Source organism: Scyliorhinus canicula, chromosome 12 (genome assembly GCF_902713615.1).
Source record: "Scyliorhinus canicula chromosome 12, sScyCan1.1, whole genome shotgun sequence".
Taxonomy (NCBI): domain Eukaryota; kingdom Metazoa; phylum Chordata; class Chondrichthyes; order Carcharhiniformes; family Scyliorhinidae; genus Scyliorhinus; species Scyliorhinus canicula.
The window spans coordinates 7193437-7337615 of NC_052157.1; the positions used below are offsets into that span (position 1 = coordinate 7193437).

Genomic DNA, 144179 nt, shown 5'->3' on the forward strand with positions numbered 1-144179 from the left:
AAACAGTGTTGGACCATCTCCTGTGGCGGAAGCCTGTTTCTTGTTTTACTGCATCCAGTTGCAGTCGATGTTGGACCAACACAGATAACACATCAGTACCTTTTGTTCTTAAAATTTCATTACTGTTGTAATGTTAACGGTAAAGTTGCCATAGTCCCAGATGACCATTGGCTGCTTTCCCCTTTGAGGGGGGGAGCTGACTGGTGGTGGTTTAACCTGAGCATCACCACACCTCAGGCGAGGGGCAAGATTGAGAAAGTGCAGCCTTCACGAATAACCCCAGCCGGTACGGGAATTGAACCCACTCTGCTGGTCCTGCTCTGCATCACAAACAAGGGGCTGGATTCTCCGTGCGGTGACACCGAAAGTGTCAGTCTGAGCAGCCGGGCATCCCTCGACAGGACTGGGGCAGTGCCCATGGATCGATCGCCATTACAGTGGCCATCTTGTTGGCCACCCACCGCGGCCCCTGGGTGGACGCCGAGAAAATGGGCGTATGGATGGGTGCCCCCTCCCGGCCACCCAACTCAACCAGCGATACCCACCGGGGGACCACCCAGGGCCACACCCACGGCAGCCCCCAGTGAGGGCAGTGCCATCAAACGGTGGCCCTGGCAGCAGGGGCGGGCGCCAGGACTGGGAGCACCTACGGGGCCGGGGTGCGGGGGTGGGGGTCATGTGTGGCTGGGATGCGCGGTGACAACCGGGGCCACTGTGCAGCCCATGGTACCTGGTTGTGCACGGGTGTACGCACATTGATAACATGTTTCCCTCTCACCCCCTTCAGATAACAATATCATTCGGCCAGCAACCAGCAACGTTGGCTGCCGTGGCGATGGCCACTTCCCTGGATGCAGCCCTGTGGCAGCGTCAGTGGGGGCTGCTCAGAGAGGAGGCGGAGGCTGCAGCAGAGGAGCCGGCCTCCAGGGGCAGGTGGCAGCCGCTCAGGCTGGAGGGCCGGCCGTCCAACAGGACGAGGAGGAGGAGGTGGTGCCAAGGAGGCGCCGGATGAGTCCTCGCCCCTACCGCAACCGCATGTCCTTTGAGGACTTGCTGGACCGGGCGTGGAGGAGGAGACTGTGGATGAGGTGGTAGACTGTCAGATACATCTGCTACATGATGGCACGCTTGGCACCGCGTGGGGAAGGACATGGGGGGGGGGGAACCGAGGGGCACCGCGTGGGAATGGGGAAGGACAGGGGTGGGGTTGGGGGGGGGGGAACCGAGGGGCCAGGGTTACAGCGGGTGTTGGCGAGGACAGAAAACTAAACTTTCAAAACGAGAGCACGGAAATAATTGACATTATTACAGTTTTCGCACAGTGGGCTAAACAGCTGGCTTGTAAAGCAAAACAAGGCCAGCAGCGCGGGATCAATTCCCGTACCAGCCTCCCGGAACAGGTGCCAGAATGTGGCGGCTAGGGGCTTTTCACAATAACTTTCATAGAATATACAGTGCAGAAGGAGGCCATTCGGCCCATCGAGTCTGCATCGGCTCTTGGAAAGAGCACCCTACCCAAGGTCAACACCTCCACCCTATCCCCATAACCCAGTAACCCCACCCAACACTAAGGGCAATTTTGAACACTAAGGGCAATTTATCATGGCCAATCCACCTAACGTGCACATCTTTGGACTGTGGGAGGAAACCGAAGCACCCGGAGGAAACCCACGCACACACACGGGGAGGATGTGCAGACTCCGCACAGATAGTGACCCAAGCTGGGATTCGAACCTGGGACCCTGGAGCTGTCAAGCATTTGTGCTATCCACAATGCTACCGTGCTGCCCTTCATTGAAGCCTACTTGTGACAATAAGCGATTTTCATTTAATTTAATTTAATTTCATTTCATTGTCATCAGCACGAGTCCACCTCCAGCCAGCGTCAGAGTTGGGCAAGGAGGAGAGGAGAGGGCCACCCGAATTAATTCTCTGTCTAAGTGACTCCACTATGCTTGGCTTCTTCATCCCCCCCAAACACCACCTTTAAACTTGTTAAAGATGGCAGGATGAATTGAGCAGACACAGTTTTTCCATTTTGTTTCTTTCCAGAGTGAGTGGCCAGTCTTCATTATTGAACCTCGACAGTGAGGACTGAGTGGGCTATTCGGGCACAGAGTTCATCACAGGGAAGAGTACACAATGCCCTGCTATGAACAATATTACACTTGGCCCAGCTTCTTGTTCTCGTACACACTTTTTAAAAGATCCCACATCATGATTCAAAGAACGGGAAGAGGCACCTAGGTAACATTCACCACCCATTTATCCAATATTCACTGCCATACGCTCTATGGGATCTTACTATGCAGCAAATATCTACCGTGTTTGCCCATAAATGTCCCTGCATTTCAAATTAACGCATTGTGTGAAATGCTAAGAGAGATTTGTGAATGGGAGAGATGGAATGAGGTGCTCTATAAATACACGCAGCATATTTTTTAGTCTAAGAACGCAGACCTATTGATTTTAAATAATACACTGGCTGCTTCCCACTTATAGTAAACAGATTGTAGTGTCAGTTTGTGTCAAGTCTCAATGTTCTATTGCTGCGCAGATGTGAATCTCTTCCTTCAGGATCCAGGTCTACTTTGACTGTTTGCATTAATGGTCAAGTCCTGAAAGATGTGAATTGGACATTCTGATTTCTCCCGCTGTGTACCCAAACAGGCGCCGGAGTGTGGCGACTAGGGGATTTTCACAGTAACTTCATTGCAGTGTTAATGTAAGCCTACTTGTGACACTAATAAAAAAAGATGTGTCCAACCAATCTTCAATGCAATGAACATCTTGTTGGGTGTAAGGGTGAGGGAATTGGTAACTGTGGTTACTGGCCTTTACTTTATTGGATGGTAAAGAAATATTTACACCTGCCGGATCCTGAGTGTTCAACTGTTTCAACGTTATTGCATTCTCAACTTTGACCTCCAGGGAAATGTTTGAGTCCGAGAATGAAGGGGAACCAGTTGATGTTCTGTAAGTTAGATTTCCAGCAGACATTTGATCAGGTGGCACATCAAAGGTTAGTGCGTTAAATAAAAGATCATGGTGTAATGGGGCAGGGGCTGGTTTAGCACAGTGGGCTAAACAGCTGGCCTGTAATGCAGAACAAAGCAGCAGCGCAGGTTCAATCCCCGTACAGGCCTCCCCGAACAGGCGCCGGAATGTGGCGACTCGGGGCTTTTCACAGTAACTTCATTGAAGCCTACTCGTGACAATAAGCGATTATTATTATTAACATTTCGTCATGGTTAGGAGATTGGTTAGCTCACAGGAAACACAGAGTTGGCATAAATGGGCGTTTTTTATCATAGTTGGCAGGATGTGACATGTGGTGTGCCACAGGGATCAATGCTGGGACTTCAACTGCTGATAGTTCATCTAAATTTGCTGATGACACGAAGGAAGGTAGGAATATAAAGTATGAAGAGGATGCAAGGAGCCGGCAAAGGGACAGAGATCGGTTAAGTGAGTGGGCAAAAATCTGGCAAATGGAGTACAATGTGGCTAACTGTGAATTGTCCATTTTGGCAGGAAGAATCAAAGAAGCGTTTGGCCTAAATGGTGAGAGGTTGCAGAGCTCGGAGGTGTAGAGGGATCTGAGTGTCCTAGTGCACGAATCACAAAAGGCTGGGTAATTGGGAAAGTGAAGAGAATTGTTATTGTTTATTGTGAGGGGAATTGAATATAAAAGTAGGAATGTTATGCTCCAGTTGTACAGGGCATTCGTGAGACCACATCTGGAATATTGTGTACAGTATAATAATAATCTTTATTCATGTCACAAGTAGGCTTACATTAACACTGCAATGAAGTTACTGTGAAAAGCCCCTAGTCGCCACACTCCGGCGCCTGTTCGGGCACACCGAGGGAGAATTCAGAATGTCCAATTCACCCAACAAGCACGTCTTTCGGGACTTGTGGGAGGAAACCGGAGCATCCGGAGGAAACCCACAGGGATTGCTCTCCTTATCTCAGGAAATGTGTAAATGTGTTAGAAACAGTTCAGAGAAGGTTTGCCAGGCTAATACCAGGAATGGACGGGTTGTCTTATGAGGAAAGGATGGAGACATTAGGTTTGTATCCACTGGAGTTCAGAGGAGCAAGAGGTGACTTGATTGAAACCTTTAAGATCCTGAGGGGCCTTGACAGGGATGTTTCCTCATGTGGGAGAATCTAGAACTAGGTCATAGAATTTACAGTGCAGAAGGAGGCCATTCTGCCCATTGAATCTGCACCGGCTCTTGGAAAGAACATCCTACCCAAGATCAACACCTCCACCCTATCCCCATAACCCAGTAACCCCACCCAACACTAAGGGCAATTTTGGACACTAAGGGCAATTTATCATGGCCAATCCACCTAACCTGCACATCTTCGGACTGTGGGAGGAAACCGGAGCACCCGGAGGAAACCCACGCAGACACGGGGAGGATGTGCAGACTCCGCACAGACAGTGACCCAAGCCGGAATCGAACCTGGGACCCTGGAGCTGTGAAGCATTTGTGCTATCCACAATGCTACCGTGCTGCCCTAAACTAGAACTAGGGGTCACTGTTGATTTACAAAGGGGTGAAAGGTTATCGGGTGGGCAGGAATGTGGAGTTGAAGTTCCCATCAGATCAGCCACCGTCTTATTGAATGGCAGAGCGAGCTCGAGGGGCCGAGTGGCCTACTCCAGCTCCTAGTTTGTATGTTCGTACCACAACTAGGCACAAGCAAAATCCGACAGATGCAGGAAATCGGAAATAAAAACAGGGAATGCTGGGAGTGCTCAGCAGCCTCCGGGGAGGGGGGAATCACTTTCAGCGGGATTCTCCAATAACGGGGCTGTGTCCCCACGCCGGCATGAAAACCGGCGGCAACCACTCCGGCGTCAGTGGCACCCGAAAGTGAGGAATGCTCCACTTTCTCGGGGTCTACGTTCCGCAGCTCCAGCTGGCGCCGAAGGGCCGGTGCGAGTTTGGCCGGCGTATTTCTGCGCATGCGCAGAACGGCCGGCGTATTTCCGCGCATGCATGGAGGTTCCCTTCTTCACGCCGGCCTCTGGGCAATATGGCGGAGCCCTACAGGGGCCCAGCGCGGAGGAAAGAAGACCCCCCTGGAACCAGCTCGCCCCGCCGATCGGTAGGCCCCAATCGTGGGCCAGGCCACCGTGGGGGCCCCTCCCGGGGTCAGATCCCCTCCCCCCCCCCCCCCCCCAGGATGGCCCCCTGCAAACTAACCTGCCAGGTCCCGCCGTGTGTGAGGTGAGTAATTCACGTTGCGGGACTGGACATAACTTGTCGGCCACTTGGCCCATCGAGTTCCCGGAGAATCGCCGGGGGGGGCCGCTGTCAACGGCTCTCCACTGGCATGGCAGAAATCCCGCCGGCCCCCGAAAAACGGCGCCAGAGAATAGGGAAGCCGGTGTCGGGCGGCGGGGCAGGACTCGCGCCTCCCCCCTTGGATTCTCCAATCCGGCGCAGGGTCGGAGAATCTCGGCCTTTAATGTTTCAGCTCCATGTCCTTCTGAAACATTAACTCTCGTTTCTCCTCAGACTCTACTAGGTTGGGAACGGTCTTCCTCAATAACCTGTGACAAATGAAAAAATATTTTCCATCCAAGATTCAGCGGGCACAGCGCGAGCAGAATGTTGAAAAGGTTTTTTAAAAAGAAACATCCGTTGGCGTTTGCCACTGAATGGACTCAGCCATGTCATTTACATAACATGACTTATGCTTGAATCTAATCTGTCCAATCCTCTTAGAGATTTGTGGGGTATAACTTACACCAGACAATACTTGCTACGTGGAAAAAAAATATATTAAGTCCTTGTGTTCTCTGTGGAAAGAGCTATAAACTCCTCTTTGTGATAAGCTTTTCAAATCGGGTTTTATGGAACTCTCAAAAGAAAATCTCCTTGAAGGAATTCTAATCTGCGTGCAATTTAAAGATAATAAAATGGAAATAAAACTCGCCAACCCAGAAATGACTGTTGCCGATATTAATGGAGGAACGCTTTGCGTATCCCTGTCACCTAACTTTGTGGGACATTACAGAGAGACACTAATCGGTGTAAGATCAGCAGTTTATGCTTGCATGAAAATAGTTGGGAGGAACGTTACAGCAACCCTGTCAAGTGTCTATCTCTGAAGTCTGGTAGATTTCCTTCCCTAAACGACGTTAGTGAAACGCCGTAGAATCATAGAATTGACAGTGCAGAAGGAGGCCATTCAGCCCATTGAATTTGCACTGGCCCTTGAAAAGAGCACCCTACTGAAACCACCCTATCCCCTTTATCCGGGTAACCCAGTAACCCCACCTAACCATTTTGGACACGAAGGGGAATTTAGAATGGCCAATCCACCTATCCTGCACATCTTTGGACTTCATGGATCCACGATGATGGTTGTCATTACTAAGATTAGTGTTCAAATTCCAGACTAGGGGCTGTTTAGCACAGGGCTCAATCGCTGGCTTTGAAAGCAGACCAAGCAGGCCAGCAGCACGGTTCAATTCCCGTAACAGCCTCCCCGAACAGGCGCCGGAATGTGGCGACTAGGAGCTTTTCACAGTAACTTCATTTGAAGCCTAATCGTGAGAATTTTTCATTTCATTTCCACTTTAAAAAAAATAATTAAATTCAAATTCCCCCAGCTGCCTTTTGTTTTTGATTTATTATTGTCACATGCATTAGTATACAGTGAAAAGTATTGTTTATTGCATGCTGTACAAACAATGCATACCGTACATAGGGAAGGAGAGACTGCAGAATATAATGTTACAGTTATAGCAAGGTGCAGCAAAAAGATCAACTTAATACGAGGTAGGTCCATTCGAAAGTCTGATGGCAGTAGGGAAGAAGCTGTTCTTGAGTCGGTTGGAACGTGACCTCAAACTTGTAATAATAATCACTTTTGTATCTTTTTCCTGACGGAAGAAGGTGGAAGAGAGTATGTCCGGGGTGCGTGGGGTCCTTAATTATGCTGGCTGCCTTTCTGAGGCAGCGGGAATTATAGATAGAGTTAATGGATGGGAGGCTGGTTTGTGTGATGGACTGGGCTACATTCACGACCTTTTGTGGTTTCCTGCGGTCTTGGGCAGAGCAGGCTCCATACCAAGCTGGGATACAACCAGAAAGAATGCTTTCTATGGTGCATCTGTAAAAGTTGGTGAGAGTCGTAGCTGACATGCCAAATTTCCTTAGTCTTCTGAGAAAGTAGAGTCGTTGGTGGGCTTTCTTAACTATAGTGTCGGCATGGGGGGACCAGGACAGGTTGTTGGTAATCTGGACACCTAAAAACTTGAAGCTCTTGACCCTTTCTATTTCGTTCCCATTGATGTAGACAGGGTCATGTTCTCCACTACGCTTCCTGAAGTCGATGACAATCTCCTTCGTTTTGTTGAAATTGAGGAAGAGATTATTGTCATCGCACCAGTTCACCAGATTCTCTATCTCATTCCTGTACTCTGTCTCATCATTGTTTGAGATCCAACCCACTACGGTGGTGTCGTCAGCAAATTTGAAAATCATTTGAACCGGTATCCCCAGAGTCTCTGGATTACTAGCCCAGAAACATTGCCGCTCTGCCGCTGTCTCCCCCAGCATCTACAGCATTGTAAAAACATCCCTAGCTGTTTCTTGGGAGTGTTAGAATAATTGGCGTTAACGCCTCAGTTAAAACGGTGAATGTGATTTGATGGACGAACACCGCATGACAATATTGCAAAGGACAACCCTCTTGTCTATCGCATGTTGCTTTTAGCCCACCAGTGGTGAGGTGACGGGCTCTGGGATTCCCTTCCTAAACCCCTCTGACCCTGATAGGATCGATTCAATTGGAGGGTCAGCTGGATGGGTTGATTCGCCTCGCTTTACTAACCACCGTTACCTGGTACCCCGTCCTGTCACCCCTCATCTGTACTCGTGGGGCCGTGAATGGAATCATAAAGGAGACTCATAACTAATTACATAGAATCTTTAGCACAGAGTCATAGAGTCATACAGCATGGAAAGAGTCCCTTTGACCCATCGCTGAAACAGGACAATGCTGGCCATCAGGTCATCGTTGAGACGTCCCTGCTGAAACAGGCCATTCGGCTCAACGTCTCAACGGTTCCATGCCAGAGTTTTTGCTCCATATGAGCCTCCTCCCAAAAGATCCTGCTCCCATGCCCACATGCCTGTTCTTGGCCTGCTGCAATGTTCCAGTGAAGCACAACGCAAACTGGAGGAACAACATCTCATCTTCCCATTAGGCACACTACAGCCTTCCGGCCTGAACATCGAATTCAACAACTTCACATGATCAGCCCCACCTCGACCTATTTGTTTTTATTTTATTTTAACTGTCTTTTACCATTTCTTTCTTTCTTAATATACATTTAATTTCCCCCCCAATCTTATCCACCTTTCTCCTCTTTGCTTCCCACTTCCCCATCCCCCCACACCTACAGTTCATCCTCTGATGTTAGTTTCCCTGCTGTTTGACCGTTCACATCTTTTGTTCTCTCTGGGGACTGCCATTAACACTCTTTCCCCTTGGTATCTGTGGCCATTAGCACCCGGTTTCCCTGGGTTTCTGTGGCTATGACTCATCTTTCATTCTCACTCCACAGTATAAATATTTCCCACTCTCTCTGTCTGTTAGCTTTGACAAAGAGTCATCGGACTCGAAACGTTAGCTCTTTTCTCTCCCTACAGATGCTGCAGGACTTGCTGAGATTTTCCAGCATTTTACCTTTCGTTTCTCCTCCCACTCTACTTGGGGCTGGTTTAGCTCACTCAGCTAAATCGCTGGCTTTTAAAGCAGACCAAGCAGGCCAGCAGCACAGTTCGATTCCCGTACCAGCCTCCCCGGACAGGCGCCGGAATGTGGCGACTAGGGGCTTTTCACAGTAACTTCATTGAAGCCTACTCGTGACAATAAGCGATTTTCATTTCATTTTCATCTGTCTGTCCTGCGGTCCGTTTCTTCCTAGCTTCCCCCTAAATATACCTAGGGTATTTACCTCAACTACTTCTTCTGGTAGAGCGTACTTTTATAACTCGCATTTATCTTCCATGGCCTCGGGATTTTTATCTGAAGCACGTTACAACCAATCAAGTGAAGTCATTTCAGAAACCCAGCAGCCAACTTCTACACAGCAAGATCCCACAAATGATGGGATCACCTGTTTCAGCGTGGCCTTGAAGATCATCCTCAATTTTTTGCCACTCAAGTGGATATAGCTGTGAAGAAGGCCTATGGATTGCTAGCATTCATTAGCACAGGGATTGAATTTAAGAGCCGTGAGGTGATGATGTAGCTGTACAAAACCTTGGTCAGGCCACATTTGGAGTACTGTGCACAGTTCTGGTCGCCTCATTTTAGGAAGGATGTGGAAGATTTGGAAAAGGTGCAAAGGAGATTTACCAGGATGTTGCCTGGAACGGAGAGTAGATCTTACGAGGAAAGGTTGAGGGTGCTGGGCCTTTTCTCATTAGAACGGAGAAGGATGAGGGGAGACTTGATAGAGGTTTATAAGATGATCAGGGGAATAGATAGAGTAGACAGTCAGAGACTTTTTCCCCGGGTAGAACAAACCATTACAAGGGGACATAAATATAAGGTGAATGGCGGAAGATATAGAGGGGATGTCAGAGGTAGGTTCTTTACCCAGAGAGTAGTGGGGGCATGGAATGCACTGCCTGTGGAAGTAGTTGAGTCAGAAACATGAGGGACCATCAAGCGGCTATTGGATAGGTACATGGATTACGGTAGAATCATAGGGCGTAGATTAATTTGTTCTTAATCTAGGATAAAAGTTCGGCACAACATCATGGGCTGAAGGGCTTGTTTTGTGCTGTATTGTTTTCTGTTCTATGTTCTAACTAAGATTAAAAAGCTGACCTGCTTTTAGCCTCTCTCTGACCCTCCTAACGGGTCTGGTCTATTGTTGCTCCCTCACCTCTCCCAGGCCGCAGGCTAAAATAAAGGTTGTGATCTCAGTGGGAAGGTGGTTCAGAGGAGGGAAGTGACTCGCTGCATTTTAACCGCCCCTTCCCAGCTCTGAGTCCCGCAAGGGGAGGGGCAGTTAAAACCAGCGGCCCCTAACTTTACAGCCGAGTAATATCAAATGATCCTCCGTGATCAAATGCCACAAAGCATTAAAATCTCCCCAATTCAATATCCTCCAGCCTTTAAAATTCCTGCTAATTCAATAAAAAGGATTTAGAATCTTGTAATACCGCACTGGATTTAGTCTGCCTGCTGTTTTACATCTTACCTCTTACATACACTTTCTAAACCCATGTGAGTGAAAGTCTCTTTAATCTTTAAAACCCACGCTGAGGGAGAGAATGAAAGGTTTTCTTTCTGGAAACTGAAAGCCAAAATCAGAGCTGGAAATTAGCTCCCCCCCCCCCCCCCCCCCCAATAATCTCATCCCTACTTTCCGACCAAATCAGAAGTTTCTCTGTTACATCCTCCCTGCCCTGTTCTCTTTCACAAGTGTATTATCGCCCAGTTATTGGGCCCAGTCCAATTTAAGTCAGCCATTCATTGAGGTCCATTCTTGGGCTGGGCGGGGGGGGGGGGGGGGGGGGGGGGGGGGGGATGGCGGTGGAAAGAACAAGGCCCAACTATATCACAGAGCAGTTACAACAATGCAGATCCCGTATTTGATGGCGTATAATTCCACGGGGATTAATTCCCATGAGAATGCGACTGGCACTTTGTCGAGTTTGAAGCATTATCGCCATGGTTTCATCATTTCCACTTGCCCTGCGGTCCCTTGCCGAGTATGTGCCACTTTGCGTTCTGTGGTCGGTGGAGCTATAAAAACCAGCTTTGATAATAAGGAGCTTTCAGTTTCTACAGCGTTCCCCTGGCAGTTCGCAAGCCGGTGAATTACTTTTGATGTGCACTGGCTCGCTGCTGGAACGCAGGCAAGTGCGAGAGCCAGTGTGAGCACAGCACGGTCCCAAAAATGAGACGAATAGCAGGTTGATCGATTTTGACGGAGGGGAGGTTAGGCTCTCTGCCCCTCTTCGAACCTCACTGCGGGATCATACATTGCACCATCTGCGAGAGTCTTGACCTGACCTGAGAGGTGGCACCTCTGACAGTGCAGCACTCCCTCAGCACCGCACTGGGAATGGAATGCGTGCCCAAACCGAGGGTGTGAGATTTGGACCCATTATCTTCTGACTCAGGAGGTGGCATTGCTACCCACTGAGGTGTGATGTTCTTTGTATGATTCAGGTTCAGATCCTAGGTTGGTTGGCATAGTGTTCACAAAGACCACAACTAGCTTTTACATTGAACAAAGCTAAATATTTATTTACACTACTTAAACATAGAACAGTACAGCACAGAACAGGCCCTTCGGCCCTCGGTGTTGTGCCGAGCATTGTCCGAAACCAAGATCAAGCTATCCCACTCCCTGTCATTCTGGTGTGCTCCATGTGCCTATCCAATAGCCGTTTGAAAGTTCCTAAAGTGTCCAACTCCACTATCACAGCAGGCGGTCCATTCCACACTCAAACCACTCTCTGAGTAAAGAACCTACTTCGGATATCCCTCCTATATCTCCCACACTGAACCTTATAGTTATGCCCCCTTGTAACAGCTACATCCACCCAAGGAAATAATCTCTAAATGTCCACTCTATCTATCCCCCTCATCACCTTATAAACCTCTATTAAGTCGCCTCTCACCCTCCTCCGCTCCAAAGAGAAAAGCCCTAGCTCCCTCAACCTTTCCTCATAAGACCTATCCTGCAAACCAGGCAGCATCCTGGTGAATCTCCTTTGCACCCTTTCCAATGCTTCCACATCCTTCCTATAGTGAGGTGACCAGAACTGCACACAATACTCCAAATGTGGTCTCATGCCCCCTCCTAGCTCATTCCTTGCTACCTTGTAACCCTCAAGCAACCCAAATGTGCTAACACATTATAAGCCTTCTTCACGGCTCTATCCACTTGAGTGGCAACGTTCAGAGATCTGTGGCCATGAACCCCAAGATCTCTCTGTTCCTCCACATTCCTCAGAACCCTGCCGTTGACCCTGTAATCCGCATTCAAACTTTTTCTACCTAAATGAATCACCTCACACTTATCAGGGTTAAACTCCGTCTGCCATTTTTCCGCCCAGCTCTGCATCCTATCAATGTCTCTTTGCAGCCTACAACAGCCCTCCACCCCATCCACTACTCCACCAATCTTGGTGTCATCAGCAAATTTACTGACACACCCTTCAGCCCCCTCCTCCAAGTCATTGATAAAAATCACAAATAGCAGAGGACCCAGCACTGATCCCTGTGATACACCGCTGGTAACTGGTCTCCAGTCTGAAAATTTTCCATCCACCAGCACCCTCTGTCTTCTATGTGATAGCCAGTTACTTATCCAATTGGCCAAATTTCCCTCTATCCCACACCTCCTTACTTTCTTCATGAGCCGACCATGGGGAACCTTATCTAATGCCTCACTAAAATCCATGTATACGACATCAACTGCTCTACCTTCATCTACACACTTAGTTACCTCCTCAAAGAATTCAATCAAGGGCAGCACGGTGGCCTAGTGATTAGCACAACCGCCTCACGGCGCCGAGGTCCCAGGATCGATCCCGGCTCTGGGTCACTGTCCAGGTGGAGTTTGCACATTCTCCCTGTGCTTGCGTGGGTTTCACCCCCACAACCCAAAGATGTGCAGTGTAGGTGGACTGGCCACGCTAAATTGCCCCTTAATTGGAAAAAATTAATTGGGTAATCTAAATTTAAAAAAACTTACCGACCACCAAAGTAAGACTAACTGGTCTATAATTACAGGGTCATTCCTATTCCCTTTCTTGAACAGAGGAACAACATTCACCACTCTCCAGTCCTGTAGCACTATCCCCGTGGACAGTGAGGACCCAAAGATCAAAGCAAAAGGCTCTGAAATCTCATCCCTTGCTTCCCAAAGAATCCTTGGATATATCCCATCTGGCCCAGGGGACTTGTCGACCCTCAGGTTTTTCAAAATTGCTAATACATCCTTCCTCAGAACATCTACCTCCTTCAGCCTACCCGCCTGTATCACACTCTCATCCTCAAAAACATGGCCCCTCTCCTTGGTGAACACTGAAGAAAAGTATTCTTTCAACGCCTCTCTTATTTCTTCTAACTCCATGCACAAGTTCCCACTACTGTCCTTGACCGGCCCTACCCTGACCCTGGTCATTCTTTTATTTCTCACATAAGAGTAAAAAGCCTTGGGGTTTTCCTTGATCCGACCAGTCAAGGACTTCTCATGCCCCCTCCTAGCTCATTCCTTGCTACCTTGTAACCCTCAAGCAACCCAACTGAAGCTTGTTTTCTCATCCTTACATACTCTTCCTTTTTGCTCTTGAAAAGACATTCAACCTCTTTTGTGAACCATGGTTCCCTCACACGGCCATTTCCTCCCTGCCTGACGGGGACATACCTATCAAGGACACGCAGTATTTGTTCCTTGAACAGGCTCCACTTTTCATTCGTGCCTTTTCCTGACAGTTTCTCCCTAATTCTCCCTAATTCTTGCCTAATCGCATCATAATTACCCCTCACTCAATTATAAACTTTGTTCTGCCATATGGCCTTATCCCCCTCCATTGCAATGGAATTCGACCTCTTACTTCTAAATAATAAACAATTGACAATAAACATACAATCTACACTCATCTATCACTAATCCCTGTACGAATACAATAACTATGATCTGCTCTCACTCACGCTATCTTTCCTACAGTTTGTTCTCCAGCCTTCTCCTCAACTGTCTCCCAGAAGGGGCGGCATGTGGTTAGCACTAGGATTGCAGCACTGAGGTCCAGGTTTCCAATCCCGGCCCTGGGTCACTGTCCTTGTGGAGTTTGCACATTCACCCCATGTCTGTGTGGGTTACACCCCCACAACCCAAAGATGCGCAGGGTCGATAGATTGGGCGCGTTAAATTGGCCCTTTATTGGAACAGAAAAATAATTGGGCACTCTAAATTTATTTTTCAAAAACTCTCTCCCAGAAGGCTTAGCATCAATGCTTTATATAGTTCTGCATCTAGCTCCCTCCAGTGGTTGATTCAGATATAACATTAACCCTTACAATTCTGTACTTTTCTCATAATGTCACATGAGGCACCGCTGCCACATTAATCATTGAAATGAATGTGGAGGGGGTGGTGGGGTGTGTGCGGGGGACTCTTTTTAATGCTGTCCTGTTCTTTAATTGTTTCCTCCCGGGAGATTTCCACCTTTCCCTGACTCGTTCCCTACATGTCGGCAACGCTCGGTATCCTTGTTTAAGTGGTCATTATTTCTGCTTCAGCTTTGGCAGTGAAATATTGTCAGGCTATTCAGCCGTGGGGATAGAGTACTGTGGCATAAGATCATAAGATGTAGGAGCTGAAGTAGGCCATTCGGCCCATCCAGTTTGCTTCGCCATTCATTGAGATCATGACTGATTTGATGTGACAATCCTCAACTCCATTTTCCCGCCTTATCCCATGACCCTTGATTCCCTCACTGATTGAAAATCTGTCTATCTCAGTCTTGAACACACTTAACGACCCAACCCCTAGAGCTCCCTGCGGTGAAGAATTCCACAGATTCATCATCCTCTGGGAGAGGAAATTTCTCCTCATCTCTGTTTTAAATGGGTGACCTCTTACTCCGAGACTAAGCTCTCTTCACCTCCAGTAAGGGGAGTGTTAATTAAATAGCAATCAATGGATAGAACACTGTCTTATTTTTGTCTTGACCACATCCATTAATATAGTGGGTTCGGGCGGTATCGTATGAGCAGGTTAAGTGTACACCTGTTACCTTCTATAACAAGCTTAAACAAAAGTCCCAGATGAAATTGAAATCTTTACATGGCTTTATCTGCAATGCAGAGAGGCAGGATCATTTCTGGGAGGTTTCCGGGGGATGTGTCTGAAGTGACACCAACTCCTGTATTTGTTGCCTTTTTTTTCAATGTGAATTATTCATGGCTCCACTTTGCTCTCGATGTGTTGGTGGATTCAGTCTCATCACCTCCAGATAGAATTACTGCTGACTGCTCCTGGGCAGCAGAACCATAAATGTTTAATAAGTCAATCAGTTCTTTGTCTGTTTACAAATGGCCTAAAACACCCCACTCTCGTAAAAAAAACCCAACTTAAAGAGAATCAGCGAGGTGGAGGTGTTGTTTGCACAACATGTGTTTCCATGGGGCGTTTTCTAACTGCTTTTCAATGCTAGGTTTGGTCATTTATTCAGTTTACGGTGGAAGCTCGCTCAGTGAGCTGAGTGAGTTTATCCCGTGGGTAGACTGGGAACGTGGTTCAGAGAATCCTAGAATTCCTACAGAGCAGAAGGAGGCTATTTGGCAAGTCGAGTGTGCACCGACCCTCTGAAAGAGCAACCTACCTAGGCCCACGCCCCAACCTAATCCCCGTAACCCTACCTAACCCTTGGGCAATTTTATCACGGCCAATCCACCTAACCTGCACATCTTTGGACTGTGGGAGGAAACCGGAGCCCCCGGAGGAAACCCACCCAGACGCGGGCAGACTCCGCACAGACAGCCGCCTAAGGCTGGAATTGAACCCGATCCCTAGTGCCGTGAGGCAGCAGTGCTAACCACTGTGCCGCCCAGACCATGGCCTTTCTTACACCTAAATATTACTCCTAAATTAAGGAGGAAGTAGTTTTCGTCCTTGACCATAGGCTGCCCACCACCCCCATCTCACAGATCTGAAAACCATCCTTAATCATGAAATGCCTCATGCGGCCAAATAGCTGACCGACATTTGGTGCCAGAACGTTCATGTGAAGAGTCGCACCTTTTGCAGGGCATCTGAGGGGAAGTAGCAGATGTGTGGAACTGCAAAGTGGGGAACGAGTGGGGGATCTTTGAGGGGGAATTGGCCAAACAAACCATCAGAGATAATGTTGCTTGAATTCTGGGTCTGGTAGTTTCAGTGTGAATCCACAGTTAGGATGAAAGATCCCCCTGTGTCTACACCGGAGGCGAGGAAAATAATGGAATGTTGTGAGCATTGAGGGATAAATACTGCTCGGGACACAGAGTGGAACTTCCTAGCTCACCTTCCCGAGAGTGCCCTGGGATTGTTTAAATTCACCTCCGACAGCGCAGCATTCCTTCAGGGTTACACTGGAGGGTCCGCCTTGACTTGGTGCTGAAGTTACGGGGTGGGATTTGAACCCGGAATCTCCTGTCACAGAGGCAGGAGGGGTACCAAACAATCAGCAGCTAACACTCGCGACATCGGGTTTTGAGGCGACCCTGCGGGCTCTTCCGACTGATTGAGTGGCCGTTGGAGGCGACAAACGTCAAAGTACCTTCTTAGTTTGATTGAAGAAATTTTAGATCTGCAGGGGGGGGGGGGTGGGTGGGGGGGGGGGTGGGGTGGGGGGGGGTGGAGGTGGGGGGTGGGGGGGGTGGAGGTGGGGGGTGGGGGGGGCATCCATCGTCACGCTCCTTACAAAACAAAGACAACGTTTGTCCTTCTGACCTGGGGCTCGCCTGCAGAACAGAGAATCTGGACGATGCAGAGGGACGGAGAAACCCGTCCAAACTGGTTGACGCCAGCATTGAATCGTGGCGTTCTACAACAGGAAATTTGGAGCCGTTGCCAGGGCAACCCATCAACAGTTAATGGGCTAGCATCGGTGCCACGTGGAACATGATCGGTTCCAATGGGAAACGGTGTCTGATTCACCGGAGTCAGGATAGGCACTCGAGAGGCTGACAAGCTGCAGCCCCACATCAGCACTCCGCTCCCCAAACACCCACTCTTCCCAGCCAACAAGGTGGCAGCAGGAGGAGCTGCACCCCGATTCACGGGCACAGAGCTAGAGACCTTGCTGGGCCCCGTGGAGGAGAGGCAGGCTACCCAGTACCCCGGGGAGGAGAGGCAGGCTACCCAGTACCCCGGGGAGGAGAGGCAGGCTACCCAGTACCCCGGGGAGGAGAGGCAGGCTACCCAGTACCCCGTGGAGGAGAGGCAGGCTACCCAGTACCCCGGGCTGGGGAGGAGGTTACCACCCCCCCCGCCCCCTCCCCCACCGTGCACCGGGCCTGGGAGAAGCCATGAGCGCCATGGGCAACACCGCCAGGACTGACCAGCAGTGCAGGAAGAAACTGCACAGCCTCCTCACGGCGGCCAGGGTTTGTCGGCAGAACTGAGCACCTGGGACTAGCCCTGGGCCTGCACGCCCGTGACCCCGCACCCCACCCCCCACGCCCTCCCCAGAAGGCGCCCGAACCCCCCATGCTGCACCACCTGCTGGCACCCATATCGGCCGCCATGGCCGGGTGTGTCCGGGCTGCAAAGGCTGCCAGCTGCTTGGAGGGTGAGGGGTGGGGTCGCGGGATGGAAGGTAGGGGCTGGGTGGCGGGGGGAGGGGGTGGATTGTGGAAGCGGTGGGGTGGGGGAACCCATATGGCCGATGTCACAACCGGGGCCACGGTGGGCGGTCAGTGGGGTGCGCAGCAAGATGGCTGCCTTGCGGGCTGTGGCAATGGCGGTCCTTGCCTGGGCACCCCAGTCCCGGGCGGGGGGGTGGGGCCACTGCAACTTCATGGCCCATCATCTGGTCACCCCTCCCGTTGCCCCCCCTCCAGGCCTGGTGGAATTCCTGCTCTTGAGCATTGCCTGATATTCATGCAGCTGCAACAATGAATGAAGGGCATTTTCCTGGTGTGGTGTGTGGCTTGGTGGGGAATGCCCAGGAGCTGGCATTCCCATGTTCAGGTAGCTGATGTCCTCCTAGTTGGCAGAGTCTGTGTGCTTGTAAGCTGTTGGCTCAGGAACATCGGTGCGTTCCTTCAGCGCACGGTTTTGATGGTGCACACGGCTGCCACTGTGCATTGGTGATGGAGGGAGAGAAGGTTGAAGATTGCCCACGGGGAGTGCTGAGCAAATGGACTGATTTTGTCCTGGATGGTGCTGGGCTTCTTGAGGATTATTGGAGCTGCACTCATTCAGGCGAGTGGAGGGCGAGTGACTTGGAGGAGAGTCTGCAGGCGATGCTGTTCATCTGGGTGGTGGAGGTGGCGGGTTTGGAAAGACTTGAGGAGCATTGAGAAAATGTGTAACACTGTGGAGCTGGAGATGGAATCGTTTGAATGGAAAATAAATCAAAGGCTGGCCTGCCTGCTGCGATGAACATGAGAAACATGGGACTATTTGGAGAGTGCTGCCAACACCCTGACCAAGGTTCCTCATTCAAAAATCCCATTAAATGGTCATGCGTTTAAGTTTTGGTCGTACCTTGTCATACATAACATTGTTTGGCTACAAGAGAATTTATTTTTTTTTTTAAATTTAGATTACCCAATTATTTTTTCCAATTAAGGGGCAATTTAGCGTGGCCAATCCACCTACTCTGCACATCTTTGGGTTGTGGGGGTGAAACCCACGCAGACACGGGGAGAACGTGCAAACTCCACACGGACAGTGACCCAGAGCCGGGATCGAACCTGGGACCTCAGCGCCGTGAGGTGGTTGTGCTGACCACTAGGCCACCGTGCTGCCCTTGGCTACAAGAGAATTAATTGCACACCAAACGCTTTGAGAACTCGGAGACATGGGAAGATTCTGACCACCCGACTGTCCTTTTACAATTCAAGATTGTCCTTACTCACCGGGACTGCAGCTCTGGGGATTTGGCAAATTCAAAGGCTCCAAACACAGCCTCTGGGCCCTGGCTGGCCCACATGAGGCTTTACTATTGATTACTTAAGTGCTTGTTCAGTGTCACTGCAGCATTGGCGGTGGGGGGGGGCGGGGGGGGATGAAGTGAGCCCTCTGGAGAGTAGTGAGATTGTTCAAGCAGAGCGACATAAAAAATTAACGATCCTCACTGACACGGGTAATTATACCGATAAGAACTCCGCTTACCCCATTCTGAAGAGGTCCAAACAATGGCTGCAGCTTTTGTTCTCACCAGTTCTTTTATTTAAATATCGTCAACGTTGAAACAATCGGTTATTTATCTCTTTCTCCCGAAGCAATCTAAGGCCATTCAATCCCAGATTCCTTTTCAAATCTCGTCACCCCTGCACTCACTGACCTTCATGACCTTCCGATGCCAATTCTCATCGCGTTGTTCCGTTGGGAACCACGTCTTCAGTCGTCCAGACGCCAGGCTCAGGAATTGCCTCGCTCAACTGCCCCCCCCTCTCTCTCTCTCCCCTCCCCCTCTCTCTCTCTCCCCCCCCCCACCTCTCTCTCTCCCCCCCCCCCCTCTCTCTCTCCCCCCCCCCCCCCTCTCTCTCTCTCTCTCTCCCCTCCATGAAGACACTCCTTAAAACCTACAACTTTGACTGAGCTACTGGACACGTGTCCTAACATTCCTTTACCTGTGTCAGTGCCAGTTTTTGTCTGGTAACGTTCCTACGAAGCACATTTGGGAGGCTTTACTCTGTTAACGGTGCTACATAAACGCAAGTTATTGTTGCTCTTGCATGTATGTGGAAAGACAAACGTCACATGCAGTGCAACCATCAGAGGAATAAAACACGTGTCTGATAAATAAAGAAATGTGTAGGGATTGGCATTGCTTGTATAGGTCTATCAATGGGCAGATGCAGGCACATAGAACATACAGTGCAGAAGGAGGCCATTCGGCCCATCGTGTCTGCACCCACCCACTTAAGCCCTCACTTCCACCCTATCCCCATAACCCAATAATCCCTCCTAACCTTTTGGTCACTAAGGGCAATTTAGCATGGCCAATCCACCTAACCGGCACGTCTTTGGACTGTGGGAGGAAACCGGAGCACCCGGAGGAAACCCACACAGACATGGGGAGAACGTGCAGACTCCGCACAGACAGTGACCTGTTGCACGTTTTACTATGGGCGTAAAACGCGTTTATTGGAGTGTATTAACACGCCTCCGAGTTCGACGTGTGCTTAACACTGCTAGGCTCTGTTCTATGTAATTATTTAGCTCTGGAGTCGCCAGTTGCCGTATAGGCAACGTCACAAGTATTCCAAGGTCAAGTTCAAAGTAATAAAGACGATACACCGATTAGTAAAGTTCAAACGATCAATATTTATTATACAGTTATAATAAATACTCATGCACACTAAGAGACTAAGCTATAACTAAACTTAAGCGAACAGAATACTTATCTAACAGGAACAGGCAAGGTCAGAGAACGAGGCCTTCGTCCTGGTTTTGTCTGCAGCCTTCAGCAAGCGTTCTGGTACTTGGGAGTCTAGTGGGCTTGGATCGCGTAGCGAGCGTTGAACTTACGGTTTCGGCGGCTGGTGCTCAACGGCTGGAGTCAGGATGCAAGATGTCAGTCAGAGCCGGAGCACGGGTTTAACAGACCGGGGCTCTGTGGGGGATTTGCTTTTATACCCCTCTCTAATGTCCTTGCCCCCTTCTAGGCGGGCTCTACCTTTCGGTACCGATTGGAACGTTTCCAAACGGCTACCTTCGAAATCCTCCAATGCGGGGCTTTCCTCGATGTTGGGGGGTGGTTTCGATATTTGTTGCTCTGGTGCCATTCTGTCTACTCCACCAATTAACTGCTACATAGAGATGGAAATGTTGCCATTGTTTGTGTCTGGATCTGGGCTGCCTCATCAGGATGTTAAGCGTTTTGCCATTAACACCTTTGGCTGGAGATCTGCACCTGGCCAGAAAACTGGTTTGCTGTTTGCAAAATGCTAATTAGTTGAGAGCAGGCTGTCTGTTCTTACTAAACAGGCTTTCCCTGCTGCCTTCCATTTTAGTTTGGCTCAGTGTCCATTTTGCGTGGCCAGCATGGCTACAGACCCAGCCGGGGAATCAAACCTGGGGCCCTGGCGCTGTGAAGCCACAGTACTATCCACTTGTGCTACCGTGCTGCCAAGTAGCCCGAAAGGTCTCCTCACCACTGTGTCATTTTATGGGAAAAATGCTCGCTCCCCAACTCGCTGTATTTTTGTTCTGGGGTGGAAGGAGGGTACGAACTAGAGTCGGGCCCACTCCCCTGGGAATCACTACAGAAGCAGCTGTCAAATGCCAAAGTGGGCTGGTTAAATGTTGTGCCTTGTTGCTCTGGGACTTTATCCCAGTTATAATAGAAACAGTAAGGCTCGCTAACTCTGACTCCTCATACACAACCCCCCCAATACACACCCCCGTGTCCCCACCTCACGTGCCACCCAGCCACCATGGCCCCTATATCCTCCGTGCAAACCCATGCCCTTCTATCAACTCCCAATGGTCCCTCACACCCTCCATGCCAACTTAAGTACCCATTCATGCCAACCCATGACTCTCCACACATCCCCACAGCCCTTTATATCTATCCTTAAATGACTCAAGAAAACCCCACCCGCCACCATTTTCCCTTAATCCTCCATGCCAACTCACCCAGTATTCACCATGGGCAGACCTCAAGAGCCATTGTGAGATGCAATAAGATAAAGTTTTAAGTAACATTACAGACTTCACTAGATTTTTTTAAAAACACCCTCATTATAAAAGCTCATTCAACACATTTAAACCCCTTGAAGTACATAATCCTGAATAAAAAAAAGCGAATTTCCTTCAAGTATTTAATCCAGCAGAAAAACAACCACTTCCTTCAAGTACTTATTCCTTTATAAAATCAAATGTTTGTATTTATATTCTCACATTAATCTCTTTATACCCATTTGGAGCTGACAATCAAAGTGTGACTGTATAGGCTATATACACACTGTGATAATAGTCGATGTTTAAGAAGTGAAGCAGCACCAATCATATAGTGATAATCCTGGGACATATATCATCAAACATCTATTGAAAATGCAAGCACTGATTTTTGGCAACTGAGAACGCTGTGTTTTTCTTAAAATTCAAAAGGCAGGAGATTTAAACAGTTTGACAGCTTGACATTTGCACGGAGCTTATCCACCTATTTTGCACATTAACGTCTCATGTTAACAATCCCAAAAAGGTACCTGCATCCTCAAAAATGGAACCTGGGCCTCTCCAAAAGCGTATCTGATCTCGCCAAACAACTAAGGTGCAGAGCCCTTCCAACTTAGTCACAGTCCGGGCCTATAAATCAGTCAAAACACAAGCAGACACGAGCCATTTAAGAGCATAAGTAGCGGCAGGTGAAGGCCATTCAGCCCAACGAGCTTGCTGTGTATTTCAATGAATCCATGATTCATGTTCTCCCTCAGCGATACCTTGCTGCCAGATTTCCAAACCCCCCTCACCCCCTCTACCACCCTCCACCTTTGTCTCTTGAATCCCTAAAGTCTATCGACCACAGGCTTGAATGTGGCCTTGCTCACTGGAACCCCACAATCTTTTTTCCTCTTTATTCTTTCATGGGACGGCAGCACGGTGGCACACTGGTTAGCACTGCTGCCTCACGGCACCGAGGGCGCGGGTCCGGTCCCGGCTCCGGGTCACTGTCCGTGTTGAGTTTGCACGTTCTACCCGTAACTGCATAGGTCTCACCCTCACAACACAGGGTGCAGGGTAGGTGAATTGGCCGTGCTAATTGCCCCTCAGTGGGAAAAAAAAAGAATTGGGCACTTTCAATTTAATTTTCATAGAATCATAGATTCCTTACAGTGCAGAAGGGGGCCATTCGGCCCATCAGGTCTGCATCGACCCTTTGAAATAGCGCCCTGACCTAGGCCCAAACCCCCATCTTGCGAACCCTTATAGGGACAATTTAGCATATCCAATCCACCTAACCGGCACATCTTTGGACTGTGTGGGGAAACCGGAGCTCCCGGAGGAAACCCACGCAGACACGGGGAGAACGTGCAAACTCCACACAGACTGTCGCCCGAGGCTGGAATCGAACCTGGATCCCTGGCGCTGTGAGGCAGCAGTGCTAACCACTGTGCCGATGTGCCGCCCATTTAAAAAAATGATTTCATGGGATGTGGGTGTCGGCAGCATTTTCTGTCCATGCCCTTTGAACTGAGTGACCTCGCTCGGCCATTTGCATTTGCTGTCCATGCCCTTGAACTGAGTGACCTCACTCGGCCATTTGCATTTGCTGTCCATGCCCTTTGAACTGAGTGACCTCACTCGGCCATTTGCATTTGCTGTCCATGCCCTTTGAACTGAGTGACCTCGCTCGGCCATTTGCATTTGCTGTCCATGCCCTTTGAACTGAGTGACCTCGCTCGGCCATTTGCATTTGCTGTCCATGCCCTTTGAACTGAGTGACCTCGCTCGGCCATTTGCATTTGCTGTCCATGCCCTTTGAACTGAGTGACCTCGCTCGGCCATTTGCATCTGCTGTCCATGCACTTTGAACTGAGTGACATCGCTAGGCCATTTGCATTTGCTGTCCATGCCCTTTGAACTGAGTGACCTCGCTCGGCCATTTGCATTTTCATCCATGCCCTTGAACTGAGTGACTTCGCTTGGCCATTTGCATTTTCATCCATGCCCTTTGAACTGAGTGACGTCACTCGGCCATTTGCATTTGCTGTCCATGCCCTTTGAACTGAGTGACCTCGCTCGGCCACTTGCATTTGCTGTCCATGCCCTTTGAACTGAGTGACCTCGCTCGGCCATTTGCATTTGCTGTCCATGCCCTTTGAACTGAGTGACCTTGCTCGGCCATTTGCATTTGCTGTCCATGCCCTTTGAACTGAGTGACCTCGCTAGGCCATTTGCATTTGCTGTCGACGCCCTTGAACTGAGTGACCTCGCTCGGCCATTTGCATTTGCTGTCGACGCCCTTTGAACTGAGTGACCTCGCTCGGCCATTTGCATTTGCTGTCGACGCCCTTGAACTGAGTGACCTCGCTCGGCCATTTGCATTTGCTGTCGACGCCCTTGAACTGAGTGACCTCGCTCGGCCATTTGCATTTGCTGTCGACGCCCTTTGAACTGAGTGACCTCGCTCGGCCATTTCAGTGAGGGCCATTAAGAGTCAACCTCATTGCTGTGGGTCTGGACTCACATGTAGGCTGCACCAGGTAAGGACGACAGATTTCCTTCCCTGAAGGACAATAAGGATCAGATGGGTTTTTACATGAATCGACACTAGTTTCCTGGTCATTCAATTCCAGATTTAAAGTTTTTAAAAATTAAATTCCAATTCCACCAGCTGCCATGGTTCGATTATTGCCCCCTGGCATTACCACCTCGCCATCACGCCCCCAGACCTTCTCATTGCGCAAGTCCCTACGCCTCTGGATAGAAAAGCAAAGATGAATTTTGTTTGCGTGGGCTTCGCCCCCACAACCCAAAGATATGCACGGTAGATGGATTGGCCACACTAAACTGCCCCTTAATTGGTAAAAATGAATTGGGTACTCTATTAAAAAAAAAAGAATTTTGTAGAGTTTCTGGACACTGGTCAGTTTCTCTGGACCTGTCCAAAATATCTTCCTTCACAGGACTGAGCACCAGGCAGAAACTATCCTTGTGTAAACGAAGGATGGAGACACATTCACGTCTTCACCTGCATCCGAGAATGAACTTAGCACCACTGGGTAGCTATCCCCTTGTTTGCCTGAACCATCTGCTTCCGTCTCCTTCCCCTTTGTCGTGTGAGAGTACCTTTAAGAAATGGTTGTGTATAAGAAATGTACCTTGAAGAAATGTATGTTCATCAGTGATGTCAGAGTGTGGGTGGAGCTGGGCTGTCAGCTTTTACTTTTGTTTTAGGCTGTTTGCTGCAGGGTGTGTTTTAGTCTTGTTTTCAGTGTTGGCGCTGAAGCCAGACAGAGCAGGTGCACTGTTGATCTCTCTGCCATGAAAAGACTATCTCTTGATCATTTGGTGAATTCAGAATTATAAATGTTCTCAGTAGTGAATGTAAACCTAATGTGCTTCTGGTAAAAGGTGTTTCTTTTGTCTTCTGGGTGTTGTTTGGGAAGTTATTAAGGATTACTTAGTGTTGTATTCTTTGGGGGTTGTATTTGAATTAATAGTTGCTAAGATGTTCACTGTATGTTTTAAAAAGGTTAACTTGAGTTCATAGAATCAACATTGTTTTGCTTTAAAAAATACTTTTCCATTTCTGCTGTACCCCACCTGTAGAGTGGGCCGTGTGCTCCCCATACCACAATCTATTAAAAATTGTGGGTTAGGTGAACTCCATGATACACTTTGGGGTTCTCTAAACCCTGGCCTATAACACCTTCCAGCTCGTTTGAAGTGTTTCTGCCGTAAAGATTTAATGTCATGTCACTGGGTTGTACCTTAAAATCTAATTTTACTTTATTGATTGCAGTAGAGTGGTGTTACCGTGTTATAATGCTCGTTCAGATCGGCCTGTGTTCCTCTCAACACGCAGATCACTCATGACACAAGTTTACTCTGCCTATTTTTCTCCAATTCTATCGTTTCGAGTTCTCAAACAGCGTTAATTAAGCAAAGATCCGCTAAATAATTGAGATCATTTTGCAATCTGCGTGTGAGCTTTTCAATTAGTGCTCCCCCTCATGGTCTGTCCCACCTTGTTAAACTCTGGACAATTTTACAAATCACCTCCCTTCCAGCAGTTGCTGGCTTCTGCATATTTAATAACTTGTTGAGCTTTTAATCAACATCGCTGATGGAGCCCTGCACACAACAAACACTCTTGTCATGAATAATTAACTCCATTTAGCTCACAGTCGCTTAGGTACATCTGGCGCTGTGAATTTTCCGATTGGCTGGCAGTGCTGGGCAAGGGGCGGGTGATATCAGCAACTCCAGATGTTCAGAAATCACCTTCAGTTGAGGGAGAAGGGGAGGCGGACAGAGGAGGGTGTGAAAGGGGCGGAGGAGGGTGTGATAGGGGCAGAGGAGGGGATCTGAGGGACAGGGGAGGGTATGAGAGGGGCAGAGGAGGGTATGAGAGGGGCAGAGGAGGGGGTGAGAGCGGTAGAGGAGAGCCTGAGGAGGCAGAGAAGGGTGTAAGAGGGTGTTAGAGGGTGTGAGGGGTGTGCGGAAGGTGTGAAAGAGGGTTGGAGGGAGTGGGGGGGAGGATGGTGTGAGGGGTTGGGAGAGGGAGAGGCAGATGTGAGAAGAGGGTATGCGACAGAAAGAGGAGGGTGTGAGAGAAGCAGGGGAAGGTGTGAGGGGGCAGAGGAGGGTGTAAGAGGGTGTAAGAGGGACAGAGGAGGGTGTCAGAGGGACAGGGGAAGGTTTGAGAGGGACAGAGGAGGGTGTCAGAGGCACAGAGGAGGGTTTGAGAGGGACAGAGGGGGGTGAGAGTGGTAGAGAAGAGTGTGAAGGGGTGTAAGAGGGTGTAAGAGGGGGACAGAGGAGGGTGTCAGAGGGACAGAGGAGGGTTTGAGAGGGACAGGAGAGGGTGTGATCGGGGCAGAGAAGGGTGTCAGAGGGTGTAAGAGGGACAGAAGAGGGTGTAAGAGGCCTGAGAAAAAAACTCAACCTGACCCCTCTGCCCAGCAACATGGCAACCAATAACATAAAGCCAGCCATTCTCATGATGGGATATAATCTCTGCCAGAAGGGCTAGGAGAGGACAGTTACCGAAGGGGCTGCCCTTGGTCCACCAATGATTGTCCCCCAATAACAACAACCTACACTTATATAGGGCCTTTCACACAGTAAAATGTCACAATACAGTTCACAGGAGCATATTATCAAACCAAATTAGACACATGAGCCAGATAGGGGGGCAATATTAGGGCAGGAGACAAGTTTGGTCAACTGGGTAGGTTTTAATAATAATAATCTTTATTATTGTCACAAGTAGGCTTACATTAACGCTGCAATGACGTTACTGTGAAAAGCCCCTAGTCGCCACACTTTGGCGCCTGTTCAGGTACACTGAGGGAGAATTCAGAATGTCCAAGTGACCTAACAAGCCCGTCTTTCGGGACTTGTGGGAGGAAACCGGAGCACCTGGAGGGACCCCACACAGACACGGGGAGAACGTGCAGACTCCGCACAGACAGTGACCCAAGCCGGGAATCGAACCTGGAACCCCTGGCGCCGTGGAGCAACAGTGCTAACCACTGTGCTGCCGTGCCGCCCTATGTCTTAAAGTAGAAGAGGTAAAGAGGCGGAGACGTTCAGGGAGGGAATTCCAGAGTTTCGGATCAGGGCAGTTCCGTTGATGGAATCATCAAAATTGACGATATGCAAGAAGCCAGGAGTGGAGGAAGCAGAGGTCTCGGGAAATTGGAGGCTGCAGGAAGCTAGGGAGCGGAGGGGGGTGGGTGGGGGAGAGGGGTGGAGGGGGAGAGGGGTGGAGGGGGGTGGTGAGGCCAGGGAGGGAAAAGAGTTATAGATTTCCACTAACCTTTGACAAAACTGCCCTCTGGTTTCACCCCTACCTAAATGGTCCACATCAAATTTTAGGATTCTGATCTCTTACTTAATATTACTGAACAAATCAGGAATGGGAATGTGAGGCATTCCTTCCTGGGGAGTAGCAAGCAGAATATAAAATGGGATGGAGCTAAGTCAGCCATAAATAGCAAAGCAAGTAATGCAAAATTACCACTTGTCAACCGAGTGGTACTTTAAGTCAAAAAAGGAATTGTGTTTGGAATGAGGGCTTTAGTAAACTAGAAAGAAGCAGCCACCTAGTAGTCATAGCCAGGAGTAATCGAGTGATGTGCACTGCCACTCAAAAGTAACCTCGAGATAATAACCAAATAAGAGTACGAGTCATCTACCATTAATTTGCAAAAAACACACTGAAGCTTTGTAATTGCCATCAGCGATCTCCTCGCTTCTATTTTGTTTCTATAAGGGGAATACTAGCCAACCACCACTTCACAAAGAAAAACAGTCGAGTACATTTGCATCACCCACCCAAACCCTCCTCACCTCTCCCTCGGACACATCTCACTCACTGTTTCAGTTCAAAACTGTCCCTGAACTCAAATTGTGGCTTTGCTGAGATTACAAAGAACAAACAACAAAGAAAATTACAGCACAGGAACAGGCCCTTCGGCCTTCCCAGCCTGCGCCGATCCAGATCCTTTATCTAAACCTGTCTCCTATTTTCCAAGGTCTACTTCCCTCTGTTCCCGCCCATTCATATACCTGTCTAGATGCTTCTTAAATGGTGCTATCGTGCCCGCCTCTACCACCTCCGCTGGTAAAGCGTTCTAGGCACCCACTATATTTGAAATAAGGTTTTTGCCATGGTTCCATGTATTCTCTCATGGCCCTGTCACTCCTCCAGATGTACAAAGCACCCCCAAATCCTACATCTTCTTTGACTCTGGTCTCTTGCAACTCTCTCTTAACATTGCCCCACAGTTTCCACCTCGTAACCACATTGTGCTGCCTCCCTCCGTAAACCTCTCCACTCTGCTGCCTCCCTCCCGAAACCTCTCCACTCTGCTGCTTCCCTCCCTAAACCTCTCCACTCTGCTGCCTCCCTCCCTAAACCTCTCCACTCTGCTGCCTGCCTCCCTAAACCTCTCCACTCTGCTGCCTCCCTCCCTAAACCTCTCCACTCTGCTGCCTCCCTCCCTAAACCTCTCCACTGTGCTGCCTCCCTCCCTAAACCTCTCCACTCTGCTGCCTCCCTTCCTAAACCTCTCCACTCTGCTGCCTCCCTTCCTAAACCTCTCCATTCTGCTGCCCCCTTCCTAAACCTCTCCACTCTGCTGCCTCCCTCCCTAAACCTCTCCACTGTGCTGCCTCCCTCCCTAAACCTCTCCACTGTGCTGCCTCCCTCCCTAAACCTCTCCACTCTGCTGCCTCCCTCCCTAAACCTCCCCACTGTGCTGCCTCCCTCCCTAAACCTCTCCATTCTGCTGCCTCCCTCCCTAAACCTCTCCACTCTGCTGCCTCCCTCCCTAAACCTCTCCACTCTGCTGCCTCCCTCCCTAAACCTCTCCATTCTGCTGCCTCCCTTCCTAAACCTCTCCACTCTGCTGCCTCCCTCCCTAAACCTCTCCACTCTGCTGCCTCCCTTCCTAAACCTCTCCACTCTGCTGCCTCCCTTCCTAAACCTCTCCATTCTGCTGCCCCCTTCCTAAACCTCTCCACTCTGCTGCCTCCCTCCCTAAACCTCTCCACTGTGCTGCCTCCCTCCCTAAACCTCTCCACTGTGCTGCCTCCCTCCCTAAACCTCTCCACTCTGCTGCCTCCCTCCCTAAACCTCCCCACTGTGCTGCCTCCCTCCCTAAACCTCTCCATTCTGCTGCCTCCCTCCCTAAACCTCTCCACTCTGCTGCCTCCCTCCCTAAACCTCTCCACTCTGCTGCCTCCCTCCCTAAACCTCTCCATTCTGCTGCCTCCCTTCCTAAACCTCTCCACTCTGCTGCCTCCCTCCCTAAACCTCTCCATTCTGCTGCCTCCCTCCCTAAACCTCTCCATTCTGCTGCCTCCCTCCCTAAACCTCTCCACTCTGCTGCCTATCACCTTTTCTTTAAAAAATTTTTTTAGAGTACCCAATTCTTTCTTTTCTAATTAAGGGGCAATTTAGCGTGGCCAATCCACCTAACCTGCAATTCTTTGGATTGTGGGGGTGAGACCCACGCAAACACGGGGAGAACATGCAGGCCGTCCTCTCTTTCAACCTCTTCTTCATCCCCACCTGTTTGGCCAAATCTTTGGGGTCACCTTTCCTAATATCTCCTTCCTTAGCTTGGCATCTTTCTATCAAATTGATTACTGCTGCCTCACGGTGCCGAGGAGCTGGGTTCGATCACGGCCCTGGGTCACTGTCCGTGTGGAGTTTGCACATTATCCCCGTGTCTGCGTGGGTTTCACCCCCACAACCTCTCCACTCTGGGGCAGAACAGAGGCATAGTGGTTAACACTGCTGCCTCACACCTCCAGGGTCCCAGGTTCAAATCCGTCCTCAGGTGACTGTGTGGAGTCTGCACGTTCTCCCCGTGTCTGCGTGGGTTTCCTCCGGGCGCTCCGACAGTCCAAAGTTGTGCGGGTTAGGTGGATTGGCCATGATAAATTGCCTTTAGTGTCCAAAAGGTTAGGTAGGGTTACGGGGATAGGGTGGAGGCGTGGGCTTAAGTAGGGTGCTCTTTCTAATGGCCAGTGCCGACTCGATGGGCCGAATGGCCTCCTTCTGCACTGTAAATTGCATGATTCTATAAACCCAAAAAAGATGCGCAGTGTCGATGAATTGTTCACATTCAATTGCCCCTTAATTGGAAAAAATAAAGAATTGGGTACTCTGAATTTATTTTTTTAAATGTTTTACTCTGTAATAGATCTGTACACTACCTGGAGACATTTCTCTACACTGAAGCCGTTACATAGATGCATGGTTTTATATTTTATTGTTTTATTTTATAAATTTAGAGTACCCAATTTTTTTTCCAATTAAGGGGCAATTTAACGTGGCCAATCCACCTACTCTGCACATCTTTGGGTTGTGGGGGTGAAACCCGCGCAGACACAGGGAGAATGTGCAAACTCCACACGGACAGTGACCCAGGGCCGGGATTTGAACCTGGGACCTCGGTGCCGTGAGGCAGCAATGCTAACCACTGTGCCACCGTGCTGCCCTGGTTTTATATTTTATAACCAATGTACTTAGATAATTTGGACATTCTGAATTCCCCCTCTGCGTCCCCGAGTCTGACAACTGGGGGATTTTCACAGTGACTTCATTGCAGTATTAATGTAAGCCTACTTGTGACACTAATAAAGATTATTATTATTATTTTGACGATGTTGGGTGCGGCACGGCTTGGTTTCTGGATCTGGCCTTTGAATCTCTTGCGGCATTTGTGATGCTCGAAATGCCTCGGCAGCACGGTAGCATGGTGGTTAGCATAAATGCTTCACAGCTCCAGGGTCCCAGGTTCGATTCCCGGCTGGGTCACTGTCTGTGTGGAGTCTGCACGTCCTCCCCGTGTGTGCGTGGGTTTCCTCCGGGTGCTCCGGTTTCCTCCCACAGTCCAAAGATGTGCGGGTTAGGTGGATTGGCCATGCTAAATTGCCCGTAGTGTCCTAAAAAGTAAGGTTAAGGGGGGGGTTGTTGGGTTACGGGTATAGGGTGGAGCGTGGGTTTGAGTAGGGTAATCATTGCTCGGCACAACATCGAGGGCCGAAGGGCCTGTTCTGTGCTGTACTGTTCTATGTTCTATGTTTCTATGTTCTATTTAACGAAATCTCGCCAGCCGTGGCACTGCCAGCCTGGCACCCCAGCGGTGCCACCCATGCACCCTGGCAGTGCCATGCCGTTACTTCGAGGGGGCCATGTTGGCAGTGCCATGGTGCCCGGGTGCCAGGCTGGCACTGTCAAGGATCAAGCCGGGGGGGGGGGGGGGGGGGGGGGGGGGTTCTTACCAGGTATTCCTGGGTGGGGGCCTCCCTGAAGTTTGGGGGGGGGTCTGAAAGTGTGGTGGGGGAGGGGGGGGGGGCTGAAAATGGGCGCAGCTTGACAAAATGTCACCCCGATCTGCGAGGACCCCTTCCTGCTGGGTTTCCTAGTAGGAAATGAGTCAAGGCCTCAAAAAAATGGCAAAGTGCCGTTGAAAAGGATGTTTCTTGACGCCGCCGCAGTCTTCGAGAAAGACCCTGCTAAACATGTCCAAAACTGGACATAGATTTTTTATTCCCGTTGAGTTGCGCCATTACTGCACATTTCAAATGCACATTTTGTGCAGGAATATATAATGGAAACCAGAGGAATATATTTTCTGTTGCATATGCAAGAGTTACATGGACAAATCATTTTAATCTCCTTCCCTGTGATCTATTAGATCTTTATAAAAACTACTTTTGACAACGTTTAGTAAGAAGCGCCGTGCACAAATTCAGTACAATCTTCAGAATGATTAAGTAGCAGCACCATGTGACTCTGCAGCCCCGGATCTGTCACCCTTTGAGGTGGCTCCCTGTTTATTTCAGCAGGTGGCTTCACAATCACATCTTCACTCTTTCACATTTAGGAAATCAAATCAATTCCTGTAATGGGGAAATTTTTGTTCGTGCACAATGGAGAATAGAGAGTTGTTTCCTTGGAAACAAGGCACTAATTGGCTGCCTTTTCTTCAGGGTTTCAAGCCTGTTGACCAGCGAATGCAAATTAAATGCAAACCGTACGTATGTTGATGGGCAGCCATGACCTATGAATTAAAAAGAAAATAGATAGTTCATTAAATTTTCAAAAGAATGCGTTCAAGAGATTAGCAAATTCTGCAGGATTCTGTTGCATGCCTGAGACATCACTCAAGTATCTATTACCTTCTTCCAACCCCCAATACACTCACTATCACACACACACACACACACTCTCACACACACACACAGACACTCTCTCACACACACACAGACACTCACACACACACACACACAGACACTCTCACACACACACACAGACACACACAGACACTCTCACACACACACACAGACACTCACACACACACACAGACACTCACACACACACACACAGACACTCTCTCACACACACACAGACACACACAGACACTCTCACACACACACAGGCACACACACACACACAGAGACTCTCTCACACACACACAGACACTCACACACACACACAGACACTCACACACACACAGACACTCTCTCTCACACACACACACACAGACACTCTCACACACACACAGACACTCTCACACACACACAGACACACACAGACACTCTCTCACACACACAGGCACTCTCACACACAAACAGACACTCTCACACACACACACAGGCACACACAGACACTCTCTCACACACACACAGACACTCTCTCACACACACACAGACACGCACACACAGACACACACAGACACTCACACACCCACAGACACACACAGACACACACAGACGCTCACACACACACAGACACTCACACACACACAGACACTCACACACACACAGACACTCTCACACACAGACACTCTCACACACACACAGACACTCACACACACACACAGACACTCTCTCACACACACACAGACACGCACACACAGACACACACAGACACACACAGACACTCTCACACACACACAGACACTCTCACACACAGACTCTCTCACACACACATGCAGACACACACAGAGATACTCTCACACACACACACAGACCCACACAGACACTCTCTCTCACACACAGATACACACAGGCACATACACAGACACTCACAGGCACACACACAGACACACACACAAACAGACACAGACACCCTCACACACACACACACACTCTCACACAGGCACTCACACACACACACACAGGCACACACACAGGCACACACACAGACACTCACAGGCATACACAGACACACACACACAGACAGTCACAGACACCCTCACACACACAGACACACACACTCTCACACAGCTCCCTTGGAGTTAAATCAACATGATCAAGGCCGAGAGCTGTTTCTCAGATACCCCTTGCTGTGTTATTGTCTGACACGTTCCTAAGAAGCCCCAGGTGAGACGGTGACAGTGAAAGAGCCTCTCAATTCAGTGAGGACCATGTAACCACTCTCCGCAGAGACCAGACAGACATTAAATCAGCCTGCAATTACACAGAGCCACGCTTTCAATTCTCATCTTGTGTCACCACCTTGAACATATAACGTCGCCGTTTTCTTTCCCCAGCAAAGTAATCCATCAAAGCACCATTATAGGACTGCAGGAACTCAAATTATGCAAACGATCATTCATGCTACATTTGCTCTAGCCTGCTGGGGAACTAATGGCTTCCCTGGTGTCTGGGGGAAATAAACAACTACTAAGCAGAAAGCACTCGGCTTTCTGAGGAGGCTGGAAGATAGTGCTGCTGCAAAAACACTGTCGAGCTTTGCTTTGAATTGAGCCTGGCTGTATGAAGTGATTTTTAATCCGCAGCGAATATGACAATGCGGCACTTTGCCAAATCTAATGTCCCTTTGGGGCATTCACTTATTTTCTGCTTATCAAAGTGAGGGATGTGGCGATGGGGAAAGGAATGCTTTTCATTTCAGGTGCAGGCTGTAAGAGTAACAACAGCAAGAAATCGCAGTGCCATCAACTCACAGCAAGCAGAGTGTCCGTTGGCATCGTTCTGGCAGTCAGCTGATTGGAGGCAGGGCGGGACGTACGAGGGGGCGCATAGCCAGCTGTCTATTGTACGGCAGACACAGCCTGCTTAAACAGTGCACCACGACAGTCTACAGAGTCTATCTGAAAAGAGTCGCCTTGAACGGCAGCAAACGGAATTCATGACTGACACTACAGTGACACCTCCTGATAAAAGCAAGATTGCCCCTCCAGCAAAATGCAGGCAGTGATGGATAGTTACAGAATCGAAATTATGTGCATAAAATCAAACCTGGTGCAGGAGCCTGATGGGGGAGTTACCCAATCATCTTCATTCTAGATCGGGAGTAATGGTGTCATGATCCATTGAAGCAGGAACAGCGACGATGCCATGAAAAGAATGCGCATTTGTATGGCGCCTTTCACGACATCAGGAAACCCTGAGGTGTCTTACAGCCAATTGGAGTACTTTTGACGTGTAGGGAAATATAACATCTAATTTGAGCACAGCAAGACCCCACAGACAGTGATGCCACAATGATCAGCGAATCCATGTCAGTCCTGTTCGTTGGAGAGATAGACATTGGCCACACAGGGTCCAGGGAGACAAAAGGCAGACAAAGCTAGATCAGGGGAGGGATTCTCCCGTACCTGGTGGGGTGTGGTGTCCCGGTGGGGCTAGGCCGGCGCCGGAGTGGTTTGCGCCCCGCCGGCTGGCGTGGAAGGCCTTTGGCGCCACGCCAGCCGGGGCCGGAGGGACTCCACCGGCCGGCGCGAGTCCGCGCATGCGCCGGGGGGGGGTGTTGGGGGTGTTCACCTATGGGTCGGCCATCGCGCAGGCTGACACCACCGACACGTAGGAAAAGACGCACAGGCCCGCCCGTGGATCGGTGGGCCCCAATCGCAGGCCAGGCCACCGTGGGGGCACCCCCCGCCCCCCCCCGGGGCCAGATCGCCCCACAGGACCCCGGAGCCCATCAGGTCCCGCTGGTAAGGGACCTAGTCTAATCTACACCGTCGGGACTGGTATAGAACCAGCGGGACCTCGCCCATCGTGGGTCGGAGAATCGCCGGGGGGGGGGGGGGGGGGGCTGTGAGCAGCCGCCGACCGGCGTGGTGCGACTCCCTCCCCCCCCTGAATCTCCAGTGCCGGAGAATTCAGCGGACGCGGGATTCACGCCACCCCCTCAGCGATTCTCCGACCCGGCCCCCGGGGGGGGGGGGGGGGGCAATAGAATCCCGCCTCACATGTGCAATGAAAAACTCCAGGCTTTTGCTGCTGGGTTTGGGTTTCACAGTTTTTATAAATCAGAGGGGCTGCTAGAGTTTGGTCTTTTTCGGTCAAGGGAGGTTGGTGGCGGCCCCTGTTGATATTCTTTCAGAGTGGTGGCAACCAATTAGTCTCACTGCCGTAGGGGATCGTCACACTCCCTGAATTCATTTCACACCTGTCATTCCAAATCTAACTTTGCTATTCCATAGGTGACATTAACAGGCGCTAAATGGAACATCATGTGTCTATTCATCAAAAAACATAAAAAGACAATTCCTCTGACAACAAAAAAAAGACAAACTGTAAACGGTGAGATAAAATAGGAAATTTTAGAACAGATTGTGGTCGTTCACTCGCCTGCAACATTTGAAAATATCTGTCATATTGACTTCTTCAACCTGTAAGTCCAAAAGTGTGAGGGTTAGGTGGAATGGCCATGTTTAATTGCCCCTTAGTGTCCAGGGTTGTGCAGGTTATGGGGTTACGGGGATAGGGCTGGATGAACAGAGGAGTTGATATGGGTCGTGTGCTATTTCGGTGGATCGGTGAAGGCTCGATGTGCCGAATGGCCTCCTTCTGCACTTAGAATCCGTACAGTGCAGAAGGAGGCCATTCCGCCCATCGAGCCTGCACCAGCCCTTGGAAAGAGCACCCTACCAAAGCCCATCCTCCACCCTAACCCCCTAACCCAACAACCCCACCTAACCTTTTTGGACACCAAGGGCAATTTAGCATGGTCAATCCACCTAACCTGCACATCTTTGGACTGTGGGAGGAAACTGGAGCACCCAGAGGAAACCCATCCACACACGGGGAGAATGTGCAAATAGTGACCCAAGCTAGGACCCTGGAGCTGTGAAGCAATAGTGTCAACCACTGTGCTACTGTGTAATATGTTCGAATCTAATTCAGTGCAGTGTAATAAGTTAGCTTTGTTTATTAAACACAGCATGCTGTTCTTTGTCAGCACGACAACCTTCACCACCCTGTAAGAACTGAAACAAAGAACACAACATGGTACCAGGAGATATTGCTAAAGGTGTTTAGTTAGGTGTAGTTAGATTAGCAAGAAGATTGTCGAAACAAAAGATTTTGCCGAGACAAACAAAATCTTTGTGGAAAAAAAACCCCATCGCACTCGACGAGCCAGTTGTTTCCAGAAGCACAGAGTCTGCAGACTCCCAAACACGTCAAAACCTCCGGTAAATTACAGAAGTTTTAAGCAACAGTTTCAGTTGTATCTCTCTGCTCCAGCTGTAGAGTCAGCCAGTGGCCAGCGAAAAACTGCGCTGTATCTCACTGTGGTTGGACCACAAGCCATAGAACTGTTTGATACGTTTCACTTTGAAATCCTTCTCCAATTTTAACCACCTTCCCATGTCTGGTGGGAAACAGGCAGGGGGGGCAAGGGCGGCATTTAAAACCGGGAGCCGTGATTTACCCCTTCCAACCCTGCTGCCCCCCCACCTAGTCCTGATGCCAACCTGATTTTTTTTGTGCAGGCGAGTGGGACACCCCAGGGAGGCTGCGGGATCCTCTTTCAATGTGCAGCTCGCAGCCCGAGAGTGTCATCGCTTAGCTACCTAATCCCGCAGCCACGTGGCTGGGGGCCCCTTCCAGCCCGAAATCCTCACTCCTGCTCACCAGTGGAGGAGTGAATTTAGCCGGGATGGGACAGGAGTCAACAGAATTTATGACAATCAGGCCATTGTGTTTTTCTTTTTGAAGCACTTAAACATCAATGCACCAAGGAATCGGTTAACCCAAAAACACGCAGCTTTATTTATGAAGGATTTGAGAAATTGGTATTACAATCCCAGCCCAGACCCCAACAGTGGCTCAGATACTTTATTTTATTTTAATTTAATTTAATTTTTCTGTGAGGAAAGCATATCCTGCTCCAAGAGTGATTGCATAAAGAAATAGGAAAGGGTATGTAAAACAAACTTTATTAATAATAATAGGGGCAACACGGTGGTGCACTGGGTTAGCCCTGCAGCCTCACGGCGCCGAGGTCCCAGGTTCGATCCCGGCTCTGGGACACTGTCCGTGTGGAGTTTGCACATTCTCCCCGTGTCTGCGTGGGTTTCACCCCCACAACCCAAAGATGTGCAGGTTAGGTGGATTGGCCACGCTAAATTGCTCCTTCATTGGAAAAAATGAATTGGGTACACTAAATTTCTAACAAAAAAATAATCTAATTATTTAATTTATTACTGTCACAAGTAGGTTTACATTAACACTGCAATGAAGTTACTGTGAAAACCCCCTAGTCGCCACATTCCGGTGCCTGTTAGGGTACACAGAGGGAGAATTCAGAATGTCTTTTGTGGGAGGAAACTGGAGCACCCAGAATAAACCCACGCAGACACGGGGAGAATGTGCAGACTCCGCACAGACAGTGATCCAAGCCAGGAATCGAACTCAGGTCCCTGGCGCTGTGAAGCAACAGTGCTAATTACTGTGCTGCGATGCTGCCCTCCTTACTGACACAAGCTAAATATCTTTACACCACATCAGAACATAACTTACAATTACCCCTTAAACAATACCAATCAACACAGTGACACCCTTACTTTATTCCCACTTAAATAACAAGAAAAACCTCCCATCTCAGCTTTCAATTCACTGTAACTACCAATGACACAGAGAAATACTAGCTTTACAGAGTTATTCTTTGAGAAAGAGATCTCTTGACACTTCCTTAAGGAACAGATCTGACTCATGTCAGACCCATGCAGAAATATTGGCTGGATGCCTTCGAAAGCTGTTTTTCAGCTTCTTTCAGCCACCCCCCCCCCTTTTCCTCAGACAGGTCCGCACTGCTTTAAAGACTGTTAATCTCTTTTTAACTAAACTGCAGAGAGCAAAACCTGACTTGTGATCCCAGCTTCATCCAGAACTGAACTGAACTCAAAACTCCTGATCCCTTAGCTCCACCCAGCAATGACATCATCTCACCAAGCTGAAAACTAATTAACTCCCCAGGGAACCCCCTTAATCAAAATAAAATTGCATTAGCCCAAGTTTCCACGATGGTGAATTGCACCTCTGGCTCCAAAAATTTTTGATGTCTTTCAAACCAAGATTCTTTTGAAACGTGACTGCAGCAGTTAAACACACTCTAACCCAGGCTTTTAGCCCTTAATTCACCAAATAAGTCTGACACAATGGTTGAAATTCTCCGGTTGTTGCGATTTACTTTTCCCGCCGGCAGCACATTCCCGCCAGTGGGTTTCCCAGCAGTGTGGGGCAGCTACATTGGGAAATCCCATTGGCAGCGGGCTAACAAGAAACTCACAGCTGGCGGACTGGAAAATCCCACCCAATATATCTGAAATTCCGACATTCAATGCATTGGCAGCAGTTTAACACAGTTGGTGGACTTGTACACTCCTCATAAAAAGCTGAGTCTAAATCTGTAATACATTGCATCATTTCCCCTCTGGTGATATACGCAGAGAAATTAACCACACCCATTAAAAGGTGTGCCTTCACAGTTCCTCCAATCAACTCCCAGAGTTGTTCCATTTTGGCACTCACAAAACTGTGGTTTTTATGACTCTTCAGAGCAGCCCCTTCCCACATGCCTCCCTCATAGCGCCGGCCCTAGGGTTGCTGGCGCCCCGGGCAAGCTGAACTTCGGCGCCCTTGGGGGGGGGGGCCGAGAGGGGGGGCAGGGCCGAGAGGGGGGGGGCGGGGCCGAGGGGAGGGGCGGACCGAGGGGGGGGCGGGGGGGGGCGGACCGAGAGGGGGCGGGGCGGGGGGGGGCGGACCGAGCCGGGGGGGGGGGCGGACCGAGCCGGGGGGAGCGGACCGAGCGGGGGCGGGGCGGAGCGGGAGCGGGAGTGGGAGCGGGGGCGGGGGGGGGGGGCGGACCCGAGGGGGGGCGGACCCGAGGGGGGGCGGACCGAGCGGGGGGCCGCCCTGGGGGAGGGCGGCCACCGCGCATGCGCTGGTTGGCACCGGCCCAACTGCGCATGCGCGGGACCCGAGTCTCTGGCGCCCCCTAGCACATGGCGCCCCAGGCGACTGCCCGAGTTGCCGGTGCCTTAAGCCGGCCCTGCTCCCTCGCCCGCTGCCCCCTAACCCTAATCTGCCCCTCTCTCTCCCCAAACCCTGCCCATGCGTTACCCATTGTTTCATTCCTTGGTTGGTCACATTCCTAATACCGCTGATCATGGCAGGAAAATATAATAAATAGTAGCAGAGGGAAATCGTTCGGCCCCTCGAGCCTGCCCTGCCATTCAGTACGCTCATGGGATTATCTAGTCCAATTCCACATTTATTTTTATTTTTTTTTAAAAATAATTTTTATTGAAATTTTTTACAGAAAATATAACAACAAACAATAACAAGCAGCAATAAAACAACATAATGAGTATAACACCCCCAAGACCGTAACAACGCATGTATTGCCCCCCCCCCCCCCACCCCCCCAAACCCAGTAAACAACAAGAGAACTTAAAAATAAATTAAAATTAAATAAACATAGTCAACGCCCCCCCGGCCTTTTTCCCCCCTCCACCCCCCCGGGTTGCTGCTGCTGCTGACCCAGTACCCTATCGCTGAGCCAGAAAGTCGAGGAAAGGTTACCACCGCCTAAAGAACCCTTGTACCGATCCTCTCAGGGCGAATTTGACCTTCTCCAGCTTAATAAAACCGTCCATGTCATTGATCCAGGTCTCCATGCTTGGGGGCCTCGCATCCTTCCACTGTAGCAAGATCCTCCGCCGGGCTACTAGGGACGCAAAGGTCAAAACACCGGCCTCTTTCGCCTCCTGCACTCCCGGCTCCACCCCAACCCCAAAAATCGCGAGTCCCCAGCCTGGCTTGACCTGGATCCTACCACCCTCGACACTGTCCTCGCCGCCCCCTTCCAGAACTCCTCCAGTGCCGGGCATGCCCAGAACATATGGGCACAGTTCGCTGGACTCCCCAAAAACCTGACACACCTGTCTTCGCCCCCAAAGAACCTACTCATCCTAGACCCGGACATGTGGGCCCGGTGCAGCACCTTGAATTGGATGAGGCTAAGCCGCGCACATGAGGAGGAAGAGTTAACCCTTTCCAGGGCATCCGCCCATGTCCCATCCTCGATCTGTTCCCCCAGTTCCCCCTCCCACTTAGCCAATTCCACATTTTGTCCAACAAGTTTGATTGACCAGGTGTGTAGATGAGGGCAGTGTAGTTGATGTAGTCTACATGGACTTCAGAAAGGCTTTTGACAGGGTCCCGCATGGGAGGCTGGTCAAGAAAGTGAGAGTCCATGGGATCCAGGGCAATTTGGCAAATTGGATCCAAAATTGGCCGAGTGACAGGAGGCAGCGGGTAATGGTCGAAGGTTGTTTTTGTGACTGGAAGCTGTGTCCAGTGCTGCTCTGCAGGAAATGCTGCTGGGTATCTTGCTGTTTGTGGTGTACAGTAATGATCTAGATGTGAATGTAGGAGGTATGATCAGTAAGTTTGCAGATGACACAAAAATTGTTGATGTGGTAAATAGCGAGGAGGAAAGCCTTTGACTACAGGGTGATATAGACGGGCTGGTCAGATGGACAGAGCAGTGGTAACTGGAATTTAACCATGAGAGGTGTGAGGTGATGCAGTTTGGAGGACTAACTTGGCAAGGGGACTATACAATGAATGGTAGGATGTACAGAGGACCAGAGGGACCTTGGGGTGAATGTCCAAAGATTCCTGAAGGGAGCAGGACCGGTAGATAAGGTGGTTAAGAAGGCATAGAGAATCATAGAGAGATTTCAGTATCAAATCATAGAATTTACAGTGCAGAAGGAGGCCATTTGGCCCATCGGGCCTGCACCAGCTCTTGGAAAGAGCGCCCCACTTAAGCCCTCACCTCCACCCTATCCCCGTAACCCAGTAACCCCACCCAACCTCAGGGCTAATTTAGCATGGCCAATCCACCTAACCCACACATCTTTGGACTGTGGGAGGAAACCGGAGCACCCGGAGGAAACCCACGCACACACGGGGAGGATGTGCAGACTCCGCACAGACAGTGACCCAAGCCGGAATTGAACCTGGGACCCTGGAGCTGTGAAGCGATTGTGCTATCCACAATGCTACCACGCTGCCAAGTATGGAATACTTGACTTTGTTAACCGAGGCGTGGAATATAAGAGCAGGGAGGTTATGGTGGAGCTTATAAAACACCTGTTAGGCCACAGCTAGAGTAATGTGTGCGGTTCTGGTCGTCACATAATAGGAAGGTAGCGATTGCACTAGAGGAGATTCACCAGGATGTTGGCAGGTCTGGAGCATTTCAGCTATGAAGAGAGGCTGAATAGGTTGGAGTTGTTCTACTTGGATCAGAGAAAGCTGAGGGGGGGGGGGGGGCAGATCGGGGTGTATAAAATGATGGGGAACATAGATAGGGTAGATGCAAAGGCACGTTTCTCCTGAGGAGGGTCAATGACCAGCGGCCATAAATTTAAGGTCAGGGGCGGGAGATTAAGAGGGGATTTGAGGAAAACTGTTTCACCCAGAGGGTGGTGGGAATCTGGAACTCTCTGTCTGAAAGGGTGGGAGAAGCAGGAACCCTGAGGAAACATTCAGATGAACATTTGAAATGCCAGAGCGCTCAAGGCTACAGACCACGTGCTGGAAGTTGGGATTCAAAATGATAGGTGCTTGATGGCCAACACAGACACGGTGGGATGAAGGGCCCCTTTCTGTGCTGTAACATTCAATGACTCTATGACATTCTTGCCCATTCCACCAAGTGACCAGAAACCATTCCATCTCATAACATACTCGGTGATGGAAAACCCAGAATCCACTGGGGCAGAACAGTCCACACATTCAGGCGCCTCTGGTTGATGAAATGTCTACTGATCCCAGTCCTAAATGGTGCAATCCTTATTCTGAAGCCGTGAATCACATTCTAGATTCCCCAGACTGTGGAAACCTGCAAACCCTGTAAGCTTGAATGAGATGGCCTCCCATTGTTCTAAACTCCAGAGAATATAGCCCCAATTTACTCAATCTATCATAGGACAACCCCCTCATCTCAGGGACCAATCAAGTGAACCTTCTCTCTATCAGTTGCTCGGCAAGTATACCCTTCTTTGCATATTGTAAGGTCTCTTCCTGTTGATTCCCTTATTTCCTATTTGTTTGACTTTGTCGTTATCGCTTTGATCCATGGATCTTTAATGGCCATATATCTTCAAGTCGAGCAGAAGAAGTGAGGAGCTAAAAAGTTTCAAAATAGTGCACTGTTCTCTGAAGGTTTCGTTTCTGAAGAGAAAAAACTCAGACTTTCTGGCACCCGAGAGATAGGAGGGGCTAGGTTCGATTGGGTGGCTGGTTTTCAGGGAACCCAGGAAGGGACAGTTGGGTCCTGGATGGTGAGAGAAGAAGCTGTGAGCTGATGTCTCTCTCTCTCTATGGAAATGTTGCCTACCTGCTGTTTTCTGAACCTGCAGAGATGGTTTGAGAACTTGATGAATCTTCAGTGAAAACCATCACAGACTGAAAGCAAAATCCTCCAATTGAAGGCCTGGACTGAAGAAAGTTGTACTGGAAGACATCCGTCTGAAACAAAGACTTTTAGCCTTTTTATTTTTCTTCACACCCTTCTTTCTCCTCTGTGTTCGTTTGTCTTGTGTGTATGGGAAGGTTGGGATGAGTTAAAGAGGGGGGAGTTAACCAGTTGTATTTGCTACCTATTCACTCATAGCTATTGTTAATAATAAAAATTAATGGTTTTTGAAGTTACAAACCTTGTGACTGTAATTACTGTGCCACCAAAGACCAATTACTTGGGGTATTTTCTAAGAATTCATTTGCAAGTTCAATTGTGTTGCAACTCTGGATCAAATGGGGCTGGAATTGACCACCCAATCCAGGGTGTCGTAAAAATCTGGAGGCCAAAACTGCGCACAGTAATTCGGATCTGGATCTGGATTCATCGAAGCCCAGTATAGCCAGGCTTCCTTATTTTTTTTTTTAAGTTAAATTTAGAGTACCCAATTATTCTTTTTCCAATTAAGGGGCAACTTAGAGTAGCCAATCCACCTATCCTGCACATCTTTGGGTTGTGAGGGTGAGACCCACGCAGACAGGGGGTGGGGGGGGGGGGGGGAATGTGCAAACTCTACACGGCCAGTGACCCAGGGCCGGTATTCGAACCCGGGTCCTCAGCGTCATAGGCAGCAGTGCTAACCACTGCACCACCATGCCACACAAGACTTCCTTATTCTTGTACTCCAATGCCCTTTGGCTTTCCACTGCTGTGCACCATCCGGTGATCTGCCCAATTGTTGGATTTGGCTTTGATCGATGTGTTTCACGGGGAAATACACCAGTTGCACTTTATTGTCCAGGTTCAATGAATGGTCACTTTTTCTGCTGGCAGGAATCCAAGCCTTCTGGAGGGAGCAGATTGCGATGATATGCATAAGCATTCGTGTAAATAGTGATGTAAACATCCTCCAACCAGCAGGTGGCAGTGTAAATCTACCACATGACTGTACCTTGAGGAGTTGGGAGATAGTCGTGTTAGTGGATACTCATACCTACGGCAGCTCTAGGATAATTTATCATAATTAGTAGTTTGTAATTGCCGCACACAGTGTGTCTTTAACCCGTATGCGGAGGATAAATGACTGTGAGTCAACTTTGTTTTAAATCAATAGTCTTTATTCACATACACAATGTTAGCATCAATCAATCACACTTAGCAATTTAAGTTATACTGCAGAATTCTAAAGTGCAATACCAAACCTTGACTTGACTTTGAGTGACTGACAAGTACCCAAACAGATATTGGACTTTATCCGTGATCTGGTTTCTGTTGTCCTCGGTCCTCAATCCTCGGTCTAGTCTGATCCTCTGTCTCTGGTCTTCCTTCTCCTGGTGATGTGATGGTCCTCCTGGTGGCGACCGGTGAAGATAACCATTGTTGTGTTCCTATCTCTGGCTGCTGCAGAGAGAGATTCCAAGGCACCCTTTAACCTTCCTGGACGTTGCGCCCCTTTTGGCTGGTCGCTGGGTCATCCAATCAATTGACCAGGGTTTGATGACCCTGATCGACCAAGTCCAATCAGGGGCTGCCACATCGATTTCGGGGCGTGCACTAGATGGCCATGTCTGCAGGTGTCAGAGGCAAGTAGGCCCTCCCATATAAGGAATATAGGTGCCCTCGTGTCTGGTAGACATTTGTGATTGACGGTGTGTTTCTATTGTCCCTGGGTTGGCCTGGAGATGTCCTTTTTCCTGTGTATTGTGATGTCCAGACTGCAGCCTGCTCATCAATATTCATTCAGACTGCAGCTTGCCTGTTCTGTACTTGGCTAAATTTCCCAGCGTCCTTTGCAGGACCCCATCTTAGGTGCCTGTTCAGTAACATAATGGCCGAGATTCTCCTTTCCGGGGACTAAGTCCCCACGCCGACGGGAAAACCGGCGCCAACCACTCCGGCGTCAACAGCCCCCAAAAGTGCGGAATTCTCCTCACTTCCGGGGGCTAGGTGGACGGCGGAGGGGTTGGCACCGCTCCAGCCCGCGCCGAAGGGACTACACAGGTTCGCGTATGCGCCGAAGGGCTGGCGTGAACTCACGCAAGCGCGGAACTGCCGGCGTGTCTTGGCACAAGCGCGGCGTGTTCTCTTCTCCGCCCCGAAAATGGCAGATCTGTAGGCCCCGATCGCGGGCCAGGCCACCTTGGGGGCCCCCCCGGAGTTGGATCTCCCTGCCCCCCCCCCCCCCCCCGCCGAGGACCGCCCCAGCCGACTGACCTGCCAGGTCCCACCGGTATGTGAGCTGAGTGATTCACGCCGGCGGGTCTGGCCAAACATGGACGGCCGCTCAGCCCATCGGGGCCCGGAGAATTGCCGGAGGGGCCGCTGCCAACGGCCCCCGACCAACGTGGCGTGAGCCCCGCCCACGGCCAACAAATGGGGGCGGAGAATACAGCGGCCGGCGTTGGGGCAGCGGGGCGGGACTTGCGCCGCCCCCCCCCCCCCCCCCCCCCCCCCCCCCCCCCGGGGATTCCCGGACCCGGCGGGGGATCGGAGAATCCCCCTGAATATATGCCTCATAGTTAACTAAACCACGCATTTATTTTATAATAAAACTTTAACTAGTCAAGAAGCAGACGTTCTATTGTGCATCATTCCTACCGGCCAAGCAGCAGAATGTAACACAGGAGTGGAGATTATGAGGTTAAAAAATTGGAATCCTAAAACTAGACATTGGAGTATGATTGCCAAAGATGCAAAACGTAGAGGAAATGGCTCAATCATTGTGAAAATTCGAGCAATAATAAATACATTAACTGCTCAAAAGAAAGTCCCAACAAATTTACAGGTTGGCTTTGATCCAATCAAAGATTCCTTTACTCTCCATACAGGATTTGGCTGAGATCTGTGAAAGATTCTCCATACTTTCAGACAGGATGAGAGATTGAAGTAAGTATTAGACCCAGGCAGCGTGAAGATAAACAGGCAGAGTGATCACATTACAATATTTCAGGACTCTCCCAGGGCACAAGCTGAACCAATTCATACAGGCTGGCAAAGATCTTGGGCGGGTTCTCCGTAGCCTGATGCCGAAATTGTGCTCGGCAATCGGGCGGAGAATGGATTCAAACGGCGAAATCGGGGCCGGCGGTAGTTTGACGCCAGTTTGCCATGCTCCGCCCCTCCAAACTGGCATCATCGTCACACGTGCCGCGCACCGTTTCAATGGCGTTGGTGCGTCATCAGTCGGCCCACCCGCAATGCTTCACCCCCGATTGGCCGAGTTCCCGGCGGCACGGGCCACGAGTGATCCCGACCGTGCGGGGACCAAGCGTGCCGGCTGCGGACTGTATCCAGTGCCGCCACATTCGGCCGAGTTCTGTGTCGCTGGCCGGGGTGGGAGGGTGGCTTCAACTGGGGCTGGGTGGATTGCTGGGGGGGGGGGGGGGGGTGGCCAGAGGGTGGGATGTGAAATCGCGGTTGGTGGGTTGAGTTCACGCAGGGCCAGCGCCGTGTTGTACGGCGTGACCGGTGCAGGTTGTCAGCCCTGCGCATGCGCGGCCCGGGACCCGGCCATTCTCCGGCCGTTTTCGGCGGGAGTTTCAGTCGGCACCGGTGCTAGCCCCTCACCGATACTGCAATCGGCGAGGTTCCGCGCTGATTTTTCGGTCATGAAAGAGCGCACACACTCCGCTGGCGTCAGTACTTAGTCACCCAAATGGAGATTACAGCCCCTTATTCCTGCAGAGGGCAGCTATTTCCGCTCTATCTTCCCCTCTCTTCTCACTATATAAATTGGTGAGATGGCACAGTTTAGATCATAGATCATAGAATTTACAGTGCAGAAGGAGGCCATTTGGCCTATCGAGTCTGCACCAGCCCTTGGGAAAGAGCTCCATACCTAAGCCCTCACCTCCACCCTATCCCCGTAAACCAGTAACCCCACCTAACCTAAGGGCAATTTATCACGGCCAATCCACCTACCCTGCACATCTTTGGACTATGGGAGGAAACCGGAGCACCCGGAGGAAACCCACGCAGACACGGGGCGAACGTGCAGACTCCGCACAGACAGTGAACCAAGCCAGGAATTGAACCTGGGATCCTGGAGCTGTGAAGCAAACTGTGCTAACCACTGTGCTGCTATTTCAGTAACCTGAATATCGTGCGCGGGAGAAAGAGGGACAGCGGGGTCCATGTACACAGATCTTTGACGGTGGCAGGACATACTGAGAGTAGTTAGCAAAGCATATGGAATCGTGGATGAATAGAGGGGCTGAGTACAAAAGTCAAATTGTTACACTGAACCTTCATTAAGCCGTAGTCAAGTCACAATTAGAGCATCACATCCAGTTCCTGTTGTCACACTTTAGGAAGGATGTGAGGGACCTTGAGAGAGGGCACAGGAGATTTACCAGAATGGTTCCAGGGATTAGGAATTTTAGCTACAAGGTTCGATTGTAAAGAATCTGGGTTGTTCCTCTTGGAGTAAAGGAGATTGAGAGCGGATTGAGCAGTTGTCTTCTCTCAATAAGAAGCTTTACAACACCAGGTTAAAGTCCGACAGGTTTGTTTGCAGTCACAAGATTTTGGAGCGCAGCTCCTTCTCACAGACGCAAATAGGAAATGTGGCTGCCAGGTTGCGCACAGCAAGATCCCGCTAACAGCAATGTGGTAATAACCAGATTTTTAGGATGTTGATTCAGAGACAATTATTGGCTGGGCCAAATAGGGAGAACTTCCCTGGTTATTTCAAAATAGTGCCTTGGGCTCTTTTACTTTCACCTGGAAGAGTGTTGGTTTGGGCAGCACGGTAACACAGTGCTTAGCACCGTTGCTTCACAGCGCCAGGGTCCCGGGTTCGATTCCCGGCTCGGGTCACTGTCTGTGCGGTGTCTGCACGTTCTCCCCGTGTCTGTGTGGGTTTCCTCCGGGGGCTCCGGTTTCCTCCCACAAGTCCCGAAAGCCGAGCTGTTAGGTGAATTGCACGTTCTGAATTCTCCCTCTGTGTACCCGAACAGGCTCCGGAGTGTGGCGACTAGGGGCTTTTCACAGTAACTTCATTGTAGTGTTAATGCAAGCCTACTTGTGACACTAATAAAGATTATTATTGTTCAGTACCTCATCTGAAAGACTCTCAGAGCGACGCAGTCCCTCAGTCCAACACGATGAGCATCAGCAAAGACTCCAGAGTGGGACCTGCGCCTACACCCTCCTGACCCCAGGAGGTGAGACGGCAGAAGCCATGGAGACATAGCTGCAACCCCCAGCCCAGCCTGTGAACAAGAATGAATACATTTCAGACCATCAAGCACAAAGAAAGGACAATAACAGCTACCTGGAGGGAGAGGATCTACAGCAAGGAAGCCAGGGATCTGGCCAGGAGCGTTGTGTTCAGTTGGGTCTCGGGGATGGCCTGGGTAGGTGGAATCTGCTGTCTTTCAATGGGAACACGGCACACTCATTGTCCAAAATCTGCGGAATGTCAAGGCAGCCACATGATGGCCTCCTCTGCAGCAGAGCAGCATCTATCCGCAATGATAACTTCAAACAGACAGAGAGAGGTCCCAAAGGTTGGCAAAAATATTATTAATTTTAATTTATTTCTAATTTCCTGCATTCTCTGGGCTATATTTGCTCCAGATTTTCCAAATTAATTATAGATTGAGAAAGAGAAAGTGGATTGCAACCTTACCTTGATTTATGGCAAGCTGGGGTTTTTTTTTCAACTGATCTGCACTTAACCATCTGTGGTTCACGATCACAGCTGCTGGCCTGGAGGCTGATAGATTCTGACAGAACCAGTACGTGCAAACCTTTCGATTGCTTTCTTCCACCGCACCACCACCCCTGCTACACCCCCCCCCCCTCCCCCCAACACCGCTCCCCCCACACACTCCCACAACCCTCGACTGTTTGATTGCTCCTCCTCAAGGGAAGAAGCCTTCAAACACTGTTGTGTGGGAGATAGTTCCCCCATCATCAGCAGCGCGAACCTACGGACATCACGAGTGGTGGACAGGAGAGAGTGAATTCGGATGTGGGCCAGAGATACTGACAAAGGTGCGGCTCCATCGACCTCGCACCTCCGCCTCAAGTTACTGGATGACCGTTAGGAATGGATTTCCGGACAAGTTCTGGGAGTAGAATGTTACGGTCCCTCCTGGGCTGGATTGCAGGCAGGTGGGGCCTGTATCATTCTGCAGGCGAGTTTCTCACCTTAACCCCCCCCCCCCTCCCCCCGAACTGCCTGCAGTTATATGGGCAGTGGGCTAGAGCAGGGCCGGCTCACTCACCCCAACTGAGGTGACAAACCGATGGGTCGGTTGAGGCCTGCTTTCCACTCCGGCTGCACGGAGATGGTTGGGTAATGGGGAATACCTAGCCGGGAAAGGAGTCATCTCCTTCACCCCCCCCCCCCCCCCCCCCCCCCCGCCTCTTTTGTGACCGAGCGCCCTTTCCCTCCTCAGCCACCCACCCACCCTCCATGTACCTCTTTCCCTCCCTGGCCTCTGTGCCCCCTTCCCCCACCCAGGGCATCCTGTCTGGGCGCCCCAGTGTGACCCGCCCCCCCTCCCCCGCTGGATCCTCTTTGCTGGGACTGAATGCAGCCCCTCCCATGGAGGATAATTGTCGGATGTGGATCTTTGTCCACAGATACTGGCGGAAGGCCGGCTCATCAGAGTGTTAAGTGGCTCTGTGGCAGCCGTTAGGGGTGAGAGGTCCCCGCTGAGCGATTTCGGTGGGAAATCCCACTCCCCTGGATTATGGATTTTGTTTATTGTCATGTGTACCGAGGTACAGTGAAAAGTACTTTTCTGTGAGCAGCTCAACAGATCATTAACTAAATGAAAAGCAAAGGAAATAAAAGAAAATACGTAATAGAGCAACACAAGGTATACAATGTAACTACATAACACCAGCATTGGGTGAAGCATACAGGGGTGTAGTGTTAATGAGATCAGTCCATTAGAGAGTGGTTTAGGAGTCTGGTAACAGCAGAGAAGAAGCTGTTTTTGAGTCTGTTCGTGCGTGATCTCAAACTTCTGCATCTCCTGCCCGATGGAAGAAGTTGGAAGAGTGAGTAAGCCGGGTGGGAGGGGTCTTTGATTATGCTGCCCGCTTTCCCCAGGCAGTGGGAGGTGTAGATGGAGTCAATGGATGGGAGGCGGGTCCGTGTGATGGACTGGGCGGTGTTCACGACTCTCTGAAGTTCCTTGCGGTCTTGGGCCGAGCAGTTGCCATACCAGGCTGTGATGCAGCCCGCTAGGGTGCTTTCCACCTGTTGAATTCTGACCTCTGACCTCCTGCTGAGGCTTTCGTTGAGATCAGCGGTGCCGAGGGGGCTGGATTCTCCGGTCCTGAGACACCGGGGCAGAATTTGCGGACTTTCACGACTGCAAATCGGGCACCAAACCTGCAACGGTGCTGCGTGGAACACAATCGATTCCAATGAGAAATGGTGCAGGATTCGCTGGGTCCGTGATTGACACTCAGGAGGCTGACAAGCGGCAGCCGCACAGACACGTTACACTCCCCACACACACTCATCCCAGCCGCACACACATTACACTCCCCACACACACTCATCCCAGCCACACACACACATTACACTCCCCACACACACTCATCCCAGCCGCGCACACACATTACACTCCCCACACACACTCATCCCAGCCGCACACACACATTACACTCCCCACACACACTCATCCCAGCCGCACACACACATTACACTCCCCACACACACTCATCCCAGCCAACACACTCATCCCAGCCAACACACTCCCCACACACACTCATCCCAGCCGCACACACATTAAACTCCCCACACACACTCATCCCAGCCACGCACACACATTAAACTCCCCACACACACTCATCCCAGCCGCACACACACATTACACTCCCCACACACACTCATCCCAGCCGCACACACACATTACACTCCCCACACACACTCATCCCAGCCGCACACACATTACACTCCCCACACACACTCATCCCAGCCGCACACACACATTACACTCCCCACACACACTCATCCCAGCCGCACACACACATTACACTCCCCACACACACTCATCCCAGCCAACACACTCATCCCAGCCAACACACTCCCCACACACACTCATCCCAGCCGCACACACACATTACACTCCCCACACACACTCATCCCAGCCGCACACACACATTACACTCCCCACACACACTCATCCCAGCCAACACACTCATCCCAGCCAACACACTCCCCACACACACTCATCCCAGCCGCACACACATTAAACTCCCCACACACACTCATCCCAGCCACGCACACACATTAAACTCCCCACACACACTCATCCCAGCCGCACACACACATTACACTCCCCACACACACTCATCCCAGCCGCACACACACATTACACTCCCCACACACACTCATCCCAGCCGCACACACACATTACACTCCCCACACACACTCATCCCAGCCGCACACACACATTACACTCCCCACACACACTCATCCCAGCCAACACACTCATCCCAGCCAACACACTCCCCACACACACTCATCCCAGCCGCACACACACATTACACTCCCCACACACACTCATCCCAGCCACACACACACATTACACTCCCCACACACACTCATCCCAGCCACACACACACATTACACTCCCCACACACACTCATCCCAGCCACACACACACATTACACTCCCCACACACACTCATCCCAGCCACACACACACATTACACTCCCCACACACACTCATCCCAGCTGCATATACACATTACACTCCCCACACACACTCATCCCAGCCGCACACACACATTACACTCCCCACACACACTCATCCCAGCCGCGCACACACATTACACTCCCCACACACACTCATCCCAGCCGCGCACACATTACACTCCCCACACACACTCATCCCAGCCTCACACACACATTACACTCCCCGCACACACTCATCCCAGCCGCACACACACATTACACTCCCCACACACACTCATCCCAGCCTCACACACACATTACACTCCCCACACACACTCATCCCATCCAACAAGATGGCACTGGTTGAGCTGGAGCGCGTCCATATAGCCGATGGGGCAGCTGGGGCCAGAGGGCACCTGAGGGGGGTGGGGGGGGGGGGGGGGGGACCTGAGGGGACACTTATATGACCTGTGGTCCGAAGTTCACAGTGGGCTGTTAGCGGCGTGCACAGCTGCATGGCTGCCTTGCCAGCTGCAGCAATGATGTAGCATGACCGTCCACCCCGACCCCACAGTGCACCTCCTGGCCGCCCCCCACTACTCACCCCTCCCCCCCCCTCCCCCCCCCCCCCCCCCCCCCGGCTCTGGCAGAAGGCCCCCGCCCTGGCCAGCTGCAAAACTGTCAGCAAACTATGGCGATGTTGGACCTTTCCGTGACCCCTCTCTCTCCCTCAGCCGCCACGGCGCCGGTTTCACGGTTTTTAAAAGCACAAGTGAACCGGGCCGTCAGGAACTCAGCCCATCGGAGACGGAGAATGGCAGAGGCCCCAGAGAATACCACACTGGGCCGCTAATGATATGCAAACGGTGTTTACTGTACGCGCATTCCGGACCTCATTGACACCGTTGTCGAGATGACGGAGAATTGAGATTTGATGTCAAATCGGTGCCTGCCGTGGATTTGGAGTCGGAACCTATTCTCCGCCCAATCATGTTTCGCCAATGGAGCATCCCGCCAGGAACTTTCCGTTCGGCGAGGTTAGCACACGAGGCGTTCTGTACCACCACGGAGAACTTTGGGAGGGGGGAAGCAAGGCAGATCTTTAATCTAAAAGAACATTGATAGCTTTGTCTGCTGTGCAAATTCCCTGCAAACATCAGTTACTCCCGTCACACATTGCCACCTATGCAGATACAAGATCACACTTCAGATAGAACCGACCATGAGCAGCTTGTATGTCTACATGTATGTGGGTATGAGCATGCATGTGCGCTTTCATGTGTGATTGTGTGCATTTCTGCATGACAGAAGCAGTGGTAAAGGCATTAGCATATACACGCCTTGCAGAGTCTCATTAGGGTTAATGTATGATTGAATCCTCAGAAATAAGACAGGAAGCCAAGGAGGTTAATGATGTCCAACACTAATATTATCATAACCTCAGCTCAATCAAGCTAGACTTCAGCTCAATAAATAAGACAATAAACAAGTGGCTCCTGCTGGTCAGCAATTTAATATTGCGGAGAAATGGAGACAAAAACAAATGTAAGGTGAGGATTACCATAAATTACGATATATAATTCGCACATTGGTACAATGTTTTATTGACTAGTGGGACTTGAGGCTTCTCCTTGATCCTTTTTGTCTACACTCCTCTCTGAGACTTTGCTGCGATGTTATATTTCACACACCCAAAATTTAAAGTGCAGAAAGAGGCCATTCAGCCCATCGAGTTTGCACCGGTCCTTGGAAAGAGCACCCTACCTAAGTCCACACCTCCACCCTATCCCGACACTTCCACCCTATCCCCGTCACCACACCGTACCTTTTTTTTTGGACACTAAGGGCAATTTAGCATAGCCAATCCACCTAACCCTGCACATCTTTGGACTGTGGGAGGAAACCGGAGCACCCGGAAGAAACCCACGCAGACACGGGGAGAACGTGCAGACTCAGCACAGACAGTGACCCAAGACCGGGAATTGAACCTGGGACCCTGGCGCTGTGAAGCAATTGTGCTAACCACTATGCTGCCCTTAAATCTGAACTGAATCTGAACTAAATCTGAACGGAATATCTGAATTGTTTGGTCTCTTCTAGTCCTTCATCAAAGTTATTTCCCACAATATTTCCCACAAGTGTGCTCATTGTTAGGGTTATCAGTTGCACAAATGTCACCACACGGGATTTGAACAATATAATGCACAACCCCAGGATGTCACAAAACATCTTACAGCCACTGAAATACTTTTGAAGCACAGTGTTGTAATGCAGGAAACACAGTGCACTGCTACGCCACCCGAGGCAAGTGCACGGTCAATTCCAGCCCCACGCACCCCTGACTCACAACACAAGTGAATTTTTAAAAAACATTAAAAAAAACATACCCAATTTTGTTTCCAATTAAGGGGCAATTTACTCTGGTCAATCCACCTACCCTGCACATCTTTTTTGGGAAGTCGTGGGGGTGAGACCCACGCAGACACGGGGAGAATGTGCATACTCCACACGACAGTGACCCGGGGCTGGGATCAAACCCGGATCCTCTGCGCCGTGAGGCAGCAATGCTAACCACTGGGCAACCACGCTAGCCACCCCAACACAAGTGAATTAACCAATAATTCTTATGAAGGGCGGCACGGTGGCACAGTGGTTAGCATTGCTGCCTACGGCGCTGAGGATCCGGGTTCGATCCCGGCCCTGGGTCACTGTCTGTGAGGAGTTTGCACATTCTCCCCGTGTCTGCGTGGACTTCACCCCCACAGCCCAAAGATGTGCAGGTTAGGTGGATTGGCCACGCTAAATTGTCCCTTAATTGGAAAAACTGAATTGGGTATTCTAAATTTTTTTTTTTTTAAATAAATAATAATTCTTATGAAAATTCTGGTAGTCTTTGGCTGCCCAATAATGACAGTTACCAGGTTTGTAAATGTAAACACAATTACTGTTTATTCATACCAAGCACTGCCATGAATTATGTAGTAAATACAACTAGTTCAAGCTAACACCTACCACCCCCTTTAACTCACCTACCCTCTACTACACACAAAAGACAGTGAAACATAGAGGGATGGATAGGGGTAAAAATAACAAGGATGAAAAATAACTCCATCAAAAGATAAGAGTCTTTGCTTTAAATGGTGGTCCTTTAGCACATTTTCCCCACAGCACGCTGGTTGATCAAAGTATCTGGGGCTGGGATTCTGCAAAAAAAATGGTGGAGTTTTACTCCAGAAATTCCGAGAAACAGGTTGGCCTAATTCAATGCCCTGCAGGGGGCGAGCAGGGACCGCAAGTGAATCTCACAGCTTTAGCTGTGGATATGGGCCCCCGCACTTCTGGTTTGGAGTCCACACATGCACACGGCGGCAGCCTCCAGCGGCCGCACTGAGCTCGATGGCGGACTCGGACCGCGGAGCCAGACAGAAAAATGAGAACCCCCCGATCGGCCATGCGTCTGAGCATCAAACCACGTGATCTAACCCCCGGCCACCTATAAGCCCCCCCCCCCCCCCCATGTCCGATCCCCCCCTCCTCCGACCAAGGCAGTCGGAGATTGAGTCCGCAGCCGCCACGCCGGTATCCCGAGTGGCAATAGGTGATTAATTCCACGCCGTCGGAAATTCGGCCGGTCGGGAGCGGAGGATCGATGGGCGACGTGCGTACTCCACGGTCATGCCAATTTTTGGGGTCCCGGTGAATCGGCGAACCGGCGCCGGGCCCGATTATGGCGTTAAAGTGGATTCTCCGCCCCCCCCTCCCCCCCCTCCGCGCCGGCCACGATTCCGTCGCTGTGCTGCGGAGAATCCAGCCCCTGGATTGTGACTGATAATGGTCTTATTTGCAGAGTCGTTCATTCAGGGTCCCCACAGGTTACTTACAGGGAGCAGGCTTTCTGGAGTGAAGGTTTATTTCTTATCAAACTGGACCTTCAGCTTGAGGTTCACATTCAGGCCAAAGACCTTCTGTATCGACACTTTACTTCACATCAATCCAGACTTGCTGGGGAGGGAGCCAGCCCTCACAGTGGCCTTCTGTAGGAGTTTAGTTCCATTTTTTCTGGAGGGAACCAGTGAGATCCCTTCATCCAGGCTGCAGAATGAAAAGTGAAAGCAAAAACTAAACCCCTGAAGCTCTGAAACATTCTAGTGGGATCGATCCAATCATCACCTGTTAATGGGCAAAGCACTGTCTTTCGGACCAATTCATTGGCCACCAGACAAATCAATCAAACTGAGTCAGCACTGATGGCAGCCAATCTGCCAATCCAGCCTAAAACAGCACAGCCTTCTGGATCCTTCTGTTTGGATGAAAAGCACAGACTGATTTGCCTTAAAGTCACAGGTCCATTAAACATCCATGGATCAAAAAGGTAACAGCAAAAATAAAAGAAATGAATAAACAGGGAATCAACTGGGAATGAAATGGGAATAAACACGAAGGACCCTTACAGCACTTTCACAGACTTCATAAATGAACGCGAAAGGATTTATTAATAAGAATTCTTCAACAGCCTCATAGCTGCAGCTGGTCCTGCCATGTCTCTCTGCTTGGGGCGATTCCCCACTCGCTGGTCCCACCTGGTCGCAGAGGCCATGTGACCCTGACTCTGCTACGTGGCCCTTAAAGGGACAATCATCACACACAGCAATCAATTTATCAACAGCAATGGAGTTTGCACATTCTCCCATTGTCTGCGTGGGTTTCACCCCCACAACCCAAAGATGTGCAGGGTAGGTGGATTGGCCAGAAGGACAATCCCTTCTGACGCCGAAATCGGGGGCGGCGCCTGTTTGATGCTGGTTTTCTATCCTCCGCCCCCTCAGAAATGGCGTCATCACATTGTGCGCCGCACACCGTTGGGACGCCGTTAGCGTGTCATCTGAAGACCCTCTCCCAATACTCCGCCCCCGATGCGCCGAGTTCCCGACCATGCGGTTGATGTGCGGTCTCAGTGGTCGGGAACCCGGCGTGCAGCCGTGCTGCTGGCTTGAGGGGCTTCCGCAAGGGCTGGGGGGACTGGTGGGGGGAGCCAGGGGGGGCACTATCTGGCAAGTCGGGTCCGCACATGGCCGGCGCCATGTTTTACGTCCCAGCCGCTGCAGGTCGTTGCCATGCGCATGCGCGGCCACAGACCCAGCCATTCTCCAGCCATTTGTATCGTGGGAGCCGGGGGTTTTATGCGGCACGTCTGCTAGCCCCTCACCGGTCGCAGGATTGGTGATGGGTCGCCGATTTTCTGACGTAAAATGTCACAGTTCTTCCGCACTTAGTCTCAAAAATGGTCAATCCAGCCCCTGGTACCACAGACTCTGTGATGGGCTGTTGGCTGGTTAAACAAGGCTGTCCCAAATGGCAATGGATCTTGAGCAGTTCATCCTGGCTGAAACGAGGCATCCTGTGCATTCCCACTAATGAGGTTAAGTCTGAATGGGACAAGATAACTCGGGCTGTGGGCATATCTCTTTCACTCTGCTGTTAGCTTCAGTCTGTTTAACCCCAAAAGTGGCGCCTACATCTTGGACTCCGTTTCTTGACCCAAGTTCCTAATATCGCCTTATCATGACTATACCTTTGTTAACTCAAGCCACTACTATTTCAGTGCTCTCCTGGGCTCTATGATCTCTGACCTTCCGTAAACCTGAAACCTGGAGTCCGACTGTCATTTTCCAACTTGCACCCATCACTCCTGGTTATGTGCATCACTCGAGTGATCTACCTGTTTGTGTCTGTATGAGGCAGTCCGTCGGCTTCAACAACAACAACAACCTGCATTGATATCGCCCCTTTAACGTGGCAAAAACATCCTGAGGCACTTCCTGGAAGTGTAAACATGAGATCAATAGACACTGGGCCATGTAAGGAGATGTGAGGAGAGGCTCCCAGAAGCTTGATCTTGTCGTAGTGAGGCGCTTCTTACAGGCCGATAGGGAGGCGGAGGTTTCAATGTCTTGTAACATCTCTCTCATGAATTTTAATTATACCCTCCGGCTCAACACCACTGGTGATCCGTTAATTCCATTAAAACAATCTAGATGCACAAATTTGAAACAAAAATGTGAAACAGTCACTTTTTGGTGATAATTTTGAAATCACGCAGCATTTATAAAAAGAGAGACAATGTGAATGACAGGGAGTGGGATAGCTTGATCTTGGTTTCGGACAATGCTCGGCACAACATCGAGGGTCGAAGGGCCTGTTCTGTGCTGTACTGTTCTATGTTCTATGTTTACAGTTGTTTCGTATTTAAATTCGATTTTGGCGGAAGGATAAGGAAGCAGTGGTTTTAATTATCACAGGAGTGAAGCGATAGATCTTTCTGAAAGTATTCATTTCCCTTAAAGCCGCCCTGTCTCTCCCATTTCCTCTATTGCTTGTTGAAATTTTCTTTGAAAAATGCAAAAGCAGGATGCTATGTGTAAAATTGAGTAGGGTGCTCACTCCTTGTGACTGAGGGGTGAGCTATTTAGAATCAGAGCATCCCTTCGGTGCAGAAGGAGCACACTTGGCCCATCGAGGTTGCACCTCCCCTCTGACGGAACACCCTACCTAGACCGAGTCCTCCGCCCTATCCCCCTAACCCCAGCTATCCCAATGCGACAACTAGGGGATTTTCACAGTAACCTCATTGCAGTGTTAATGGAAGCCTACATGTATTTTATTTTTATTTTCTTCCCATGTATTAAATGATATGTTTGAGCTGCTCGCAGAAAAATACTTTTCACTGTACCTCGGTACACGTGACAATAAACAAATCCAATCCAATATTATCCTGCACAACTTTGGGCAATAGGGGACAATTTAGCATGGCCAATCCATCTAACCTGGACATCTTTGGACTGTGGGAGGAAACCGGAGAACATGAAGAAAACCCACGCAGTCACGGCGAGAATGTATTAACTCCACACAATCACCCAAGGCCGAATTAAATTGGGTCCCTGGCGCTGTGAGGCAGCAGTCCTAACCACTGGGGATTTTGAAGTCTGTCGACTCTGCACAGGGCACTACTCAGTAGAAAAGCCGAAATACTCAGCCATGAAAGGGAAAGATTTCCAAGTTGCTTGTTCAAGGGACTGTTTGTGTCAAACTTTCCAATACAGTTGAAAGGAAGGCAGCGTAGACCCTGGGTCCCGGGATCTCCAAACGGTGGGAGAAACGGGCACCATGGACGAAGATAATGAAACATGGAATTCAAATAAAGAAAGAATCCAATTGTTTTTAATAGTTAATCAGACACCGGAGGTCGTAAAGTTCGCAACATTTCTTCAATTAATTGGCTGTAAAACATTATGCTGCTACAGAATCTTGTTCATCCAGCAAAACCAGGAGGCGAGCTCTTCAGCGAATTAATGGAAATTATAGAGGGCCATTTCTCTCCTGAAGCGTTTTGATTGCAGCAAGGTTTCAGTTCCACTGTCACAGTCAGGAAGAAGGTGAAGCCATTTCACAGTTTGTAGCAGTTCTTAAGATAATTAGCTAGATATTGTGAATTTGGTACAACACTTGATGATACGCTTTGAGATGGGCTGGTTTGCGGGTTACGCAGTGAGGCTGTTCAAAGGAAGCTGCTTCCTTAAAAAAAATTAAATTCATTTACGGGATGTGGGCATCGCTGGTTAGGCCTTCATTTATTGCCCACCTCTAATTGCCCTTCAGAAGGTAGCGTGGAGCTGTCTTCTTGAGCCGCTGCAGTCCCTGATGTGAAGGATACCTCAAGGAACAGGGCAGCAAAAGTGCAACCATGTCACCGTTGTACAAAGCCTGGACACTCAGAGGGGGAATGCTGGAGCAAATTGAATACGTGCAAGAACTGTAGCGAGAAGGCTATATTGCTGAGGCTCATTGGGCTCAGAAAACTTCCGCATCAAGAACGTGCAAGAAGAATAATACAACAAACAATCAAGTCATGTTTACAAATTAATGGGTGAGCTCAAAGAGAGTGAAACCGAGCTAGAGCAGGAACTAACATTCATGTTTTGTCAACGCGGGGCGATCAATAACGTTTTTGGGCACACCCAAAACTTGAAGGTCATGAAATTAAAATAGAAGTGGATGCAAGTGCAGTTGTATCACCAAAAGCGGAGAAGAAATTATCCGAAGCTTTGGCATCTGCCTTTAAAACCGTCAACTGTGCTCCTAAGGTCATACACTGAAGACGTTGTTCCATTAAAAGGATGCATTCTGGTGAAAGTAGAAGCAAATGGACAGACGGTGAAGTTGCCTCTTCACGTTGCTCGTAGAAATTGTCCTGCTCTATTTGGCAAAGTATGATTGGCTCAGTTTAGGGTTAACTGGGAAATAGTTAATCTATTAATGGATTCAAACAGCAACTTCCAACAATTCTGAAGAAGTAGGAGAAGGTCTATGAACATTCACTTGGCTCAATGACTGGAGTTGAGCTACTCCTAAAAACCAGCCCCGATAGCACTCCCAAATGTCTCAAAGCTAGAACCGTACCACACGCCTTCAAGCCTAAAGTTGAAGAAGAACTAGAAAAATGAGTAAGGACAGGAGTCCTTAATGCAAATGATTGGGCAAAGCTGTATTAAAATGGGATGGCTCAGGATTTGTGATGATTTTAAATCTACTATTAACCCAGCTTTGTGCACAGCTCAATAGCCACTGCCGTAGATTGAAGACGTGTTTGCTGGACTTTCTGGAGGACAGTGGGCTAGTTAGGCCAGCATTTATTGACCATCCCTACTTGCCTTCAGAAGATGGTGGTGTGCTGCCTTCTTGATCTGTTGCAGTCCTTGAGGTGTAGGTACACCCACAGTGCTGTTAGGGAGGGAGTTCCAGGATGTTGCCCCAAGAACAGTGAAGAAACGGCCGATATATATAGGCAGCACAGTAGCACAGTGGTTTCCACAGTTGCTTCACAGCTCCAGGGTCCCAGGTTCAATTCCCGGCTTGGGTCACTGTCGATGCGGAGCCTGCACGTTCTTCCCATGTCTGTGTCAGTTTCCTCCAGGTGCTCCGGTTTCCTCCCACAGTCCAAAGATGTGCAGGTTAGGTGGATTGGCCATGCTAAATTGCCCTTAGTATCCAAAAAAACAAAGGTTTGGTGGGGTTACTAGGTTGCGGGGATCGGGTAGAGGTGTGGGCTTAGGTGGGGTGCTCTTTCCAAGTGCCAGTGCAGACTCGATGGGCCAAGTGGCCTCCTTCTGCACTGTAAATTCTATAATTCTATGTTCTTAGTAATTGTAGATGCACACAAGTGGACAGAAGTGGCGATAATGAAATCAACGATGACTGAGCCGACCATTGAGAAATGAGACAAAATATTCACAAGATCTGGAACACCGGAGCAGATTATCGGTGATAATGGTGGACAGCTTACTTTGAAGGAGTTTGAGGACAACTTGAAAGGGGGCGTTTTACACCGTATCAGGTCAGCTCCATATCACCCAGCAATGAATGGATTGGCCAAATGTTTTATGCAATCCTTAAAACAGTCTATCAAAGCGTCAAAGGACATGGGGACATTGGCAAGAAGAGTGAACAGATTCCTAATATCTTCCTGGAACACTGTACATGCTACAATGCAGAGTTCACCGGCAATGCTGTTGTTCGAGAGGAAACTATGAACACAGTTTGATTTGTTAACTCCACCTGATAGTTCAGAGATTTTCAAACAACAACAACAACAAGCAGCATTGCTGGGAGGGAGAAAATCTCGAAATATTCAACCAGGGTGACAGAGTGCAAACTAGGTGTTACACCATCATCGAGAAATGGGTACCAGCTAAGATCCAAACAACGACAGGTCCAATATCATACCCCATGCAGACCGATGATTAAAGAGTTTGGTGACATGATGCTAATAAGTTCCTTGCTGCACAAAGTGAGTTTGCAGAAGCTTCTCACGATGTTCTTCCCTTCGAAAATGTAGTGAGCAATCCTTTGGAACAGAGGACAGGCACAGCGACAAGTTCAAATTCTGTCTCTGAGGACCTTTCAATGCCTATAGTGACAGACACTGAAATAACTACTCAAGGAGTTGAGATTGCAGGTAGCTGAATGCAGGGACACCAGATTATATCTAAAAGGAATAGACGTCCACCACAGAGGCTCAGTGAAATGTATATGTGCATAGAAATAATATATCAGGGAGCTGTTGTATGAATGTTAATCGTGTTGTTGCAGTAACAAAGTAAAGGGGAGGGGTTTGTGTATCTGGGAATACATTCCTGCTGGTCGTGCATCATGTGATGTGTAGTAACATCAGCAGGGTGTTTGTGTGGGCTTTGGGCAGATCTCCATCTTCGATGGCAACACAAAGTGGACAAGGTAGTCAAGAAGACATATGGAATGCTTGCCTTCATTAGACGGGGCATTGAGTATAAAAACGGGCAAGTCACGCTGCAGCTGTACGGAATATTGGTAAGGCCGCACTTGGAATATTGCGCACAATTCTGGTCGCCACACTACCAGAAGGGTGTGGAGGCTTTGGAGAGGGAGCAGAGGAGGTTTACCAGGATGTTGCCTGGTCTGGAGGGTGTTAGCTATGCGGAGAGGCTGAATAGACTCCGACTGTTTTCATTTGAAAGACGGAGATTGAGGGGTGACCTGATAGAGGTCTACAAGATTTTGAGGGGCATGGATAGAGTGGGTGGGCAGGCACTATTTCCCAGGGTGGAGGGGCCAGTCACCAGGGGGCATAGGTTTAAGGTCGATGGGGCAAAGTTTAGAAGAGACGTGCGAGGCAGGTTATTTACACAGATTGGATTGGATTGGATTTGTTTATTGTCACGTGTCGCAAGGTACAGTGAAAAGTATTTTTCTACAAGCAGCTCAACAGATCATTCAGTACATGGGAAGAAAAGGGAATTAAACAAAATTCAAGAAAATACAAAAAAATACATAATAGGGCAACACAAGATATACAATGTAACTACATAAGCATTGGCATCGGGTGAAGCATACAGGGGTGTAGTGTTAATGAGGTCAGTCAATAAGAGGGTCATTCAGGAGTCTGGTAACAGTGGGGAAGAAGCTGTTTTTGAGTCTGTTTGTGCGTGTTCTCAGACTTCTGTATCGGGTGGGAAGGGTCTTTGATTATGCTGCCCACTTTCCCCAGGCAGCGAGAGGTGTAGATGGAGTCCATGGATGGGAGGCAGGTTCGTGTGATGGACTGGGCTGTGTTCACGACTCTCTGAAGTTCCTTGCGGTCCTGGGCCGAGCAGTTGCCATACCAGGCTGTGATGGGGGATCCAAGAATTTACAAGAATCCAAAGTGTAGGCAGCTCCAAACCATTTCTCTGAGCAGCAACAAAGAAATATAACAGTATCTGAGGAGTGAACTATTTCACAGGGCAACTGATGAGAAGCACGATGATATAATTCCATTCTGAACATTTTGGTTTGCCCATTGGGACCCATGGTATTAACCATCTGATTTTCCACCTCCTTTTCAAATGCTCCAATAATACTCTGCTCCCTGAGTGGTGCCAACTACTCACTTTCAGGAGCAAAATACTGTCAGAGCTGGAAATCGGAAGCAAAAACAAAACATGTTGCAAATACTCAGCAGATCCGGCAATGTCTGTGGTTGATTCTCCAGGTCATTGACCTTCCATTAAAACTGTTAATTTAATTGTTTGTTAGTCAATGGATTAGCAGAGTCATACATTACTCTTGCATTTACTAAAGTAAAAGGAAATCACACCAGGTTCTTGGTTATCAAGTAATGGTACCGATGTCCAGACCTGTCACACTTACTGAAATATTAGGGAGGATCGGTAAAGACACATGTTGGCTTGTAGAGTACAGAGGCAGGTCTCTAAAACTGTGCAACAGGGCCTTTTACATCCACCTGCGATTGTAGCAACGTTATTAGTTTTTTTTAAAATTTAGATTACCCAATTATTTTTTCCAATTAAGGGGCAATTTAGCGTGGCCAATCCACCTACTCTGCACATTTTTGGGTTGTGGGGGCGAAACCCAAGCAGACACGGGGAGAATGTGCAAACTCCACACGGACAGTGACCCAGAGCCGGGATCGAACCTGGGACCTCAGCGCCGTGAGGCGGTTGTGCTAACCACTAGGCCACCGTGCTGCCCTGCAACGGTATTAGTTTGCTTACTGTGATAATTCAGGAGACACGACCAGGAAGGTTAACATAGTTTAATTACAATACAAAGTAAAGCCACAACCATGGCACGTGGTAATGGAGTCCCAACCTGGGTTTACTAGCTCTCCCAGTCCAGATTCAGGCCGGCATTTAAAGGGCTCAGTTCCCCAATCCCGGCTGGGCGGGCCTTCGCCAACTATCAGGGAAACGTATACTTCCCGATCCCCAGGGGAGGTCAATTAGTTTTCTCCTGCGGTCCTTGTGGGGGTAATCACACTTCCCTCATCTCAAAGAACAAAGAACAAAGAAAAGTACAGCACAGGAACAGGCCCTTCGGCCCTCCAAGCCTGTGCTGACCATGTTGCCCGTCGAAACTAAAATCTTCTACACTTCCAGGGGCTGTATCCCTCTATTCCCATCCTATTCATGTATTTGTCAAGATGCCCCTTAAATGTCACTATCGTCCCTGCTTCCACCACCTCCTCCGGCAGCGAGTTCCAGGCACCCACTACCCATTGTGTAAAGAAACTTGCCTCGTACATCTCCCCTAAACCTTGCCCCTCGCTCCTTAAACCTATGCCCCCTAGTAATTGACCCCTCTACCCTGGAGAAAGGTCTCTGACTAACCACCCGCTCTATGCCCCTTCACAGAGAGGGATTCCAGTCAGAGAGTGGATCCGGAATCCCAGCTAGAGAGTGGATCAGGAATCAGAGTCAGAGAGTGGATCAGGAATCGGAGTCAGAGAGTGGATCAGGAATCGGAATCAGAGAATGGACCCAGAATCCCAGTCAGAGAGTGGATCAGGAATCCCAGTCAGAGAGTGGATCAGGAATACCAGTCAGAGAGTGGATCAGGAATCCCAGTCAGAGAGTGGATCAGGAATCCCAGTCAGAGAGTGGATCAGGAATCGGAGTCAGAGAGTGGATCAGGAATCGGAGTCAGAGAGTGGATCAGGAATCGGAATCAGAGAATGGATCCAGAATCCCAGTCAGAGAGTGGATCAGGAATCCCAGTCAGAGAGTGGATCAGGAATACCAGTCAGAGAGTGGATCAGGAATCCCAGTCAGAGAGTGGATCAGGAATCCCAGTCAGAGAGTGGATCAGGAATCCCAGTCAGAGAGTGGATCAGGAATCGGAGTCAGAGAGTGGATCAGGAATCGGAGTCAGAGAGTGGATCAGGAATCGGAATCAGAGAATGGATCCAGAATCCCAGTCAGAGAGTGGATCAGGAATCCCAGTCAGAGAGTGGATCAGGAATACCAGTCAGAGAGTGGATCAGGAATCCCAGTCAGAGAGTGGATCAGGAATCCCAGTCAGAGAGTGGATCAGGAATCGGAGTCAGAGAGTGGATCAGGAATCGGAGTCAGAGAGTGGATCAGAAATCCCAGTCAGAGAGTGGATCAGGAATCCCAGTCAGAGAGTGGATCCGGAATCCCAGTCAGAGAGTGGATCAGGAATTGGTGACAGAGAATGGATCCGGAATCCGGGTCAGAGAGTGGATTAGGAATCCCAGTCAGAGAGTGGATCCGGAATCCCAGTCAGAGAGTGGATCTGGAATTGGAGTCAGAGAGTGGATCAGGAATCCCAGTCAGAGAGTGGATCAGGAATCCCAGTCAGAGAGTGGATCAGGAATTGGAGACAGAGAGTGGATCAGGAATCGGAGTCAGAGAGTGGATCCGGAATCCCAGTCAGAGAGTGGATCAGGAATCCCAGTCAGAGAGTGGATCAGAAATCCCAGTCAGAGAGTAGATCAGGAATCGGAGTCAGAGAGTGGATCAGGAATCGGAGTCAGAGAGTGGATCAGGAATCCCAGTCAGAGAGTGGATCAGGAATCCCAATCAGTGAGTGGATCAGGAATTGGATACAGAGGGGGGATCAGGAATCGGAGTCACAGAGTGGATCAGGAATCCCAGTCAGAGAGTGGATCAGGAATCCCAGTCAGAGAGTGGATCAGGAATCGGAGTCAGAGAGTGGATCAGGAATCGGAGTCAGAGAGTGGATCAGGAATCCCAGTCAGAGAGTGGATCAGGAATCCCAGTCAGAGAGTGGATCAGGAATCCCAGTCAGAGAGTGGATCAGGAATCGGAGTCAGAGAGTGGATCAGGAATCCCAGTCAGAGAGTGGATCAGGAATCCCAGTCAGAGAGTGGATCAGGAATCCCAGTCAGAGAGTGGGTCAGGAATCGGAGTCAGAGAGTGGATCAGGAATCGGAGTCAGAGAGTGGATCAGGAATCCCAGTCAGAGAGTGGATCAGGAATCCCAGTCAGAGAGTGGATCAGGAATTGGATACAGAGGGGGATCAGGAATCGGAGTCAGAGAGTGGATCAGGACCCGCAGTGAGAATTCTGTGTGGGTTTTGATGTTGTAAAGATGTCTGAAGGAACGATTCTGCCTTTAATTAAGTGACTGGAGAGAAGTTGACCCTCGGGCTCTGGAACAATCTACAGAAAAAAAAATCCCATTAAATTCTTTTATTCTTAATTATTTTTCGTTATGATTCTTTGCGTGTTGATTAGAAACGGGTAATTTCCTGCCAAATAATTATTTCACTGGACATTGAGTTGCCTGTGAATGCATTATCCCGGATAATTGAGGAAATGGAACTAAAATCTTTGTCACTCACGATTGGAAACTGCGGTCAGCAGCTATTCACCTTTAGCAGTCCTCGCCAAACCTAATTCACTCTTCACCTAACTGCTATACGCACCCTCCAGCAGGAATCACAGGAACTGCTTTTGTTACATCAGGACATCCCAAAGCACAATACAGCCATTGACGTACAAAGTGTGGTCATTATTATAATGTAGAGAATATGATATCCAATGGGCGCGGTTCTCCGGTCGTGTTGGGCTCTTGCTAATGGGTGGGACAGAATGACGCTTGTGGAAGTAGGTCGTAAACCTACTTACGACCTACCTGCCCAGGATCCACCGGCCTCACGTGATTCCTCGGCCTCCCGGCAAGGCTGCAACCGAGCGCCAATCAGTGCTGTTCAACAAGGTGGCAGCACAAGGGTGCCCAAGTGGCACTACCAAGGGTCAGCGGTGAGGGGGGCCATGCCAATGAAATCAGGGTGGAGGGGGAGTGTTTGAAGGATGGGAGAGTGCAGGGCAGGTAAGTAGGGGCCTCTGGGAGGTTGGGTGGGTGATGGCTGAGGGTCCTAGAAGAAAGGGGGTGCTGTCAGGCGGCTTGGGGGGTGGGGGGGATGAAGAGGGGCCCCATAACGGGACCCAGAACGGGGTATCCTGAGCTGGGGGTATGTGGTAGTATCCATGTGTGTGTGGGGGGGGGTGACAAAGGGCAGCACTGTTGCTTCACAGCTCCATGGTCCCAGGTTCGATTCCCAGCTTGGGTCACTGTCTGTGTGGAGTCTGCACGTTCTCCTCGTGTCTGCATGCGTTTCCTCCGGGTGCTCCGGTTTCCTCCCACAGTCCAAAGATAGGTGGTGGATTGGACATGAAGTATCAGTGAATAGCGGTGGGGAACTCGCCGGCCGAACCGGCGGGAAACTCCGTGAAAACCCCACCACAAATTAACTTTGACATTTTTTGGGCCCAACGTATACCTAGCAAGCTCCCACAAACTGCAATGAGGTCGGGAGCAGATCATTTCCAGATGCTTTAGGACATAGAACAGTACAGCACAGAACAGGCCCTTCGGCCCTCGATGTTGTGCCGAGCCATGATCACCCTACTCAAACCCACGTATCCACCCTATACCCGTAACCCAACAACCCTCCCCCCCCAACCTTACTTTTTAGGACACTACGGGCAATTTAGCGTGGCCAATCCACCTAACCCGCACATCTTTGGACTGTGGGAGGAAACCGGAGCACCCGGAGGAAACCCACGCACACACGGGGAGGATGTGCAGACTCCGCACAGACAGTGACCCAGCCGGGAATCGAACCTGGGACCCTGGAGCCGTGAAGCATTTATGCTAACCACCATGCTACCGTGAGGCCCCACGGTAGTATTGTTGATCTGGGGATAGATATTGACCAGGACACCGCGGAGAACTTCATCTGAATACCACCATACGCTCTTTCACATCACCCGAGAGGGCAGAGGGATTAACATGGCAGCCGAAAAACGGCACCATGGGGGAGTGCGGCACTCCCTCAGCACTGTGGCAGCCTGGATTACCTGCTCAGGCCTCAGACTCGAGGCCTCTACCCCCTGACACAGAGGGGAGAGCACTGGCATTACAACAACAGCAACGTTTATTTATATAGCACCTTTGATGGAGCAAAGCTCCCCACGGAGATGCACTGAAAGTTATCAAATAAAAACTCGACACCAAGCCACTGGGACAAATTTGGGTGTTCAATAGGGTAAGTTTGAAGGAGCGTTATAAAGAACTAAATCAATTGAGGATGAGGTGAGCGAAACCCGTGTGCTGAGAAGGAATTGCCAGCCCAGGGGGGGGGATCTGCGCTGCCTATTGTTCATGGCTCAGCCAGACACAACCCCATAAAAGACAGACCCTCTATTCCAAAAATAATACAAACATTAGTCGAGGTTAAAGGGTAAGTTCAAGATTTGCTCCGTAATGACTTTCTGTCTGAAGTAAAATTACTACGCAGTTGAAAGAAATGATAATCAATTTTATCCCTTTGGCGATAAACCCACTTTCCGTGACTATTGACTTTGAGTTTCTGTCATTCTTTTGCCTGCATCAATAATTTGGCGTCACTCCATCTCACCTCTGCCATCTAACCCTGACCTTGAGACTCAGACACTGACCTTTGACCCTGCGGAGCACAGAGACGAGCAGCCAATCCATGACGGACAAGTGGCCTTTTCACAAACACTGCGAGTTGGCTTCTTTCCCCCTCCATAACCTTTTCCATCCCATCCTGTAACTAACAGTCTCACTCTGCAAGCTGCCTGGCTCCGATGGCCAGTCTGCACTGAGGTCTGGAGTGACGGCTAAGGCCAATAGATGGGCACCAGCCATGTTTCCTGACCCCTTTGTTCCCTGCCCAACCCCCAACCTCCATCCACCCAAATGACTGAGGAGGGGTCAAGCCAATCTATCAGAAAGGGCGCTTTTTTTTATTCGTTTATGGAACGTGGGCATCGCAGGCTGTGCCAACATTCAGCGTCCATCCCTAATTGCAGGCAATGGGGGTCAGTTAAGAGTCAACAAATTTGGGGCAGCACGGTGGCACAATGGCTATCACTGCTGCCTGCGACGCTGAGGACCTGGGTTCGAATCATGGCCCTGGGACACTGCCCGACTGGAGTTTGCACGTTCCCGTGTCTGTGTGGGTTTCACCCCCACAAACCTAAAGATGTGCAGGGTAGGTGGATTGGCCACACTAAATTGCCCCTTAATTGGAAAAAAAATAATTGGGCACTCTAAATTTAAAAAAAGAGTCAACCGCATTGCTGTGGGTCTGGAGTCACATGTGGGACAGACCAGGTAAGGACGGCAGATTTCCTTCCCTAAAGGACATTAGTGAATCAGATGGGTTTTTATGACAATTGACAATGGTCATCATTAGACTTTTAATTAAAGATTTTTATTGAATTCAAATTTCACCATCTGCACTGGCGGCATTTGAACCTGGGACCCCAGAACAATACTCTGGTCTCTGGAGTCAAGTCACTTGGCAGAAAGCTTTCTCAGTTTGGCACTTACCCTTCCGAATCAATGCAATTTTTCTACCCCAGCAGCCCTCCGAGGGCTCTCTTTTCAAACCTGGCCCACGGAGCTGACAAAGTTTTCTTGGCTGAGTTGGTCCAGAGGGGGGAGGGGGCGAGGGGCTGGGTATGAACTTTCCAGGCAGTCAGGAGGGCAGTTGAAAGTTCAAACAGTTGCCCTTAATCACTCACTCCTTTACCTACAGGCTGGGCAGGCTCCTTCGTTCTCCAACCTCGCTCTCTCTCTCTCTCAGCTGCAACATAAACATTCAACGTCACGCCGGTGCGCCGATGTGGGGGTGCTGCCTGCCAACGCAATTACCCATCACCGTTCAGATAAATGGACTATGTCACTATCAGGAATCCGTTAATGGAATATTATTGCTTTGGATTCTCCCAGACTGCTTTTAATAGCTGCCTGGGGGACAGGGCGGAATATCCGGGAGTCTCCCACCCAGAGTTGGCAACCCTGTCCCGATATAAAAGTTCAAATCCCGTCATTCACCATAGATAGGTAGATCCCTATTGTGCAGAAGGAGGCCATTCAGCCCATCAAGTCTCCACCGACCCTCTGAAAGAGCACCCTTCCCAGGCCCACTCCCCCACCCTATCCCTGTAACCCCACCTAACTTTGGACACTAAGGGGCAATTTAGCATGGCCAATCCACCTAACCCACACATCTCTGGACTGTGAGAGGAAACCGGAGCACCCGGAGGAAACCCACGCAGGCACATAATCCCCTATTCTGATGTTACAGGAACAAGGGAGGTGAAAATTTAAGATTTGGGGGCAAGAGACGTGGTAAGGAGGGGCACGGATTAAGAATTGTTTTACCCAGCGAGTGATAATGACCTGGGCCTTGCGACTGATGGGGGGGGAGGGTGTTAGAAATGGACGTGATGAATAATTTCAAGAGGAAATTGGGTGGGCAGTTGAGGATGATAATCCAGGGCTACAGGGATGCAGCAAGGGAATGGGACTGAGCGGATTAATCTTCTACAGAGAACTACATGGACACCAGGGGCCAAGCCAAGATCTCGCTAAGCTACCATTGACCGCTCGTGATCAGATCTGCCATTGAGGCTACACGGGACAGCCTGCAGTCTGAGTCAGCACCTGGAGCAGGGAGGAATGACGGAGCCTGGACAGGGAGCTCCGAGGTGGGATTCGATATTTTCGGGATAAGGGGGAAGTCAGGAGCATTGTAGGGAAACACATGTATTTGCCATTGAACTGAAAAATGAAGACATGGCAATGCATCTTCCCTCCCTACCAGCACTGTGGGTGCACCTACACCTCAGGGACTGCAGCGGCCTATGAAGGCGGCTGACAACCATCTTCTCAAGGGCAATTAGGGATGGGCAATAAATGCTGGCCCAGGTGGTGAAGCCCACATTCCGTGAAAGGAAAAATTCTGGAAAAGTTTTAAAGTTGGTTGTTCGACTGGTGCTGGGCACCTGATCTGAAGGCCAGTAATGATCTCCAGTCAGTGGAGAATAAAATCAATTAAAACCAGAAGTCAAAGGAAAGGAAACAACAGATGCTTCTTCTATCAGTTCAACAGTCATTACGTTGATTATCCTCAACATTTGTACTGAAGCAATACAAATTATTGCACATAACCCAGCAGGTGGCAAAACAGAGAAAATTATTCAGAAGCTCCTGCAATGTTAGAACATAGAACAGTACAGCACAGAACAGGCCCTTCGGCCCTCGATGTTGTGCCGAGCAATGATCACCCTACTCAAACCCACGTATCCACCCTATACCCGTAACCCAACAACCCCCCCCTTAACCTTACTTTTTAGGACACTACGGGCAATTTACCATGGCCAATCCACCTAACCCGCACATCTTTGGACTGTGAGAGGAAACCGGAGCACCCGGAGGAAACCCACGCACACAGGGGGAGGACGTGCAGACTCCGCACAGACAGTGACCCAGCCGGGAACCGAACCTGGGACCCTGGAGCTGTGAAGCATTTATGCTAACCACCATGCTACTGTGCTGCATGGTATTTCAGCACGTGGTATTTCAGACGTTTTGGTTTAGCGGCCTGAAAGTTTTTATCGTTGTTGAACATGACCCCACGCTCGCCCATCAGCTCCTTCGGTTGTGTTGTCCACTGCCTCACTACTGTCACCTACCGCCTTCCTCGTCCGCACAGCTGGGAAACAGGTTGAGGCCCTGTGTTGTTGTTGTAGCTTTCAGTCTTTCCAGAAGATCTCCGCCTCTGTTTCCACCTGCTGGAAAGTGCACGTGTGCACGCGTGTGCCTGTGTGTGAGTGTGCGTGCGCATGTTTGGGCGTGTGATTGTCGGCATGAGTGTGTGCACGCGCACATGCATGTGTATGTGAGTATGCGTGTGTCTGCACATCTGTGTGTGTCTTAATGTGTGTATGCACGTGATTGTCTGCATGTGTGTATGTGTATGCTTGTGTGCGTGTATGCATGTGTGTGTACACGCATGTTGTGTGTGTGCATGTGTGAAAGCATGTGCGTGTCTGTGTCTTTGTGTAGTGTATGTATATATAGTTAGTTAGCTCTGATGGACCTACCCGGGGGGGGAGATAGTTAGCTCTGATGGACCTACCCGGGGGGGGGGGAGATAGTTAGCTCTGATGGACCTACCCGGGGGGGGGGGGGGGGGGGGGAGATAGTTAGCTCTGATGGACCTACCCGGCGGGGGGTGGGGGGGGGGGATAGTTAGCTCTGATGGACCTACCCGGGGGGGGGGGGGAGATAGTTAGCTCTGATGGACCTACCCGGGGGGGGGGGGGGAGATAGTTAGCTCTGATGGACCTACCCGGGGGGGGGGAGATAGTTAGCTCTGATGGACCTACCGGGGGGGGGGGGGGGGGGGGGGGGATAGTTAGCTTTGATGGACCTACCCGGGGGGGGAGGGGAGGGGGGGGGAGATAGTTAGCTCTGATGGACCTACCCGGGGGGGGGGGGATAGTTAGCTTTGATGGACCTACCCGGGGGGGGAGGGGAGGGGGGGGGAGATAGTTAGCTCTGATGGACCTACCCCACCCCGGTCACCTTCTACCGCCCATTATCTGGATACAGGTAGCCAGATAAATCAGCCAAGAGTGTCGAGGAAAGGTAGCCAGGGAGAGTCAGGGCATCGAGGAGAGACAAGGGCATAATTCTCTTTATTAAAGTTGTCTCAGGCCACCTGGTCACCAGGGCAGAGGTGAGGACAGAAAATGTTGTTGAATAGAAAGCTTTTAAAAATGAGCGTTTGACAGTGCGGAGGGAGATAAACAAGTCAAACACACACAAAACAGAACAAAGATGCGGCATGTACAACATTATAGGCCCCAGACCAGGAATAGAATCCATCATTATCTTCACTAAAAGTATATTGCTCCTTTAACGGGGACCCATTATAGCCAGACATCGAAACCAATATAACATCGGCGCATTGTCCCTGATCAGAATACGAGGACAAACTCATTCTCAGCATTTTGCATGAACATTTTTTTAAAATCCCCTCACACAGCTGGCAGCTTCTAAACTCCTTCAAAGTTATGCATGCGTTAGTGCAACACTGGATTAGGACTCAGACAGGGCAGTGATCAATAAACATTGCATCTGGGTCACTTCCCAAGGTTAGGACACAACTTTAGCAGGGGCAGGTCGGTCACAGGGGTGAGGGGTGAGGGCCGGCGCGGGGCTGAGGGGGGTGGCGGAGTGGGAGAGATGAGGTGACTGGAGAAGGATGTCTGTTTTATTAGAGTGGTCAGTGGGTTGGGGGCATTTGTTTAATGGTAAATGAACATTATAAACTGCTTTTACTTCCTTGGTGATGAAATATTAGTTCTTGTAAAGCTATTAGAATCATTGGTATTCTAATGACACTTCCAAATGTGATTCCAGCATTGGCTGAAGCTGACTGTTACACATGAATAATGCAAAGATACCCTACTCCTTTCAGCTCAGGTCCCTAGAGTTTATTTCATCCATTGTCCGCTGTGATGGGTCATTATGTAGCCAGTGCATATAATCTGTCAGGTTATCCAGTAGCATGGAAAAATGCATGAATAACAATTTTTATGTAATAACCTTCAACTAACCTTTCAACTGGAGTGAATAATTCAAATCCCATTTTCATATCAATAGAGAAGTCAAGCCAGGCATTTATCTTTTAGCTGTGAGGTAACGTCGCTGTGAAAGGGGCGGTAAAGTCTTCCTTCCCCGTCGGCGAGGCACAGGACTGAGAGGAGGAAGTGAGCGAGAGAGGGAGAGCAAGGGAGAAGATAAAGCAGGCACGTTGCCTGGACATGCAGCTCTGGTACGGCACATCTCACAGTGGAATGGCTCATGATTGAGATGGCCCATTAGTATTTATTGGATTGGATTGGATTTGTTTATTGTCACGTGTACCGAGGTACAGTGAAAAGTATTTTTCTGCGAGCAGCTCAACAGATCATTCAGTACATGGAAGAAAAGGGAATTAAACAAAATTCAAGAAAATACATGAGAATACATAATAGGACAACACAAGATATACAATGTAACTACATAAGCATTGGCATCGGGTGAAGCAGACAGGGTGTAGTGTTAATGAGGTCAGTCAATAAGAGGGTCATTTAGGAGTCTGGTGACAGTGGGGAAGAAGCTGTTTTTGAGTCTGTTTGTGCGTGTTCTCAGACTTCAGATTTATTTAGAAAAGGGGAAACTCCAATTTGTTCCCCTCCCTCTTACGTGTTTACTCCCTTCTGAAAGGGGAAATAAATTCTTGCATTTCTGTAGCACCCTTCGCATCCTGGCAGGACATCCCAAAAAGTGCTTTGCAGGCACTTCTGAAGTGTAACAACTATTGTCAAGTAGCAAACTGCACATCAAGCTCGCCCAAACAGCAATGAGACGAATGACCGGATAATGTGTTTCCTGAGAGGCGCCAGATAAATGACATTCGGCCATTTTTGTCTCTTTCTCTCCCTCTTGAGGGTGGAATTATCCCTCCGTTCACAGCAGCAGGATTCTACGATTTCACGGCAGCTAACGGGAGATTTAGCAGAGCGGCAAGTTCTCCGTCCTCGCTAGCAGGGGCAACGGGGCGGGTTCGCGAAGGAGGATCCCGGCCTTTGTCTCTCCTCTCTCCCTGATCAGGTATAGTGCACGCTTCAGGAAACTGATCCATGGTTAAAATTGGGTCATAACGCACTCAGAATATATTTACGCGCCAACTTTTCTACAATTCAATAAGCTGCTCGCCTTTCACACAGCTCCAGATCTCTCGGGTAGTATATCATGGTCACTGCCTCTATTGTCAAAGGCATAGAACACGGTAAGGTCAATGTTCTTGGCCATGGTCAATGCTGTTCTGACCATTCAAGCATTAGTTCGCCAATGATTTACTGAGTTCACTGCAGTTAGTATAATCAAAGTAATCCCCAGCTCCCGTGTGTACACTGTTATTTGCTCTCATGTGAACGAGGGGCAGAAGTAGGCCACTCGGCCCTCGAGCCTGCTCCGCCATTCAATACGACCATGGCTGATCTGACCGTAAACACAGCCCAACTTTCCTGTACACCCCCCCGATAATCTCTCACCCCCTTGTTTTTTTTCTCTGAATTTAGGGTACCCAATTTTTGCAATTAAGGGGCAATTTAGCATGACCAATCCCACCTACCCTGCACATCTTTGGGCTGAGGGGACTAGACCCACGCAGACACGGGGAGAATGTGAAAATTCCACACAGTCAGTGACCCGGGGCCATAAGCGCCGTAAGCAGCAGTGCTAACCACTGCACCACTATGCCGCCCTTTCATCCCCCTGTTAATCAAGAATCTAAACACCAGTAAAATGGGGGGAATAGGGGTCCACATTGTTTTTTTCCTCCTGGCTCCACTGCCACTGCCTCTTGAGGAAGGGAATTCCGGACCCGCGGAGAAAAAAGTCTCCTCATCCCCGACTTAAATGAACGACCCCTTATTTTTAAACAGCAAGGTCATGCGTAGGGACACTACAGTGGACCTGAGCACCCTGGGTAAGGGAGGGGGTAATACTGCCCAGGTGGCCCTGCTCACGATTATTGTCAAACCATCTCTGCTGGGAAGGGTGCAGACTGGGGGAGGATTGAGCCATTTCACAACAAGAAAGTCGCTATAGCAATGCAAGTTGTTGAGGGCAGAATCAGGCTTGGGTATGGTGCCTTCCACAAAGAGTTGCCTTCATGATCTCAAAGGCGCATGGACAGTGGCCACTAGGGTGAAGAGGAGAGACATTGGCAAGACAATAAATCAGTATTATCACTTACATCCCAGAGAAAGAGCAGAATTTCATAGAATATCATAGAATTTACATTGCAGAAGGAGGCCATTCGGCCCATCGAGTCTGCACCGGCTCTTGGAAAGAGCACCCTACTTAAGCCCACACCTCCACCCTATCTCCATGACCCTGTAACCACATCTAATCTCAGGGCAATTTATCATGGCCAATCTATCTAACCTGCACATCTTTGGACTGCGGGAGGAAACCGGAGCACCCGGAGGAAACCCACGCAGACACGGGGAGAATGTGCAAACTCCACACAGACAGTGACCCAAGCAGGAATCGAACCTGGGACCCTGGCGCTGTGAAGCTATAGTGCTAACCACTATGCTACCGTGCTGCAGAAATTCAATAAGAAATAATGGGAAGCTCGGTAGCTGCTGTAGAAATATTCCAGGGTGGTGCTGTTGAGGTATTTAATAAAGTGTGATGGGACAGATGGATAGTCAGAGAGATGCATGGATGGAAAGTTAGATGGATGGATGGAGGGATGGAAAGATTATCCGGGGAGGGATTAGACAGCCATGGCTGACAAAGGAGGTCAGGAAATGTATCAAAGAAAAAGAGAGATCCTATAAATTGGCCAAAAGCACTGGGAAATCAGAAGATTGGGAAGGCTACAAAAACAAACAGAGGTTAACAAAGAGACAAATAAGGAAGGAGAGGATCAAATATGAAGGCAGGCTAGCCAGTAATATAAGAAATGATAGTAAAAGTTTCTTTCAATACATAAGAAACAAACGACAGGCCAAAGTAGACATTGGGCCAATTCAAACTGATTCCGGAAGGCTAGTGATGGGAGACGAGGAAATGGCTGGAGAACTTAATAAGTACTTTGCGTCTGTCTTCACAGTGGAAGACATGAGTAATATCCCAAAAATTATAGAGGGTCAGGGGGCTGAGTTGAGTGTGGTTGCCATTACAAAAGAGATGGTGCTAAAAAAGCTAAAAGGTCTTAAAATTGACAAATCTCCTGGCCCCGATGGGCTACACCCTAGAGTTCTGAGAGAGGTGGCTGAAGAAATAGCGGAAGCGTTGGTTGAGATCTTTCAAAAATCACTGGAGTCAGGGAAAGTCCCGGACGATTGGAAGATCGCTGTTGTAACCCCCTTGTTCAAGAGAGGATCAAGACAAAAGATGGAAAATTATAGGCCAATTAGCCTAACCTCGGTTGTTGGTAAAATTCTAGAATCGATCGTTAAGGATGAGATTTCTAAATTCTTGGAAGAGCAGGGTCGGATTAGAACAAGTCAACATGGATTTAGTAAGGGGAGGTTGTGCCTGACGAACCTGTTAGAATTCTTTGAGGAGGTGACAAGTAGGTTAGACCAGGGAAACCCAGTGGACGTGGTCTATCTGGATTTCCAAAAGGCCTTTGATAAGGTGCCACACAGGAGGCTGCTGAGTAAGGTGAGGGCCCATGGTGTTCGAGGTGAGCTACTGGCATGGGTTGAGGATTGGCTGTCTGACAGAAGGCAGAGAGTTGGGATAAAAGGTTCTTTTTCGGAATGGCAGCCGGTGACCAGCGGTGTCCCACAGGGTTCAGTGTTGGGGCCGCAGCTGTTCACCATATATATTAATGATCTGGATGAAGGGACTGGGGGCATTCTAGTGAAATTTGCCGATGATACGAAGTTAGGTGGTCAGGCAGGTAGTGCTGAGGAAGTGGGGAGGCTGCAGAAGGATCTAGACAGTTTGGGAGAGTGGTGCAGGAAATGGCTGATGCAATTCAACGTGAGAAAATGTGAGGTCTTGCACTTTGGAAAAAAGAATCCAAGCATAGACTACTTTCTAAACGGTGAGAAAATTCATAATGCCAAAGTACAAAGGGATCTGGGAGTGCTAGTCGAGGATTCCCTAAAGGTAAACATGCAGGTTGAATCTGTGATTAAGAAAGCGAATGCAATGTTGTCATTTATCTCAAGAGGGTTGGAATATAAAAGCAGCGATGTGCTACTGAGCCTTTATAAGGCTCTGGTTAGGCCCCATTTGGAGTACTGTGTCCAGTTTTGGGCCCCACATCTCAGGAAGGACATACTGGCACTGGAGCGTGTCCAGCGGAGATTCACACGGATGATCCCTGGAATGGCGGGTCTAACATATGATGAACGGCTGAGGATCCTGGGATTGTATTCATTGGAGTTTAGAAGGTTAAGGGGAGATCTAATAGAAACTTACAAGATAATACATGGCTTAGAAAGGGTGGACGCAAATAAACTGTTTCCGTTAGGCGAGGAGATGAGGACCCGTGGGCACAGCCTTAAAATTAGAGGGGGTAAATTCAGAACAGAAATGCGGAGACATTTCTTCAGCCAGAGAGTGGTGGGCCTGTGGAATTCATTGCCGCGGAGTGCAGTGGAGGCCGGGACGCTAAATGGCTTCAAGGCAGAGATAGATAAATTCTTGATGTCGCGAGGAATTAAGGGCTACGGGGAGAATGCTGGTCGGTGGAGTTGAAATGCCCATCAGCCATGATTGAATGGCGGAGTGGACTCGATGGGCTGAATGGCCTTACTTCCACTCCTATGTCTTATGGTCTTATGGTCTTATGGACGGATGGATAGATGGATAAATTGACATGGAAAAATAGACACCATTAGCAATGCATCCGTGTATGACACTATTTGAATGGCTCGGTGAGTTAGTCCTGAGATTAGCAGACTATTACAGACAGGAGTCCCAGGGTCAGCTCTCAGTCTGGGCAGTGTGATCTCGCTCACCCTTCTGGAAGATGTGGGCTTGAATCTTGACTGTGGCACTGCTGCATTTGAATAGCCACAATACCAAGTTAGTTTGATGCAAAAGCTATATGGCTGAGGAAGGGGAGGGTGTCCGACGCCCTTATCGTGGCCCCAAGGCAAAGCGTAGAGAAATGGCTGAGGGAAAAATTATAGATTGACATTATTTCCTGTAACTTTCCCATTTCCTTTCTCAGGCCACATCTTATATCCCATCGGCCAAGATATTCACAGCCCTGTCACTACCTTGGAGAGGTTGCGCAGAGAGATGGAGCTGACATCCTCCTCTCTGTTTTTTATAAAATTTCACAGTACCCAATTCATTGTTTCCAATTAAGGGGCAATTTAGCGTGTCCAAGCCACCTGCCCTGCACATCTTTGGGTTGTGGGACCCAGGCAGACACGGGGAGAATGTGAAAATTCCACACAGGCAGTGACCCAGGGCCGGGATCGAACCCGGGTCCTCAGCGCCGTGAGGCAGCAGTGCTAACCACTGCGCCAGCGTGCCGCCCCTTTCGCCTCTCTGTTTTGAGGCTGTGGTGACTTGCCTCTTAAACGCACAGATACGAGATTAGACCAGCCATGACCTCGCCATGTAGCCCTACAGGCTTGAGGGGCTGAACGGTCTCCTCCTGTTCCTATGGAACAATATATCGGCTGCATTACCTGCAGTTTTCGCCTGCGACCCCCCTCCTGCTCCCTAGCGTGCTGTCGCCCCCTGGATTGTTCAGCCAGGGGTGCGTGTCAGACGAATAACATTTACAATCAGTCAGATGAGAAAGCAGGGAAGGGGGGGCCGTAAAGGATAAAGATGACAAATTGGAGGCTGGTCTGCTCCATCAGCGATGGGGAAGCAGGTGCGCTTTCATTGGGGATGATTTACATAATGATCGCAATTGAGCTTGGAAAATGGATGAGGGGATGCAGTGATGTAAAGTTCTTAATATCTGTGACAATGATTTAGAGTGGCTCGCAGAAAGGGTTTTGGAAGTTTTTTTTAAAAAAACCCCCGTGGCAGCTACTCCCTCTGCTGCTCATTAAGGTTCTATGGATTGCCTTTTGTGTTGGTCCCTGCTGATTCCCCACAGGGCCTGTTATTAATTCATAAAACATCGCACAAGTGATTGAGTCTGTTGATCGCTGGAGCAGCCAAACACGCTGCAGCGGTGAAATATTGCATGTGTCTCGATCAAACGGTTCCGAGAAAACACCACCTTGCACTGAATTATTACCCACTTCCTAGAGCTTTAGATGGAGGGAGACAACAGGAGAATCAACGCAATGAAAAAAGGGCTGAGTGACATTTGTACGAGAACCAGATTACAGGCACGTAAATATTTCTTTTAAAAAAAAATTGTATTGTGGATTCCGACCCCCCCCCCCACTCGTGACCTTGTTCTCAAGAATCCAACTCCCTTATCGGCGTTTGGCAGGCTTTATCCTCAGGGAATCAGGCAATGGTGTTCTCCCTAAATTTTCCAAAGAATCACCACAGGTCAAGGTTGCTATGGATTGCTTCGATTGGATTAAAAAACATTAGGCTGCAATGATCAAATGAAAAACGATTCTGATACCACAGGGACCGTGGAGAAAATGCACTGCTGGAACGTTTGAAAGCCCGGGTAATGGATTAGAGAGACAGAACCACCAAACTATTAGTGAAATGCAGAAGGAGCATCAAATTAAACATCATTACAGCGAGATCTATAAATATTATCCCTACAGCGGTGGCCTGATCAGAATTGATTTATTGGCAAAAGAAGATTAGTTCACCAATTACTGCTCCAGGATGGAAGGACGTCATCAAACGCAGAAGGCCGGGCAGAGCACTTGTAACTCGAGGGAACATCGCTGACAAAACATAAAGATGCTTTGATGCACGTCAATCCATTTGATTTTCTGCAGCTAGTTGCCCCTCTCGTTTACTGCAAATCTTCATTTGGCACGGTAGCACAGTGGTTCGCACAGTTGCTTCACAGCTCCAGGGTCCCGGGTTCGATTCCCGGCTTGGGTCACTGTCTGTGCAGAACAAAGAACAAAAAAAAAGTACAGCACAGGAACAGGCCCTTCGGCCCTCCAAGCCCATGCCAACCATGCTGCCCGTCTAGACTAAAACCTTCTACACTTCCTGGGTCCGTATCCCTCTATTCCCAACCTATTCATGTATTTGTCAAGATGCCCCTTGTCTGCATGTTCTCCCCGTGTCTGCGTGGGTTTCCTCTGGGTGCTCCGGTTTCCTCCCACAGTCCAAAGATGTGCAGGTTAGGTGGATTGGCCACGCTACATTGCCCTTAGTGTCCAAAAAGGTTGGGTGGGGTTACGGGGATAGGGTGGAAGTGTGGGCGTGGATAGGCTGCTCTTTCCAAGGGCCGGTACAGACTTGATGGGCTGAATGGCCTCCTTCTGCATTGTAGATTCTATGATTTATTGCCAGAAATCAGAGTTTGTGGATGTTAAATGAAATGCATCTCTTGCTTTAAAACTCTGAGAGTAAAGTCTAAAACGTATCCATTTCACAGTCACTCAAGAACATAAGAAATGAGAGTAGAGTTGGCCATTTTGCCCCTCAAGCTTGCTGTAAAATTCATGGTGGGTATGACTTTGGCCTTAACTTTACTTACCTGCATGGATGCCCTATAACGTTCGACTCCCTAATCCATCAAAAATCATCTAACTCAGCCTTGAATGAATTTAGTGACGCGACCTCCACTGCGCTCTGGGGAAGAGAATTCAGTGACGCGACCTCCACTGCGCTCTGGGGAAGAGAATTCAGTGACGCGACCTCCACTGCGCTCTGGGGAAGAGAATTCAGTGACGCGACCTCCTCTGCGCTCTGGGGAAGAGAATTCAGTGACGCGACCACACTGTGCTCTGGGGAAGAGAATTCAGTGACGCGACCTCCACTCTGCTCTGGGGAAGAGAATTCCAAACACTAACAACCCTTTGAGGGGAAAAAGGACTGGGTGGTGAGTGGCTTGGAGAGGAACCTCCAGGTGCTGGGGTTCCCATGTTTGTGCTGCCCTTGACCTTCCAGATGGTAGTGGTCGTTGGTTTGGACGGTGCTGCTTAAGGAGCCTTGATGAGTACCTGCTGTGCATCTTGCAGGTGGTCCACACGGCTGCCACTGTGCGTAGTGGTGGCGGGTTTGAATGTGGACGGGGTGCGGATCAAGCCTGTGGGTAAAAGCATCTTGTGATGTGGTACAAACGATTCTAGATTCCCGATTGTGCCCCAGTCCAGCTAGTCCTAGTGTCAGCTTGGCTCAATTACAGCAGCCACGTCAATGAAGTAGAAAGTCACAGGCTAAAGCCCTCTTCAGGATAGGAGCTGATAATTCAGGCTGGTCAGTCAATGGGTGCATTCAACACAAGAGATGTCACGTTCAATGCATACCACAGAGCAGTGGGCCAGGGTATCATGTTTCGTTATACCCCACACAGTGAGCTCCTAATACCGTGGCGAGCAATCAGAAAATGCAGGTCAGGGATTCTCCCGAACGAGCGTTGCTGATTCTCTCCAGATGCTCTTTCACTCAGAGATCCATAGCTGGGTACGAGTGGCATTTGGATGGATTGACTCCCTCTGTCCGTGGCGATCGTGCCTGGGGCAGGGTTAGGAATGCAGCAGGGGAAAAGATATGAAGAAATGAAGTGTTAATTCAAGGGACAAAGTGGATTGAATTGAATTCACACGAAGAGACAGCTGTGGGTTGGCTACAGAAACACTCAGATCCTCGGGGCCAGGGAGCGGAATCAATAGCCACAGTTCCTATTCTACATGACGGGCATGATACAATGGAAAATAATCCGTGTCCGGTTTTGGGCGTGTTTAGCAGGATGTTTCTCGGTGGCTGCAGCTCAAGAGAGCTGCTAACCCTAACCCTAACTCTAACCCTAACCCTAACCCTAATAACCCCCCCCCCCCCGGCCCACAGGTGCCATTATCACTGGTCCATGTTTGTGGAGACCAGTACTGAATGGCACCGTGACAAGGTCCCCCAGGCGCGGCTGTTATAATAATAATCTCTATTATTGACACAAGTAGGCTTACATTAACACTGCAATGAAGTCACTGTGAAAAGCCCCTAGTCGCCACACTCCGGCGCCTGGTCGGGTACACGGAGGGAGAATTCAGAATGTCCAATTCACCTAACAAGCACGTCTTTCGGGGCTTGTGGGAGGAAACCGGAGCACCCGGAGGGAACCCACACAGACAGTGACCCAAACCGGGAATCGAACCTGGGACCCTGACGCTGTGAAGCGACAGTGATAACCACTGTGCTACCATGCTGCTCATCAGGACCCAAACGCCAGGAGAATCCTATATTTAAGTTAGCCTAAAAGCTCCTTTACATACACAGATCTGGATCATGAGATTTAGATCGTGATGTCTCGCTTCATTTCATTATATCCCGCGAGGCGTTTTGAGCGTCACAATTCCCGCGAGATTCAACGGCCTTGTCCCAACACCAAGTCGGGCACGATGAGGCCACTAAATTGCACCCAAGGTGTTTGTGTGTATGTGTGCACATACACAGAGTGAGTGGTTCACAAGACACTCCACCCCACCCCACCCCACCCCACCCCGTCCCAAATGCTGAAGCGTGGCACCCGTGACTCAGTGCGTAGCCTTCTCACCTCTGAGTCACAAGGTTCGAGGCCCAGGGTAGGATTTTCCAGCCCTTCCCACTGGTGCGACCTTCCTGTCCCACTGAAGTTGACCCTTGCCTGGCGCTGGACTGGGGGAGCTGTGCAAATGGCCATCGACTGGAAGATCCTGCTGCGAGGCGGGGCCTGGAAAATTCCAGCTGCATTCCGGGCCCTGGGAATAAAAATCCAGGTCGACAGTGCAGCAGGATAGACAGGGAGCTTTGCCCTCTTCAAGGTGCTGCCTTTAGGATGAGAAGTTAAATGGAAATTCTGCTTGGGTAGATGTGAAAGATCCCGTGGCACCATTTTAGAGAAGAGAAGGGGCGTTCTCCTCAATGTCCTGGCCAATATTGGTCCTTCAATCAACATCTTTAAAACAGATTATCTGTCCATCATCGTGTTTCTATTGGTGGGAGCTTGCTCTATACAAATTGTCCACCATGCTCCCTGCGTCACAACATTGACTACACTTCAAAGGAACTTCATTGCTTGTGAAGCACATGGAGAAGTCCTGAGGTTCCGAAAGGTGCTATAAATTTGCAAAGCTTTCTTTCCATTGCAAATTGTCCTTCGACGGTCGCTGTTGAGACTCAACCATAAAGGCGGCCATTGGGCGAGGTAAACAGCAGACAGGCAGGAAACTCTAACAGGATGGAGCCCCGGCAAGGACTTAACGCCTCGAGAAGATGAGGGAGAGAGAGAGAGAGAGAAGACTGGCAAGAAAGTAAAGAAAACAAAAGAATTGTGCATCATCAGGCTTGGTTGGCCATGTGGTGACATCATTGCATTGTTGGTCAAGTCAGTGTGACCTTTGCTGTTTGCAGTACGCGCAACACATGGAAAAAAAATAACAGCTCGTCTTTAATCTGAATCCAAGCTGGATTTTAGCCAAGGCGTTTTTGGTCTGTGATTTGGGAATCTTAAGATCAACATCCTTCACACTGAAATTGTTCTCTCAGCATAACTGGAGATAACTGGTTGAGTTCCCAATCTAGTTCCCCGGGGCAGAGGAAGTGATCAAAATGGAAGGAGTATTACCTCGAGCCACCTCTCCTTCGCATCCTGGTTGAGGAGAAGTATTGGCAGAGGCTGTGGGAGAGAATGAACAGTGACCTTCTGCCTATGCTTTTGGCAAGAGCGTGCTCAGTGGGAGGAAGGGAAAACAAAAATACCTTAAAGGAGAAAGTAATATTCAAACTGTCAGATGGCAGGAGGGAAGCAAGAAACAAAACACCAGCAAATGTATCTCATTCAAAGCTTCGTATTACCTAGACCAACCCTGGTACACGGGGAGAAATCAAACCAGCCTCAACTCAAGGAGTTCAAACTAATCAGCCCAGCAGGAAATGTTAGAATTAGATAGGAAGCCATCAATGGGTGGCACAGTGGTTAGCACTACTGCCTCACAGCGCGGAGGACCCGTGTTCGATCCCGGCCCGCAGGTCATTGTCCGTGTGGAGTTTGCACATTCTGTCCGTGTCAGCATGGGTCTGACCCCCACAACCCAAAGATGTGCAGGCTAGGTGGATTGGCCATGCTAAATTGCCCCTTTACTGGAAAAGAAAATAATTGGGTACTTCTAAATTTATTAAAAAAAAAGAAGCCCTCAATATCAGAGCGTGTCTGTTCATGAGGGGTTGAAGAGCTATTAATAGAACTGTCTGCCTTTCCTTCAGGAAGGAATTTGATTTGGAGATTTTCCATGTTGTTGCTTTCGAAATAACTTACCCTATTTATATTCCTGGAGTGCCCTGGGAGTGCTGGAATATAAAGTAATTTGTTTAATCTTGATCACAGAATCTTTATGGAGCAGAAGGAGTCCATTCAGCCCATCGTGTTTGCACCTGCTCTGCCAACGAGCATCATGACTTAGTGCTATTTCCCTGCCTTTTCGCTGTAACCTCTGCACATTGATTCTCTACCGTAGAACAGAAACAAAACGTGAGGGAAGGTATGAATTGAATGGGAGTAATCAGTAAGGCTAAATGACCTTTTCTTTTGCTGTTCTGGGTTCTATTGCATTCTCCTGATGGTGTTCTGGAGTGGAGCATTAAACCCTGCAAAGTCGGGTAACCCACACCTTTCCCCCAACACTCGAGCGTAGGGGCTCACAGGATCCAGGGGAATGACTTTCAGCGTGCAGGACTGGCTCCTTCCCCAACCCACTGATTCATACCTTTCCCAGAACAAAACTGGGCGAAAACGTGCAACTTCAAAACGGGGCTTCCTGGCCCAATTAACCGAGTCAGGACAAGATCTGGGATCTCTCCCAAAGCCTCCCTGGAACACACGGCACCTTTCAGTTGGCAAGAGCACAGTTGAGACCTTGTGCGGGTTGTGGTATTATCATAAATGTAAGAACGGCAAGAGTCAATGAAATGTCTAGATCAGCCACTAGGCGGAGCTACAGTTACAAGTATATAAGACATTGATGCTAAGCCTTGTGGGGAGAGAGAATTGAAGGAGTTAGCTCGAGACAGACTGAAGTATATATAGTGTGAGTAAGAGCAGATCATAGTTTATTACAGTGTAGAGATTAGTTGTAGATGAGTATAGATTATATATTAATTATCAACTGTGTAGTATTTAGGAATGTGTGTTGAATCCAAATTAGTAGTGTTAATAAATTTATTTGTTCAAGTTAAAACTATTTTTGTGGTCTTTGTGAACACTACGCCAACCATCCTGAATTTAGCAACACAAAAAACACCACAAGGGTGAACCAAGTCCAGGATAGACTGCAAACGAAACCCCTTATGGAGGGCTGAAGAGTCATTGACACCTGACACACTGCGGCGTTTTGGATGGGACTTCATTTGGAGCAGAATCAAAGGCAGAATAAGATTCCCTCCCCGAGTTCCAGTCCCTCACCTCCCTCTACCAGTGGGATTGATTGGAATTTTCGACCCTCTATTTTCATCGTGGATTTTCAGCAACCACCGTTTATCCGTTTTTACCTCTGGGAAGGATTTGTATTGACCTGGATTTGTCTTGTTTAGATCGGTGATGAGATTTGTTAGTCGGTCTGAGCAGGCATAAGATTCAATCAAAACATTTCCTGAAATTATATTCTGTGGGGCTCTAAAAGATTAAAGGAATGCTGCAGGCTGCATCTTACAAATGAAAGGGCTAATTCAAACAAATTTGCCAAGTCCCAGAAATGTTTATTGTTCTCCTTTGCTGCTAAAGATGGCACTTGAGGGCAGAGAGAGTGTGTCTAGATTGCAATTGCATTGGTTGTCAAGTCCTACGGACATGACATGTTACTCTTAGCAGATTACGTGAAGGCCTCTACAATCCGTTGCTCATTACTTTGAACCCTCCATCTATCTCATGGCCTCCTTTCCTCAAAGCAACTGTATTCTCTGCCCCAATTATCCAAATGTTTCAACTCTTTCAACATTCTACTGGCCGTGTTCTCATCCCTGCAGAATTCCACCCCTCGCTATCCTCTACGTGGTCCCATGCTCCAGCACGTTGATTTAAAAATTCTTGATGTGTAGATGCCGGTGTTGGACTGGGTTGGGCACAGTAAGAGGTCTTACAACACCAGGTTAAAGCCCAACAGGTTTATTTGGAATCACTAGCTTTTGGAGCGTAGCTCCTTCATCGGGTGCGTGGAGAGGTAGGTTACACAAACATAGCGTGTATAGACAAAACCAATGATGTAAGATGATACTTTGAATGCGAGTCTTTGCAGGTAATTAAGTCTTCACAGGTCCAGATGGAGCGACTGGAGAGAGGGATAATCACAGGTTAAAGAGGTGTGATATGTCTATCGCCAGGACAATTGGTAGGATTTCGCAAGGCCAGGCCAGATAGTGCGGGGATAAATGTAGTGAGACGTGAATCCAAGGTCCCGGTTGAGGCCGAACACATGCATACGGAACTTGGGGCCTCACGGTAGCATGGTGGTTAGCATCAATGCTTCACAGCTCCAGGGTCCCAGGTTCCATTCCCGGCTGGGTCACTGTCTGTGTTGAGTCTGCACGTCCACCCCGTGTGTGCGTGGGTTTCCTCCGGGTGCTCCGGTTTCCTCCCACAGTCCAAAGATGTGCGGGTTAGGTGGATTGGCCATGCTAAATTGCCCGTAGTGTAAGGTTAATGGGGGGATTGTTGGGTTACGGGTATACGGGTTACGTGGGTTTAAGTAGGTGATCATTGCTCGGCACAACATCGAGGGCCGAAGGGCCTGTTCTGTGCTGTACTGTTCTATGTTCTATGTTGGCTATCAGTTTCTCCTCGGTGCTTCTGTGTTGTCGCGCGTCCTGAAGGCCGCCTTGGAGAATGGTTACCTTCAGATCAGAGGCTGAATGCCCTTGACTGCTGAAGTGTTCCCTGACTGGAAGGGAACATTCCTGCCTGGTGATTGTTGCGCGATGTCCATTCTGAAATTAAAAATTCTTGCCTTGCCTTTTAAATCCTTCCATGATTTCACCCGACCATGAACACCCTCCGGCCGCTGTCCTTCTACTTCAGCTCCAAGCTCTCACTCCATGATGCCACTTTCCAAAATGGTGACTCGAAAATGTGTTCCTTCTTCCTCAATCGTGATTTCCCACCTACAGTTCCCACCTACGGGGGCTGGTTTAGCTCACAAGGCTAAATCGCTGGCTTTTAAAGCAGACCAAGCAGGCCAGCAGCACGGTTCGATTCCCGTACTAGCCTCTCCGGACAGGCGCCGGAATGTGGCGACTAGGGGCTTTTCACAGTAACTTCATTGAAGCCTATTCGTGACAATAAGCGATTTTCATTTCATTTCATTTCAGTTGTTGACAGGGCCCTCAACAGCATGCGGTCCATCTCCTGCGCCACTACCCTCGCCCTCCGCTCCCTCCCAGAACAAGGATAGAGTCCCCCTCATTCTCACATTTCACCCCACCAGCCTCCGCATGCAAAGCATAATCCACCGTCATTTTCGCCAACTCCAGCGTGATGCCACCACCAAACACATCTTCCCTTCACTCCCTCTGTCAGCATTCCGCAGAGACCGTTCCCTCCAAGATAATCTAGTCCACTCCTCCACCATACCCAGTAACTCTCAAATCACCCATGGCACCTTCCCATGCAATCGCAGAAGGTGTAACACCTGCCCCTTTACCTCTTCCATGCTTAACATCCCAGGCCCAAAACACTCATTCCAGGTTAAGCAGCGTTTCACTTGCACCTCTTTCAATCTGGTCTATTGCATTCGCTGCTCCCAATGTGGTCTCCTCTATATCGGAGAGACCAAACGCAGACTGGGTGATCGCTTTGCTGAGCATCTCTGGTCTGTGCGGATTCAGGTCCCTGACCTTCCTGTTGCTTGCCATTTTAACACAAGACCCTGCCCCCATGCCCACATGTCTGTCCTTGGCCTGCTGTAATGTTCCAGTGAAGCTCAATGCAATCTAGAGGAACAACTTCTCATCTTCTAGTTAGGCACGCTACAGCCTTCTGGTCTCAACATCAAATTCGACAACTTCAGATGATTAGCTCTACCCCACCTCGACCCATTTGTTTTCATTCCATTTCATTTTAACTGTCTTTTACCATTTCTTTCTTTCTTTCTTGTCTTTCCTTATATATATTTACCCCCATCTTACCCACTTTCCTTACCCTTTTCCCCCTTTGCTTCCCCACTTCCCCTTCCCCACATCTACATCTATCACAGTTTACCCTCTGATGTTAGTTTATCTGCTGTTTGTCCTTTCACACCTTTTGTTCTCTCTGGGGACTGCCATTAGCACTCTTTGCCCTTGGTTTCTGTGGCTATTAGCGCCCAATTTCCCTAGGTTTCTGTGGCTGTGACTCATCTTTCGTTCTTACTCCACAGTATAAATATTTCCCACTTTCTCTGTCTTTTAGCTTTGACAAAGGGTCATCTTGACTCAAAACGTTAGCACTTTTTTCTCCCTACAAATGCTGCCAGACCTGCTGAGATTTTCCAGCATCTGCAGTAATTTGCTTGTATATAGATCTAATCTAGCCTGGCAACTCTCTACATATCCTTTGTCCCTCTGAAATTGGACTGATCTGGCCTCCTGGCAACTCTACTTGGCCATTGTTGACGACTCGTTCAACCAACAACACTCTGGCCTTCTCGAACTTGGAGCCCAGTTCCCTCTACCTCGTCACTTACTTCCCAGCTTTTGAAAACTTCCTCATCCGCGCTTGTAAATCCCACCGCCGATCTCTGCTTTTCCAGTTAACCCTCTTACCCATCTTCTACCTTTTGTGCACTATAGAAATTCAAGTTGGCATTGCATATAAAGCCATCATTAAAATGCACTTATAATGGTCCTAAATAAGAAAGCACAGTGGTTAGCACAGTTGCTTCACAGCGCCAGGGTCCTGGATTCGATTCCCGGCTTGGATCACTGTCTGTGTGGAGTTTGCGCATTCTCCCCGTGTTTGCGTGGGTTTCCTCCAGGTGCTCCGGTTTCCTCCCACAAGTCCCGAAAGACGGTGCTGGTTAGGTGAATTGGACATTGTGAATTCTCCCTCTGTGTACCCGAACAGGCGCCGGAATGTGGCGACTAGGGGATTTTCACTGTAACGTCATTGCAGTGTTAATATAAGTCTACTTGTGGCACTAATAAAGATTATTATTATTAAGAAAGAATTCAATGGAGGGCAGCACGATGGCGCAGTGGGTTAGCCCTGCAGCCTCACGGCGCTGAGGTCCCGAGTTCGATCCCGGCTCTGGGTCACAGTCCGTGTGGAGTTTGTACATTCTCCCCGTGTTTGCGTGGGTTTTGCCCCAACACCCCAAGATGTGCAGGGTAGGTGGATTGAACACGCTAAATTGCCCCTTAATTGGAAAAAATGAATTGGGTACTCTAAATTTATTTTTAAAAAAGAAAGAATTCAATGGCAAAGTGGAAAATTCCTCATTCACTGGACTGAATAGTTTAGGGTCAAACACCAATAGCAGGTCACAGTTCATTTGCTTTTGGCTCGATTGTTGATAGCTCTTTGGCCTCAATCCATGCCATTCCCTTAGTTCTAAGTGTCCATGCGCTGTGAGGAACATGCCGTTTGGACTTGCTGGGTGGTTCTGAAGAGCGAATGCTTTGATTCTGTCACTTTGATCTACAGGCTGGTATTTGATGGTGCCGTGAACAGGACCTTTTGCCCTGAAACAAGATTTGATTTGATTTGATTTATTATTGTCACATGTATTAGTATACAGTGAAAAGTTTTGTTTCTTGCATGCTGTACAAACAATGCATACCGTACATAGTGAAGGAAGGAGAGACTGCAGAATATAATGTTACAGTTATAGCAAGGTGTAGAGAAAAGATCAACTTAATACGAGGTAGGTCCATTCAAAAGTCTGGTGGCAGGAGGGAAGAAGCTGTTCTTGAGTCGGTTGGTGCGTGATCTCAAACTTTTGTATCTTTTACCTGACGGAAGGTGGAAGAGAGCATGTCCGGGGTGCGTGGGGTCCTTAATTATGCTGGCTGCCTTTCTGAGGCAGCGGGAATTATAGATCGAGTCAATAGATGGGAAGCTGGTTTGCGTGATGGACTGGGCTACATTCACGGCCTTTTGTAGTTTCCTGCGGTGTTGGGCAGAGCAGGCTCCATACCAAGCTGTGATACAACCAGAAAGAATGCTTTCTATGCTGCATCTGTAGAAGTTGGTGAGGGTTGCAGCTGACGTGCCAAATTTCCTTAGTCTTCTGAGAAAGTAGAGTCGTTGGTGGGCTTTCTTAACTATAGTGTCGGCATGGGGGGACCAGGACAGGCTGTTGGTGATCTGTACACCTAAAAACCTGAAGCTCTCGGCCCTTTCTACTTCGTTCTCATTGATGTAGACAGGGACATGTTCTCCACTACACTTCCTGAAGTCGATGACAATCTCCCATGTTTTGTTGACATTGAGGGAGAGATTATTGTCATCGCACCAGTTCACCAGATTCTCTATCTCGTTCCTGTACTCTGTCTCGTCATTGTTTGAAATCCGACCCACTACGGTGGTGTCATCAGCAAATTTGAAAATTGAGTTAGAGGGGAATTTGGCCACACAGTCACAGGTGTATAAGGAGTATAGTAGGGGGCTGAAGACACAGCCTTGTGGGGCACCGGTGCTGAGGATGATCGTAGAGGAGGTGTTGTTGCCTATCTTTACTGATTGTGGCCTCTGGGTTAGAAAGTACAGGATCCAGTCGCAGAGGGAGTAGCCGAGGCCAAGGCTACGGGGTTTGGAGATGGGTTTCGTAGGAACGATGGCGTTGAAGGCTGAGCTGTAGTCGCTAAATAGGAGTCTGACACAGGTGTCTTTGTTATCGAGGTGTTCCAGGGTAGAGTGCAGGGCCTTGGAGATGGTGTCTGCTGTGGACCTGTTGCAGCGGTAGGCGAACTGTAGTGGATCAAGGCTATCCGGGAGGCTGGAGTTGATTCGTGCCATGACTAACCTTTCAAAGCATTTCATGATGATGGATGTCAGAGCCACTTGACGATAGTCATTAAGGCATGCTGCTTGACCTTTCTCCCCGTGTCTGTGTGGGTTTCCTCCGGGTGCTCCGGTTTCCTCCCACAAGTCCCGAAAAACATGCTTGTTAGGCGAATTGGACATTCTGAATTCTCCCTCTGTGTACCCGAACAGGCACCTGAATGTGGCGACTAGGGGCTTTTCACAGTAACTTAATTGCAGTGTTAATGTAAGCCTATTTGTGACAATAATAAAAATATTATTATTAAAATACGAACTTGCATTCATAATACACGCAGACACGGGGAGAACGTGCAGACTCCGCACAGACAGTGACCCAGCATTATCAGAGACCCCTCCCACACAGGCTTTGCCCTCTTCCAGATCCTTCCATCAGGCAGAAGGTACAGTAGTTTGAAGACCCACACATCCAGACATAGGAGCAGCTTCTTCCCCACAGCTACAAGACTCCTCAACGACTCCCCCTCAGACTGATCTCTGTAAGAACACTATTCACGACGCCCTATGCTGCTCTTGCTCATGCATTGTTTGGCCCCTTGTTCTGCACTGTAACCAATCACTATTTGTTGATGTACCATTTGTCAATGTTCTCTGTTGATTATTCTTGTGTCTACTGTGTACGTTCTGTGTACGTTCCCTCGGCCACAGAAAAATACTTTTCACTGTACTTCGGTACATATGACAATAAATCAAATCAATCAATCAAACAGCCCATGGCGTACATGCTTTTACCAAAACGTCCCACCAGATTCCAATCACAATCTAAACTAGGACACTAACTAGGTCCAACATAAAGCAAGCCGAGTCAGAGAAAAGCTTGAATTTCTATAGCACCTTTCAAAACCAAAAGATGTCCAAAGTACTTCTGAGCCAGTTAAGTACTTTTTGAAGTATAGTCACTGTCGTCATGTAGAAAATGTGGCAGTCAATCTGTGCACAGCAGGATCCCGCATGCATCAACATGGTAATGATCGGATAATCTGTCCATGTAATATGGGTTGAGGGATAAATATGGGTCAGGACACCGAGAGAAACTCTCTGCTCTTCCTCGGAATAGTGTCATGAGCCACATTTAAATCCATTCCCATCGGTGTTCATCGCAAATCATTCATTTCCTATGAGAGGTTGTGTAAAACTAACATTTTTTTGGTGAAAATTAGTGGGTGGCATGGTGGCGCAGTGGTTAGCACTGCTACCTCATGCCGCCGATGACCTGGGTTCGATACCGGCTCTGGGTGACTGTCCGTGTGGAGTTTGCACATTCTCTGTGTCTGCGTGGGTCTCACCCCCACAACCCAAAGATGTGCAAGCTAAGTGGATTGGTCACGCTAAATTGCCCCTTAATTGGAAAAAAAGCATAATTGGGCACTCAAAATTTATTTTAAAAAAAACATTTTTTGTGAAAATTAATGAATAACCAATAATTCAATGAACCAAATAATCACGCCATTGAGCTTTCCATCCATCAAGAGCCAAGTCCATCGGAACGGTGTTCTGATCTGGAGCCGTTTAAAATGTCACAGCTACAAAAGTGACCTCTTGTTTTCCTGACCAGTCACTGCGTTCCGCTGTAAATACTGGAAGCTCGGAATCTAAGTGGAAAAACAATCAAGTCGGCCAGCGTCTGTGAAAAGAAAGGGGGCTGGATTCTCTGGTTGGGAGAGTGTTGTCGCCGGGACTGAATAGCGTGCCATTTGCGTTCCCGTAGGGGACGCTATTTGGAAAGCGAGTCAAGACAGACACACGGGACAGTACTCTGCCGGCGCGAATTTAGAGCAATTCCTGGCCGAGTGAACATTGTAACTGCTGTGGCCGGAGTTAGAGCTAAAGGGCCTGTCAGCTGGAGCTGTGTTTAAGCGCTCCACTTACCACACACTCACTGCAGCCGCCAGAATGGCACAGAGACCAATTTTCACATGGATATTCTACCATAGCAGGCATTGTGCAAACCTTACAGATTCTGATAGTTATGCGTTCAGTTGTGGACATGGCAAAGTGCATCCCCAACAATTGTGATTTTCAATATCTAATCCCAGTGGGAGTTGATTGGGAAAAGGGTTGTTCCTGTGGGATTTCTGTACAAAGGGAGTGAATGCGAAGGAATCAAATACATTGGAATTCTATGCTGCAGAAAATAGGAAGTTGTTTGATCCATCGGCATTCTGTACAATGGGAATGAATGAGAAGGGGTTTGACCCATCAGTATTCTGTACAATAGGAGTGAATAGGAAGGGGTTTGATCCATTGGCATTCTGTACAATGCGAAAGAATGGGAAGGGGTTTGACCCATCGGCATTCTGTACAATGGGAATGAATGGGAAGGGGTTTGATCCATTGGCATTCTGTACAATTGGAATAATTGAGAAGGGGTTTGATCCATTGGGATTCTGTACAAAGGGAGTGAATGCGAAGGAATCAAATACATTGGAATTCTATGCTGCAGAAAATAGGAAGTTGTTTGATCCATCGGCATTCTGTACAATGGGAATGAATGAGAAGGGGTTTGACCCATCGGCATTCTGTACAATGGAAATGAATGGGAAGGAGTTTGATCCATTGCCATTCTGTATAGTGGGAATGAATGGGAAGAGTTTGATCCATTGGGATTCTGTACAATGGGAATGAATGGGACGGAGTTTGATCCATTGCCATTCTGTATAGTGGGAATGAATGGGAAGAGTTTGATCCATTGCCATTCTGTATAGTGGGAATGAATGGGAAGAGTTTGATCCATTGGGATTCTGTACAATGGGAATGAATGGGACGGAGTTTGATCCATTGGGATTCTGTACAATAGGAGTGAATAGGAAGGGGTTTGATCCATTGGGATTGTGTACAATGGGAATGAATGGGAAGGAGTTTGATCCATTGGCATTCTGTACAATAGGAGTGAATGGGAAGGGGTTTGATCCATTGGGATTCTGTACAATCGGAGTGAATGGGAAGGAGTTTGATCCATTGGCATTCTGTACAGTAGGAGTGAATGGGGAGGGGTTTGATCCATTGGGATTCTGTACAATCGGAGTGAATGGGAAGGAGTTTGATTCATTGGCATTCTGTACAGTAGGAGTGAATGGGAAGGGGTTTGATCCATTGGGATTCTGTACAGTGGGATTTCACTAGAACTTGACACTTGGATTTTGAACTGTTTGCTTTGCAGCACACCCTCAGGATCACAGGTATATTCGTAACACTGGGGGTAATTATAGTGGGTTTGTATTGGTCGCGAGTACAATTACCCATATCACTTGTGTCAAAATGATTGTGACCTGATGACGAATATAAAATAATAGATACAGGGCAGTGATTACAAGACTGTAATCTAATCAAGGAGATCAGATGACATCGTAAACCACAGGAGAAAGGCTCAACATTTTATAGCTTTTCTCAGAACCTGAGATTAGATTGCTGCTTTGAAATCACTCTCTGGTATCTGTTATCATTTATAATATATACTGTTTCAGTTTATGAGCAGGTTTATTGTGGTTTTGGTCAGGTTTTTCACCAGCAGCTGCTAGAACTGTGGATTTTGACATCCTGTGGGTTCAGTATGTTTGATGTAGTGATGAAATTCAGACAAAGTTTATCCAGAAGGAATCTGGAGATGATTCTGAGGAATTACTACATCCTGTATGCACTGTTTCATATCAGTCCCCTGCATTTTACTGCATTCTGGTTTTCAACCATCCTAACCATGCTGACTCTTGTGGGCAGACGCAGCTATCTTGCTGAAACGGTCATTATCCTTGTTTCAACCTAGGTGGGGGGGTGGCTGCTGATTATTTGATCATGTCGGACATTGCAGCTGAAAACAGCACCTTACCTCCCCCCACACACACACACAAATGAGAAGGAAACCATTGATCTCACGCGTGCTGACTGCTTGATGGTGCTGTTCAATGAGCTCCACTGTTGCCCCACAGCGCTGTAAATCTTTCCTTTTGACGTATCCATCCAATTCCTTTTTGACAGTTATTATTAAATCTGCCCCCACTACATTTTCAGGCAGTGCGTTCCAGATCAAAACAACTCACTGTGTAAAAGTCGTTCCCCTCCTTTGCTTTGTCTCTTCGGCCAATTATCTTCATTCTGTGTCCTCTTGTTGTCTGTTGCTGGAGATGGCTGCTTCCTATCTGCTTTATTTAAACCTCGGATGATTTTGAATACCTCTATTAAGTCTCAGTCACTTGAAGAAGAGCCCAGCAAGTGTTGTTAATTTCCATCTGAGCAGTTCAAAATCACTCAAGCGCGAAGGGGAGGGGGGGGGGGGTGATTGGAAATCACTTAACTGTCTTTAAAGTCATGATGTGGAGATGCCGGCGTTGGACTGGGGTGAGCACAGTAAGAAGTCTTACAACACCAGGTTAAAGTCCAACAGGTTTGTTTCAAACACGAGCTTTCGGAGCACGACACCTGAAGAAGGAGCCGTGCTCCGAAAGCTCGTGTTTGAAACAAACCTGTTGGACTTTAACCTGGTGTTGTAAGACTTCTTACTGTCTTTAAAGTGGTTGATGTTTATAAACATTGAAGCTAGAGCACTTTAGAGTTACTCAACTGTGAAGGAAGATGACTGATCAAGATTGACAGCTGTGTGTGTGTGTGCGCGTGTGTGTGGAAGCTGTCAATCACAGCCTAGTAGGGGAAATGAATTAAGGCCTGCAGCTCAAGGATCTGAGGGGTGTAAATACTGGTGAGTGGTTTCTCTTTCCAGGGACTGGCACGTGGTGCTTCCTGTGTCTGAGCCAGTAGGTGTATTGTACAGGTGAGTGTTACAACAGTAATTACTTTCACTGCCTCTGTCTGGACTGCCCGCTAGCTTCCTGATAGGGGTCTCTTGTCTGAGGGGAGGGGCTTCCTGACAAGTTTATCTTTTCTGGGGACCTGAAGGAGTTACCTCCCCCCCCCCCCCCCCCCCCCCATGAGGTCCACCACGTCTGAGCCACGCTGGGAAATACCTGTAATAAATTCCGTTCTCGTGAATCCCGGTGCGCAGGACTGGAAAATCATGCAGACCGGGAGAATACGGTGCCCAGCCCACTAGGGGGTGCAAATGGGTGATGAAGACCCGTGACCATCTACCCGCTGGCAATGCGGGCGCATACCTAGAAGCCTCCACAGGCACTGAGAAAAGTGTGACAGATAATTGGGGATGTAGCGAAAGAGATTAAAAAGGGCAGAACGTGAGGGAGAGACATGGAATGACCTGGACTGAGAGGAACAAAGGGAAAGGAGGAGTGGAACAGGAAGAATGACAGAAATAGAAGAAGATAAACAGAAAAGAACGGGTAGGAGAGAGAGAGAGGCAGTGATTGATTTTCTTTCTTTTTTTTTTGCAGGTGTTATCATTAACAGGCTTCAGGTATATCACACGCGCAGATGGGAATTCTGCCCAGTTTAATCAATGTCACTTAGACACCAGCTGACAGCAGATGCAGCTTACGCAGGCTGGCATGATTTTTTTTCCTCTGCCAGAAAGATAAATACTTCACGTTACTTCACGTTAGGGCCAATGAAACTCACACTGCCAAAGGAAATAAACTGAGGAATCCGGGAGGCTCGAATGACCAGGCAGATCTTTAGCAGTTTTCCATTCTTGAGCACCGGACCGGACTGGCGTAGAGCCAATCAACTTTCATAGCATCTCAGAATGCTCCAACTCCGAAGGAGGCCATTCAGCTCCTCATGCCGATGCTGGCCCTTTGGAATTGCTCTTCAGCTAGAACCACTCCCCTGCTCTTTTCCTATAGCTCCCCAAATTTATCCCGTTCAACTCTTTAGCTAATCCTTTTTTTGAAAATTACTGCTGCACCTGCCCAATCGGACTGCTGGCTCCAGATTCCAACAACTCACTTGTTTACTTCTCTCTTCATTTCAACGCTGCTTTTTTTTGACAATCAGCTTCAATCCTCTTGTCCTCTTACCAGCCCTGTTGTCACGGGAAACAGTTTCTCCTTGTTTACTCTCTCGAAGCTCTTCATGATTTTGAACACCTCTACCTCCCCTTGACCTTCTCTACTTATCCAAATGCTTGTAAAAAGTGCCCCTAATAACATAGCAATATTCTCTACTCATATCTAAACAAGGCTGAAGTGCCATCTATGGTTTAAACCTCGGCTTATGATGGTGATATAAAAACCATGCATTGCTATGGTTACCATAAATTCCAATCCTCTTGTTATTCATTCAATTCCTCACTCTTTAACTCCCTAATCAATAGTCCCTTCACCAGAAGCAGAATAACACAGGCTCTGAAATTGCAGGTGTTCTGACTAACAAATAGGTTATCGACTTGAGACATTTACCCTTTCATTCTCTCTACACATGGCACGGTGGCACAGCGGTTAGCACTGCTGCCTCCCAGCGCCAGGGACCCACGTCCAATTCCGGCCTTGGGTGACTGTCTGTGCGGAGTCTGCACGTTCTCCCAGTGTCTGCGTGGGTTTCCTCCGGGTGCTCTGGTTTCCTCCCACAGTCCAAAGGTGTGCAGGTTAGGTGGGGAATGGCCATGCTAGCGTCCAGGGATGTGTAGGTTAGGTGGGGTTACAGGGATAGGACAGTGGAGTGGGCTGAGGTAGGGTGCACCATTGAAAAGTGATCGACTCTATGCCAGTCTAATCAGCTTTCATAGCATCTTGGAATGCTCCAGCTCATCATGCCTAGAGGGTTGGTGCAGACCTGATGGGCCGAATGGCCCCCCCATTGCACTGTAGGAATTCTATGGTACAGACTCCGCCTGACCTGAATATTTCCAGTATTTTGTATTTTAATTTAGAAATTCCCAGTTACAGCTAATTTGCCAAATGATCGTTGGCCCTTTGATCTCTCTCTTACAACCATTCCCTTCTACCAGTAGTACATTGTGATTATTACTCTCCTGAACTTCACTTGCCTTTCTCCCAAGTTTCAAATATCCCCATCTTGCTCACAGTGTTGCAATCACCCTTGTTGCAATCGTCTCCAAATTCAGCTCCCTGGACAGTAAAACTGGGCAAACAAAACCTTGGATCCTGCCTATTCCCATTCCTGTACATTCCATACTTGGCTGTCCTTGGTGACAATGGCCCAGTTGAAAATGTGGGTGTTGAGCAACTGAGCAGTATAGTGATAGATAAAGAAGAGGTTCTAAAAAGGCTGGCAGCACTCCAGGTAGAGAAGTCTCCAGGCCCGGATGGAATGCATCCCAGATTGCTGAGAGAGGTAAGGGAGCAAATTGCAGGGCCGTTGACAGAAATTTTTCAGGCCTCTCTGAACACAGGATTAGTCCCAGGGGACTAGCTGATTGCAAATGTAACACCGTTGTTTAAGAAAGGGGCAAAGGATAATCCAGGAAACTACAGACCTGTCAGCTTGACATCAATAGCGGGAAAACTGATGGAGGCCATTAAGGGGAGAATATAAATATATACTTCGAGAAAAGTAAGTTAATGCTAGACAGTCAACATGGCTTTGTCATGGGCTGGTCACGCCTGACAAATTTAATTGAGTTATTTGGCGAGGTAACTCAGGCAGTAGATTGTTGCTCGTTGTGTTTTCTCTTTAATTGTCTCTGTTTATGGCGGTTAATATGGTCGCCTTCCTTAATTCTAATTACGTTTGCTCAAGAGTCGCCAGGTATCTTTCGATACAGCCACAAGGTTCAAAACCGAATACTGATCAAAGACTCAATACACCAGTTAGTAAGTTCGAAATCAATGCTCATTTATTTACACACACAGTCAAATATACTCATGCACAAAACTCTACCAACTAAACTATCACTACTACTAAAGCCTATACTTAGCTTCGGGCGCCCACTCAGTCAGAGGAACAATGGCCGTTGTCTGGTTCTGAGGCTGCTGGGGTCGAGCTGGTACGGAATAGTAGCTAGGAGCTTCTATCTCGTAGCGTGCGTTGACTTTGGACTTACTTGTTCTGGTGCAGCTGCTTGGCAGGCCACTCGTCGTTGAGAGCCAAGGCCAAGAAGAACGATTCTCTCTTGGGGGATCCTTCTTATACCCAAAGGGGGCTTCGCGTGCTTTTGGGCGGTCCTTGAACTTGGTCCCAATTAATTGGACCGTATCCTGATCATTGGTATTGATTTCCTCCAATAAAGGGGTGGCTGCCCTGATTGCTGGGCGGGGCCTAGGTGGCCGTTGGCCTGCTTTGTTCTAGTCTCCTCTGGTGCCGGGGTGTCTGCTTTAGTATCGTTTACCTAAAATGTTTCTCTTTTGTCCCCGGAGATGGCTCATTAGTATGGTAATGGCTTTGCAGTATCGGTCTTGTCTGGGAGCTATAGCTCCAATCAACAGACAAACCTTGCACCTGCTTGCTTTCTCAGCATTGTCCGTTTTCCCTGCATTCTTTGCAAAGTGTCCATTTTGTAATCGGGACGTGGCCACCCCAGGTGGCTACAAGATGAGGGTAGTGTTGGGGATGTTGTGTATTTGGACTTTCAGAAAGCTTTTGATACAGTGCCACGTGGCAGGTTGGTGAGCAAAATAGGAATGTTTGTGATTGATGGCAGCATGGATTAGTAGTTGACTAAGAGATAGGAAACAGAGGATAAGTATAGATGTGCATTTCTCAGACTGGAGACGAGTTGAAAGTGATGTTTCCCAGGGCTCAGTGTTGGGATCCTTGCTTTTAATGATTTATGTAAAAGATTTCATGGTGGGTGTTGGAGGCAAAATCTCTAAATTTGCAGATGACACTCAGCGAAGGAGAATAGTGATTTGTGAGGATGTTCAGAAGGACATTGACAAGTTTGCCAAATGGGTAGACACCGGAATTGAATTGAATTTGATTTATTGTCATGTGTACTGAGGCACAGTGAAAAGTATTGTTCTGCGTGCAGCCCAGACAAATCGTTCTATACATGAAAAAACATAGAACATGCATAAATACACAATGTAAATACATAGGCACAGGCATTGGGTGAAGCATACGGAGTGTAGTGCTACTCAGTAGAGAAGATGTGTGAAGAGATTGGTTCAGTCCATAAGAGGGTCATTCAGGAGTCTGGTAACAGCGGGGAAGAAGCTGTTTTTGAATCTGTTAGTGCGTGTTCTCAGACTTTTGCATCTCCTGCCTGATGGAAATGAAATAAAAATTGCTTGTCACAAGTAGGCTTCAAATGAAGTTACTGTGAAAAGCCCCTAGTCGCCACATTCCGGCGCCTGTTCGGGAAGAAATTGGAAAAGAGAATACCCTGGGTGGGAGGGGTCTTTGATTATGCTGCCCGCTTTGCCCAGGCAGCGGGAGGTGTAGATAGAGTCAATGGATAGGAGACAGGTTTGTGTGATGGACTGGGCCGTGTTCACGATTCTCTATAGTTTCTTACGGTCTTGGGCTGAGCAGTTGCCATACCAGGCTGTGATGCAGCCAGATAGGATGCTTGCTATGGTGCACCTGTAAAAATTGGTAAGAGTCAGTGTGGACATGCCTGAGGAAGTAAAGGCGCTGTTGTGCTTTCTTGGTCGTAGCATTGACATGGGTGGACCAGGACATGTGGTGATGTGCATACCTAGGAATTTGAAGCTGTCAATTATCTCCACCTCGGCACCATTGATTCAGACAGGGGTGTGTACGATACTTTGCTTCCTGAAGTCACTGACCAACTCATTACTTTTGCTGATGTTGAGGGAGAGATTGTTGTCGCTACACCACACCACTAGGTTCTCTATCTCCCTCCTGTACTCTAACTCATCGTTATTCGAGACCAACCCACAGCAGTCGCATCGTCAGCAGACTTGGAGATGGAGTTGAAGCCAAATTTTGCCACGCAGTTGTGTGTGTACAGGGAGTAGAGTAGGGGGCTAAGTACACAGCCTTGCGGGACCCCGGTATTGAGGACTATTGTGGAGGAGGTGTTGTTGCTTATCCTTACTGATTGTGGTCTATGGGTAAGGAACTGGAGGATCCAGGTCCTAGGTTTTGGAGTTTTGACATGAGCTTGGCTGGGATTATGGTGTTGAAGGCGGAGCTGTAGTCAATGAATAGGAGTCGGACATAGGAGTCCTTGTTGTCGAGATGCTCCAGGCATGAGTTTAGGGCCAGGCAGATGGGGTCTGCTGAGGACCGGTTGTGGCGGTATGCGAATTGCAGTGGATCAAGGCACTCTGGGAGTATGGAGTTGACGTGTCTCATGACCAACCTCTCGAAGCACTTCATAATGATCGATGTCAAGGCCACCGGATGGTAGTCGTTGAGGCACGTTGCCTGGTTCTTCTTTGGCACCGGTATGATGGTGGTCCTCTTGAAGCAGGTGGAAACTTCAGAACGGAGTATGGAGAGGTTAAAAATATCTGCAAACACACCCGCCAATTGGTCTGCGCAGGATCTGAATGCATGGCCAGGGACCCCATCAGGATCCGTTGCTTTCCGAGGGTTCACTTTCAAGAAGGCCGATCGGAAGCTTTGACCTGTCAGATGAATTTCAATGCAGAGAAATAGAGGTAATGCATTTTGGTAGAAGAAACATGGGAGACAACATCGGCTCAATGAGGGGAATACAGGAGCCGAAGGGCTTCAGGGTTCAAGTGCATAATTCTCTGAAGGTGGCCGGGCAAGTTCAAACAGATGTTAAGGATTATAGGATCCTGGGGTTTATAAATAGAGGCATAGAATATAAAAGCAAGGAAACAATGCTGCACCTCATTGGTCAGATCAAATTTGGAATATTTGTCTTCAGTTCTGGGCACCTTATTTAAGGATGGATGTTGAAGCCCTGGAGAGAGTGCAGAGGAGATTTACTAGAATGATACCAGGAATGATGAATTTCAGATACAAGGAAAGATTGGAGAAATTGGGCTTGTTCTCCTTGGAGCAGAGAGGCTTAAGATGCAACCTTATTGAGGTGTGCAAAATTCTGAACTATTTCGACAGGGTAAAGAAAGATAGGTACACCCGCAGTGCTGTTAGAGAGGGAGCGCCAGGATTTTGATCCAGCGACACTGCAGGAATGGCGATATATTTCCAAGTCGGCTCATCTGTGGCTCGATGGGGAACTTCCAGGGGGTGATGTTCACATGTATCTGCTGCCTTGTTCTTCTAGGTCGCGGGTTTGGAAGGTGCTGTCGAAGTATCCTTGATGCATCTTGTAGATGGCACACACGGCTGCCACTGTTCGTCGGTGGTGGATGGTTTGAATGTCCTGGATGGTGTTGGGCTTCTTCAGTGTTGTTGGAGCTGCACTCATCCAGGCAAGTGGAGAGTATTCCATCCCACTCCTGACTTGTGCCTTGTAGATGGTGGACAGGCTTTGGGGAGTCGGGAGGTGAGTTACTCACTGCAGGATTCCCAGCCTCTGACCTGCTCTTGTAGCCACAGTATTTATATGATTGGTCCAGCTCAGTTTCTGGTCAATGGTAACCCCCAGGATGTTGATAATGGGGGATTCAGTGATGGTAATGATATTGAATGTCAAGGGCGATGGCTTAATTCTATCTGCCTGAGTTCTAAGCTCTGAAATTCCCTTCCTAAATCTTCCTGCCTCTCTCTCTCTCTCTCTCTGCTCCTTAAAAACCTACCTCTTTGACTGAGCTACTGGTATCTACTCTGTAGCTATCTATTCCAGCTACAAACCCCAGCTTCTGGTGACCTGTCCTGATACCTCCTCACACGGTTTGACGGGGGAAAAGAATGGAAATTTGGACAAGACATTTTGGAAGTTTAACAATCGTCACCTCGAGGAATGGAGACGGTTGTGTGAAAAATGAATCAACAGGAATTTATTCAGCGCAATATTTTTTTGTTTCTCTCTTCAATCACAAGGTCATGTAAAATGATTCAGACCAGTGGGTTAGGGTTAATTTGGATAATTACGAAGCACTCATTTACATAATCCTGCAATTTAAAAACCTCTCATTTTTTACAATCAGGTTGAAATTAAATGACACCTTCTCTCTTCATTCCTGCCGTGATTCCAGGTTATAATTACTCTCATGTATTATACACATAATTGCACACACAATCACTCCAAAATATTTATTGACACTAAGTTTAATAGTGTTTATCTAAAGCTTGTAGAGATTCAGTTAGCCAGTATTTTCCCCACTTCCTGCTGAAGTAGGTAGAATAAGGAAAAATAGATCTTCTCTCTGCTGCCTCATCACACTCGAAATTGATTTATGTTGCAGAATGAGTGTCAACAGTTGCAATGACTTTTATAACTCAATCATCAATCACATCCTTTTCTGTGGCCTCTACAAACTTAACTGGAGTCAGTTACAAATACAACAACCCCAGCAGATGTTTGAAATGTTTCCCAGACTTCACAGGGGCAGGTTCATCTGGTCAACTGGTCACCAGGGTAAAAGAAAGTGTCGACAGCCAGTGGGTTGGAGGTGGGGTATCGTCTCTACGAACTAACAGCAAACAGTCTACAGAGTCTACTAGAAAGTATCTCTGAATGACTTACAACTCATGATGAAACTACAGCAAATTCTCCCAATAAGAAAACGAAGTGAAAATCGCTTATTGTCACAAGTAGGCTTCAAATGAAGTTACTGTGAAAAGCCCCTAGTCGCCACATTCCGGCACCTGTTCGGGGAGGCTGGTACGGGAATTGAACCGTCCTGCTGGCCTGCATTGGTCTGCTTTAAAAGCCAGCTCTTTAGCCCTGTGCTAAACCAGCCCCTAAAAAACCTGCACGTCTTTGGACTGTGGGAGGAAACCGGAGCACCCGGAGGAAACCCACGTAGACAACGTGCAGACTCCGCACAGACACCGACCCAGCAGGGAATCGAACCTGGGACCCTGGCGCTGTGAAGCCACAGTGCTAATCACCTGTGCTACCGTGCTGCAGGATAAGAGCGGGATTATCTCCAGCAATGTGCACCCACCTGTCCAGTGGGACGGATTTGTTGTTCAGGGAGGCTGCAGATGCCAACAGCGACCTGCCATGAAAGCCTGGGCCTCTTGACGTAATGGTGATCCCATGTGCGAGGAGAGCCGATTGCCGACTGTAGACCGTGGGGTTTAGAGCTGGACTTTTGAATCTGCCCCTCTGCTCTTAGGGGAAGACAGCTGTTGCTGCTCTTCATCAGAGGTCCAAGGTGGCATTGCAGGATTATCTCCCAGGCTGCATTGAAGCAGCGAAGTGCAGAGGAAATTGAATGACATACAAGGCAGGTTGAAATTCGAACAAGTTGGTAATCACCTGTCTAGTGCAGAAAGCAGTCACTGAGAAGGAGTCACTCACCTGACCATGGCCGAAACTCCACAATTTCACTGTTCAAAGGCTTCCCAGCCTGTCAGTTTCACTGAAGTAGCATTTCCCATTGCGTACTTGCCTCAATGACCCTGGACAAATTCAGTATAGCTCAAGCAAAGGGCCACACGCCTGTTAAATCTAGAATCCTTGGTGAAACAGCAGTTAATTGCTAATCGGACAACTGTGCGAGAGGTCCCCTCTCTCCTTAAAACACACCCGGATGAAACCTGGAAGAAGGCGGAATTATGTTGTAATCCCCAGTCTGACATCACTTTTGGGGGGACTGGTGAGGGTGGGGGGGGGGGGGGGGGGGGGGGGGGGGAAGAAACACCACAGATGCTGTCAGATCTGCTGAGTTGGTCCAGCATTTCCAGCATACAGGGGCTGGTTGAGCTCACTTGGCTAAATCGCTGGCTTTTAAAGCAGACCAAGCAGGCCAGCAGCACGGTTTGATTCCCGTACCAGCCTCCCCGGACAGGCGCTGGAATATGGCGACTAGGGGCTTTTCACAGTAACTTCATTGCAGCCTACTCGTGACAATAAGCAATTATCATTTATTTCCTGTTTTTATTTCAGATTTCCGGAAAGTGCGGTATTTTGCTTTTATCACTTTTCGGGAAAGGCAGGAGGACGGCTTCATCAGAAACCCTTTCTGAGTGGGAGCGCCCTCCCCTGAAGGCCCAGGGACCACTGTGGTGATATGCATAAAGCAAGTCTGTATGCCATGTTATGCACGACCTCCGACCACTAGGTGGCAGTGAAAACCCACCACGTGACCCGGTGGTCCGGGAGTTGGGAGTAGGTCGTGCCAGGGGATAGATGTATTTTGTAGAAGTCTCTTCAATAGTTAATTAGTGTTAGTCGTTTATTATTTTATTGATCTTTGTTATCTTTAACATGCAGTTGTTTAATGATCAATAGTTTAAACTATATATCCTGTAGTTCATCATTCACTTCGGCCAGTCTACAGAACATGACAACCACTCTGCCCCCCCCTCCTCCACCACCAGCCTCCACTTTCCCCCCTAGTGACACCCCCCCCCCCCCCCCCAACCAAGCCTCCCCTACCCTCCCCGTCATGATTTGTTGGCCTGTCGTCTAAAAAGGTACCGGGACTATATTTAAATACCGTCCAGTACACTCGTATCACTCCCTCCAGCCTAACAGTCTTCACTAGACCATGCAGGATGTCAGCAATCCAGGGTGAAAGGGCTGGCAGCCTCAAGGAGAAGTCTGTTCCTTGAGTCAATCACCCTCCCCCTGAGCCCATCATCTGTGAGGCGCCCTGTGCCCCACCTGCCCCTCTGGAGTCTTCATTCATCCCCTTCCAGTAAACAGTGTGGTATCCCTTTGACTCCCTTGTTGGTGAGTTTTTCATGCAGTCTTGTTCGGGTCCAGCTTCCCTCCCCTCGGTCTTCGCTCTGCCTTCCATTGATTATCTTCCGCATCCACATCCTTGCCCCTCTGCCTGTCATTCTGAGCACCCCCTCCCCACCCCCCTTGTACAGGCCTCCTTCCGCATTGCCCCCTTTGTCGTTGCCAGATCACCCTCCCCACACCTGGCTTCACCTCGCCACTCCACCCCCTGTCAAACCTCGGACCCTTTTGTGATGGCTGTCTGAATGCCACAGTACAGCGCTGTCCAGGTAGACACAGGTGTGTGGCACCAGGGAGACCCCTGTGCTCCCCAACCCCACTCGGTGACACAGGAGGTTCAATGGGTCCAGCAGCACAATGCTGTCCGTGAAGACCAGCTTGACATGGAGATGGAGGCAGGAAGCGGTCTGCCCCGGCAGAGTGGGGTGCAGCGCATCAGGAGCGACGCAGCACAGCGACAGTGTTGAACTCGCCCCAAAGTCCCTTGCGAACGGAGGGCCTTCTTGTGCAGGCCACTCGTTATCGATCGAGTTTCAGACAGATGTAATTTCAGGCCGGCGTGATGGAAGATTGGAAGTCTGGCGGGATTCTGGCTGGCAGCCGCTTTGATGAGCGTCCATGAGATGCAAGCGACATTCGTGGAGTCAGTCGTTGGATAGCCGATCCGCCATGGGGAGAATTGCAACGTTTTGGCTCCTGCTGGATTCTCCGCTCCTGCCCAACCCCCAATCCTGCTGCCAGAGAATTCTGATCATCGTCTCGGGCAGCTCTCCGCACCTCCTCCTCCGGCCACTGGAGCGCTGTTGCTGCAAAGGGCTGGCGCGCTGCCAACCAATCAGATTGGGCAGCAGCTCTCCCGGGATTGGAGGGTGGGAGGTTTCCTCCTGAGTGAGGGGCGGACGTCCTGCCCAACGCTAATCAACGCTTGCTTGAGCGGAAATTGGCAATGGAGCCATTGTTGCTGGCGGGTAGTGTTTGCCGTGCCGTAGACCCCAACCCAAAGCAGCACCACTTTCAGGGGCAGAGCCTGGAGATTAATTGAAGAAACACAACACTAGCTACATTTACACAGCATCGATAATGCTGTAAACTGTCTCAAGACGCTTCCGAGGGGTTTTAATCGAGCACCGTTTGACACCGAGCCACATTGGATATTCGATGAGGTGCCCAGAAATTTGGCCAGAGTGATAGTTTTTAGAGTATCTTAAAAGGGGGAGATACGGAGAGGTTTTAAGGAGGGAATTCCAGAGTCCTTGGCAGCTAAGGGCACAGCCGCCAATGGTGATTAATATCAAACATGTGGGGAAGAGGCCAGAAATAGAGAAGCACTAAGACCTCAGCAGCTCACTCGCTGGGTGCAGCAGCTAATCCTTAAACCCGTCCCTGAAAATATACATGTAGACAATCAACCAAAAGATAGTAGGCTTCTCCGTAACCCCCTTGAGATTCCGCTTTAAAAAAAACTGTATGTGCATGTTTTTTTGTACGCCAGCATTTAATTGCTGTTGATTTTGACGTCACGTTGACTCACTGGGCGTGCTGGTTAGCAAGGTTTGTTCAGGGTCACATTGACCTGCCTGGTGTTTAAGAGACAGGAGCCAAGCTCATGCTCGGGAGTAGATCCAATAATCAGATATTTCGGCCAGTCTAGTAGTGTTGATGGTTGCCTGCACTGGGACCAGGACTGAATATGGTTTCACCCAACACTGCAAGCAACATCCGATTGGGTAGAATGTCCATATGTGGTGGAGCTGCCAAAAACAATAATGTTGGTGACTATGTGTCCTTCTCCACAAGGCTGTCTGAACGATATCACGATTCTATCAATCTCTGTTCTTGTTCATCGAGGCTCAACTTTTCCTCCCTCCTATGACTTTAGCACTTGGGTTTACAGTTGTGGTTGGCGTTGGAGTTGGTGCTCGCCTTCATCGAATCATAAAATAGTCATAGCACAGAAGGAGGCCACTCCACCAACAGTGACAATGCTGGTTCTCTGCAAGAGCAACTTAGCTACACCCAACACACCACCACCCTTTCCCTGTAGCCCAGAAAATTATTCATCTTCAGATAATAATCCTATTCCTATCGCTTTTTGGCCTTTTCGCTAACATCAAGCCCGCGATGAGGTCCATGCCTTTTCTTATCAGCTTGCATCGTGTATGAATCCCTGTGGAGACTGTGAGTTGGCTTCAATTTGAATTCAAATTGGTTTTAGGAGCAAGAATTTTTTGAAAATATAAATTTATCGTACCCAATTCTTTTTTTCCCCCATTGAAGGGGCAATTTAGCGTGGCCAATCCACCTAGCCTGCACATCTTTTTGGGTTGTGAGGGTGAGACCCACGCAGACACGGGGAGAATGTGCAAACTCCACACGGACAGTGACCCGGGGCCAATATCGAACCCGGGTCCTCAGCACCGCGAGGCAGCAGTGCTAACCACCATGCCGCCCTTTTTACGAGCGAGAGATGAGATGTATTAAGGGTTTTCTCTGTCTACTTTACCCTTTGTAAAAGATGGGATAACATTTTTAAAAATAAATCCTATTCCCTTTTTCAAGCCTTGATGAAACCTGCCTCCACCACACTCTCAGACAGTGCATTCCTGATCCAAACCACTTCCGGGGGAAAAAAGGTTTCTCCTCACATCGCTGTTACCAATCACCTTGGATTGGTCCTCTGGTCCTCGACCCTTTAGCCAATAGGAGGAGCCTCTCTCTAGCTGGGGGGGGGGGGGGGGGGGGATGCTGCACGTGGCCCCTCCCCACCTCACAAAGGGAGCTTCATCAATTTATTCACAAGTCGTTTTAAAAAGTCATCCAATCGGAGTTTAACCAACAGTATTAGCCAGAGACCTCTGTTTCTCTGTTTCAGCTGGTAAATACTCCTGAACTCACTACGCAACACTCTCTCACTCAATGTGATTTTAAGAGCAGTGTGCACCTTCAGATGATGTTTCCTCAGACTCTAAACGATGCTATTTAATCTGGCAGACCTGATCGTAACGGTGACAATGAGCCAAAGTGAAGAAATTAGTCACATTTACTTGTACTGAATATTTACCACTCATTGTACTTGGTGTTTTTTTTTGCTACCAATACCTAGTTGCTCTCCAATTGCGAGGCAAAGGTGACAAGTACATCCAGCACTTACATAAAAAGCACATTAAAAATTAGTCTAAGCCGTTAGCACACAATAGTTGACCAGATGGCTCTGCACTGAAGTGTTTTCTGAAGCTTAATATTTCACACATGAATGCCTCACACTGATATGTTCATTAAGCACACTCCACAAAGTACTACAGCTCTGCTGTCATCTCATTCTGCACCACTGACTCCAGCACAGCTTTGGCAGATGCATCATGACAACCTTTTCTAGTCATGCCAGTCCTCATCTCCTCACAGTGCTGTCAATGAAAGTCACTTTATGCAATTGTCTTTGTTCACAGAAGCGCGCTGATGCAGCCTGTTCTCTCTCCACAGTGCTTCATTCTGTCGGCAGCTTCCTCGCCCCCCCCCCCCCCCCCACCCCCGCCCTCCCTCAATCCCACCCCCACCCACCCATCACGCAATCAATTCCGGGTTGGCCACTGTGACCGCCCCCCCCCCCCCCCCCTCTCGCCCCTCCGAAGAAGCCCCGAAGTGTCACACGGACTCGAAACGTCGACACTGTTTCTCTTTCCACAGATGGCGCCAGTCCCGCGGAGCTTTTCCAGCATTTCCCCTCTTGTTAATCCCGTCACCGCCTCAAATCGTCGCACTTGGCACTGCTACTGTCCCCCCCCCCCCCCCGCCAGCCCATTTACACCGTTAGAGATGGCAAAGGATGTTCCTATTTCGGGGCCTGTATTTTCTGTACTGACAACCTGCTGAGCAAAAAGATGCTGTGGTTCCACTTCCAATTATTCCAAAGCCATGTCCCTCTGGTTACTGATCCTCCTGCCAGAGCAACCCATTTCTCTCTCCATAGCCCTGAACCACACCATTAAATCCCCTAGGATAACAACCCCTGCTCCCCAGTCTTTCTCTGCACCCTGGAAACCTTTTCTGGTGAATCTCCCGTGCAACTTCTCCCAAGGCCTTCAGATCTTTCCTAAAGTGGGCATGCCCAGAATTTTAAAAATATATTTATTCAAGGTAAGTAGGCATCACTGGCTGGGCAAACATTTGTTGCCCATCCCTAATTGCCCTCGAGAAGGTGGTGGCGAGCTGCCTTCTGGAACCGCTGCAGTCCACGTGGTGTAGGTACACCCACTGTGCTGTCAGGGAGGGAGTTCCAGGGTTTTGACCCAACGACAGGGAAGGAACGGTGATAAGTTTCCAAGTTGGGATGGTGAGTGACTTGGAGGGGAACCTCCAGGCGGTGGGGTTCCCAGGTATCTGCTGCCCTTGTCCTTTGAGATGGTAGCGGTTGTGGGTTGGGATGGTGCTTCCCAAGGAGCCTTAATGAGTTCCTGCAGTGGGGCTGGTTTAGCACACTGGGCTAAATCGCTGGCTTTTAAAGCAGACCAAGCAGGCCAGCAGCACGGTTCGATTCCCGTACCAGCCTCCCCGGACAGGCGCCGGAATGTGGCGACTAGGGGCTTTTCACAGTAACTTCATTGAAGCCTACTCGTGACAATAAGCGATTTTCATTTTTTTTCATTTCAGTGCATCCTGTAGAATCAGTCACGATGTGTTAGTTGGATCAAAACCAGTGTTTTATAAAAGTTCAACATGATAACACTGATAGTCTTTGAAGCAGGAAATCTCCTTCAGCTCCAATCACCTTTACAACTTGATCTCCTCTGCTTAAATCAGCAGAATCAAATTTAGCAAAAAAGTTAAAATAATTTTGTTCTCCAGATCACACCCAAAACTTTCGGTTTTAATTTTCCTCTTTTTAAGATCACTTTTTTTTGTCTTAATTGATCCACCCAATTTTTTTTCTACTTTCTTTTGAAACCCATTTTGTTTTTCTCACTCACTGATGACTTCCACCTATGTTTCTTTTCTGAAGGCGTTGTCTCCGTGCTGGAGAATCCGTGTCCTCACACAGTGAGCAGGGAACCATGTGAAGATACAGTGAAGATCAGCCTGGTGTCTGCTGCCTCTCTTTCACCAGCCTTTGATAGGTCCCACTGTAAAATTCCCCTTTGTATATTCGCAGGGCAATTTTACCCGTAGAAACGGGTGGAAGGCATGTTTTGTTCGAGCTCAGGAAGTTGATCCCTTACACTGGAATCCCTGTTTATGACTGGGATAAACAGTCATCCCAGTTTATTCCTGGAAAACCAAGCACCCCAAGGTCAGATTCCTCCCAGTCCCTTCCCCACACCCAGGCTGGTAGCTTTGAACTGCTGCCTGCACTACCGGCTTCAGGTACACGGGGAGGGATTGTCTGATCCTGAGGCCAAGTGTTGACCCCGTCGGAAATGACCTCAGGATCGTCAGCACGGCCTCAGGATCAGCAATTCTGGAACCTACAGGGGAACCAGCAAGGCACGATCCCGGCGTCAACTGGGTGCCGGGGGGGTCCGCGCATACGCAGTGGCTCCCTTCTCCGCGCCGGCCCCGACGCAACATGGCGTAGGGCTAAAGGGGCCGGCGCTGAAGAAAGGAGGCCCCCAGCCCAAGAGGCCGGCCCACCGATCGGTGGGCGGCGATCGCGGGCCAGGCCACAACGGAGGCCCCCCCCCCCCCCCCCCCGGGACGATCCCTCCCTCCCCCCACACAGGCTGTCCCCGGACGCTTCCACGCCGAGATCCCGCTGGCTGAGAGCAGATTAGAACGGTGGGACTCGGGTGTTTTGCTATAGCCGCTCGGCACATCCCGGGCCGAGAATCGGCGGGGGGGGGGGGGGCTCTGCGGAGAAACGCGTCTCGGTGTCGGGGTGGCGCCATTCGCGCCGGTCACGGAGATTCTCTGGCCTGGCCCCCGGGCTGAGAGAATCCCACCCACAGGCTCTGGATATCTGTCTCCCTTCGGCTCAATCCCCGTCCCTAACTGATTTAGCACCTTGATTATTTAACCACTTGCTGTTAGCTCCATCTACTGACAGTACGTGAGCCGGACACAGAGACCAAAAAGGCTCCAATCTGACTCAAGCCCCATGCCTTTGCAAGTACCACAGGCCTGGTTTACGGTATTCTGAGAGAGAGCGAGAGAGAGGTGGAGATGATTCTGTACAAGAGACATGCACTGTGTAGCATGCATCATCGTTCAACAATGACTGCAATTTAGAAGTATTTTATTGGTTGCAAAGCACTGCGCGGCTTGCTGACGTTGTGAAAGGCGTTATATAAATGCAAGTTCTGTCTTTTATCAGGGCCAGAGGGATTGACTGGACTCGACTTCACCAGCTAGGGGAGCTGGAGAGGAAAATCACGGATTTCATTTTCCCTAAAATTGGCCAGGCTTCTGTCACCCACTGATTAGGACCACCCCCCCCCCCCCCCCCCCCCCACCCAGGAGAATAGGGGCAACAAGGCCCCTGCTAAGCGGAGACAGAGGAGGGATTGCGGAAACCTCCTCACTCCCTCCTGTCTGCCCGACCAAGGCCGACAAAACTGGTGAATCATTCCACCTTTCGGGATTCCTCTCCGGTGTATTCCTGCTCTCCCGAGGGAGTGTACTCATTGTGGAGGCTGGAATCCAGCACCATCCCTGTCACCCACTCCCCCAGAACCCAAACCATGCATGGTCAGTGAACTCGGCCAAGGAAAGTGTGTTAGGTCGTGGCAAGGACAGAATCTTACCTTTCCATCGATTCCCTTCCTATCGTGATGTATTTATAAAGCACCTTTCGTAACCATCAGACATCCAAAAGCAGTTTACAACCAATGATGTGTAGTCACGATTGTAGTACAGGAAATAGGAATTTGATAATGATCGGATCATCTGTTTCTGCAATATTGATTGAAGTATAAATATCAGTCAGGTCACTGGGGATTAATTCCCTCCTCCTCTTTGAAATATGATCATTTGATCTTTTCCATCCACCCCAGAGGACAGACGATGGCTCAGTTTAATTTCCCATCTGAAAAACTGCACTTCTGACAGTGCAGCACACCCCCAGTACAGCACTGGGAGTGTCAACCTTGAGTTTGATGCGTGGGTCCAGGAGCGAACTCCAATTCAACTCTATTCACCCAGTCCAAAACCCAACCGTAATGCTCGCCGACTGGTTTTTGCTCTGGGTCTGGCAAAATCAAATTAAATTTCTCTTCCTCCTGTTCCAGTTTCTCCACATCCTCGTCCCTCACTAACCTCCTCCCGTGCCATAATCCTCCCGGATCCCTGTGTTCCTCCAATGGTCACGCCGTTGATTCCTCTGGCACATGCCATCTCGTACCCGCCAAATCAACACACCTCCAATTTAGAGTACCCAATTATTTTTTTCTAATTAGGGGTAATTGAGTGTGGCCAATCCACCTACTCTGCACATCTTTGGCTCGTGGGGGTGAGACCCACGCAGACGCGGGGAGAATGCGCAAACTCCACACGGACAGTGACCCGGGGCCGGGATCGAACCCGGGTCCTCAGCGCCGCGAGGCAGCAGTGCTAACCACCGCGCCACCGTGCCGCCCTGCACCCTATCGTTTCACTGGGACAGTTGATGTTCAACCTGGCTCAGAAGGGAACCTCCTTTAGCAGATTCATGCTTACCTTGTGAGTTCCCGGTTGATTATGTGACACATTTGTAGAAAGCTCGCTGGAATAAAAGTAAAAACCACACCGGCGGAAATCCTGCTGCCAACAAAGCTGTCGAATCCTCGGGTAAATTTGTCAGGCCTGACCCCTTAACCCCACTCACGTATGTCCTCCTCTTGTTACCTTAACACATTTGTTCTCTTAGCGATTTTAGCAGGCGATTAAGATTAACCAGTTAAAATAAATGGATTAGTTGTGCCTGGCAGAAATTTAAATCGAGAAATTCAGGTTGAAGCACATACACACAATATAATCCCATGCCCAGTGAACGAAAATTAAATCCTGCAGGAGTATTTTAACATGGCATTTCAAACAATAGCAAATCCCAGTTTACCTCCAATTGGAAAAGGTCAGGGAGGAAGTGTATTGTTTTGCGCTAATGGTACCTGCTTCCAGCTTGGCTGTTTTCCAATTGCGTATAAACAAGATTTGTCATATGACCACTTGGGAGCTTGTTGTCTCAGCTGCTGTTTACCTAACAGCCCATCTGCCTCTCACCAAAGGAAGTTAATTAACCACATGCCCAAATTTATTATTCAGGATCAATTGAGTTTAGCCAAGACAATGAGCATCTACTTGTCCAGCAGGATAATCCCAACGTGGCTGACGGGGCTAACGATCCAAGGAAGCACTGGAGCGTGGCTTGCTCGTCTCAGGCAGATCTCGTCAAGGTTGTAATCATCGTGTTTTTTTTCTCTCGCAGTGTTACCTCATTAATGGAGACAGCTTGAGCAAAACATTGGACACTTGGTGGAGCAATTGGAATAGAGCGATGTAGAGAAAGGATCGGTGCCCGCCTGTCTCTCCTGCCCTGCGTGGTACTCCTCTCAATCTCGCCAGCTGACTCGTTATTTTGAATGCTGTGCCTGTCCTGGGGCGGCACAGCGGTTAGCACTGCTGCCTCACAGCGCCGGGGATCCGATTTCGATTCCGAGCCGTCCTGCCATCGGACTTTGTAAAATTTAAAGCTCGACGAGGAGAGCTGCATGGTAGAAAAAGAATTTGTTCCCGAGCTACAATATTCCCTTAGCCCCAGAGAGAGACAGACACCTCACACAAATTATAGAACATATGCCGGTGTCCCTCTGCTCTGCGCCCTCACCTTCACAAGTGACCAGTCGGCACGTGGAGCGTCGCGGTTCACTTCACCATCCTGTGTTTCCAGGCCAACGTTGGTCTGTCGATTGCTTCATAGCTTTCTTGTGTCAACCTCGGCAGGCTAGTAACTGTACTGCCGGCATTGTCTCAGTGAATCCGGCTGGATTAAATTGTGACAGCACAAAAACTCTCTGCTGGCTAAAGGCAGCACCAACCACCTGCATTTATGCCGCACCGCTAAAGTAGCAAAATAATGGGCGCGATTCTCCGCTCCCCACGCCGGGTGGGAGAATCGCGGGGGAGGGCCGGGCGACTTACTACACGCACCCCCCCCCCCCCCCCCCGGCGCCACCCACGATTCTCCCACCCCCCCGCTCGGAAGAATCGCCGTTTTTCACGGCGACCGCCGATTCTCCGGCCCAGATGGGCCGAGAGGCCTGCCGTTCCCGACCGGTTCACGACGGCGGCAACCAGACCTGGTCCCTGCCGTCGTGAACATGGCCGCCAAATGCTAGTTTGAAGCTTGTGGGGGGCGGAGAGGGGAGTGAACATCACGGCCATGCTCGGGAGGGGACTGGCCCGCGGAAGCGGAGAATTCCGCCCATTATGTGTCCGGTGACTTCACAGCAGTGTGATCAGACAGAACTTGACATCATAGTATCCCAACACTGCAGAAGAAGGCCATTCAGCCCATCGAGTCTGCACGGCCCCACGCAAGAGTGCTCTACCCAAGTCTACTCCCACCCCGCCCTCCCTCCCTAGCACCTTCCTTTCCCCTCTCACGCCAGCCCCTCCTTCCTTTCCCTTCTGTTGGTACAGAGGCGAGGGTATCAGGCCTCTCCAGCGCAAAGTTTAGTGCTTTGTTTTTTTATACAACTGCGTTGTGAACTGGTTCAATAATCAGAATATTCTACCCCCCCCCCCCCCTCCCCATACGTTGGTACTCAGGGGAGGGTACCCTTTTTCTCCAACACAAAATTAGTGTTTGTACTGTTTGGCCTTGTCTATATTTTTTACTGTTTTAACAAAAAGGTATGGTCACTCCACCTAACCTGCACCTCTTTGGACTGTGGGGAGAAACCGGAGCACCCGGAGGAAACCCAGGCGTAAGGAGAATTTAGGCCGGGGGAGGTGACCAAGAGCTGGATAAATGCTATGAAGTGTCTTAAAGCGGGAGGGAAAAGTGCACAGGCTCGGGGAGGGATTGCAGAGTGGTTAAGCAGCCCACTGACACTTGTCGTCTGGGCTCACACACGGCTAATGGTTCCAAGCCAGCTGCCGTATTTGCCTCTACAGAGAGTGATTGCTCTTCAAAAAGGAATTCACTGCTTGCAAAGCACTTTGGAAATAGCAAGTCCTATAAAAAAAAAATGCAACTTCTCTTATCCTTTAATTCAATCCAGGGTTTGCAGTGGCAAAGCCAGAAAGGATTTAGAGCTCTGGATTTAAATCCACAGCGGCCTTTTATTAACTCAATAAACGCCCGCCACAATTCAGCAATCAAGGCAAGTGAAACATTCCACAACTGTAAAAAAACACCAGACTTGCCGCATTTTCTCTCTAGGTTTTACTAACAAACTCCCTTAAAAAGGTTAACGTTCTCACGCACGCACCATGCGAATGGGTATCGAGGTCACAGGTCCCAAAGGGAGTTTCAGATCTGCTCATCAGAAATGCAATTAGCCACATCTGGATTCCCAATTAACCACATGTGACTAGTGGTTAGTACATTAGACAACACTTAACTAGATAAAGTGGGCACTTGGCATGAAAGCACAATATGGCGGAGTGGGGCGGGGTGGGGGGGGAGGCTTGATAGGCACACAAGGAAGAAAGTTACGTTTTAAGGGCAGCACAGTGGTTTGCACTGCTTCCCCGCAGCGTCAGGGACCTGGGTTCGATTCCGATCTTGGGGGACTGTCTGTGTGGAGTTTGCACGTTCTCCCCTTGGAAAGGGTCCAGAGGAGGATCACAAGAATGATCCCTGGAATGAAGAGCTTGTCGTATGAGGAATGGTTGAGGACTCTGGGTCTGTACTCGTTGGAGTTTAGAAGGGTGAGGGGGGATCTTATCGAAACTGCGAAGCCTGGTAGAAGACGAAATAGCTTATTGTCACAAGTAAGCTTTAATGAAATTACTGTGAAAAGCCCCTAGTCACCACATTCTGGCGCCTGTTCGGGGTGGCCTGTACAGGAATTGAACCCGCAATGCTGGTCTTGTTCTGCATTACAAGACAGCTGTTTAGCCTAATTCTGCTATGTCTTATGGTCTCGCCGTGTCTGCGTGGGTTTCCTCTGGGTTCTCCGGTTTCCTCCCACAGTCCAAAGATGTGCAAATTAGGTGAGGTTACGGGGCACTATCAGAGGGTTAGTGCAGACTCAATGGGCCGATTGGCATCCTTCTGCACTGTAGGAATTCCATCCATGTCTTTGTTACTTTAGACTTGACTCTTTCTGGCTGGTGTCCCATCTTCCCTCCCTCTGTGAGACTGAAGGTCACACAGAGCCTTCCTGCCCATCTCCCAAATCAGTCCATTCACCCATCAACGTTGGCCTACATTGCGCCCCAATTAGGTACCACCTGATTTTGACATTCTCCACCTTGTTTTTAAATCTCTCCAATGGCCTGGCCCTTTCCAATCTTCAAGGACTACACCAGCCTCTGAAAAATCTGGACACATCTAATTCTGGCCTCGTGATCATGCCTGATTAAATCGCTTTACCATTGCTGGCATTGCCTAATAATAATAATAATCCTTATTAATATCGCAAGTAGGCTTACATTAACACTGCAATGAAGTTATTGTGAAAAGCCCCTAGTCGCCACCTTCCGGCGCCTGTTCGGGCACACCGAGGGAGAATTTAGAATGTCCAATTCACCTAGCAAGCACGTCTTTTGGGACTTGTGGGAGGAAACCGGAGCACCCGGAGGAAACCCACTCAGACACGGGGAGAACGTGCACATTCCGCACAGACAGTGACCCAAACCAGGAATCGAGCCCGGGACCCTGGAGCTGCGAAGCAACAGTGCTAACCACTGTGCTATCGTACCGCCCTGTACCCACCCTGTCGCGGTCTACAGCCGCGTTTGCCCAATTTCTGGAATTTCCTCCAAAAATCTCCCCACCTCCCTTCTCCCATACGTCGCCCCTGGAAACCAAGCTTTCAGTCACCTACTGTCATTTTTGTTATGTGGCTCAATGTCACATATCACCTTGGAGTGTTTTACAATGTTAAAGGCACTATGCAAATACATGTTGTTGTTTCTGGTAGGGTGAGGTGAAGAAGGGAGAATCATACCCTTTGGGACAAACGGCCTCTTCCTGTGTCATACGTTCCGTCCATGTAATGTCCTTATCATTTTCCATGCTGATGACTCCTGCTAAACAATGAATTTACTCTAATTGCCTGTGACGTGGCAATTAAAAGCTAATTTAAAAAGCAGCAATCTGCTTTTAATCCTCCTTCCCCATCCTCGAGACAGAAGTCTAAAATGAAACACTTTCTAATTCCTGAAATTATTCCAACATCCTTTGTTTCTTGACAGTGAAGTTCTGCACTAAAAAAGGAATTAAATACGTCAGGTTTCAAATCAGTCATTGACAAAAGCACAGGCACATTACCAAATGATAATTATAATTAATTTGCCGCCAGTATTGTGACACCAACATGTCATTAATGTAATAAGATGCCGGTTTGAAAAATCAGAAATTTGCATGTATTTAACATTAATCTAACTCTGGTTCTATGATAGCAAGTGCATTGTTAATGTAATAGACACCATCGCTAATGCAGGAATTTGCATTTAATTAGCCAGTTAACAGTTGTAATCAGACACACTTCTGAACTGCATGCTTTGTTTATTGTTTGTTGTCACCCATCTGAATGTGTTAATTAAGTAGAACAGGATGGCAAAACTACATAGGGACGGACTTACTTGGAAACCAAGATAAGAAGTTCTGCGGTTTCTTAACTGTGAATCCCCAGCTCAGTAAGTATACAAGCCAGAGCTAATTCATATCAGGCCCCGTCACATCGCTGAGATGTCCTGAAGACTTCGCAGCCAGTTAATTACCCCTTGGATGAAATCATGGTTGCTATCAGAGATACTTCAACGCTTAATCCAGGCTGACGGTTCCAGTGCAGTGCTGAGGGAGTGTGGCAAGACAAAGAAAGACTTGCATTTAAATCAAAACCAGAAAATACCGGACAACCTCAGCAGGTCTGACAGCATCTGTGGAGAGAAAAGGGAGCGAACGTTTCCAGTCTGTGTTTGCATTTAAATAGCACCTTTCACAATCACAGGGTGCCCCAAAGTGCTTTCCAGTCACCGAAGTACGTTTTGTGGTGTGGTCGCTGTTGTAATAAAGGCATGGCAGCAGGCAATTTACGCACAGCAAGATCCCACAAAGACCCGTGCGATAATGACCGGATGACCTGTGTTTATGACATTGTTGAGCAATAAATATTTACCAAGGCACCAGGGGGGTAATCCCCCACTCCTCTTCAAAATAGTGCCACGGGATTTTTACACCCACTCGTGAGAGCAGGTGGGGCCTCAGTTTAACATCTCACCCAAATGGGGCCTCCCTCGAATGCCTGTTAGGTGAACGTACACATTCCCGCAACACCATTTCTCCACCAATGGAGCACACACATTCGATTATTCTCTTCTCTTCCCTCCCAAACGCACCAGATAACTGACCACAATGGAGAACCTTTGGCCAATCTGGGCTTGGCGTCATGGCCGTGACCGTTAACTGCCCATTCACTGGTGGGTGGGGTTACAGCCTGTGTCACCTCCCGCCATTGAAACATTCCCAGCCGCAGGAAAGGGGTAACGGTTGGGAATGGGGAAGTTAGATATTGATTGCCGCCCTAACCTGGGGTGCTCCACTTGACCATGGCGGTGAGAGAGGGGGAGTGTCCATTGGGGTCTCAGCTTCTTATTGTTATCCCGCGATAGCAAGTAGAAGATCAAACATCGAGTGAATGCCCAGAGGGTGAGAGCAGAAGGGAAACCCTGGCAGAGAAACAATCGCGGAGGGAAAAAAAAGAGAAATAACATATATATATCAATCAAAGACGATTAGGGATGGGCTGAATGCCGGTTGAGCTGGTGACACTCACCTCCCATAACTGAATAAAAAAAAACATAGAATCTTTGATTTGAAAAAACTTCCCAAGGCGCTTTGCAATTGTGTGAGGAAACTGGACACCCAGCCAATGATGGGGCGATTGTGAGGCACGGGGGGTGGGTCTTAAAGGTGGAGGGCTTTAAGGAGGAAATTCATGAGAGTGCGAGCTTGGCAATTGAAAGCACACCCACCAATGATGGAGCAAGGGGAAATGGGTGAGCTGAAACAAGAGACTGAAGACATAGCGGCAGAGGTTTGTCATTATTGGGTGGGTGGGTGGGTGGGGGTTGGAGAAGGGGTGGAGGTTTTGGGCGGTGCTAAAGGAGACTACAGATATAGGGGGCGATTCTCCAATATTGGGCCCAAGAATTTCACCACGGTGCGAGCTGGGCCCGGTTACATACGATTCTTGCCCCCATAGGGGGCCAGCACGGTGCTGGAGCGGTTCACACCACTCCAGCCTCCTCTCGCGGCGCCAAATGGGGGCTGCACCATCCTGCGCATGCGCAGGGGACTTCTTTAGTGCGCCGGCCCCGACTCAAGATGGAGTCGGTGTTCAGGGGCCGGCCGCGCCAGAAAGTAGGTCCGGGGGACGAGAGGCCGGCCCACCAATCGATGGGCCCCGATTGCGGGCCAGACCCCATCGGAGGCCCCCCCCGGTGAAGGAGCCCCTCTCCCCCCTACCACCCACCCCCCACAGGCTGCCCCCCGACCATTCCCACAGAGTTCCCGCCGGCAGCAACCAGGGGTGAATGGCGCCCGGCGGGACTCTGTCGTATCGGAGTGGCCGCTCGGCCCATCTGGGTCAGAGAATCGGTGGCCCCGCTGATTCCAGCGGCCCACGGCCAGTGCCGCGTCAAACGCGCCGGCGCAAATGGCGCTGATTTTCCGTAACTCGGCGTCGGGGCGCTGTGGCGTGGTTGCGCCGATTCTCCGGCCTGGCACAGGGCTCAGAGAATTGCCTCCATTGGGAGGCCGTGAAAGGAATTCAACACAGGGATGAAAATGTGCAAATTGGTAAGAGATTTCCTAGCCTAAGTCAAAAGGCCAATCTCGGTTGAAATATGCGGAAATATTAACCTTGTTACCCCAGCCTAGTTAACCACTGATAAACCTGTAACTAATTTGCTTTGGTTCAGGAGTGACATAAACGCCATGTCAAAAAAGCAAATAATTTGTCATCTTTTGCATTTAAATGAAATGAAAATCGCTTATTGTCACGAGTAGGCTTCAATGAAGTTACTGTGAAAAGCCCCTAGTCGCCACATTCCGGCGCCTGTCCGGGGAGGCTGGTACGGGAGTCGAACCGTGCTGCTGGCCTGATTGGTCTGCTTTAAAAGCCAGCGATTTAGCTCAGTGAGCATTTAAGTATGGTAGAATCAAGAATGCGTAACCCACCCGCGACACTTGCTTCACACTCCCCACTTAATCAGAGCTGATTGCGTTGGCCAAAATGATAGGAGAAATCTTCCTCCCACTTTGCTTCATTGAAGAGTTAGCAGGTCCATTGCGGTGCAGTCAACGGTCCACTCTGTTTGCGACCTGCATTGCATTCACTGCTTCCCCACCAAGAAATTGGGACAGACTGCAGGTGCAACGCTGCTGAGGACTTGAATAAATTTAAGATTTGTGTTTACGTGACAAAGGCCCTTGGGCTAATAATGATAATAAATGGCTTCACCTGGCCCATTAATGGTAACATTGAATGCAAATTCCTTCAGTTACTTCATCATTATCTTTACACTCTAATTAGGTTTCAGGCTCCGAATGTTGGTCGCAAGTAACACAGAAGAATTTGTTACTCGCTAATTATTCTCCCGGTTCACAATCATCGTTAGCAGGACTCCTGTGCGCCATCGTAAAGGGCAACTTGTTTTTATAACAAGAACACAGTCAGCAACATTTCTCTCTCTTAGCCTCCTTGGCGCCAGGAGATGGGATGAAGCAAGTTCAGCTTGCCTTCTGTCGAAAGGTCATCCTTTTTGAAGGAAAAGACATATCGAGCGGCCTATAGACGTGTAGCTGGCTTGTTGTTCAATGTCGTTGTGTTGGTTGTGACTGACGTCTTTAACATCTGTTCAGAGGCTAGTATGTCTCTTTTTGGGGACATTTCTACCCATTGTGCGAGGGTTATGTGAAGCTCAGCATGTTTTCAACAGTGTCAGGCTGCACTTTAGTGTCATTGAATATTATACAACAGAGCTTTCCAGAGACTAAGGGGAATCTCGGTGACGGTCATGGCCATTCATATTGCAGGTCAACAAAGTTGAAGAGATTAGGACAGGATTACAGAGTCAAAGACTTTTTAAAGAATTCATTCATGGGATGTGGGTATCACTGGCTAGGGCTAACATTCATTGTCGACCCTGAGTTTACTTTGAGAAGGCGGTGCTGAGTCACCTTCTTGAACAAAACTGAGTGCCTCGCTCAGCCGTTTCAGAGGGTAATTGTAGATCCACCATTGTAGATTGCTGTGGTTCAGGAGTCGCTTCTCGGCCAGACCGGGTAAAATCGACAGATTTCCTTCTCTAAACCGGCAAGTGTGAACCAGATGGGATATCAGAATAATCCAATACTTTCATGGTCATCATTACTGATACGTTTTACTCCAGGTTTATTGATCCCATATTTATTTATTTAAGTGAATTTAAACTCTCCTGGTACCACGGTGGGATTTGAACTCGTCATCTACCAGATCATTAGCCCTGACCACTGAGTTATCAGTCCGGCAATATAACCAGCATTCTACCATTCCCAATCTAGCGGAACTAAATTAGACCTGCCACATTAACGACACTAGCTGTGGGAGCAGAACATTCAAGAGGCTGAAAAGCATCCAGGACAAAGTTCACATAATTAATTTTCCTGCACCTGGATTGAAACCTGGGGCGGGATTCTCCGACCCCCCGCAGGGTCGGAGAATCGCCCGGGGCCGGCGTCAATCCCGGCCCCGCCGTGTCCCGAATTCTCCGCCAGCAGAGATTCGGTGGGGGGTAGAATTGCGCTGCGCCGGTCGGCGGGTCCCCCGCGGCGATTATTCGGCCCGCGATGGGCCGAAGTCCCGCCGCTGTCAAGCCTCTCCCGCCAGCGGGAATCAAAACACCTACCTGACCAGCGGGATTGGCGGCGCGGGTGGGCGCCGGGGTCCTGGGGGGGGGGCGTGGGACATTCAGACCATAACGCCTATGCTGGTTCACTGAAAGGTCTATCCGTGTAGCCTCAGTCTTCTGTCACCTCCCATTAACCTTTAACATTTTCTTTTTAAAATGTATCCCCTTCCCCTTTAAAAGCTGTAATAGATCCTGCTTCCACCCTGTTTTCTGGCGTCTAATAATTCTCAGGTTTAAAATTTCTCCAAATCTGTTCCTTCAATGTTTTGACGATTACCTTCAATTGCTGTCCGTCACAGAGGCCCTGCCCAGTAGAAGTGATTGGCCAAGATATTTTGGATGGTGAGATTCCCCTTCTTGTCTTCCGATGAGTCAGTGGAGACTGCATTGCCGCCCATACTGGCTCCCCCACAGCCATTTAACACTGCAACACTCCACTTGATTGAGCGAAGACGGGTCTTGCGCCCCTCATTCAGGAGGAAGTCCCTCCTCAGAGAGCTGATCAGTGTAGTGATCTCTGTATATGTATATACATAAAGGGTTAATGCGTAGTCAGTACAGTCAGATGATCACTAGAGGGCAACACTAACTGGGGGTATAAATACAAGCTCAATCTGTTTCCTCGCTCTCTTAGGGTGTGTTGTGACTAGAGAACAGAGGTGGAGAGTTAGCTCAGAGTGCAAGCATAATATTCATAATTTCATCTTGGTTAATTTAATAGCCAGTAAAAGTATTAAAGAATCAAACTCACAAGTTAATTGATTAGTTACTCAATAAATTATTTGTTATCACTGGACGACTTTGAGTTTTCGTCATCAACAAAGTTAAAAACGTCTCGGCATAAACAAATGAGTAACACATATTACTTCAAGTAATACAATAAGCAGATTGGTTGGTGGCTGTCTAGTCCCAACTGCACCAGTTGATGCAGTGAACAGCACAGGCCGGCATGGCGACAGAATCGTTAGCACTGCTGCCTCACAGCGCCAAGGTCCCGGGTTCAAAACAGCCCTGAAGTGGTCATTAATTGGTTACTCCAGGGGCTCAACTAGGGCAAGGGGGGGGGGGGGGGGGGGGGGGGGGGGCGGAGGGGGGGGGTGGGTCGGCCTAGGCATTGCCCGTCCTAAATTGCAGAGAAGTTGGTGTAAGCGGGGAGCTCGATGGGAAGGCCATTTGAAGAATTACCCCCCCACTCCCCACAAACCCACCAGGAGGGGAGCATCAAATTCTGCCCACTGTCTTCAACTTACCTCATCAAACCTTTTAAAATTCTGAGCATCTCTCTCAGACCTCAATGAAACTTTACCTCCCAAACCTTGAAGAACGCATTGTCATAAAGATGATCCCACAGATATAAAAGAAAATCTTGTTCCCAGATGGCTCCCTAAATGACAGTAGCAGTGGGAATGTCATGAGCTCTTGATAGTGGAGTGACAATGATTGACTCGCTGCAATACACACTCATACGATGGTTTATTGTTGTTCTATACCGGAATTGTCAGGCACTGGCGAGAGAAGAAGCAAGAAAGAATTTAACTCATATGTAACGCTGGAGAGGTGGCAATTAGGGAAGAGTTGGTTCAGAATCTAGATTGCGGAATGAGCTACTTGTGGCGTTTCAGGTGATTAAAGCATTTGATAGGAAGGATCGATAGGGGGAAAATATTTCCTCTTATGGATGGAGTCCAGGTCAATGGGGCAGAACCGTACAATGCGTTAGGTTGTTCCAAAGTGATGTTAGGGCTCTCGGGGTTGTGGGTTGGAGGGGGGAGGATTTCGGACGTGTACCACGTCATGCAGGAGGTGGATGAGGCCTCGGTGGGGGAGCTGAAGGGTAAATGGGAAGAGGAGCTGGGTGAGGAGATTGAGGAGGGGATGTGGGCGGATGTCCTGGAAAGAGTGAATTCCTCCTCTTTCTGTGCGAGGCTTAGCCTCATACAGTTCAAGATGCTGCATAGGGCCCACATGACCGGGACGAGGATGAGTAGGTTTTTCGGGGGCGAAGACAGGTGTACCAGGTGCTCGGGGAACCCAGTGAACCACGTCCATATGTTTTGGGCATGCCCAGCACTGGGGGAGTTTTGGAAAGGTGTAGCAAGGACGGTGTCGAGGGTGGTAGGATCCAGGGTCAAGCCAGGCTGGGGACTCCCAATTTTTGGGGTTGGCGTGGGGCCGGGAGGGCAGGAGGCGAAAGAGGCCGGTGTTCTGGCCTTTGCATCCCTAGTAGTCTGGCGGAGGATTTTGCTTCAATGGAAGGATGCGAGGCCCCCAAGCGTGGAGGCCTGGATCAATGATATGGTGGGGTTCATCAAATTGGAGAAGGTGAAATTTGCCCTGAGGAGATCAGAACAGGGGTTCTTTAGGCGGTGGCAGCCTTTCCTGGACTTCCTGGCAGAACGGTAGGAAAATGGGCCGGCAGCAGCAGCAACCGGGGTGGGTGGGGGGAGGTGTTTGTTGCGGGGGAAGGGAGAAATGTGTATATGTGTTTATTGAATATGCCGGGTGCTTATCTATTTCTTCTTTTTGTAGTTACTGGGGGGGGGGGGGGGGGGGGCTTTGGTTTTGGGGGTTATTGTGTTTGTTCTTTTTGTTGTTGTTACTACGGTTTTCTTGCTGTTATTTTATGTTTTTGATATGTTTTTGAAAATCTTAATAAAAATTATTTTTTAAAAAAAGGTGATGTTAGGGAGCGCTTCCTCACACAAGGTATACAAGGGCTTTTCACAGTAACTTCATTGTGACAATAAGCGATTATTATTATTAAGATATAGTGGAAATCTGGAACTGTCTCCTCCAAAAAACTGTTAAAATAATAATAATAATCTGTATTAGTGTCACAAGTTGGCTTACATTAACACAGCAATGAAGAAGAAGCAAGTCAGAGGGGAACAGAGAGAAGGGTTCCATTAGGCACAAGCTTCACTGCCGTGTTACAACCCCCTGGGCTAGTGCGCGGTCAATTCTAGCCTTGACCCGAAGTCGCAGCGCAATTGAAATTAACAAATAATTCTTAGAAAAACACCCAAAGTCTTTGACCCTTGGCTGCCCAATAATTATAGTCACCAGGTTTGCAAATGTAAACACAATTAATTTTATTAATAACAATAATGATAATTAAATATGCAGCAAATTCAACTGGTTAACCATTATCTAATTCCTAACTCCCCCCTCTTTAACTTGCCCGCCACCCTCTACACATACACAAGACAGGCAAACAAACTCAGAGGGGATAAGAGGGGTGTAAAAGTAATTATGAAAGTAAAAGGATAAGGGTCTTTGTTTCAGATGGATGTCTTCCACTACACCATTCTTCAGTCTCGACTCTCAGATTGAGGTTTCTGCTTTCAGCCTGGAATGGATTTCTCTGTAGATTCATCCAGGTTTCTGTAGATTCTGAAATACGGCAGCTCTGCAGCTTTTTTGGGGAAAGAGAGAGAGAGACAGAGACAGAGAGAGACAGAGAGAGACTCTCAGCTTCTTCTCCAGTGTCCAGGACTCAACTGCCCTTTTCCTTGGTTCTCTGAAAACCATCCCACAATCACTGCCCGTCACCGGGCAGAACATGGCCTTTTGGCCAATTCATTGGCCACCAGCCAACCAATCGAACCGGGTCCCTTCGATCTCTCAGGAACCAAAAGGTCTGGGTTCTGCTGTTTGAAAGCTAGCACAGTGCACTATTTTGTAACTCTTAAGTTCCTCGCTTCCTCTGCTCAGAATATATCAATTAAATATCCATGGATCAAAAAATAATAAGAATGATCATTATTGCCACAAGTAGGCTTACATTAACACTGCAATGAAGTTTCCTGTGAAAAGCCCCTAGTTGCCCCATTCTGGCACCTGTTCAGGTACACAGAGGGAGAATTCAGAATGTCCAATTCACCTGACAGCACGTCTTTCGAAACTTGTGGGAGGAACCTGGAGGAAACCCACGCAGACACGGGGAGAACGTGCAGACTCCACTCAGGCAGTGACCCAAGCCGGGAATCGAACCCGGGACCCTGGAGCTGCGAAGCAACATTGCTAACCACTGTGCTACCGTGCTGCCCAGATAACGGCAAAACAAAAGAATTGGGAAACAAGGGAATCAACAGGAGTGGCCCTTACAGCGACCTGCCGGAGTTTAGCCACACCTGTTCGTCACACAAAACAGCCGGGCGTTATTCCCGGTGGCCCATTTAAAAACTGGACAAGTTCAGAACAAGTGTGCGTTGTGTGTGTGTATTAAAAACATGTTCACAGACACCAGATGCCTACCATGTGTTTTTCGGTGAACCACCAACACATGTATTAGCAGCACCCTGCCAGCTTTGAAACAAGAAGGACGTGGCAGGGTTTTGGTTGGTACAGACTTTCCACCTGCCAGCGGTTTTGTAGCTTCACCTTTCTCGCGCAGATGTGGAGGTATTCGGGTACCTAATGGGATGAGGAAGGTAAGTCTGAAACAAAACTATCAATGTGTTGGGACAAGCTAAGAACAATAATGAGGCAATTTTAACATAGGTGCCAAGAGACTTTTCTGGACACAGAAGCTGATTTACAGATGGAATTGAGTCCCAGGTGAGGTAGTTGGATATGGGGCTCTTAAGAAGCAGGCTACGAGGGCAGCGCGGTGACGTAAGTGGTGAGCACAGTCACCTCATGGCGCTGAGGTCCCAGGTTCGATCCCGGCTCTGGGTCACTGTCCGTATGGGGATTGCACATTCTCCCCCTGTTTGCGTGCGTTTCACCCCCACAACCCAAAGATGTGCAGCATAGGTGAATTGGCCATGCTAAATTGCCCCTTGATTGCAAAAAAAATAATTGGATACTCTAAATTTATATTAAAAAAAAGAAGCAGGCTATGTTTTCTCAAAGAATTGGATTTTTGTTTCAAATGCAGTCAAGTTAGAGAAATGTAAAGGGTTGATTTTCAGCCCTTGAGAAATGACTAAAGTGACCCGGACTTTACGCAGGAGTATATTTCAAACCAAACATAATCCAAAGACCCAGGTCCTGACTTTAACTCAGCGCATGAGTGCTGGAATGGAACAGGGTGATTGTCAAGCTAACATAGTCATGAAGCCCAAGTACAGGGAATGTAATATGTTAATGCAATTGTGATCCGCCTTAGGCCCTTCCTCGGGGCAATTAAAATCTGGTTAATGTCAATGTAACTCCCACCCATGTTTCACTAAGCTGGGACCATCCATTTACTGAACTCCTGATCTGACCAAACAAACACTTCTATTAGTGGGGTGATTGGAGTGAAACACTGGATAAGGAATTCTTAAGGCTGCTTGATGACGCTCTCTGAAAGCATTTCAAGCTTGACAGGACAGGTGGGGCCCTTGATTCAATGTCTTACCCAGAAGGTGGCACTTCCATGACCTCACCTTAAGGCCATGAAGCACCCAGTATAAATGCACGTCTGTCTTTCTCATTCGAGTGCAGACCACGACCATCTAGAAGGAAAAGAGCAGCAGATGCCTGGGAACCCCACCATCTGGTGGTTCCCCTCCAAGTCACTCACCACCCTGATTTGGAAATATATCGTCCGTTCCTTCACTGTCGCTGGGGCAACATCCTGGAACTCCATCCCTAACAGCACAGTGGGTGTACCTACACCCCAAGGATAGCAGCGGTTCAAGAAGGCAGCTCACCACCACCTTCTGAAGAGCAACTAGGGATGGGCAATAAATGCTGGCCTAACCAGCGATGCCCACGTCCCGTAAATGAATGAAAAAAGAACTCAAAAAAACTCTAAATGTCTGTGCTACTGACTCAGCCAAATATAGGGGATCTGTTACAGAACCACATGTCCATATATAACAATAGTCACTGCACTTCATTGTAATTCACTGTGCGTAGTGCTTTAAGATGTTTTTGATATGGTATGGTACTCTATAAATAAAAGTACAGTAGTTAATTTAGCCATCACTCTTTGTAACTGTTTGATACTTAGAATGGCATTGATACTGTGCTTCAAACTTTAATTATGGAGGTTCATTAAGATCATCAATCATCACAATTCAGCGCTGCACAATTCCATTTATTGACAAATCTGTGAGAAATTGTCTCCAGTAAGCTTTTCAGCAATTAGGAAATAGACTTCCTATAATTTCAGGAATTGTAATGGCTTTCCCTTTGGGAATATTTACCTAGAACACACACACACAACTGCCAACAAATTCTAATGAACAGCGTTGGTTCTGAAACAAAATGCCAGTAAAACCTAAAAATATATGTTGCATGGTTCAAATGAAATTAAATATTACAGCGTTATAATTGATTTTAGCAGCGAGATAAAAATTTATTTCTGCCTCACCACGTAAGATTTAGATTTATTTAATTCCTCCTGGTTTACAGCAGGACTTGATTCATTATATACCACTACACATGCCTGGGTACTTGATGCATCATAAACCCTCTTCAGACACAGTAATTAAAATTAAGAAATACTAAATCTTGGAAAAAATCTCATGCACGGATTGAAAGGACAGAAATTGCTGGTTAGATTAACAATACTTTATCTCAGTAAAAAGTAAAGAGGGGAAAGAGATTAAATGTGAATTGACTGTTCCTTTTTCCACTCTGTGCCAATGGGTCTTGTTTGATGGCCTCAGAGGTCACTCCCTCTGTCATGATGGGAATGGATCAATTGTCGTGGATATACCATTGATGCAATAATACCCCCCTCTGCATCTCTCCCTTTCCCCCTTTAAGCCTGCTCTTTTGACCAAGCTAATATCTCTCTGGGCGGCATTCTATGGCCTTTTCTGCTAATGGGGTCTTCCAGTTCAGGGGCTGGTTTAGCTCACTGGTCTCAATCGCTGGCTTTTAAAGCAGACCAAGCAGGCCAGCAGCACGGTTTGATTCCCATACCAGCCTCCCCGGACAGGCGCCGGAATGTGGCGACTAGGGGCTTTTCACAGTAACTTCATTGAAGCCTACTCGTGACAATAAGCGATTTTCATTTCATTTAATTTCATTTCAGTTCAGCCAAAGGCAACCCCTCTGCAATTTGTTCTTGTAGCAAAATACATCTCCTTTTTTTTTCTTTCTCATTCTATCCCATTTCCCATTCCCTCCTTTTCTTTCTCACTCAATATTATGAACCTCTTTCTATTTGTCGCCATCCGTTTTCTGAGTCAATGTCTCGTTGTCCCTTCAGGCAAAGCAACATCCGTCTTCCAACAAATAGAAATTCAAGGTGCTCCGGGTTATTGGTTTTCGTTTTGTCTCCCTGGGCCTTCCTGAGTGATTGACCAATCTGGCTGGTGGAACCTCACACTGAGCAGTGTCACACTGGCTTTCTGCCAATCACCCTGAGCAATATTGAGTTCCATTGACGTCGGGGAGTTGTCGGGACGTGGAATGAAGGCCCCCCCCCCTCCCATTTTTACAGCAGCAAGATGAATTTCTAAGCCTGGGCCCTTCCTCCCCTACTTACGTATCGCTTAATTCAACTCTTGTACCTTTGGTCAATTTCCTGAGTGTCTCCTTGAAAAGTCCCATAGCACTGCATCCAACATGAGAACCCCAAAGAATCTGGTTCCCTTTCAATAGATGAAGCCCAACGCAAACTGGAAGAACAATATCTCACCTTCCGATTAGGCAGGCTACAGCCTTCCGGTCTCAACATCAAATTTAACAACTTCAAATGATTAGCTCTACCCCACCTCGACCCATTTGTTTTCATCCCATTTCATTTCAACTGTCTTTTACCATTTCTTGTCTTTCTTAATATATATTTAACCACACCCCCCCCATCCTATCCACCTTTCCTTAGCCTTTCTCCTCTTTGATTCCCCCTTCCTCTCCCCCCACATCTACATCTGTCACAGTTTACCCTATGATGTTAGTTTCTCTGCTGTTTGGCCTTTCACATCTTTTGTTCTCTCTAGGGACTGCCATCAGCACTCTTTTAGGGGCTGGCTTAGCACACGGCCAAATCGCTGGCTTCGAAAGCAGATCAGGGCAGGCCAGTAGCACGGTTCAATTCCCGTACCAGCCTCCCTGAACAGGCGCCGGAATGTAGCGACTAAGGGCTTTTCACAGTAACTTCATTTGAAGCCTACTTGTGACAATAAGCGATTTTCATTTCATTTTCATTTCATTTCCCCTTGGTTTCTGTTGCCGTGAGCACCCGGTTTCCCTGGGTTTCTGTGGCTATGACTCATCTTTCATTTTCACTCCACAGTATAAATATTTCCCACTTTCTCTGTCTTTTAGCTTTGACAAAGAGTCGAAATGTTAGCTCTTTTCTCTCCCTACAGATGCTGCCAAACCTGCTGAGATTTTCCAGCATTTTCTCTTTCGCAATCTGCCATCTTTAACCAGTCTGGCCTGCGTGCGACTCCAGACCCACGGCCATGAGGTTGACTCTTAACTTCCCTCTGAACCAGCTTAGTAAACCATACAGTTCCAGGGCAGCAATGTTGTGATGCTCATGCACCACGAAAAAATAACAAAAACCTTGGCAATTCACACATCCCTTTATTTAACGATGGACATCAACAAAATTCACTCTTTCTGCTCCCCAGGGACAAAACTCATTGAATCTCAATATGTGGCTGATGAATGTGAATGGGTTTCATCGACCTTCCCTTGTATTGCGATAATCCCTCATCTAAACTAGACTCTGTGAATTTCAAGGTGCCAAATGACAACACAACTATCTTTTTTTGGAAAAAGGAGTTTGGTACTTGTACAAGTCACTTGGTGAGAAAGCCATTTTGTTGTCTGTTTTTAAAGTTACAGCAAGAAGCTGTTCTGCAGGCAGAGTTCCATCAGAAATCCATGGAACAAGCCGTGAGTCATCGAAGCAGCCAAGGTAATAAACAGAAATACCTTGAAAGTGGGAGATGGAGATCCCCAACCGGCCACCGCCAAACTCTTCCAACTTTTGGTTCACCTGAGAACCAACCTTACGGAAATCCAACCAAAATAAGCCTTGCAGCTTACTGAAAACCCTCTGCTTTACAAGGCCTTGACCGCAAATAAAGCATCAACTCATCTAAGAAACTACAGGTCTGCCATAATAGAGACTGAGATAATCATAAATTGTAGTTATATGGTTTCATTCAACTGTAGCTCATCTTTCAGCATGTGATAGTGTGTGTGAGTTGAGAGAGTGAGACATTGTGCTTCAAATCACTGGAACAAGTGTGTGATAATAAATAACCTTCTTCATATTAGTTAAACTAAAGAAAACACATACCTAGACCACATCTACTGCAGCGATGCAAGAAGACAGCTTTTCACCACCTTCTCAAGGGCAATTAAGGGTGGGCAATAAATACTGGCCCAGCCAAAAATCTTGCTTCTGGGATTATTTAATTTGGGACAATCACATTTAGGGTGAGAAAATATGCACGCCTTATACACCTGGACAATGAAAAGGATCACCCAAATTCTGTTCACGACAATTCTAAACTACAATGATGGGCTTCACTCTCAAAAGCTCAGTTGAGGGAGTAGAGCTAAACTAAATCCCCTGTGGTCGTTCCCCTCTATAACAAGTATACCGTTTTGGATACTGTTGCGGGGGACGACTTACCAGGGGTAAGCAATAGGGCGCAGGTCTCTGGCACAGAGTCTGTCCCTGTTGCTCAGAAGGGAAGGGAGAAGAGGAACAGAGCACTTGTCATTGGGGACTCCATAGTTAGAGGAACAGACAGGAGGTTCTGTGGGAACGAAAGAGACTCACGGTTGGTGTGTTGCCTCCCAGGTGCCAGGGTTCGTGATGTCTCTGATCGTGTTTTTGGGATCCTTAAGGGGGAGGGGGAGCAGCCCCAAGTCGTGGTCCACATAGGTACCAACGACATAGGTAGGAAGAGAGATGGGGATTTGAGACAGAAATTCAGTGAGCTAGGGTGGAAGCTGAGAGCTAGAACAAACAGAGTTGTTATCTCTGGGTTGTTACCCGTGCCACGTGCTAGCGAAGTAAGAAATAAGGAGAGAGAGGAGTTGAACACGTGGCTACAGGGATGGTGCAGGAGGGAGGGTTTTGGTTTCCTGGATAATTGGGGCTCATTCTGGGGTAGGTGGGACCTCTACAAACAGGATGGTCTTCACCTGAACCAGAGGGGTACCAATATCCTGGGAGGGAGATTTGCTAGTGCTCTTCGGGGGGGTTTAAACTAATTCAGCAGGGGGATGGGAACCTAAATTGTAGACCCAGTGTACAGGATGTTGAGAGTAGTGAGGTCAGGGATAGGGTTAAAAGTTCGAAAGAGGGCACCGGCAAGCAGGACGCTGGTTTGAAGTGTGTCTACTTCAACGCCAGGAGCATCCGGAATAAGGTGGGTGAGCTTGCAGCATGGGTTGGTACCTGGGATCTCGATGTTGTGGCGATTTCGGAGACATGGGTAGAGCAGGGACAGGAATGGTTGTTGCAGGTTCCAGGATTTAGATGTTTCTGTAAGAACAGAGAAGATGGTAAAAGAGGGGGGGGTGTGGCATTGTTAATCAAGGAAAGTATTACGGCGGTAGAAAGGACGCTTGAGGACTCGTCTACTGAGGCAGTATGGGCCGAGGTTAGGAACAGTAGAGGAGAGGTCACCCTGTTGGGAGTTGTCTATAGACCTCCGAATAGTCCCAGAGATGTAGAGGAAAGGATTGCAAAGATGATTCTTGACAGGAGCGAGAGTAACAGGGTAGTTGTTATGGGGGACTTTAACTTTCCAAATATTGACTGGAAATACTATAGTTCGAGTACTATAGATGGGTCAGTTTTTGTGCAGTGTGTGCAGGAGGGTTTTCTGACACAGTATGTAGACAGGCCAACAAGGGGCGAGGCCACATTGGATTTGGTACTGGGTAATGAACCCGGCCAGGTGTTAGATTTAGATGTAGGTGAGCACTTTGGTGATAGTGATCACAACTCGGTTATGTTTACTTTAGCAATGGGCAGGGATAGGTATATACCGCAAGGCAAGAATTATAGCTGGGGGAAAGGCAATTATGATGCTATTCGGCAAGATTTAGGAGGTATAGGATGGGGAAGGAAACTGCAGGGGATGAGTACAATCGAAATGTGGAGCTTTTTCAAGGAACAGCTACTGCGTGTCCTTGATAAGTATGTACCTGTCAGGCAGGGAGGAAGTTGTCGAGCAAGGGAGCCGTGGTTTACTAAGGAAGTTGAAGCACTTGTCAAGAGGAAGAAGAAGGCTTATGTTAGGATGAGACATGAAGGCTCAGTTAGGGCACTTGAGAGTTACAAGTTAGCCAGGAAGGACCTAAAGGGAGAGTTAAGAAGAGCGAGGAGAGGACACGAAAAGTCGTTGGCGGATAGGATCAAGGAAAACCCTAAGGCTTTCTATAGGTATATCAGGAACAAAAGAATGACTCGAGTAAGATTAGGGCCAATCAAGGATAGTAGTGGAAAGTTGTGTGTGGAATCAGAGGAGATAGGGGAAGCATTAAATGGATATTTTTCGTCAGTGTTTACACTGGAGAAAGACAATGTTGTCGAGGAGAACACTCAGGTTCAGTCGACCAGGCTAGATGGAATTGAGGTTCAAAAGGAGGAGGTGTTAGCAATTTTAGAAAATGTCAAAATAGACAAGTCCCCTGGGCCAGATGGGATTTATCCTAGGATTCTCTGGGAAGCCAGGGAGGAGATTGCTGAGCCTTTGTCCTTGATCTTTATGTCGTCTTTGTCGACAGGAATAGTGCCGGAAGACTGGAGGATAGCAAATGTTGTCCCCTTGTTCAAGAAGGGGAGTAGAGACAACCCTGGTAATTATAGACCTGTGAGCCTTACTTCGGTTGTGGGTAAAATGTTGGAAAAGGTTATAAGAGATAGGGTTTATAATCATCTTGAAAAGAACAAGTTGATTAGCGATACTCAACACGGTTTTGTGAAGGGTAGGTCATGTCTCACAAACCTTATTGAGTTTTTTGAGAAGGTGACCAAACAGGTGGATCAGGGTAAAGCTGTTGATGTGGTGTATATGGATTTCAGTAAGGCGTTTGATAAGGTTCCCCACGGTAGGCTATTGCAGAAAATAAGGAAGTATGGAATTGAAGGTGATTTAGCGGTTTGGATCAGTAATTGGCTAGCTGAAAGAAGACAGAGGGTGGTGGTTGATGGCAAATGTTCATCCTGGAGTTCAGTTACTAGTGGTGTACCGCAAGGATCTGTTTTGGGGCCACTGCTGTTTGTCATTTTTATAAATGACCTGGAAGAGGGTGTAGAAGGATGGGTTAGTAAATTTGCAGATGACACGAAGGTCGGTGGAGTTGTGGATAGTGCTGAAGGATGTTATAGGATACAGAGGGACATAGATAAGCTGCAGAGCTGGGCTGAGAGGTGGCAGATGGAGTTTAATGCGGAAAAGTGTGAGGTGGTTCACTTTGGAAGGAGTAACAGGAATGCAGAGTACTGGGCTAATGGCAAGATTCTTGGTAGTGTAGATGAACAGAGAGATCTCGGCATCCAGGTACATAAATCCCTGAAAGTTGCCACCCAGGTTAATAGGGCTGTTAAGAAGGCATATGGTGTGCTAGCCTTTATAAGCAGGGGGATTGAGTTTCGGAACCACAAGGTCATGCTGCAGCTGTACATAACTCTGGTGCGGCCACACCTGGAGTACTGCGTGCAGTTCTGGTCACCACATTATAGGAAGGATGTGGAAGCTTTGGAAAGGGTTCAGAGGAGATTTACTAGGATGTTGCCTGGTATGGAGGGAAGGTCTTACGAGGAAAGGCTCAGGGAATTGAGGTTGTTTTCGTTAGAGAGGAGAAGGCTGAGAGGTGACTTAATAGAGACATATAAGATAGTCAGAGGGTTAGATAGGGTGGACAGTGAGAGTCTTTTTCCTCGGATGGTGATGACCAACACGAGGGGACATAGCTTTAAATTGAGGGGTGAGAGATATAGGACAGATGTCAGAGGCAGTTTCTTTACTCAGAGAGTAGTAGGGGTGTGGAACGCCCTGCCTGCAATAGTAGTAGACTCGCCAACTTTAAGGGTATTTAAGTGGTCACTGGATAGACATATGGATGAAAATGGAATAGTGTAGGTCAGATAGGCTTCAGATGGTTTCACAGGTCGGCGCAACATCGAGGGCCGAAGGGCCCGTACTGCGCTGTAGTGTTCTATGTAGTGTTCTATGTTCTATAAATTATATATGGGAAGGTACCAGATTCGAGTCCCAATTTGCACTGGGTTACCTAGTCTCAGCTGGGCAAGCATGAGTGATGCTACATTGAGCTCTCGGTGTCTCTTAATTGAGAAGAGGAAGAGTCCATCCCTAATCGCCGTTCACCAACGCCCGCTGACCTTTTGCCAGTCCGTTCATGCTCAACTAAGGAAGGAAATGGACTGCGTCCTATGATGTATCCATTACTGAAATGGCCTGACAACATCGACTGCCGGAGATGTTTGAGAAGATTGTCTACGGGATTCTCCATCGACGTGATCCTCTGCCCCACCAGCAGAGCATGTACGCCCGCGTGATTCCCGATGGTGCGGGTTGGCCCACAATGGGAAACCCCATTGGCCGGCTGCGGGAACGGAGCGCCACTCCAGAAAATGGGGCTGGCGGGACAGAGAATCCTGCCCTGTATCTTTGAACGAGGGCGGGCGACAGCCATTGGCACAGTACCCTGCAGTGTGAGTGCCTAACGGAGAAGAGGCAGCGAGCAAATGAGTAGCAGAAATAAATCAGTGATGGTTACGCTACCCAATGAGCAAAAACGTGATTTGAAAGCCATGTTTGTAGCATATATTTCAGCATGTTTGATGCTGACAGGTATTGATCTGACAGAAATCAATTGATATTTTTCTTGATGCTTCTTGCCTGAATTCCTGTTACTATGTGGCCAAGGTTTACAATGACACAGAACGTTGTTATTCAACCAATGATTGTAGTTTAAACACACGCAATCAATTATAATGGAATTTAATCTCTTAAAATGTATTTCCTAACAATTGAAGTTTAATGATTGTCTCCCTCTGTGCTTTGCAACAGCAATTGCCTCTGTCATTTCTTATTCTACTTACATTTCAGGAAATCTGGATTTATAAGTCGATCTGACACTACACTGATGACAGTACACCAAGTGTTGGCACTTTACAGCCCCAGTATTCAGAGAGTGGTTAGATTGTGGAAGGTGCTATCATCTGGCATGGTGAAAACCGTACTGTTCTATAAATACTCCACGGAATCTTTAACATCCATTGGAAACAGTGGGTCAGGCAGTTGGGGACTTGAGTTAATTAGCATCTCATCGAAGGTCTAACAGCGAACCACCTGATTCTGCATTAATAATAATGTTGAAATTATTATATAATCATAGAATCATGCAGCGGAGTGGAGGCCATTCGGCCCATCACATCTGTGTTTGAACTTTGAAAGAGTTATCCAATTGGCCCACCTCCTGCTTTGACAAAGCTCTGTAAATTTCTTTCTTTGAAGTATTTAACCATCCACTTCTGAAAGTTATTGTTGCTCTGCTTCCACCGCCCTCTCAAACAGCACAGGGCAGATCACAACGTACGATGTCAAAAATCCATCGGATTCTGTTATGTATCTTATCATGTGAGAGTACCTTTAAGAAATGGGTGTTTATAAATGGGTGTGTATATAAATATCTGTAGTGAGAGTACCTTTAAGAAATGGGTGTTTATAAATGGGTGTGTATATAAATATCTGTAGTGAGAGTACCTTTAAGAAATGGGTGTTTATAAATGGGTGTGTATATAAATATCTGTAGTGAGAGTACCTTTAAGAAATGGGTGTTTATAAATGGGTGTGCATATAAATATCTGTAGTGAGAGTACCTTTAAGAAATGGGTGTTTATAAATGGGTGTGTATATAAATATCTGTAGTGAGAGTACCTTTAAGAAATAGGTGTTTATTACTGCATTTATGTCAGAGTGTGGGTGGAGCTGGGCTGTCTGTCAGCTTTTTACTTTCGCTTTAGGCTTTTTGCTGCAGGGTGGGTTTGGTTTCATTTTAGTTTTGGAGAAGCTGCAATCACAGCATGATGTGTGTGAATCTCTGCAAGCTCATGAGTGTCCATTTGCTGATTTCAACTTGGTAACTGTTCTCAGCAGTGAAGTTAAGCCTGCTGTCTTTCTGTAAAAAGGTGTTTTCTAAGTCTTATGGATGTTAAAAGGAAAGCTTAAAGGATTACTTAGTGTTGTAGCCTTTGGGGATTGTATTTGAATGAATAGTTGCTAAGATGTTCACTGTATGTTTTAAAAAGGTTAACTTGAGTTCATAGAATAAACATTGTTTTGCTTTAAAAAATACTTTTCCATTTCTGCTGTACCACACCTGTAGAGTGGGCCGTGTGCTCCCCATACCACAATCTAGTAAAAGTTGTGGGTCAGGTGAACACCGTGATACACTTTGGGGTTCTCTAAACCCTGGCCCATAACAATCTGGGAATACATTCTCACTGGTTCTGCATCACATGATGTGTGGTGACGTCAGCAGACTGTTTATCATAGAATTCCTAACATGCAGAAGGAGGCCATTTGGCCCATTGAGTGTGCACCAACTCTCCGAAAGAGCACACTACCCATGTCAACTCCCTCGTCCATCCCGCCATATCCCTGTAACACTAAGGGGCAATTTGTCATGGGCAATCCACCTAACCCGCACATCTTTGGACTGTGGGAGAAAACCAGAGCACCAGGAGGAATCCCACGTGGTCATGGGGAGAACATACTAACCCCACACAGACAGTCACCCGAGGCCGGAATTGAACCCGGGTCCCTAGCGCTGTGAGGCTGAAGTGCTAACCACTGTGCCACCCAAAACATGTTGAGGTCCCGTGATTGCGTGGGCTTTGGGCAGATCACCATCTTTTTTTAAATTTAGAGGACCCAATTCTTTTTTTCCAATTAAGGGACAGTTTAGCATGGCCAATCCCCCTACCCTGGACATAAGAACATAAGAACTAGGAGCAGGAGTAGGCCATCTGGCCCCTCGAGCCTGCTCCACCATTCAATGAGATCATGGCTGATCTTTTGTGGACTCAGCTCCACTTTCTGGTTGAACACCTTAACCCTTAATCCCTTTATTCTTCAAAAAACTATCTATCTTTATCTTAAAAACATTTAATGAAGGAACCTCAACACCTTCACTGGGCAGGAATTCCATAGATTCACAACCCTTTGGGTGAAGAAGTTCCTCCTAAACTCGGTCCTAAATCTACTTCCCCTTATTTTGAGGCTATGTCCCCTAGTTCTGCTTTCACCCGCCAGTGGAAACACCCTGCCCGCATCTATCCTATCTATTCCCTTCATAATTTTAAATGTTTCTATAAGATCCCCCCACATCCTTCTAAATTCCAACGAGTACAGCCCCAGTCTACTCAACCTCTCCTCGTAATCCAACCCCTTCAGCTCTGGGATTAACCGAGTGAATCTCCTCTGCACACCCTCCAGTGCCAGTACGTCCTTTTTCAGGTAAGGAGATCAAAACTGAACACAATACTCCAGGTGTGGCCTCACTAACACCTTATACAATTGCAGCATAACCTCCTCAGTCTTAAACTCCATCCCACTAGCAATGAAGGACAAAACTCCATTTGCCTTCTTAATCACCTGTTGCACCTGTAAACCAACTTTTTGCGACTCATACACTGGCACACCCAGGTCCCTCTGCACAGCGGCATGCTTTAATATTTTATCATTTAAATAATAATCTCTTTTGCTGTTAGTCTGACCAAAATGGATAACCTCACATTTGTCAACATTGTATTCCATTTGCCAGACTCTAGCCCATTCACTTAACCTATCCAAATCCCTCTGCAGACTTCCAGTATCCTCTGCACAGTTTGCTTTACCACTCATCTTAGTGTCGTTTGCAAACTTGGACACCTTGCCCTTGGTCCCCAACTCCAAATCATCTATGTAAATTGTGAACAACTATGGGTCCAACACTGATCCCTAAGGGACACCACTAGCTACTGATTGCCAACCAGAGAAACACCCATTAATCCCCACTCTTTGCTTTCTATTAATTAACCCATCCTCTATCCATGCTACTACTTTACCCTTAATGCCATGCATCTTTATCTTATGCAGCAACCTTTTGTGTGGCACCTTGTCAAAAGCTTTCTGGAAATCTAGATATACCACATCCATTGGCTCCCCGTTATCTACCGCACTGGTAATGTCCTCAAAAAATTCCACTAAATTAGTTAGGCACAAACCTGCCCTTTATGAACCCATGCTGCGTCTGCCCAATGGGACAATTTCCATCCAGATGCCTCGCTACTTTTCCCTTGATGATAGATTCCAGCAACTTCCCTACTACCAAAGTTTTTAAAAAATAAATTTAGAGTACCCAATTATTTTTTCCAATTAAGGGGCAATTTAGAGTGGCCAATCTACCTATCCTGCACATCTTTGGGTTGTGGGGGTGAAACCCACGCAGACACTGGGAGAATGAGCAAACTCCACACAGACAGTGACCCAGGGCCAGGATTCAAACCCTGGTCCTCAGCGCCGTAGGCAGCAATGCTAACCACTGTGCCACCGTGCTGCCCCCCTACTACTGAAGTTAAGCTTACTCGCCTATAATTACCCGCTTTCTGCCTACCTCCTTTTTTAAACAGTGGTGTCACATTTGCTAATTTCTAATCTGCCGGGACCACCCCAGAGTCTAGTCAGAGTCCACAACATCTTTGGGTTGTGGGGGCGAAACCCAAGCAAACACAGGGAGAATGTGCAAACTCCACACGGACAGTGACTGAGAGCCGGGAACGAACCTGGGACCTTGGCACCGTGAGGCAGCAGTGCTAACCACTGCACCACTGTGCTGTCCCAGGGCAGATCAGCATCTTTGATTGTATGAGCAAAACCCTAAATAAATCTATCATCGTGTTTTACAAGAATTCAGAGTGTGAGCACCTCCATATCTTTTCTCTTTCAGCAACAAAGAAATACAACAGAAGAGATAACTGGCGACGATGATCGAGGCAGAAACATCGCTAAAAAAAAGATTTTGCCAACTAACAGTGAGACGGCGTTGGGGGTAATGGAAGATTCCAGGGACCAGACTCACACACACGCACAAGTTGGATGAAGCACTGCCGCTGTTGCGAGGTGTTTAGCAAATTTTAGGTCAGCAAAAGTGAATAAGGAGACAGTTGGGGAAGACTTGCTTGTGTTGAAGTTCGTCGGATCTGGACTGCAGGGACTGCGCACGTGGCGAGGGAACATGGGCTGCGGGAAACGGGGATTTTAAAGACATCTTTTGGCGTCGACTCTGTCAGGGCCACTACTTGGAGGAAAAATTTGAATTACATTCAGGCAAAACGGGAAAGAATTTGTAGTTGCTTGTCTATGGGATTGTTTGTGTTATTCTTTCCAGTGAAAATCGGAAGTGAGGATGACACTAGGAGATAGAATCCCCCAAAAAAGGGCCTGAAGAACAGGCAGCATGGATGCGGTCGATGAGGATTATGAGACATGGAATTCTACGAGGAAAGATTCCAATTGTTCCTAATTGCTAATCAGATACCGGAGATTCTAAATGTCACAACATTTCTCAGCTCAGTTGGCTGTAGAATGTTTCTGCTGCTACAGAATCTTGTTCACCCAGCAAAAGACAGGTCCTTCAGTGAATTAATGAAAATCTTGGAGGGCATTTCTCTACTGAACCGTTATGGTTGCAGCAAGGTTTCCGTTCCAACGCCACAGTCAGGAAGAAGCTGAAAGTTTATTGAGGTTTGTAGTGTGTTTCAGAAGATTAGTTAAATGCTATAAATTTGGCACAACACTTGATGGTACACTTTGTGATAGGCTGGTTTGTGGTTTACACTGTGAAGTTATTCAGAGGAAGCTGCTCACTGTAAGTGATTTAACTCTAAAAAGTGCTGTGGAAGTCGCCATATCTATGATGTGTTGGGTACTCTGGATCCGTGGAGACTGCGTTTACCTCAGCAGTAACACATACAGGCTACCAACACTTGAAATAGTACAACACTATTTTATTAAGCTAGAAACTGTTGAACATACTTTCACCATGGGTCGACACTATGTTAGATTAAACTAAAGACCTATGCCTATCCTAACCAGTCTATGCACTCAGCACTTGGTGAAGATTTGTGCTGCAAGCTGTGAGCTCCGTGCTTCTGAGAGGCTGCATCCCGAATGAGCGGGAAAACTGATGCCTTCTGTCTTTATAGTGAGTGTGCTCTAACTGGTGATTGGCTGCGGTGTTGTGTGTGTTGATTGGTCTTGCTGTATGTCAATCAGTGTGTGTGTCTGCACCATGATATACTGGTGTATATTATGACAATCTATAGAGCTTGCAATGAGAGAAGCTTCACAGATAGGGGCTGGAGCGAAGATCCACAAAATCGATATCTCTAGCAACAGGCTGTAAAGGTTCAACATGTCACCTTGTACACAGGTTGGACACCCAGTGAGGGAATGCTGGGGTAAAACAAATACAGGCAAGAACTCAGGTAAGAAGGGACACGTTGCCAAGGCACGTTGTGCTTACAAAACCGCTACAACACCAGAAAGGAGCAAGAAGAACAAAACAAGTAAACAATGTAGACGTGTCTACAAACTAATGGATGAAGCTCAATATCACTCGAACATCAGTGAAACACAGCTACAGGAAGAGCTTAAGCTAGGTGCCTTGTCAATGCAGGGCCCTCATCAGAGTTTTTGGGCATATCCAAATTTGAAGGTCATGAAATTAAAATGGAAGTAGACACAGGAGCAGCAGTTTCGCTAATATCTGAGACCATTTGTCATCAAAAGCTGAGGCATCAGCCTTTAAAACCACCAAATCTGAACCTAGGGACATATAATGAAGAGGTCATACTATTAAAAGGATGCATTATGGTGACAGTAGAAGCAAATGGAAGTTGCCTCTTCACGTTGTCCGTGGAAACTTTCCTGCTCTGTTTGGTAGACCATGGTTAGCTAAGATGAGGCTTAACTGGGAAACAGTCAATCAATTAGTGGATTCAAAGAGCAACTTGTAACAATTCTGAAAAAGTACGAGAAGATGTTCAAAGATTCACTTGTCCCTATGACTGGAGTTGAGCTACACCTAAAAGTCAGCCCCGACAGCACACCCAAATGTCTCAATGCTAGAACTGTACCGTACACCATCAAGCCTAAAGTTGAAGAACTAGAAAGATGAGTAAGGACAGGAGTCGTCATACCTGTTTCTACAAGTGATTGGGCGGAACCAATTATTCCTGTATTAAACTGGGATGACGCAGTGTGAATTAGCCCACGTTTGTGCGCGGATCAATATCCACTGCCGCTGATTGAAGACGTGTTTGCTGGACATTCTGGAGGACAGAAATTCAATAAAATTGATCTTTCACCGACCTATCTGTAGATGAATGTGGATGCCTAATTACAGCCACTAGTTACCATCGTGGTACACAAAGGTCTGTTTCATTAGAGAAGACTTCCTTTTGGAGTAGCATCTGCCCCTGCTCCTTTACAAAGGTCCATGGATCAAATTCTCAGTGGGTTGAATGGGGTGCAATGTAATGTAGAACAAGTCCAAAGATGTGCGGGTTAGGTGGATTGGCCATGCTAAATTGCCCGTAGTGTAAGGTTAATGGGGGGATTGTTGGGTTACGGGTATACGGGTTACGTGGGGTTAAGTAGGGTGATCATTGCTCGGCACAACATCGAGGGCTGAAGGGCCTGTTCTGTGCTGTACTGTTCTATGTTCTATGTTCTAAGTACACTTGGAGAATTTGGAAGCTACTCTGAAGAGGCTACTGAGCCACAACCTCAAAGCTAAGAAGGAAAAATGTGACTTTTTTGAATCACCCATAATTACCTTGGTCATATCGTCGACAAAGATGGTTTGAAATGAAATGAAAACGAAATGAAAATCGCTTTTTGTCACAAGTAGGCTTCAAATGAAGTTACTGTGAAAAGCCCCTTGTCGCCACATTCCGGCGCCTGTTCGGAGAGGCGGGTACGGGAATTGAACTGTGCTGCTGGCCTGCCTTGGTCTGCTTTCAAAGCCAGCGATTTAGCCCTGTGCTAAACCAGCAAAGTATCAACAATCTAAGAAGCACCACGTCCTCAAAATGTGACAAAATTAAGGTTGTTTTTAGGGTTGATCAATTATTATGATAAATCCGCGTTGAATTTAGCAACATGACTGAAGCCTTTCCACATGTTGTTGTGGGTCAAACAGACGTGGCACTGGTCAGAAGCAAGAAGCTTTACTGAAATCAGGGCTGTTGGTTCATTATAATCCCAAACTGAAGAGGCAATTAACGTGCAATGCCTCACCTATGGGGTCGGTGCTGTTGTCTCGCACATTCTGTCTTCAGGAGAGGAACACCAATAGCATTTGCTTTGCGCAAACTTATTGGCACAGAAATTAATTATGCGCAGATAGAAAAAGAAACTTTGAGCATCATTTTCGGTGT

General features: G+C 48.5%; 1 long non-coding RNA gene across 2 annotated transcripts; it reads right to left on the reverse strand.

The window, feature by feature from the left end:
- Window positions 1–31483: 31483 nt before the first annotated feature.
- Window positions 31484–113861, reverse strand: LOC119974780. 2 transcript variants are annotated; one of them, XR_005462572.1, is made up of 3 exons: window positions 113411–113861; window positions 112501–112648; window positions 31484–31986 (listed from the first exon to the last, which is right to left on the reverse strand). It is a non-coding gene; the product is annotated as an uncharacterized LOC119974780 (long non-coding RNA). The 2 variants fall into 2 exon arrangements; XR_005462573.1 differs by lacking the exon at window positions 31484–31986 and adding an exon at window positions 78698–80128.
- Window positions 113862–144179: the final 30318 nt, after the last annotated feature.